At 32.0% G+C, this 101,038-nt stretch overlaps 4 protein-coding genes across 5 annotated transcripts; 2 read left to right on the top strand and 2 right to left on the bottom strand.

Moving 5' to 3' along the window:
• The first annotated feature begins 5,146 nt into the window (after positions 1-5,146).
• LOC132729829 (protein draper-like) lies at positions 5,147-16,763 on the top strand. The gene is made up of 10 exons (XM_060715656.1): positions 5,147-5,159; positions 6,905-7,039; positions 9,738-9,872; positions 10,320-10,454; positions 10,730-10,849; positions 11,142-11,273; positions 11,681-11,827; positions 13,800-13,934; positions 14,806-14,833; positions 15,076-16,763. The coding sequence occupies exons 1-10, from the start codon at positions 5,147-5,149 to the stop codon at positions 15,239-15,241; spliced, it is 1,146 nt and encodes a 381-aa protein (XP_060571639.1). The 3' UTR covers positions 15,242-16,763.
• Positions 16,764-27,644: 10,881 nt separating this feature from the next.
• On the bottom strand, positions 27,645-95,635 carry LOC132729831 (titin-like). Its single transcript, XM_060715660.1, has 18 exons — positions 95,397-95,635; positions 92,858-93,166; positions 92,250-92,447; positions 88,046-88,138; positions 86,261-86,451; positions 84,823-85,018; positions 84,220-84,375; positions 82,913-83,044; positions 80,046-80,194; positions 78,265-78,363; positions 77,177-77,246; positions 31,696-31,875; positions 31,299-31,424; positions 29,681-29,795; positions 29,428-29,501; positions 28,690-28,824; positions 28,393-28,423; positions 27,645-28,099 (listed from the first exon to the last, which is right to left on the bottom strand). Exons 1-18 carry the CDS (start codon positions 95,557-95,559, stop codon positions 27,940-27,942), a joined length of 2,577 nt encoding a protein of 858 aa, XP_060571643.1. The 5' UTR covers positions 95,560-95,635; the 3' UTR covers positions 27,645-27,939.
• On the top strand, positions 64,267-66,364 carry LOC132729830 (uncharacterized). Of its 2 annotated transcripts, XM_060715659.1 has the most exons (3): positions 64,267-65,709; positions 65,913-66,006; positions 66,270-66,364. In XM_060715659.1, exon 1 carries the CDS (start codon positions 64,267-64,269, stop codon positions 64,879-64,881), a length of 615 nt encoding a protein of 204 aa, XP_060571642.1. In that variant the 3' UTR covers positions 64,882-65,709; positions 65,913-66,006; positions 66,270-66,364. The 2 variants fall into 2 exon arrangements, with proteins under 2 accessions (XP_060571642.1, XP_060571641.1); XM_060715658.1 differs by having other exon boundaries at positions 64,267-66,006.
• Positions 95,636-95,750: 115 nt separating the features above from the next.
• LOC132729832 (uncharacterized) lies at positions 95,751-98,492 on the bottom strand (the record flags this gene model as incomplete). Its single annotated transcript, XM_060715661.1, has 2 exons — positions 95,751-96,085; positions 98,352-98,492. Coding segments are annotated over 2 exons (476 nt in total), but the record flags the coding sequence as incomplete, so codon positions are not given.
• Positions 98,493-101,038: the final 2,546 nt, after the last annotated feature.

Genomic DNA, 101,038 nt, shown 5'->3' with positions numbered 1-101,038 from the left:
AAAATGTTCGGATTTTTTAAATTTCAGGAATAAGGAAACTGAAAAAATCTCAACTAGTACGAATTAATGATGAATTATCAGCACAAAGTCCTATATGTTTCAGTTTTTATAAGAAGAGAATCAATAGTAAACTATTAACGACAAACTTCACATGGATTATACCTTACTTATAAAGGCCTGCACTTAATCATATTTAACAGATACATACAGACAATTAAATTAAGCATGTTGATGAATGTACTTATAATATTGAAAACTGTGGCAACAATGCAGACTGTACAAACACTTCAGGAATTTTTAATTACTTGTACATGCAACCCTGGCTATACTGAAAATTGAGTGACATGTTCTGTCATAATAAAGCCATTTAATAAAAACGATATTACACTAGTGTAATAACACTTCAAATGACGCGACGTCATTTGCACTATATATAATTATTGCGTTAAAGCGCGCTAATGTTAGCTTTACACTATAGGCGCATCAATGAAAAATGTCTCTTTTTAACAGTTAATCGTTCTTATTTTATATGTGTGATAAATTGAATATTCTATTCCTGTAGATTCAATACCTAATTTATTGAACTCTTTGAATAAAACAATATTATGCTCGCCATGGGCTCGCACAATATGATTTTATTCGACTCGTTCAATAAATTTAGTATTAAACCTACACTCATTCAATATCCTCTATACACTTCACACAATTATGTTCCTATTTTGTTTTAAACTTCAGTATTATGTATTTGTTGTCAGTATCTTACGATTTGGTCATCGTTTCTTCGCATTTGGCTTTGTAAATATTATGAATCTATGAGACATGTACCATGTACTGAAATAACGCATGCCCGCTTTTAATTAATCATGTTTGCTTTTCATTGGATGCTTAAGTTGATTGAATATGCCTCCCTCAAATCAATGAATGTATTTCTACACAGTGGCCACCTGACAGAAGAATATATACATATAAAGTTTGACCATTTTCAAAATTTAGAATGACGTGCATGCATATTCTCCATCTATATCGTTTACTGAGTTCAATATTCTTGAATTAAATGTATGTACATGTTTTAGTTATCATACGCCTTAGAAGAAGTGGTCTTGATAGTATCCAATTTGTAAACTGAAGCTCACAACAATTTCCTTGCTTTGTTATAGTTAAACATTGAGGAAATAGTTCTAAATGTTGATTGTATTGAATGTTGATTGTATTGTTCTTAGGTTGGTCAGCGAGATATTAACATGTTGTATAACAAATAGTTTTAGGCAAAATCAGAAAAAAATCTAAGCTTTCTGTTGATTGTAATAATCAGTAAAGAAACAGAAAAACGTATTTATTTTATGTTTAGTTTTCTAAAACTGGTAAGTAGATGAAATGTGTCTATTATTTAAAACTGACTACGAATTAGAATTTTAATGTTCAATATTTTAGTGTTACTTCAAAAGTTAAACCCACAAATATTTTTCTATATCAACACGGAAACATCATGTTATTAAACATTCTTTACTACAAATCGTAATAAATTCTGAGTGGATTTCATGCAAACACCTTAGAAGTGATGCGCGCTAAGAACATGTTTTGTGTAAATAAGGAACTTATTTAACTATTTTTTTTAAATATACACATTTCCTTGTAAGATATAATATGATATTTCACTTACTTCAAAAATATACTAAGTATAAGTATAAAAGCAAAAAGTCAATTATCTACTGACAGACATTAAAATTTCTAAAAAAAAGTTATTTTTTATTTTTTATATACATACTTAATAAGAATCTGGAAACAAAGTTATTCCTCGGAAGCATAAATCACAACAACATTACTAGAAAATTGCAGACTCGGTTTGATTGAGTCTGTACATGAGGGATAATGAATAAGTGCAACATCCCTCACGCCCCTTAGCACCGGCTCGAGCGGTACTCAATTCTCAAAACTTAATAGTGTTGGCATCAATGATTAAGAAGGACCAGAAAAATATAACAACACTGAAGTGAAGTACGCGGCAACTTTTTACAGCTGCCACACAGCACTTAACACCTGCTGTTGTGAAGTATAAAAATCTGGAAACAGAGTGATCCCTTGGAAGCATTAATCACAACAAAATTACTTGGAAATTGCAGACTCGGTTTGATTGAGTCTGTATATGAGGGATAATGAATAAGTGCAACATCCCTCACGCCCCCTAGAACCGGCTTGAGCGGTACTTAATTCTAAACACTTAATTAATAGTGCTGGCATCAATGATCCCGAAGGGCCAGAAAAATATAACAACACTGAAGTGAAGAACGGGGCAACTTTTTTACAGCTGCCACACAGCACTTGACACCTGCTGTTGTGAAGTATCAAGATCTGGAAACAGAGTGATCACTCGGAAGCATAAAGCACAACAAAATAACTTGAAAATTGCAGACTCGGTTTGATTGAGTCTGTACATGAGGGATAATGAATAAATTCGATATTTGTCATTTTTGATGAAAAAAGTTTAAAAAGGCGATCATATTTAAAACGTTAAAATTAATTTTGGCTTTTGAAATTAAGTTAATTCTTCATTGTCATATCAGCAAAACACCTCCCAGCAAACACCCGAGGTTGATACAACGTTAGATCAACATTGAAAATTGGTCGCGACGTCGGCGACCTTCCTACAACGTCAAACCGACGTTGAAACCCCTACGTCTAACAGACGTTTCATTTTGACGTCGACACGACGTCAGGTTTTGGTCGGTTATCTGACAATAGGTAAATCTAATTCATAAAACCAATATATATAAATGAAAGCATAAACAGGCTTAAATAGCGAAACTTATAAGTTTGTTTAGAAAGGGAAAATTATACATTTATTTGCCCTCATCAAAACAACAACAATGCCACGTGGATTGCTACCGTACGACATTCGATAGGTGGTGCTCGGTAAACGGATAGTCGCAGATCAATATAAAATATATTTGCTCTATTTTCAATTTAATAATAACTTATCTCCTCGATTTAGTCTAAGAAGTGTTTTTTATATCTAAAAATGAAGTTGTTATCATTTTTGTGGGCCTCATTTAATAGTGGTAAATAATTAAGTAAATTCGAATTGGCGACTTGTCGGATTTGAACTTCAATTGCATTGGCGGACAAAAAGACGCGTTGACAGACAAAGTTGTATATTCTAAACAAAAAGGGAAAGGTAGGCAAACGTTATATATTGTTTTTTTTAATGCTCATTTACGCATGTTTGTATGGATTCGACGGAAATTAATCATTGTAATGTTTGACTGGTAAAACTTAACGTTACATGATTTCGCATGGTTCCTCGGTAGAGCACTTAATTATTTGTTATAGAACGATCTGTAATATCGGATCATTTTCCGTCACTATATCGTTATTGCCAAATAATTTTTTTGCATAATCAATAGTAGGAAATATACTAGCAATTGAAATCAATAAAAAGTTAAATGAAGTTCATTAGACTCCATTATTCAAATGCTGGCAAATAAAGTTTCCCCTTATTTCTTATCAACATTAATTTCCCTTTCATGAGGGACGATTCATTTACACATGTATCACATAACATTAGGGTCTCGAGCACATTTTGATTTATTGTTGTCTGTGTAGTTGTTAAACTACTGGTTCTTAAATTTAAGTACTTTACCTATGATCATACCATGTGTTTCTTGTATTATGATAATGACTCATGGCCTTTGATACATGTAAATGATACTACTTTCAATTGGTAAGATATATCTCGATGCACATTGTTTTTGACTACTTACCTTTTCATAATGTAATCAGACAACATGTTATCAATCAGAAAAAAAAAACACAAAAACAGTAGCATGGTTATGAATCAATAAAAGTAATAGTTTGTTAATTATCCTTCTTATCAAATATTGTGAAACAAGTTATATGCTTATATCATAAAACGTTTGTACCCTTAGCCAGTCAGTCATAGATCAGATTATGCTGGGCAGAGGTGATATCTATAAAAATGACAGTAACACGTGATGTTGTATGAGTATTTGTATAAATAACAATGAATATAAAAAATATCTTTTTTTTGATATTTTAAATTATGCGGGAGAGCTTTGAAAATCATTATATTGTTTCGTCTTTCAGTAAATATCAGAGATTGTGAAAATTATGATAATTCAAAATCTGTCGAAAGTTCAGAGGAGGAAGATGAAATTATTGAGAGGAAAAGAAAAAAAGAAAACCTACCAAGATTTTGTGACAGGTATATTTCAAAATATTACAAGAAATACAGTGATCTTATTACCTTAGTGTAATGATATTCACGAAGCCATTTTTTATCAAAAACAATAGATATTTGGGTACATGAAAAATAATAAGCCTCTTTTTGTTTAAGTGCATGCAGCTGGGGAGTTTTGTAAGAATATCATTTAATTGTAATATGTAAAAGAGGATTTCTTGCAATTGTAAGTGATTATTTAATTTTTCTTTAAATTTAAGGCAAGATCTCAGGTTAGAGTCGGTAACGGTTCAGACAATGATATGCTTAAAGTATGGCACCCCAGATCGCAAAACTGGAAGTTGACGAAAGTATAATGCTTATCAAGATGCATGAACATTGCTATTGATAATTCATAGTAATATCAAAATATTCACAATATTGTTTCATTTAACATTCAGATCTTGATTCAGTTATAAAATACAAAGACAAATAAACAATCATTGTATTGGATAGATGATTGGAAAATCCCAACCTCAGGGTGATCGCTTCAAAAGGAATATAAACCATGGTGATATATGAAAAACACATGCATGAATGTTTACAATGTCAGTGTTAATTTTGATAAAGAATTTTGTCTTTCTTAAACATGCTTAATTAGTACATGAAGCGTTATTATAGTACATGATGTCATGTTTAATAGTTTCAAAAAAGATTATTAATAAATGTAAAATCTTGCATTTGTTAAAGTACCACAATAATTATTTTGTACATGTGATTCTGTGTTGAAAATAAATTGCTAAAATTATAAGAATGCTTATTTGTTTACCCTATTAAAGAGCTTTAAAATGAAAAAAAAATCATATTCCAAAACGTTTGGAATAAAATTAAATCATAGGCAGAAAAGGTTGGTCAGATAAGGTTGGATTATGGTCAGATAATGGTCAGAAAAGGTTGGATTATGGTCAGATAATGGTTAGAAAAGGTAAGATTATGTCCAAATAATGCTCAGAAAAGGTTGGATAAGTAATAGAAAGAGCATCGATACACGAGGCTATCTGATGTGTACGATTAATCAGATCGCCGAGTGTTTTGATGTTCTTTCTCTTTTGTATTATAGTCAAACATAAAGCACGTTCCCTGTTGTCACAATATAAAACCCCGGCAAAAAGGAACCAATGAACGAACATCTGAATATATTTCTGTCGCTTTCCCTTCCGCTGCCTTCACAATAAGTAAACCACACCAAAAATGAGCCAATCAATGGGCATGCTCTTGAGTGCGGGTAACTAATACCTGCACTCCAGTTAACGCACTGTGCATGTATATGTATACGATATAACTCTGACACATTTTTTCAACAGGAATGTCCCAAAACTATGATACAATGATCAGATAATGGTCAGAAAAGGTTGAATTATGGTCAGAAAAGGTTGGATAAAGGACATTTTATGACGTTGAATAGACATCGGTTTCTGACGTCTAAAAACTTTCAAATCCAACCTTCTGCCAACGTTTATCCAACGTCGGGGTCTAACGTCAGTACAACGTTGGTACAACGTTTGCTGGGCTAATACGTATATTTCTGTAAAATATATATTACAGTTTTCAGGTCTTTTTTTTAAAGAAAAAATCCCATCAGAGTATGACTATCATAACTATCTTCTTGATACCCATTATTTATATATAGATATTTCAGGTCTTGTATTTCTGCAAAAAACGAACTTAAGTTCCCAAATCCTATTAGAGTTTGACTACCTTAATCCTTCGTCTTCTAGTTACTCATTATTCAAATATATTAGGTATTTTATGTCTTGTATTCTTTAGCTACACAATATATAATAAAAATCATGTATAATGTTTCATAACATACATTTTGCTAAACCTGTACTTTTAAGTTTACCTACCTATAAGTTTTTAAATTAAGACCATTTTATAGGACTAAGTTAGTTTTTTAAATAAAGACGGAAGTAAGAGGGCTGTAGGAAAGTAAAACACAAGGTTATAAAAATATTATTCATATTGTTATATTTTCAGAAAGATATCTTGGTTATAGTTGTATTGCAGATTCTCACTGTTTACTAGTTACCAATGGACAATGTAGCATGTATTCATTCATTCATTAATTCATTCATTTATTCATTCATGCATGCATTCATTCAAAGGCATAATTGAATGACAAATGGCCCTTTAGAATGTTGCTAGGGTTCTAACCGGTAGGAGACTTATGGCTTGCTTGCAATCCTATAATAATTGCTTGTTATATGAGAAATACAATTTAAAAAAAAATGAATTTGATATGATACTAACTTCTTTCCATCATTTCTAATAAAAAAACATATTTTCCATAAAAAAACTCAATTGTTGTACTTCATCCTTTATGAATTTTAAATTTCTCAGATCTACAGTTTACACATTTTTTGCATAAAATGAACAGATATGTAAATGAAATGAACTTGAAACTAAATTTCTGAAATTTGAAATAACATCAATTTTGATTAATTATGATTTAATTAAAATCAACATTTAATTTACTTTTTCAATTTTAAAATAAGTCATAATTTATAAAAGAAAATTTATTAAATAAAACAATGCTTTTGTACATTTTTTTGAAGAAATTCAGATATAAGAAATTTTAATAAAATCATATTTCTTGAATGAATTCAGTTGTATTATATTTCCTAAATCAGTTTTTAGATTTGGTATTTTGATTATTTTTCAAAATTTCAGAAAGAAGTCTTGGTGAAACATGTGATGAGGTATCTCAATGTTCAGCACAAAATGTTCAGTGCTTAGGGACTTTTACAAAGACCTGTACCTGCCAGATTGGTTATTACACAATACCTGCTTACAATCTTTGTCTGAGTATGTATACTTTAGTTTTAAGTAAGACTTAGTTTGGTATTTTTTTTTCATTTTACATGTATATAACTTAGCGTCATATACTTAATAGCATGTACTAAATGTGAAATACAATATGTTAGATAAACTGAGAATATATACAGGGAACGTTTGTACGATCATCTAGCTTACATACGATAAAAAAAGATAAAAGAAAACAACGTTTAAAACGTTAAGCAAGTTTCCCGCCATTTTCGAATGTCGGAACATGACGTTAGAATTATTGACGTAAAAGTAATACAACAAGAAGAACGTGATACAAACATTAAAGAACTGAAGAAATTTGGATACAAATTTTGAAATCCAAATCATCCACAGGCCTTAAAATCATATAAATGGAAGAAAAATACGTAGCAAAAAAACTGTCAGAATTTACTAAAGAAACCCCAGGAAATAAAATTTTATAGGCAAACCGTTACATCTATTTGAGATGTATGGATACTCAACAAAATATTGTTCCTAACCCTACAGACACACAAATTCCCATTTACCATCAGTCACAAAATTCCAGTGCTCCTGGTGTAAAAAATTGTATACAAGACGTGACAACATTAAACGACACACCAAAATCGTCCATGGGTTTGAAGAGGAAACATTCCCCACAATTGAGGAGAGACAATCTCAAAACCAACCTTCGACTACATCCAGTCTCAACAAAACAATACAAAAGAAGCAAACATTCAGGATAGTATATATATAATGGGTAAAGTCCTTCTATGAAAAAAGTACTGCTTCGAAAATATATCAATTGCAGACAGAATATTGACACTTTGGTTTTCAATTTACTACCGCCATTTTTACCATAACCTGATTTTCCAAAATGTCATACCAGCACACCACCAGAAGTTACCCTTTCCTCAAGTATCCATACATCATGCCATGATGAACACTTGATGTACAGTGATATAAGTGAGCAATTGATATACGTTTGCAGCATCTGTGGAATGGACGTCAGTCAATCAATAAACGGTCAAATAAAACATGGACTGCTAACAGTTTGTTCTATTTATAGATATTGTTAAGCATATAAACTTTTTGCAACATTCCAGATAAATATTATTAATAGCAACACATGTTATTATTGATGGTCCCTCACATGACTTTTTGTAACCGCTTTTTAGTACTTTAATGATAATCTTAACCAATTTATGGCCTAATGAAGATCATTGTAATAATTGAAACTAGTAGGCTTCAATAAATAATTTCAGCTTATTAGGTGCTGACGTGTGGTTTCTCTTAGTCATCCTCTCCCTTCAGTTTATGTATATTACTTGTAGAAATTTGTATTGAATGCAATTATAAATTAATGACTTTTAACCAAGTTGATTGAAGAAATTTGGTTTGAAAATACTTCATGGAAGTCTATGGATCCTGGTAATAATAAAAAGTCTTCAAGAGTGTTCTACAGTTTCAGATGTTGCCGTTAACTCAAGTTTGACTGTAAACTCGTACATGTAGTTCTGATTAATTTGAACTTTTGTCTAAGAATGTATACATTACTTATTTCAAAGACAATGATCTTTAGCTTATGTTTGACTGTATAATTATGTTGTTCTGATAAATTTAAATGGGTTAAAGTAAAACATATTTGAGAAATTATTCCAATGGAAATTAAGTTCAGCATGTGTCCTGACTGAATTTCAGAATATTATTTTCTCGCAATAAACCTGAACATAATGAATAAATTTCCTTAGTTATATAAATTCACAGAGCTTGTGTTTTATTATACCTCCGCACAACAAAGTTGTAAGGGAGTATCAGCTGGAATCAACTTGTCCGTCATGCCGTCCGGCCGGCCGTCGGACTTTGTTTGTCTGCCCAATAACTTTATAATCCTTTGACACACATATTTCATATTCGGTATTGAAATTGGTCATGATTTGTAAATGACTCCTATATCTTTTGAGATCACCGGGTCAAAGGTCAGGGGCCTTGACTTCTAAAAGCTTGTCCGCTCAATAATACTCAATAATACTCTGACCCACAGTCCTCAATATTTGGTATGGAGGTTGACCATGATCATTTAGTGACACCTATTGCTTTTCAGGTCGCTAGGTCAAGAGTCAATGTCACAGTGGCCTTTAGTTCAAAAAGCTTGTTCGCTCAATTGCTTAAGAATGCTTTCTTCAACAGTCTTTGTGTTTGGTATTGAATTGTTTATGACTAGTAGATGACCCCTGTTAATTTTTAGGTCACAAGGTCAAAGATCAAGGTAAAAAAGGCCTTGATAAAAAGCTTGTCCGCCCAATAACTTAAAAATCCTTTGACCCACAGTCTTCATATTTGGCATGGAGGTGATATCATGACCATAAAGAGACCTCTATTGAAGTCACTGGAACTAAGGTCAAGGTCAGAGGGGCATTAAATTCCAAAAGCTTGTTAGCTCAATTGATTAAAAATGCTTTATATTATTCAAATATATGTATTTTATGTCTTGTATTTTGTAGCATAGACATTGTATATAAATTCATGTATAAATGTATCATAACATACATTTTGCTAAACCTGTACTCTTAAGTTTACCTACTTATGAGTTTTTAAATTAAGACCAACTTTACAGGACTAAATTAGTTTTTAAAATAAAGACGGAAGTTAGAAGGCTGTATACAGAAAAGTAAAGCACAAAGTTATAAAAATATTATTTATATTGTTATATTTTCAGAAAGATATCTTGGTTATACTTGTAGTGCAGATTCTCACTGTTCACTAGTAACCAATGGACAATGTAGCAGTAATGTCTGTTCATGTCAATTTAGTTACTACCAGGATGGTTACGGTCAATCAGGCTCATGTACAAGTATGTTAATCTTCACAATGTATCAATTTCAAATTATTTAATAAATAATATGTCAACTTACTTTATTGGTAACTTTCCAATTTAAACAATTTCAAATTAACGCATCGATATTATGTCAACTTACTTTGTCCATCATTTCTAATAAAAAAACAAATATTTCCCATTAAATTAAACTCAATTGTTGTACTTCATCCTTCACGAATTTCGAATTTCACATTATCTACAGTTTACATATTTTTGCATGAAATGAGCAGTATAAATGACTACGAATGATGTCCTTTTGTTTGACATTTTGGGTTTTATCACAATAATGCTTTGGGGTACATTATAATTCAAAGCTACAATTAAGTGATTTATATCATTTGGTAGGAAATATCAATTCTAATATTTTGATTGTTTGATTCAAAACTAGAACATAATCATTATGTTTTATATTTCATTAATTAGAAAGATACCTCGGTGAAAGTTGTAGTTTATCCACTCACTGCTCAGTAGTAGCTAATAGCCAATGTAGCAGTGGTGTCTGTTCATGTCAGTCTGGTTACTACAAAACAGCTGATGGTCAAACAGGCAGATGTGAAAGTAAGTTAAATGATTTGTGATTAATTTATTTTAAAAAATGAGTGTGAAAATGGTATATAGATGAAATGTTGATTTTGCATTATATACTATGGTAAACATGGTGGAAGTTGAAGATCTTGAGTTTCATTACTAATGTTAAAAAGGATATTAAGTTGTACTGTCTACTGTTTACCCCTTATTTATTGACATACGAATTTTTATAACTAGCATATTTAAACCACTTCATATAGTTTTTCAGTCAGTTTTAACAGTCATATTTATTTGCTTATTTTCAGAGAGACATTTAGACGAGAGTTGCACTGCTGATTCTCAATGTACAGAAGGTAACATTGAATGTATGAACTATAGATGTTTATGTAAGAGTGGATACTATCAGACAGGGATCGGGTCATCAGGTACTTGTTCCGGTATGTTAAATGTATCTTATCGGAACTGTACATTGGGTTTACAATATGTTATTTATACGCAATTTAAGCACCCGTTACATCATTTATGCTATGAATTTGTTGGGTTTTTTTTTGTTACATTTGCCATGATTAAATATATTTGCTTAAGACATTCTTTAATTATGTTCGTTGAAATCTGTTTCAAGATGATTCAAATACAAATTCATATACATGTATCATACAATGACAACTGATAATTGATATACGAGATATTATTACAATTGTATTGGTTTGTTTCCAGAAAGACATTTAGATCAAAGTTGTAATGATAATTCTCAATGTAAAGAATCTAATAGTGATTGCAGTAATAACAAATGCTCATGTAAGAATGGTTACTATCAGACAGGGACTGGATCAACCGGTACTTGTACACGTATGTAATTGTATGATATCATGATTTTGTATACTATACTTTCCTCAAACTTATAAATTGTTATTATTTTTAAGGGAGAATACAGTGATTTGTATCATTTTCCATATAATTCATCGAAAACACTATATGTTAAGAGTATATTTATCCGAATTTGATTCACTAATCCTAAAATGAATCAAAGACAGTTTTTCAGTACAATGCACACACTTTGAAACATGGATAATTGTTAGATACCATGACCTGTTGCGGTAGATGATTTTTGATACGGAATCTACCTAATTTAGATATTCTTTTAAAACATACTTTAAAATGCATCGTTACAAGTACATATATATGCTGTAAATTATGTACATGTATATTTATTAATTTAATGGAATGATATTGTTAATTTATTATTTAAAAACTAGGACAATCATTAGGAGATGTGTGTACAGATTCCAGTCAGTGTTCAACTAGCAACGCAGAATGTAGTAGTGGTGGTACTAGAATCTGTCAGTGTAAAAATGGATATTATGATACAAATGGTGCAGTATCTGGTGGATCTTGTACATCAAGTATGTTTCAATATTTATATTATTATTATATTATATTATATTGTTGTCTATATACATGCTTATATGACTTCCATCGAGTATGAAAGTAATATGTAAAATGGTTTCTTCTTGTGAGCTCTTTATTATATTTTTAGGACATATCTTATGTAAAATGAAGATTTCAAGCTTATAACAGCCACTGTTAAATTACATGATTATCTCTGTTTATCTTTATATATTAATATTTTAATTAATAAAATAAGTTATATTTTTTATAACATATCTCTTTTTATAATTAGTATGGTATGTCTTTACAATAACGTTGGCTCTCAAATTTTTAATTTAAAGCATGCAAACAAGTTTTTATTAAAACAATGTTTTCAGATTTATACAGCTAAGTAGGCGCCTGTATATACAGGTCTATGACAATAATTTAGAAAACTTTATATCACAGAAGAGTGAGGGGGGGGGGAATCATAACTCGAACAAATATGTATGAAATTCCAGTGCATGTTCATTGAAATCGTAAGTTATGTCAGATATATAATTATGTTCGATATAGACACACATACAAACATACAAATAAGCATTTTAATATGTTACAGAAAGAATATAACTGAAAATGAGAGTACAAGACGTTTGCTACTATTTCAATAAGTCAATAATGAATGCAACAAAATATTTCAAAAATCAAATATAACACATACAAGGCAAATAATCATGACAATTCCTTTTAAAATAATAATTAGCTTTTGCTATAATAAAACTGAAACACGATAAGACTCCAAATTTGCCGAAACTTGTCATTTAATTCAACTATTAGTAAAATGAAATAAGATAATGCGAAAAAAATGAGGTCCCTTATTGTGCTGAACGATTTGAAGAGTATTCACTTACTTGACTTTCTCAACAAACGTGTTTATACAGGTAAAAGCAAATTAACAAGGTATATAACAAGGTATAATGATTTTTACTTGACATTGAAATGTTTGGATCTCGTTCGCATTTATTTATTTTTCCATCAAATCAAAAAGCCCCCCCCCCCCCTGTTATCAAAGTCCGGTAGCTGACACCAATTATTTTCCTGTTCTTATTTTGGTTTTGGATCAAGTATAGACGTCGGTGCCCTTCATGTGAAGAAGTCCAACTAGCTTATAATGCCTACGTCACATTACAAGCGGAGACCGGCCGATATAGAGAGATCGATGGGACACCGTTGATAATTTGTGATCGGAGAGAAACATTTCAATCATGTCCGGGAGAAGTGGGCGGTCATTCTCCCTTTGTGGTCAGTTAGGTATCCGGACGGTTTCCGAAGGGTACTGGCCCTGTCACCCGGTGAAAACCCTTGACGTCTTCTTTCTGGACACCGGTCGATATTCTAAAGGTAACCGGCAGACTACCGTCCGATAAATGTCCAGTTGCCTTCCGTTATCTGGCCTGTTTGCAACAATTGTACGGTGACGGTAAAGTGCGATATCTGGTCGGCTGTCGAACGGTATTCGTATGACATGCTATTCCATTTTCCGGCCGTTATTCACACCTCCTCTATTGTTGGCATTTTTCCTTGCCTTCTTCTCCTCTGATTTTTCCCCCACCCCTTCTTTGCGTTCTGTTTTGGAAGGTATATTACACTCTGAAATCAAAGTTTTCCATAAAAGATTGTAAATGAAACTTGAAAACTTTAAGAAACCTCAATGGACATGTGTGAAAACTGAGAGAATATGTGTGTTTCTAAATACTCGCCATCGGTTGCACTGTCATTTTTCATATTTCTGCGTATCAACAAGGTTTTTCATAAGAAGTTTTATAAGAATTTTCTTATGTCAGTTAAGAAGTGTTTATGCTTGTCCACTTAATACTATGGGAAAACATATGATATGCTCTTATAATTATGTATATTAAATTGATTTCCTTACTAGAAAAATAAGTCGCATTTTCTTTTTTGAAACATCAAACTTCAACATATTACATGTTTGCTGTTTGGATTTAGAAACGCTTTCCTCTGATTCCTGTACTGACAGCACACAAGCTGTCATCGTTGGAGTTGTACTCGGTCTGGTTATTGTCGTTCTTCTAGTATATGCTGGTTATATGACTTATCTAGTCAGAAGGTACAGGACTAAAGGTAGGATATACACATTTTCATTATATCTTACAGAATAGCTTCAAAAAAATGGATAGATAGAGCATATGAGTATTTAAGACCATTTTTAAATATACATGTGGGGCGTCCGTGGCCGAGTGGTTAAGGTCGTTGACTTCAAATCACTTGCCCCTCACCGCTGTTGGTTCGAATCCCGACAGGGACTTTGGATTCTTTCATGTGAGGAAGCTATCCAGCTAGCTTACGGAACGTCGGTGGTTCTACTCAGGTACTCGTTCGTGCCTGAAATAATGCACGGAAGGGCACCTGAGGTCTTCCTCCACCAGTAAAGCTGGAACGTCGCGATATGACTATACTGTGTCGATGTGACGTAAAACCCAAAACATACCCCAAAAAAATATACATGTATAATTATAATTAATGATCAATGAAAGGTATGTCTGTATCAGAAAATAACACATAATACAAGACTAAGTGTAAAAAAAAAAATACTTCGTCATACTGCCTCGTTATCAGGATATAATATTTATGATAAAACACTAAAATTGTGTGAACGTTAACCTGAAAAAATTATAAAAAGTAACACTGTTAGTTCACTCGATGCATTAAGATACCTGTTTCGCCAAATAAAAAAACGGAATTCAAATTAAGGTTAGTTTTTCATCTCATAACATAACGGTTCTACTCGCGATTGGGTGCTTGTTAATGCCTGAAATAAGCTAGAAAGTCACCGTTTAGCAATTAAGTCCAACAAAGCCAGCCAGCAAGCAAAACAAACACTATACGAATCGAAAGGTCATATTAAGAAAATGAAACTTGTCGTATTAATCACATGACATATTGAAAGCTGTGTTTAATTCTTTGTTAAATGTGTATACGTAATTCTTTCCAGATGAACAAGAAATAAAACTTGACAATGGGTAAGTTAAGTGTAAATTATACTTTTAATGATGAGTTACTAGTGCATAATTTAGTATCATTATACTTACGAATGCAGACAGACGTGTCTATGCATATACGAGTATTAATATGACAGTCTTAATTGTTTATCAATTACATTTTCAACACATGAAATAAAATTATGCTAAATGGTTTACAAAATTAGCTAAACCGACCTACCTTACAAATTATGGCTTATGCAAAACACTCGTTCTGATTTCAGAAGAGATCGTAAGAGTCAAACATATGTAAATGAAACATTTATGACCGGTTCAGCATCAAATACATCGGGAAACTTTAACGTTGATTCAGGAGTTGAGAACGTATATTCCAGACTCGATGACAATGCAAGAGAAGACAAAACAACATATGAAAGTCTTAAACCATGATCATAACACTATTTGTTCTTAGCGCAAGAAAAAATTCTCAGCTTTTCTTCATATACTATAAACAACTGTATATTATACCAATTTGGATTGGGTAGCTGGTGAATATGACGTGATATGTACTGAAAAAAATATTTACCTAGTAGGCGATAGCTTGTTTACTTTTTCTATAAATTTCTCTTTTAAATGAGCGCATTAGCACGCGTATTCGTATAGTTCTTAAAAATGTAAAGACGGTAACTAGAATAGACTAATTTGACTCAAAGATTATTTAAGAGTCATTTAACTTAAAAGTGTTGTTGTGGTTTTTTTCCCCAGAATAATAACAACATTCTTGGCGCGACGTCACGCCATAGTCTCGCGTCTCTCAGAGGATTTCCAAAAAATCTATTTTGAGAAGAAAAACCGAAAATCTATTTTTAGAAAAAAATCGATATTGACCTGTTTTTTTACAAAAAGATGTTTGTAAGCCAATCAGGGAAAGGCATTTTAAAGCTATTTATAGATTATATATGAGTGCTTATTTAAAAAAAAATATTTGTATGCTAATTTGATGTTTCATATTATTAAAATAAAATATTCCATTCGACTGCGCTCTTGTCAAAACGAATAACACAGTAAGAAAACGAACCGAAATGTTTTATTCTAAATGAAATTTTAATAGATGAATTAATGCATACGACATTATACTTTAACGACATTATACTTTAAACTTTTGTGTTCGTCAAAGAAATACAAATGTATGTACATTTAACACATTTAAAACTTTATTTTTTCATATTCTGTACACCTAAGACATTAATTTTGTCAAACTACAAGTGTCGTAAAACAATATAAGAAAGCTGGTAAAATAAGATTTGGCTACTTTTAATGAGATAACCGCCCTTGTTTTAGTGTTTCATTCACGATTTCGGCGTTACCTCGTAAAAATGGTCTCACTTACGTTTTATCTGCTAATTTCAGTGTAATATGACACGAGTAGATTGAAAAATGTCTCAAGTAATATGTACGTTATTGTATCTAAAGATATCAACGAAACTAAAAATCGCCATCAATACGCTGTTCAATACGCTGTCGTCATTTTCATGAATGATCTTGAAAAATAAACTTTTCATAGAATATGTTGGATGAGGTTTAAAGTTTAATGTCTCAGCAATCGTATATGCTAACTCATTTCTTCCAATTTAGTAAAAAATAAAAATTTTGGTTCATTTACTTATCGCTTTAGCCACCACTAAATTGCACCATTCTGCGTTACTTTATCACAATGCCTGCGTTATTTGCACATTCCTGCGTTACTGGCTATGCACGGTGTTTACAGGCTCAATCAATTTTCATGTAATTTTGTTGTGATTAATGCTTCCGAGGGATTGCACATTTTTGAATTTTATACAGTTAATTATTGATATGTAGTTATATTATTATAATATTAATGAATTTTTCTATTCAACCAGCATGACATATTTATATATAACATTTATATTTAACATTTGGTATGATTTTGAAACACGTTACATTTTTTTACAGTGCATTTCTTATTTTCGCAAAAAAGTAAAAAAAAAAAAAAAAATAAAAGTCAAACAATATAAAAGTTATTTCTCTGTGTTTTATTATATTTATACTCGTATATATTGTTTATTTCTGTTATCATTAATTTGTCAATTTGTAAACTGTAATATTGGCAATCTAATGATGAAATAAGATGAAAATGTTTTTGTTTGAGAAAAACTGTGCTGACAGGGTAAGACCAAATATTACTCATTATATTAAGATTTCTTAGATTTTGCTTAATACAATTCGAAAGAATCACAGTATGAGAAAGGTTTGCAATGTTAACAAAGCGAAAAAAAATATAGAAAAAAAAAATTCTTAGATTAGGAGAACAATACATTTATGATGTCGAATGAAATGTTCAAAATATATCAAATAAAAGTTCAAAAGAAAGTGTTAAAAAGTACTATCAAACATCGGAATTTAATCTTAATATAAATTATCAAAGGAAATTTACTGAGATCCAATAGCCAATATAATAAAATTTGAAAATCTGTCTTAAATTTGAGTGAAAAGCTTTGCAACGGATTTTATTTTTTGTGGCAATGTGCAATAAACATGATAAAAATGATTATTTCTACGAAACGGAGTGAGTAAATTATCTGAAATTTTGTACAATGAATTATTGGTCGAGACATACAGCTTGATATACAAAAATCTTCAAGTCAAAACACCTCAGTGGAGTCCCTTTAATTTATGAGGAGAATGTTATCTATAGATAAATATTGATGCAAACATATCACTAAATATACTGGCGTTTTATGAATAAAATAAGACAGCAAATCTTACCAAAACCTAGATGGGTTCATGTTACCATGCAATATCACATTACTGCTGGGTTTTCTAGTGTAAGATAATATTAAAGGTTACATGTATCAGATTTATTTACTTTAAAGTAGTTTTGCACCGTCCAAAATATATTTTGAAAAATCACAGATATTGATTTGTCTCTCTTCGATCTTCCCTTTGTGTTATTGTATATATCATCATCATCATCATCATCTGCATCATTATCATGATCATTATTATTATTAATATTATTATTAGTTTCAAACGTTAAGTATTTTATGTTTATGTCTATAACAAAAAACACAACATTTATTCTAAATATTTTATTTACTGCGAACCTAATTTTTAAGTATGCCGTTTATGTATAAATTAAGAGAGGCGTTTTACATATGATCACATCTAGGCATTAACATTTAAATTGAATCATCAAGTATCCTTACACTACCATACTCGACGAGGGAGATACAGGTATTTGAATGTCGACCCATATATTTATGGAGGCTATTCGTTGCCAAAAATCCAGCCTTGTTGATCTGAGTTGAACAGTTTGTTAACGGTCAAAATGCGATTGTATTTATGTGTATGTAAACTCCAATGTTGCAATCTTGGATTGAGTTTGCCGATTTATCATTGTAAACATGCATTTCAACAAAATACATTTTGTTAAACGACAAAACATTAACTGTTTTTCTGATAGTAGCAATACCAAGTGTTCGAATACTCATTGTTCGTGTATACGCCGACAAAACAGAAATTCTTAGCTTCACATTGTCGAACCATCATGATTCGGATCAGCATAATCCAGCTTTACACGTTTTTCAATAGGAGATAAAATAAGCTCCGCCCATTTTTCCCGCCCACTACATCATCGTAAATAAACGTATTTATCCGCTCATTTTCGGTATTTACCGTCGGCGACAAGAAGCGGCGTAGTTTCCGTAGGTATTAAGTTATTCACCAAACATAATTCACTTGAACGTATGATTGCCATTCTATGCCTTTATTATATCAACATCAGCAGACTTTAAAGGGTTATAGGCATATAAGTTTTAAAACGTTGTAGATACCACATTTCCTAGAAAAAGAAACTAAAAAAAACTCACCAGGCTACTTACTGCCTGAGGTTAAATATTTTTAAAGGAAGTAAAAACTATTGATAAGACTATATTCAACGAGAAATAAATTTTACTGAGGGTATTCCAATTTGCATAGGAATGAGTAACATTTACAGTTAAGCTGCTACCTTACCACATGTACCACTTTCAAATTTTCAAGTCAACATCTGATAGAGATTTTGATACGACTTATATTACTAATACAGACCAAATCATGACTGTTATCTTTCCTAGTAGTAGCATTTACTATTACATAAGTAACCTAAATTCTAGCATATGACTTGACAAGAAAAAAAATAACAATAGTAAAATTATAACCAAAGTTGTATGTACTGTACCCTTTTGTACATAACTTTATTTGTACCATACTGTATAGATATTTTTCCCATTTTTACCATTTTGTTTTTCAAAAACAATATTTAAATGAGTCCAAAGGTATGTATGTTGATTATAAATTTATGTATACCTTGTTTATTTATCTCTTAGAAAAAATTTAATAAATATTCTGAGTATAAAAATAGTCTGCTTTTTATCAGATAGACAGCAAGCCTAGGTAACAGCTAGACAGATCTAAGAGTTGCTATTGATTCAGTACAATGCATAAAAAGACATTGACCTACGTCAGCTTACATATATTTAATAATAAAAGGCTAAATCTCATCCTATGACTCAAAATACCTCCAAATATGCTAGGATACACTGAATATTTCTTTTTCTTTCCATTTTTGAGACGGGGGGGGGGGGCTTACGTCACATCGACACAGTATAGGTCATATCGCGACGTTCCAGCTTTACTGGTGGAAGAAGACCTCAGGTACGCTTCCGTGCATTATTTTAGGCACGAACGGGCACATAAGTAGAACCACCGACGTTCCGTAAGCTAGCTGGATAGCTTCCTCACATCCCTGTCGGGATTTGAACCAACAGCGGTGAGGGGCAAGTACACTGAATATTTATTTGGACACATTCACTAGTTTTTGGTTATACAACGGAATTATCGATAGTAAACTTTGAATTGTTTCGTGGTTATACACTTGGTCAAAAGTATGGGGTTTTCTACAACCCAACATAGTCCTTTAAAGAAATAAGGCACAGGCTTACTGTTCAGTTCTCTTTATTCGTGTTTCCAAAAGTGACTTCCATGTATGGCATCCTAGTACTATTTGCTAAATGTAAAATATCTGCGTGCGAATATTACCAGGCACACAAACCCTATCGTTCATATCTACAAACCGTGGTGTGTGTCATTATATATGGGAAACAGTCCCTTATGTTAATTCACCAACTTTAGTTTTTGCATATTATTATGCTCATGATCAGTATATTAAACGTTGTTACATTGTTACATTATATCTTAACCAATTTGGCACTACTTGAATATCCTGTACTAGAATACGTTTTAACAATGTCAGTGGATGTTCAAAGTCAACTGTAATGCAGTTTATGTATGTGGAATTTATAACAGTTTCTAAATAATTTGAAAGATTTTTGTACCAGCAAGAGTTACCTCTCTTTATATTCTGCTTTCGTAAAAAATTGGCTCCGCCTATTAATTTTCGTCTATTTCCGTAATAATTCCATATATGGAAGTTGCAAAATCGTTTACAAATGTTTATCGCGTTAGAATGTAAAAGGAAAATGTGGTGTTGTAAACCTGAGTGTGTCACGTTGATTCAGTTACATTCTCAACGTCATGATGCGCATCATTAAACGTATTGTGTACGTTCTATCGTTTACATTTCTACATGTCGCATATTTGAAGTTATACATTTATAATTACAGTTTGCAATTTATCTAAGTTGCATGTTTACAGTTTCCATTTTATCAAATCGAGATAATCATAATGCTTAATACCAGTGCATTATGTAACTCTCGGATCGACTATTAGATTTTTACTAATCTGTTCAGTAGAACCGAAGTATGCATTGTCAAGTGTCAAAGGCATGATTTTTGGCAACGAATAACCTCCACAGAATTGCACCATGGACCCTGGCATCACTAGTAATGGACACTAATTTAATCTCAATTTTGGATAGGTCATTATGTTACCTGCCAATTCTCACAAGTTCAGAAGATAAACCACAACATCCAGGCTAATTCACCCTTTACAATATTCCTTTAACTCTATATAATTAAAGATACTATTGTTAGCCAGCTAACACAGGGTATAGACCTTTAACCTGTATACTAATCAATACATGTACTATCATTTATAACTTTAAATGAAAGTCTCATCCCTTTAATAATAATGTCATAACTGCATCTCTTTAAAAACAGAAATGTTATAAGTCTCAACATATCCATATACTAAGACATACATGTATGCACATAACATTAATAATTCCCAGTTTCCATTAAAAATAAATATAACGTACATCCTATAAACATATCGGCTTTGATTTTCTACCTTTCATTTTTACCAAAGGTTATTTTATTAACAATTTATATACAAACACATAGAAAATAATAATTAGTGTCACATAGTGATTAGAAAATTCCTGTAGCAGAATACCTGTAGGTATGTTCTAACTGAACAAACTAGAACAATCCAGTCTAAGGTATATAAAGGCATTAAAAACTATCAATATTTACTCCTCAAGGCCTCAATGCTTTTGATGACCTTACAACTGGTAAATTTTATACAACAAAAAATAGTAAGTAATACCTAAAATAGACAGAAAAGAACAAACAATTTAGTAAACATGAGTTACTTCCCCTTAAAATAGAGATGACCCGACACCCAAAAGAACACCATAAACAGAAAAAGTATGAAATATTGCTTGCTCAGTTTTATTAAGCCATGCAAAGTAATGGTAAAGTATTCATAAAAAGATGGCCATGTGACAGCAGTAATTGCAGAAAATCGGATAGCTTTCCACATCCGGATACTAGTACACTTTGTAAAAACAATCACTATGTTCAATAGATAAACGTAATATGGATAAAATCAATAGGATAATCGTTTACAACAGTTCCATTACCAATCCTTATACTCATTTGCAGATGAATGTTCTTCTTGTAGGAAAATTTTGAAAAGATATAAAGGAATGAAAAAGAGAACGATATTGGAAATCCGGGTTTTTGCCAATAAAGCTAAGGGACAAGCAGTTAAACTGAGCCTGCAATCTCGTGAAAATAAAATCACAATGCACATGCTTTTTACATAAAGTTATTAAATACAAATATAACAACATATTTGTTTACTTGATTTACGAATAAAAAAAACACTAATTAACACAATATGACATTTATGGCTAATAATAACAGCTCCTTCCATAGGCAAAAATAAAAAGCATTCCATAGGAGACGACGCCGCTCACCGGCGTCGCCAATAAGAGCTTTTTGCCCTTTTTTGTGTTATCCTTGGTGTTGGTGAGCATGTCATAGTTTTCTCGTATGTGATATAGTATTTAATAATGCTCATTATTTTATCCTAAGTTATGTTTTCAACTATGTATAATTATGCTTCCTATGCCAAAATAAATCTATCTATCTAAACATTTTATTTGCTGATTATTTTTATTGAACCAATAACTGATGATTTATTTAAAACCTTTCTTTTAAATTTTGTCACGTGTTAACCGATTTAACATTAATTATATATGAGTAACTCATTTAAAGACACATTATGCCTCAGAAACGAATATTTTTTTTACTTTTTTAAAATTTCATAACGTTTAAATAATGGAGCATGTAAGATGCTTGTTACCAGTAGAAAATACCGCTAAATGTTGAGAAATAGCAAATATTTTCTATCAATTATTGTATGTTAATTGCATTGTTAAATAATCATTCATGTTTGCTTGCTGTGTCCGATGGTTTAATTGAAGAACGATAACTGTAGCCCTATTCACGAAGAACAACTTATCCCGAAGGAATACTCTTCTAAATAAAGATAAAGGCGAAATCAGGGAACAAACTTAATGCTTGGGAAAAGTAATGGGATGTATTTGTGTTGCTTGTCATAATTAGAGGCCGTACGTAATGACTGGTATATTTTTCTAAATTAAGATTGAATTATATTAAAAGCGGAAATCACAATAAGGTAATATTTCCTCGTGTCATACACATCAGAGAATCACATCTACAATAAGTACATATATTCAAAATAATTTTAATTTAAGATAAGTTTCTCTTTATTTGAATATTAGACATTAATTTTGTATTTTGCTGTGTCATTTCTTATTGGTTGCTTGTGTTTTATTTGTATGTGCTTTTCCGTTTAATGTGTTAATCTGGCTTATTTGTATCGTTGATGTCCTGCTGTTCTATTAAATCTATTTTGTCGTGTCTTGTTTACGGATACATCTACTTGTCTAATAAATCTGTGTTGATTCGTTCCGTGTCTTGTCTCAGTGTCCGGAATGCACCGTTAAGTCTTTGTTATTTGCACCGTGACTTTACTTTTTGTATTTCCCGTAAGGTTTTTTTGATGTCTGGTCCATTACATTTCTTTTATCTGTCTTAGTCATAATATTGATGTGTAGGTAAACAATACCTGTCTTTCCGTTAGGAAAGTTATCTGTCCTATTAAGTCTTTTTTGTCTGTTACTTTTTGCATTTTGTTCTAGTTTTTTCTTGTCTGCTTACAGTAATTTGAAGTTGCCTTTTTCCTTAGTGTCTTGTCATGTACTTTGTTGTGTTTTGTTTTTCATAACCGTGGACTACTCTCGTTAGGACTGTTGTATGCTCTTTTACGTCTTTGTTGTTGTATGTGTCGTTAAGTCCTTTGCTTTCTGTATTTGTTTACTGTTGTTGCGCATTCAGTTAGCGCTGCCATAAGTCCTAGTTTCCTGTTCCGTTTAATTGTTCTCTTGTCTGTATCGTTAATGTCCTTTTGTCTTGTTCCATACTCTTTTGTCTGTTCCATTCAGTGTCTTGAAAAATGCTCCGTTGTTATCTGCCGGGTGACTTCTCTCTTTGTATGTATTTTGCTGTTTGTTCCGTTATGTCTGTTTTCCTCTTTTCCGTAAGGTATTTTAATTGAATTCTGGTCAGTTAAGTCTGAATCTAAATGTTTTAAACCGTTTATTCTCTGTTTGTTTGTTCTATTCGTTTATGATCTGGAGTTCTATAGTCTGGTAAGTCTCATAGTCATTTCATTATTTAAGTGGAGTAGCGGGTGATCGAACTCACGACCCCTTGATTGTTTTTTTGTTTGTTTTGTTTTGGGTTTTACGACATAGTATAGGTCATATCGCGACGTTCCAGCTTTTCTGGTGGAGGAAGACCTCAGGTGCCCTTCCGTGCATTATTTCAGGCACGAACGGGCACCTGAGTAGAACCACCGACGTTCCGTAAGCTAGCTGGATAGCTTCCTCACATGAAAGAATCCAAAGTCCCTGTCGGGATTCGAACCCACAGCGGTGAGGGGCAAGTGGTTTGAAGTCATTTTTTGAAATTCCTATATACATTATTACTTATACGGCTAACAAAGAAAATATATATATATAGATAAAATTATAATGTTTAAGAAATAACAAACTCTATGTAAAATCGGTAGCGCTTTCAATGCTTTCTTCGCATATCTTCAGCCGAAACTTTAATAAACAATAAACATATAAACAAATGACGTAACGTCATGAAAAAAAGCGGGAACGTTAAATGATAACGTTTTTCCCGGCAAACACAATATGGTTATTTATACTGAAAAATTATAATATTACGGACATTGAGCATAATCCGTACAATCTGGCAGTGAATTAATGACATTTATTAAAGGGAGGTAATAAAATTCACAAGTTAATGATTTTATGGCCACAAATTGTATGGTAATTAACAATTTTTACTCAATAAATATTGGTAAATAAACGAACAATTGGACTGAATAAAATCGCAAGCGTTTCTTTCATAATTAAAAATGAAGAGATTGTAATAAATATGAAGTACTTGTATATATATACCTTGTTAAACGATTTTTAGCAATGAGCATTTAGTTGTGGTTAATCGTTCTATGCTATAGCTACATTATTAATATTTATTTCAGGAGTCCATGAGTTCATACATGCTAATTAATATTTTTTTCAAAGGTTGCCGATAGGTACTTTTGAGTGGAATGAGATCCAACCTTGACTAAATAATCGTTACAGTTTGAAGACTACAAAAACAGTACACTTGCAGATTATAAAAGGTAAAAGTAAGTTTAAATATACAAATTATGAATATGTCTTTTAGAACGCAGTTACTTACAACGAAGGAGCTTCCATTAAGTTGAAGTTATAGTATTGTTTAATGATCAATATATATCATAATTTAACCTTCAAAGATACACTGTAATTGAGTGTCCTTTGAAATATATGCATATAAGGGACATTTTAGAATGTGTAGAATTCTAAATGTCATTCACATCTCAGCAAACGGTCTCTAAAGAAATAGTACAATATCTCTCATATTCGATATTCCAGATGCCGTTGGCACCGAAATCATAAGGTTCATCTGAATAAGTAAATGTGGAGTCATTTGGTAGTTAAAATATTCGTAACTAGATTCTAGTTGGTGGTGGTATAGGTAGTTTTTACTCCAGATCACGGCAATAAGCCACATTGAATTCACCAGAGCACAATTCAGCCACCACACTGTTCCTAGGCAAGCCGTCAAGTAGTTTACTAGTACTAGTTACCTTTACTTTCGCAAGGAACTGAAACTTCTGTACATGACACCTGCACCGCCAGAGAATCGAACTCAGGTCGCCAAATTTACACTCCAACACTAGTTATTGAGCTAACCGGACAGCTGACATTAAACCGTATGACTACTTTTTTCTAAAACCAATAGCGAATGTCCTTCATTTGGACAACATTTGTACCATTGACAACTTCTTTAAAATAACAAAAATATTATTTGAATGAAAGATATATACATAAAAAGCAACTTTTAAGGAATGCAATGATTAAACTGCACAGGGAAAGCTACTTACAGGCTATGTACAGGTTCTAAAATCACAAACTAACACAATAATAAAATACTTATTTTTAATAGCATGACCGTTGCATTTAGACTTTTGCGAATTTAAATGTTTGCTGTGCATATAAGATATGTCACAATTTTCTGAATCCGAAGGTCTGCTTTAATACCTGAATGAAGATTTTTTTGTAAAATTCGGCTGGGCAGGACAAAGTTCACGCTATTTACGGCTGGTTATATACCAATGGTTACCAACAATGAATGTATTGAACCAAAATTTCTTTAGATATAAGTTAAACAAACTCTGAGTGACCAAGGCTCTTGTGACCTTGACCTTTGACCGACTTAACTTGTACTTGATAGTATTTATTGTTAAGTTATTTATTTTTAAATTGTACAAAAGTTTTACCACTTCCTTACTTCACATTGTTTGTATATACATGTATATTTATATCAGTATTTGATTATTGAATTGTTACAAAATCATTTATAAAATATGTAATATAATTTATGACCTGATTTTGTAATACATTTTTAATGGCATTTGCGTTTGATAATTAGTGTATCTAATAGCAAAATAGCGATATAGCAATAGGTCTGACAATTATACATAATCATAATAATTGATTAAAATTACTGTACCGTACATAGAAAGGGTTTATAATTCTTTATGATATGACTTAGTTTATTTAAATTGCATAATAATAATTATAATAATGATGATGATGATGATGATAATAATAATGTGATGTTAAGTTTATATCTATTAATGGTTTCAGAGGAAATGTTGTTTTAAAATTGAAATAATTGTTGACGACGAACAATAGATGACGCACGGCGACGGATAAAGGTGGATAACTTTTTATTTTTAAATAAAAACTCCTAACAAATATCTGACGCTCACGGACTTTTATTTCTATAACCGAATAAAGACTATTTCCATATGGCTACAGTCAAGAAATGTTTTTGAATTAATAATCGCAAAATTGGTATAAATCCTCCTGACAGTCTAAACTTGCTCTTATGACTGTGCTGGTGCGACTTCCAACCCAACCATAATATTAATGTTAATAAAATGTAACGGATTTCTACTGAATCTTAGGTTGATGCACACCCTTGATCTTTACTTAAAGATTGGCTACTATAGGATGGTTTGTTTCCATATAACCTACAGCTTATTTCATAAAGTGCAATTAAAGAAAAGTCCATAGCAACAGATTATTTATTGTATTTATTTAAATTAAATAAATGTTACGCATTCAAGAAATAAAAGTTAAAGTAGGACTTTAACAGGAAGTTTTTAGTTACATATTTAATACATTTTAATTAGTTAAATTAAGAGGAGATTGAAATATAACTTGTCTAATATGAAACACATCAATTTTGTAGGAATAAGTCTCTTATCATGTAAAATTAATAACTATACAGAAAAGGGTAATGAAGTGCAATCGAATAGAGGTAATTATGGAGCAGCAAAACTATTTGAATATGAGTGATGATAAAATATAAAACAAATTATGTGTAAATTAGCGTTAAACCTTAAAACAGCATATTGATGATGAATAGTAGAGATTTTGTAACATCCTTGATAAGAAGCATGATAATTGTTTTGTCATATACAGTGTATAACAAAGAGAAGCGTTTATCAGTTTCAAGTATATCTCTTTTATAAAATGAGAATACATTCTACCAAAATTGCATTTGTACTTTATATTTTGAGTTGAAAGATAAGATAAGAAGGACATTCACTTTTTGTTATGAAGTTTTTGAACTGCTCTGGTTTTATCTAAATAAAATTCAATCAAAACTTCTTGACCCTTTCCGTCAAACCTCGTATAAATAGTTCTTTGCTTACTAGAGAATATGATGCTGCATGAACATTAGATAACTACACATTTTCAATGTCATTTATACCTTATGGTTTTAAGTGGTTATTAGCCGATATGGCTACTGATCATGAAATATCCTCCCGTAAGAAAGTCAATCAGACACCCGTCTGTCAGCCGCGTCCGTGTCAATAACTCTCAATAACGCAATGAATATGTTAATGATTAGTGGATGACTTTTATTGACTTTGAGATCACCAGGTCAAAGAGTGTTAAATGCTTATGCCATCAATAATTTTAGAAGGAATGTGCCATTCATCAGATTTGTAAGCATTATCTGAAACAATTTCTTGTCATTTGAGAACATAAGGATAGTTTAGATATACCAAGATTTTACACATATATGAAATCATTAGTAAATTTAAAACATTTTTCACACATCAGGAAGATATGTTCTGTTACGTGTTACATAAGGACAAGATCCTGTAACTAAGATGACGCAAAGTGTTGATTTTTGTTACAAGACTTGAAGGCGTTCATACGTCTTGTCATCCCGAGTATTTTCATCTAATCTTGAGTATTCTGTTTCAGAGTTGTTAGTAGTTGCTTCTTTATTTCCCTCGCCAATTTCTGCAATTCCGGTCATGAAAGATTCGTTTGCGTATATCGGACCCTTTCTGAAAATAGAAATCAACTGCAAATATGACGATTGTGTATACATATGTATGTAAAAAATGACGACGAAATATCTGATCTTGAGGCATTTGTTGTTACTTATTCAGAAGCACGTGTTGCGTTAACGTATAGATAAAACTACTTTTATAATCAGAATAAAGGAAAGAGAATTTTGAATTATAGCTTTAAAGAACACTTTTCCAACACATTTTCGCACAGAAAAAATATCATATGAATGTAAATAAGTATTGCTAATGATAACAGTGTAAATGATTATATGTATACGAGTCCTTACCGTTTTTGGCCTTTATTTATTTTATTTTCACCTGAAATGCAAAAGCTATTATAGTCAGAATTTGTAATTGAAATACAGTTTTCATGTACTACAATTATGTGTTGGGATAATTAAGTTGGGATAATAATTCCCAAACATTATTTACAATAACTGAGAATGAATGTAAAAAACTAACTCCCTCGATTTATCCACGTCATGAATGAATTCATAAGAAACTTAATCATCTTGAAGTTCATCTTTTAGAGAATTAAATATGCATGTAAAGATATGAAGCATTATTATGTTGGATCAAACTACCTTCACTCTTCTTATAACTTCTGATGACAAGTGTTGTGTAAATCGCGTATAATGCAAGCACTACTATAATTGCACCAAGAACAACACCAACGATCACAGCGGCAGTTTGGGAATTACGTTTGTCGTCAATAATTTCTACAACAATATTCAATAACTGCAAAATAATTTCTGAACATGTTACTCCTACATTAAAGGCTTATTATGCTACTGAAAGGAATAAACACTTCCTTGAGAAATGACAAACATTCAAAAATTGGGTTACGAGTAAGTATCAAATTGTTAACAAAACAGTGTCTTGATATCCATACAAAATTACTTTAACTATACTACTAAATACTAAAAAGCTTTATAAAGCCAAAAGTTGGCCATATAATCGGCCAATGAGTGATATCTTTATAAACCTTAATATATAAAGAACAAAAAAAAGCTTTTAAGAAAGAAAAAAAACAAAACATTTTTGAGGCATAATAGACCTTAGAAATTAACGAAAGTAGCTCATGATAAAATATATTTCTCATATAAAGCAGAATGTAACATATTTATACTTTTTTCAGTCTTATATATAATCATATCAGTAACTTATTTGCTAGCAATGTTATATTGTTTTGTCATCATAGTACTAGTTAATGCAGCAAAACTTAGAACATAGTTGCATTATCATTAATGGTAATTTTACATATTTGTACTAAGTTTATATTTGTAAGTATTTTCATGTTTAAAGTAAGAAAGAAACAATACCATCGAGAGTAAAGAATGGTCCATACTCATTACTCAACAAACAACCTCCACTTGTACAAGCAACTGCAACAAATCTGTAATATTAAATTTAAAAACAATGCATTTGGTATCGATATTTGAGGTTAATTTAATAAATACTGAACATAAACATATAAAAAGAGAAAATAAGATCTGTTTAATTATTTCAAGAGTTATGATTAGGTACGTTTCTAAATTTTTAATGTTTTCCTTGGTAAAACCAATCATGACTTACATGTATTCTGTTCCAGGCACCAATGGTCCATTGCAGTAATCTCCTGGGGATATATTGTTACAAACATCTCCACCAATTGTATAATCCATATACGGCGATAACGTAATATCTTTATCTACGGATGGTAATCATACATATATTGTTCCTTTATAATATTTAAACCTGAGAAACGTATCATTGCAGTGTTGCTCTAAATTTTAAGTTGCTCTTTCATTGTTAACCTTTTAACTGCTGGAACTAAATATGATTTTATTAGTATTTGCCAACAGACAAGTCTGTACATTGGCACGTAATTTTTGGTCACTGAATTGTTGTTCAAAATTTCTTGTATATCTTTTAAATATAGACCTTTTTACATTACGATTTGTTCATGGTAACGAATGTTGCATTTTGCGCACACGCATTCTACGTAGGGTAAAAACGCAATAACGATGAATACAATTTATCATATTAAAAAGCTTTAATAGACGCGATTTCAAGTTATGCACCAAGAAAACAGTAATTTTGGGATGGCTTAAAGCAGTAAGTACTTAAAACGTTAATTATATCAATAACAAATATATACGAAACTATGAGGGACTAATAATTCAATGAAAAAAGCGCATGTACATAAATTAAGTTATATTTTTAAGATATTATTAGACGACTTTTCCATCAGAACTTTAAACTGAAACAGCAGGGTGTAAACGATTTAATTTTAATATTGTACACTTACTATACTATTGTATTATTTTATTGTATTGTACACTTCCATCAACAAGGCGGTAAGAGTCAAACAGATTAATGGACCGGTTGTTTATATCCAGCTAGTTTACAATATCATTCAACCGGGACGTTTTAGTACCATGACATAGTTAATCACGTAAAATTATGAAAATCGTAATTTAAGTAACTTTTACATGCCTGTGTACTAATCTCATCAATGTTTATTGACTTTGTGAAGTGACAAATAGTGTGACGTGCATTTACACGTGTTATGAGGAACCGGATGATCAAAAGTGTGTTATTTCACTACCCAACTTAATTTCTCAATATTTTGAAAAAAAAATGTAAATATATTTATGTGACTTGAAAGAAATGTATGGCATCAATCGGATAAAGGATAAAATCAGGTAAACTGAAAACTTAAAATGCATTATATCATGTTTTCTGACTTTTTTCGGAATGTTTATTTACCTCATTAGATTTTTTTTTACCTTTTTATGAACTATTCAATAACAGTTAAGTTGACCTTTTTATTTGCTAACATATATATTACCACATTTTTTCAAAGAAATGTCAATTTAAAGTCCGTGATCCTATGAGGGAATTTTTAAACAATCGTCTTTCCGTGCAAACTTGGTCACAAAGCTATAAAGGCATCTTTTATGTTCTTGTTAGAAGGAATTTCATATAGTTTTATACTTTTTACCTTAAACTAACTCGGAATTGTTTATGAACTTCTATTATATTTCTATGTAGGGCAATGCTCTTTTTGCCCTACGTAGATTGCGCATGCGCGAGAAAATACCACTTCCGATCGATTTTTCATAGCAACGGACAGCGTCGTAAAAAGGTCTATTAAGAAAGTAGTACCAAAGTTTTTATGCTGTAGAATATTAATGGTATAACAAATTACCTTTCAACTTGTTTTTTTTTAGGCTATTAAGCCAAGACGAGCTGGTAATTCTATACCGAGTAAATCCGCCATTTACCGCCTGTTTCCAGTTGGACATGCTATTAAAAGCGGCTAGTGTCTTAATATCTTTGAAGGAAACAAGAACGCATTGAGTTTATGACTAATATCTTTTAACATCTTAACTGCATAGGCAGCATTAAATAAATTCAGAAATAAAACTGAGTTATTTTTTTCCCTGCATCATTTTTCAGAAAGATGTACAAGTAGCAGTTTGATACTCTTTACTCTTATGACTTTTTTTGATTAATGACAATAAATGTTGAAACTTTTAGTAAAAAAAATATTAATGAGCAAAAAAGATACAAAAATATATTAAACTTTTATGTAGGTGGTTTACCGGATAATTCGCAGACTTTTACACATGCAATGATGCCATTCGCACGTATTGTTCCATATGTTGACTCTACAAAAAATTCTTCAACGATTGTCACAGTAATTCTGTTTTTTTCTCTTTTTTCAACATTGTTACAAGCCGTAATAACTTTTAGAAGCAATTGCTCCTCAACATTAAGCGGAACTGAAACAATGGAAAGGTCATCGATTAGTATTAAACATACACATAATCAAAGTTTACAAATTCTTTGCAAATTTTAATATCAATCTTCTTTAAGACTATTATCCGAACAAATAGAGGTCATTAAAAATGAAAAGAAGTCATTTATGTATGCGAATGTATACTGACATATCATATAAGCCTTTTAACTACTTGCACCTTCAATTAATAACGATCATTATTCATTACATATTTTCAACTTCATTTTCTAAAGTGTAAACTTTTAGAAAACTGACATATTTAAAAATAAAATAATTGAAAATAAATGTTTATATTCTCGGGATATTTCAAATAAAAGCTTATTTTAAAAAGTACAAAGGAATATGTCGAAGAGTAAGCATTTTGCCCTTAAAGTTAAATAACAATATCGGGGTATGCGCTTGTTTTCAGTTTTGTTAAGATGTTGATATTTAGAGGTAGTACTTTTACTAACGGCTTACTTAAAGGCCGACATATTTTCCAATTATATTCAAGAGTGCAATACAGTCAGCTTTATTTCTTTTGTTATTTTTCACACACAAACCGTGAAATTTTATGTTTCATCAACAAATTCAAAATTCAACATATTCTATATTTTATTTGCTTATATATTTTTTATTACAATATTCATTGTGCTGTTTTGTGCTACTAATATAACAAAGCAAAGCAAAACAAAATTTCCTAATATAAGAGTGTATAATAGCGCACGATGTTAGCAAATCATGGGCTTACAATGACGATACAGAATCCTTCAAACAGCTGTTCCCTAATTAGGATCAACATTGACCGAAGTGTGTCCTACATCCAATAAAAGATTAAAAATATATGATTGAATTTGAACAAGTATACTTCATAATGACATACACCCTGCAGGGGCAATCTGTGTTTCTGTGTATTTTTCTCCAGTCATGTTTTGATCATTTACTGCTTTAACCGGAAACGTACAAAATTGTTATCACATTCCTTCTGTCAACTATCAAGTAATTTTTACACTGATATTCAAGCTATAACCATTTATATTTCAAAAAATTTACATCTTTCTTACATATGACGAACAAATGATAAATTACACAGGTAAAATGGGTGAGGAAAGTCATTTGAATACATTTCTAAAAATACCGACAAAGACTCCAATAAACGTTTCACAGGTAAGAAATTTTTCCTTTTCAAACTACAATTGTAACTTTTGTCACTGAAAAAAGACGTTGGAATATTAAGGTTTCATATTGATTTAGCTCGCATTAATAAAATTGGCTAAACAATGTGAATTCGAAAAACCAAAAATATACATGAAAGCAATGGAAAATGGGGGAAACCGGTTACAAAAGCCATACATTTATGTACTTGAAAGTTTAAGTATTTTGGACGAGTAAGAAATCATGTGAACAATACATCAAACATGAGACGGTCACAAACCTCAAATGTATATGACTCTTTTGGAATAACATTGACGAACGTTTCATAATAATACAGTTGCGAAAGTTGGTGATCAAATATTTTTACAACTCTATTTTCCTGAAAATAAGGGAAGGAGTACTAGTCAGTTTATCAGTATATGCTTAAAACTATTTTATTGTCAACGTTACAAAACTCCTACAGTTTTATGACTGTTTCGATATAAAAGGTTAAATACCTTATCTAAAATAACTTGCAGCTGTATCTAAATTTGGAATTGACAAATGTAAGAACTATACTGTTCATTAACTGTAAAACAACTACAGCTCTTCATTTACTGTAGAACACAGTTTAGATTACGTGGGTGGCCGAAAAAAGAAGACGTTAATACGGGTGATCACTTCAACTGTTCACCAAATTACAAAGACACTACGACACAGTCGTAATGGGCAGCTTCACTAAGTTTGGGCAACAAAACGATTCAATGCACGCGCTATATATTTTCCACTTTTATTCCAGAAACAACATATAGCTTGAGGAGTATATAGTGTATCGCACAACGTATATAGCTAGCGTATATAGCGGTAATCTGAAAGTTAAACAGTTATACTTTCATTAATAACAAATAAAACATCATACAAAGAATTAATACATACTTACAAATGAACAAGTCACATATATAATTCATCCTTAGCAAATACAGTGGGAATCCAGCTGCTAGTAATGTTAACAAATTTATTAATTGATAGAATTACAGATTATCTACTTTTACATCAAAGTTTTAACTAGGATACAGTTTTATCTATCTTAACATAAAATTGTTAATGTATTTACCTTAACAATAATAAATGTAATTATTTTAAAACAAAAATTATTTAAACAATAATTTTCCCGAACGAAGGCAAATAAAAACAAAAATAAACTTACTGAACAATGGTATCTGTGCCCGAAACTTAATAAATAAAAATGCACAAGATTCGTACTTCACACTCCGAAATCTTTTTTTCAATTGCACCTTGGGAAGGCGGCAAATCTTGCATTTGCATGTAATTATTATTTCTAGGGACAGTTTTGACCAACCAAAATGCAGGAAGCGCCCTCTAAGAAAATAAAAGTAAAATTTGATTTTCTAAATATAGGGATCATTAATTATAAGGGAACGCTTAGTCTTGGCAGGGACCAGAGCGCACTAAAATAACATTGGCTGGACAGTTGGCATGATTTATTGAAATCAAAACAATTATCTAAACATATTAAACCGGTCTCTGATAATTAAAACCAGCACCAACATTCTGAGTCAGGAACAACAAATTTACTGTAACGTTCATGAGGTAATCATGCTAATAAACATATGATATTGATATAAACAAGGCTAACGTTGGTTTGAAATGGCAAGCAACAAGTTATGTATATTAAAGATTAAAGACATAACACTTCTGACAATCTGAACATTACAATTATATTTTTCATCACATATTAATTATTTGTACTGAAATTTTCAGTTCATTGCGCAATTAAATATTTTAAGGTAAAAGAAATTATTTCAACAAAGAAGAAAAGATGTATAATCGTTTGCCGAACATAAAATGTTCCTTTTGTGTTTTCTTCAGTTAGCTACGGAAAATGTTCATGAAAACTTACAAGTTTTTGGTCTTCAAAATACAAAAAGCTGTATGATTTTATCACACTATTCTGTAGCAATATGTCTGGGGCTTGCCAGCTTATCTTCATCCTTGTATAATTTCCACCAGGACTCGTTGTGAGAACAAAATTTGAAACTTTTCCTGGTGCTGGAATATATGCATATATATCATACTTTTATTTCTTTAACATTTACATTTACTTTGTATGCCATAAAAAAAGAAGACTCTCATATAAAGGTTAATTTGTCATGGGCTAAATTGAATAACACAAATCTGTATTATCATAAATATTGCTAAAAAAATCTGTGTTAATTTGTATTTAAGAACCTTTGTAACGTAAAAAATTTCCAAGTGTAACTATAACACGAAATACTTACTTACTGATTGCATATAAACTCAATCTAAAAGACAGAACATTACACAAAACAATTGAAACATATTTAAAGGGTGAACATTACACGATATAATAAGAATGAGTAAATACAAAAATTTCAAGAGAGAACATTGCAATAAATAAACAGAATACTGACTTTCACGATCACGAAGAGTGAAATTACCTATTTACCATTAATCAAATAAATACATGACCACCATACTTGAATCATAGTTCGGAAACCTTACTATTGAACATATGTTTCAGAGTTAAATCGATTACCCATATAAATGCACAGTGCGTTAACTGGAGTAGTATTCCAGTTACCACACTGTCTGTCGGAGATTGAAATAGATCATGCTCGTTGATTGGCTGGATTTTATCTGTCGTTTACTTATTATGAAGACAGAGAAAAGGATCATAGTCAGATACTCGAACATTGATTTTATTAATTTATTTTGGGGTTTTATATTGTGAAGACAGGGAAGTGTTGTTTCATTTACCTATAATACAAAAGAGAAAACCATCAAAACATTTGACACTCCGATTTATACTAGGGGCAGGTCGATATTTTTATATTCTGATATACCTCCTTTTTTTCTATATTTTCCTACCGTATAAGTACTTTTTATGCCTGAACATTATTTCTGCGGTTCATAACGACAATCGCAAAGATTAATCCTTTTACATGTGTCGGAATATTACAACTACCGGTATTGTTTAATTACATTACCATGTATCGTTATCGTTTTTTGTAGTGATTAACAGTGTTGGTGCTCGGCCATTAAGTTCACGTTATTCCAAGGGAATTCACAATTTCATTTTTAGCAATTACAAAAAGCCCAAGCCGCAATTACAACAAACTCATGCTGCGCGATCGACGTACGACAAAATGATGACCGCCCGGTGCCTTTGCATGAATCGCCCGGATACTGGGGGATACCGTTATCTAACTGGTGTCTATTCGGGCGCCGGGCGGGCCTCGGGCGATGTCCGCTCGGTTGCCTTACAATCGGTGTTTTGTATAAAAAAACAATCGTCCGTTCAAAAAAAAATAAAAACAAAACAAAAAAACACAAAAAAAACAAAAAAACAAAACGTTGACGGGGCGCCGCCCGGCGATCGGGCGATCCCCGCCAGATGACTTTTTCAACTCACTGACCCCGAACATTTTCGCCTGGACACTGTTAAAGTAGTACTTTAAATGTGACGGCGCTGGCCCGATGAACAACATTTTCTGCTGCTGCCCTCCGATTGTCAGATGGACACCGGCCGATATTACGATTTTTTTTGAAAGGTAGACACCGCCCGGGGCCGTTTGTCATTTGTGACTGAGGCATAAATATTATTTTTAAAAAAAACTAATATAGTTTGACGGGTGTATTCTATTGCGTGCAGTTAAAAAACTGTTTATATTGTTTATCGTTCCATTGTTTCCAGTTTTTACATGTTTTAATTTTCTCATTTTAAAATAATGCATTTCACGATATCATTATCGGAATTAAAAAAAATAATTAAATTATTAATAAATGATGAAAATGACCCATGTTTGTTAGTGTCATTAAAACCTGCAATAAACATACTCTTTTGAATATATCTTGAGTCTATGAGCGATTTGTCATTTCTTTAACACTTTATATTTATATACATACATTATTAAAACTGTTGTTATTGCATTTTGTTTGTTAAATAACGTATATATATGATAATTACGATGAAACACGTTATATGTCATCTGCATTATTAAATTAATAATTAAAATTATCCTACATTATTTATAAAATTTGTTGCCGAAAAATGAAGTGAGTAGATATTACTTAGACACTGCTTTTGGCTTAGAATTTCAATGCCTGCCACAGTATCACAAACGTTCACACAATGTTGCTGAGTATCTGTTCGTCATTTGCATTTTCACTTTGCAACGCAGTGCAATAATAAGACAAAGGCCTTTTATGTCAAAAAAAAAATTATTTAGATTTTTTTCAAGTACTGTCAATGATGAAATTCAAAGCAAGTCTCTTGAGATAATATCTACAAAAGAAGTAGTAAAGATAACAGAACGACGCAGAAATACCATGTCTTTTATAAAAATTATAATCTTCATTAACCAGAGAAGTTTTTTTTAAAGAGATTTACCCATATAATGAGGGGACCATGTCTGTTCTTCAAGTTTGTGCTATAAGAAGTAAAAAGGGATTACCCTTTCTTCAGAATTTTGTTTTTAGAAGGAAACAGTCGGTTGGCAAGGTAAGGTACACAGAACTTAGAAATTTCAATATATCAGGTCTGCTATTAGTTATATGTGTAGAAAGGTAGGAAACCAAATATCAGCCATGTCTGAGACTACTGTATAAAAGTGAGACAATGCCTTGAGGAGAATTAGTAGCTTTCTGGTAATTTACAGAATTACAATTATGTGAAAGGAAATACTAAGATGGCTTATTGCACTTTATGCTACACATTTTGGTAAAACATTATTCAAAAAGTGTCCAGCATGAAAGATGGTTAACCAGTGGCTGAAATTGCTAAAGCCTCTGGAGAGATTTCATCTGATAAACTTGCTACTTTCAACCCCAGCAAAAGTGAACAGAGAGAACCTTAGAAACATCAAGTCACAGAATCTGAGTTGTTGTGTTGTTTTCAAGTAGCAGCTTCTAATTTTTCATTTAGATCATGTCATTGCCATGGCGGATTATTTCAGAAGATGTTTAAGTGAGAATATGCAAGGTAGTTTTCTGTGTCAAGAACAAAGGCACTTACATCATTTCAGAAGACCATTTCACACCGAAGCAATTGTGAAGGAAGTGAAAGATGGAAATTTAGGGTATGTTCTTACGTTTGAAACACTACTTCAACAAAACAATGAAGACAAAAAGGACATACTGCTCAGGTTTTGGAGCAATATTAAGGGATAGGTGTATGTAATATTTCTGAAAGTTAATAAGTTAAGCCATGCAACAGCTGTTATTGTAAGTAAAGCTATGTTTGAATTATGGAATGATTTATGAAGTATACATACCCATTAATTCTTTTTATACGTTGCTCATCTCATGAGCCAATTGCCAACAAATCCATTCACAGGACAGTCAATGGCAATCCAGGTTTGCTTGACTTTGAACCTTACTGGCACCATACAGTGCACAATGGTTTAGAAAAGGTATCAACTGTTTTAAAGGTGATGCTGAAGACTTTTTGGCATGCATCAATTCTTCAAAAAAGCAGCCAGTCAGAAGAAGAGAAGATTTTTAAAGACCTTTAATTTGAGAATGACTTAAACGGGAATCTGATCTTTAGACAAAGTAGATGTTTGACATTGTTGCCGGCTATTTCAAATGACAATTTAAAATATGTTGATGAACTTTACAATAGCCTTCTACTTTGAAAGTCAAGGTTAATGGTTTCCTGTTTTACTCTATTGATAATTGTAAAATCAGTAAATATAAAGGTTTAAATAAGTGCCAGCAAATGAAACTGCTAGAAACTCCTATATGTATCCTCAGATCTATAAAAAAACTGTAATGAAAAATTTCATGTTACTTACGATAACAGCTGTTGCATGGCTAAACTTATTAACTTTCAGAAATATTACATACACCTATCCCTTAATATTGTTTCAAAATCTGAGCAGTACGTCCTTTTGTCTTCATTGTTTTGTTGCAATTGTTTTTCAAACGTAAGAACATACCCTAAATTTCCATCTTTCACTTCCTTCACAACTGCTTCGGTGTGAAATGGTCTTATGACATCTGAAATGATGTATTGTGTCTTTGTTCTTGACACAGAAAACTACCTTGCATATTCTCACTTAAACATCTTCTGAAATAATCCGCCATGGGCAAGAGGGCCATGATGGCCCTGAGGTCGCTCACCTGTATATAGGCCCCTGAAGCGGGGCCAGTTTAAACCCCAGGGCTTTTATTTGAAAAAACTTGGAATTAAGACACCCATTAGAACATGTTTCATGATGTTAAGTTTTTGTTATACACATATAGGAGAAAACAATGACCTTCTTCCCCCCCCCCCCCCGGCAGAGTTAATTTTAACCCAAGGGCTTTTATTTGAACAAACTTGGTAGACACCCATAAAAAGATGTTTCATGCTAAACATCTAAACCCTAGCTAATTGGGTTTTATAAAAGAAGATTTTTTTTTAAGTTTTTACTATACACATATAGTTAAAAACGATGACACCCCTGGGGCGGGGCCAGTTTTGACCCCAGGGCTTTTATTTGAACAAACTTTGTAGACACTTATTAGAAGATGTTTCATGCTTAATATCTAAACTCTAGCTATTTGGGTTTTTTCAAAGAAGATTTTTTAAGTTTTTGCTATACACATATAAGGAAATCAATGACCCCAGGGCGGGGCCAATTTTGACCCCAGGATTTTTATTTGAACAAACTTTGTAGACACTCAGTAGAAGATGTTTCATGCTTAATATCTAAACTTTAGCTATTTGGGATTTTTTTCAAAGAAGGTTTTTTAAGTTTTTGCTATACATATATAAGGAAAATCAACGACCCCCGGGGCGGGGCCAATTTTGACCTTAGGGCTTTTATTTGAACAAACTTTGTAGACACTCTGACTCACTAGAAGATGTTTCATGCTTAATATCTAAACTATAGCTAATTGGGATTTTTCAAAGAAGTTTTTGCTATACACATATAAAGAAAATGAATGACCCCCGGGGCGGGGCCAATTTTGAACCCAGGGCTTTTTTTGAACAAACTTGTAGACACTCATTAGAAGGTGTTTCATGCCAAATATCTAAGCTCTAGCTCTTTGGGTTCTTTAAAAGAAGATATTTAAAGTTTTTACTATATGCATATAGGGAAAATCAAAGACCCACTTGGTGCATGGCCAATTTTGACCCCAGGGCTTTTATTTGAACAAACTTGGTAGACACTCACTAGAAGATGTTTCATGCTAAATATCTTAGCTCTAGCTCTTTGGGTTTTTTAAAAGAAGATTTTTTAAGTTTTTACTATATGCATACATGTATAGGGAAAATCAATGACCCCTGGGGCGGGGCCAATTTTGACCCCAGGGCTTTTATTTGAACAAACTTGGTAGACACTCATTAGAAGATGTTTCATGCCAAATATCTAAGCTCTAGCTATTTGGGTTCTTTAATAGAAGATATTTAAAGCTTTTTGTTTCGGTTGCCATGACAACCAGAGTTCTGCATGGAATTAAATTCTTTGAACAATTTTTAAAGGTGACCACATAAGGAACACTCCTGAGAAGTTTGGATGAAATTGGCTTAGTGGTTTATGAGGAGATGTCATTCGAAGCAAAAGTTTACGGACGACGGACAGACAGACGACGGACGGACGCCGGACGAAAAGCGATCACAAAAGCTCGCCCTCTCACTTTATGACAGGTGAGCTAAAAAATTAGAAGCTGCTACTTGAAAACAACACAACAACTCAGATTCTGTGACTTGATGTTTCTAAGGTTCTCTCTGTTCACTTCTGCTGGGGTTGAAAGTAGCTGGTTTATCAGATGAAATCTCTCCAGAGGCTTTAGCAATTGCAGCCACTGGTTAACCATCTTTCATGCTGGACACTTTTTGAATAGTGTTTTACCAAAATGTGTAGCATAAAGTGCAATAAGCCATCTTTTCCTTTCACATACTTAATTTCATACAGTAGTCACAGGCATGGCTAATATTTGGTTTCCTACCTTTCTACACATAAAACTAATAGCAGACCTGATATATTAAGTTTTGTGTACCTTACCTTGCCAACCGACTGTGTCCTTCTAAAAACAAAATTCTGAAGAAAGTGTAATCCCTTTTTACTTCGTATAGCACAAACTGGAAGAACAGACATGGTCCCCTCATTATATGAGTAAATCTCTTAAAAAAACTTCTCTGGTTAATGAAGATTATAATTTTTATAAAAGACATGGTATTTCTGCGTCGTTCTGTTATCTTTACTACTTCTTTTGTAGATATTATCTCAAGAGACTTGCTTTGAATTTCATCATTGACAGTACTTGAAAAAAATCTAAATAAATTTTTATTTACATAAAAGGCCTGTGTTAAAATGAGAAAATTAAAACATGTAAAAACTGGACACAATTTAAGTATTCAATTGCACAGACACTTGGGGTTTGGAGCTCAAAACGCCTTTAAAATCCAAATAAAATGCATATTTGTCAATCCCAGCACATGTACTGATCATATATATAAAAAAATCTTAATATATGCCGTTTTGAAAAAAAATCATATTTCAACAACTATAATAATACACAAGATAAAAATGTTCGCCGGAAAAAATCCGCACCCCTACCGTCATAATCACCATGTATTTTATTCCATTTCCAATATTTTCACATAATCCTTTGGTCCATCGACACAGAAGATATAATTCTTCACGATGATGGTCAATTTTAAACTTCAACGGTAATACAAACAACGCAACAGCCGAAATAAACATCAATATTATCGCCGTTTTTTTTCAACGACAAAATCTTTCGATAAATTCAATGGACCAGACGGCTATGAACGAAGCTATCCGATTATGTGGCCCCAGCTTTGCCGTGTGCAAAATGCGCAGCGCTTTTAAGTTTGGGAACCACATAATCGGATAGCTTCGTTCATAGCCGTCTGGTCCATTGAATTTATCGAAAGATTTTGTCGTTGAAAAAAAACGGCGATAATATTGATGTTTATTTCGGCTGTTGCGTTGTTTGTATTACCGTTGAAGTTTAAAATTGACCATCATCGCGAAGAATTATATCTTCTGTGTCGATGGACCAAAGGATTATGTGAAAATATTGGAAATGGAATAAAATACATGGTGATTATGACGGTAGGGGTGCGGATTTTTTCCGGCGAACATTTTTATCTTGTGTATTATTATAGTTGTTGAAATATGATTTTTTTTCAAAACGGCATATATTAAGATTTTTTTATATATATGATCAGTACATGTGCTGGGATTGACAAATATGCATTTTATTTGGATTTTAAAGGCGTTTTGAGCTCCAAACCCCAAGTATCTGTGTTCAATTGCAACGATAAACAACATAAACAGTTTTTTTAACAGTACGCAATAGAATACACCCGTCAAACTCTTTAGTTTTTTTTTAAAAAATCGCTGTCACATTTAAAGTACTACTTTAACTCTAACGGCGTCCGGGCGAAAATTCTTGGGGTCAGTGAGTTGAAAAAGTCATCTGGCGTGTATCGCCCGATCGCCGGGCGGCGCCCCGTCAACGTTTTTTTGTTTGTGTGTTTTTTTGTTTTGTTTTTATTCTTTTGAACGGAAGATTGTTTTTTTTTATACAAAACACCGATTTTAAGGCAACCGAGCGGACATCGCCCGAGGCCCGCCCGGCGCCCGAATAGACACCAGTTGGCGAACGGTATCGCCCGGTACCCAGGCGATTCATGCAAAGGCACCGGACGGTCATCGTTTTGTCGTACGTCGATCGCGCGGCATGATTTTGTTGTAACTGCGGCTTGAGCTTTTTTGTAATTACCAAAAATGAATCTGTGAATTCCCTTGGAATAACGTGAACTTAATGGCCGAGCACCAACACTGTTAATCACTACAAAAAACGATAACGATACATGGTAATGTAATTAAACAATACCGGTAGTTGTAATATTCCGACACATGTAAAAGGATTAATCTTTGCGATTGTCGTTATGAACCGCAGAAATAATGTTCAGGCACAAAAAGTACTTATACGGTAGGAAAATATAGAAAATATAGGAGGTATATCAGAATATAAAAATATCGACCTGCCCCTAGTATAAATCGGAGTGTCAAATGTTTTGATGGTTTTCTCTTTTGTATTATAGGTAAATGAAACAACACTTCCCTGTCTTCACAATATAAAACCCCAAAATAAATAAATAAAATCAATGTTCGAGTATCTGACTATGATCCTTTTCTCTGTCTTCATAATAAGTAAACGACAGATAAAATCCAGCCAATCAACGAGCATGATCTATTTCAACCTCCGACAGACAGTGTGGAAACTGGAATACTATTTTCAGTTAACGCACTGTGCATTTATATGGGTAATCGATTTAACTCTGAAACATATGTTCAATAGTAAGGTTTCCAAACTATGATTCAAGTGTGGTGCTCATGTATTTATTTGATTAATGGTAAATAGGTAATTCCACTCTTCGTGATTGTGAAAGTCAGTATTCTGTTTATTTATTGTAATGTTCTCTCTTGAAATTTTTGTATTTACTCATTCTTATTATATCGTGTAATGTTCAACCTTTAAATATGTGTTGATTGTTTTGTGAAATGTTCAGTCTTTTAGATTGAGTTTATATGCAATCAGTAAGTAAGTATTTCGTGTTACAGTTACACATGGAAGTTTTCTTATCGTAGCGTTTAATGTTCACTTAATGTTCACTTCAAATGAACAGACTACGTTACAAAGGTTTTAAAATACAAATTAACACATATTTCAATTCAGCCCATGACAAATTAACCTTTATATGACAGTCTTCGTTTGTTACGGAGTACAAAGTAAATGTAAATGTTAAAAAAATATAAGTATGATATATATGCATATATTTCAGCACCAGGAAATGTTTCAAATCTTGTTCTCACAACCAGTCCTGGTGGAAATTATACAAGGATGTATGAGCTGGCAAGCCCAAGACATATTGCTACAAAATAGTGTGATACAATCATACAGCTTTCTGTATTTTAAAGACCAAAAACTTGTAAGTTTTTTTGAACATTTTCTATAGCCAACTGAAGAACACACAAAAGGAAAATTTTATGTTCGGCATACAGTTATACATCTTTTCTTCTTTGTTGAAATAATTTCTTTTTCCTTAAAATATTTAAATGTGCAATGAACTGAAAATTTCAGTACATATAATTAATATGTGATGAAAAATATAATTGTAATGTTCAGATTGTCAGAAGTGTTATGTCTTTAATCTTTAATATACATAACTTGTTGCATTCCATTTCAAACCAACGTTAGCCTCGTTTATATCAATATCATATGTTTATTAGCATGATTACCTCATGAACATTACAGTACAGTTGTCAATTCCAATTATAGATACTGCTGCAAGTTATTTCAGATAAGGAATCAAACCTTTTATATCGAAACAGCAATACAACTGTAGATATTTTGTAACGTTGACAATAAAATAGTTTTAAGCATTTAATGATAAACTGACAAGTACTCCTTACCTTATTTTCAGGAAAATAGAGTTGTAAAATTATTTGATCACCAACTTTCTCAACTGTTTTATTATGAAGCGTTCCAGAAGAGGCATATACATTTGAGGTTTGTGACCGACTCATGATTCATGTCTTGTTCACATGATTTCTTACTCGTCCAAAACACTCTAAACTTTCAAGACTTAGTACATAAATGTATGGCTTTTTTATCCGATTTCCCCCATTTTCCATTGCTTTCATATATATTTTTGGTCTTTCGCATTCACATTGTTTTGCCAATTTTATTAATGCAAGCTAAATCAATATGAAACCTTAATATTCAAACGTCTTTTTTCAGTGACAAAAGTTACAATTGTAGTTTGAAAAGGAAAAATTTCTTACCTGAGAAACGTTTATTGGAGTCTTTGTCGGTATTTTTAGAAATGTATTCAAATGACTTTCCTCACTCATTTTACCTGTGTAATTTATCATTTAATCGTCATATGTAAGAAAGATGTTACTTTTTTGAAATATAAATGGTAATAGCTTGAATATCAGTGTAAAAATTACTTGAAAGTTGACAGAAGGAATGTGATAACAATTTTGTACGTTCCAGGTTAAAGCAGTCAATGATCAAAACATGACTGGAGAAAAATACACAAAAACACAGATTGCCCCTGCAGGGAGTATGTCATTTTGAAGTATACTTGATCAAATTCAATCATATATTTTTAATCTTTTATTGTATGTAGGACACACTTTGGTCAATGTTGATCCTAATTAGGGAACAGCTGTTTGAAGAATTCTGTATCGTCATTGTAAGCCCATTATATGCTAACATCTTGCGCTATAATACACTCCTGTATTAGGAAATTCTGTTTGGGTAGCACAAAACAGCACGATGAATATTGAAATATAAGAAATATTAGCAAATAATATATAGAATATGTTGAATTCGAATTTGTTGATGAAACATAAAATTTCACGGTTTGTGTGTGAATAATAACCAAATTAATAAAGCAGACTGTATTGCACGCTTTAATATAACTAGAAAACATGCCGGCCTTAAAGTAAGACGTAAGTAAAAATACTACCCCTAAATATCAACCTCTAACCAAAACTGAAAATAAGCGCATACGCCGGTATTGTTATTTAACTTTAAGGGCAAATGTGCTTACTCTTCGACATATTGCTGTGTCTTTTTTAAATTAGGTTTTATTTGAAATATCCCGAGAATATTTACATTTATTTTTATTTCATTTATTCTTAAATATGTCAGTTTTCTAAAAAAATTACACTTTAGAAAATAAAATTGAAAATATGTAATGAACAAGAAACCTATTGATTTTGAGGTCACTGGGTCAAAGGTCAAGGTCACAGGGACTTTGACGTCAAAAAGTTCGTCCGCCCAATAACTTAAGAATGCTTTGACCCACAGTCTTCATATTTTGCATGGAGGTTACGTGTAGTGATTTTAAGGTCACTGGATCAAATGACAAGGTCACATGGATTTTGACTTCAAAAAGTTTGTCTGCCCAAAAACAAAAAGATTCCTTTGACCCACAGTCTTCATATTTGGCATGGATGTTGATAATGACCATTAAGTGACCCCTATCGATTTTGAGGTCACTGGGTAAAAGGTCAAGATCACAGGGACCTTGACTTAAAAAAAGCTTTTCCCCTCAATTGCTTTAGAATGCCTGTCAGCAGTGTATTGATTTTGACATTTTCACATTTGAAGCATGTAGAATACATAAATTAGCAATGCACTGGCTTAGTAATCTCGGATTTGGCAGGGTGGTTGTCCTTGAGCAGCTCTAAATGACCACTGTTGATTCTGACAAAGTGGTATGCGGGTGTATTCATGCCATGACAGTGGCAGTTCTAGTTATGAAATGATTTTAGCACATTATAATGACATTATGATTCCAACAATGCATACCTTTTTCATTTAAAGAAAGATAGTATATATTATTTTAAATATTTACCATTGTCTCTAATGATGGTTTTAAATTGTAAATGTGTTTTATGTTTACAGAAATAGGTAAATTAATGCTAAATGGAAAAGTTAGTTTTTATGAAAAATAACTGTACCTGCATTTGTGAAAAATAACTGTGAGTGTAACTGTATTTTAAAGATTTATACAGCTATGTAAATGTCTGAATTTTTTATCAAGTGAAAATACTTTATCTTGAATCATTTATTATATTATGACATTTGTAATTAACCCACGAACTCATTACACATTACTGCATAATGGCAAAGTTTATATGTTGTTCATCCGTTGTATAGAAATATAAAAATGATCTACTTCTGTATCTACTATTTAGTGTTGTATAAATACGGTGGCATAGAATTTTTCATTAATGCAATCGTTTTGTTTAATGTTGAATTCTGCTTAAGCCGGTGCTAGGGGGCGTGGACGGTAACTTGCATTTTCCATTACCGTCCATGAACAGGCTCAATCAAACCGAGCCTGCAACATTTTCAATTTTGTTGTGTTGGACTTTCTTTAGGGATTCTGTTTTTATCTTATTTTATTGTCACATCCGTGTTATTTGTGCCGTGTGGTGGCTGTAAAGAGTCTCCCCGTACATTTAATCAATGATGTTATATTTTCAATCCTTGAAGATCGTTCAGCACGACATCATTGTTGTGTATACATGTTATGTGGTATTTTTAGTTTCTTCTATTTGGCCATTTTAACTTGGGTGGTTCCAGTATTCCTACTTGAATACTGTATAATCGCCTGCTTTTTAAATTTGTCTTTTGACGTCTTATCTGTGATATGCAGTAATAAACGAACTCTTGAAATTTTAGTACATCATTTTTGGATCTTCATATTACTATCAACAACAATTCTATTCACAAGAAAATCTATGATAAAAGAGATGACTTTGACTTTTGTATAGTTAATTATCCATATTTAGATAGAGACGTACCCCATGCAACATCATTACGGGGTATATATTTCTCATTTATTAGATTCGCTAGAGCTTGTAGCAACGTAAAGGATTTCAACGAACATATGATTTTTATTACCAGCAAGCTTCTAAAACAGGGCTACTACTATCATAAATTACGGAAATATTTTACTAAATTTTACAATCGTAACTTTGATTTAATTTCTAAATTCAATAGTGATTTAAAAACTCTTCTGCGACAAGGGATTAGCCAGCCTGGCTTTTATGGCGATGTGATTTACAAACTTCGTAAGATTTTTGGTCATGGTAATTTTTCTGCTGTTTTTACTAAAATCATTGAACGTTTTATTAAAAGAGGTTATGACCCTACTATTTTAAGACATACTGCATGTTTAGTGTTCAACCCTTTTACAGTTGGACACTACGCTTTCCTCTTTTGATTACATCTGACGGACCAAGTGGGATACTCTATGATGGATATTGGGACTGAATTGTCTTAATGTTCGTCTTCTGCCTTGCTTCGTCGGGCCCTTGTAGGTGATTTTCTTGTTGCTCTGTCTTCCTTTAGGACATTGAGTACTTTTGTAATGGTCATTGGGTTTACTTTTATATGTTTCTACATGATCATTTTGGTGTTTTACTTATTTAACCTTTTGTAACCATAACAACTGTTAGAATTTCACTTGGCGGGGATTCAATTTATTTACACTGTCTCGTTTATAGGAACATGGTGGGGCTAAGAGCGAGGTTTGGTGCACCATTAACCGGTTTAAACTCCCCAGCAGTCATTATTATGCTGCTGACCGTTCCAAGGCGGCGCCCCTTTGTGTTCCTTAGATGTATGTCTATGTTGTTTCATACTGTTTCGATGACTTTTTTGCTTGTGACCCTTGTTGTTTTCTCGTCTACGGTATGTATCTTCCCCCTTCACCCCTAGTTTTTATTTCTTTTATTAACCCCCCCCCCTTACCCCGGTCTCCTTACCCCTTCTTTGTGCCCTTCGACTTTATGGGCCTGTTGTTCAATCATTTATTTGTTTTCTATTAATTCCTATTCAGTTACAAATTATTTATCATTTAGCGATTAAACTGTCCGTGCTGACGTGTGCCCTGTCCTGTTTTTGTTTGGGGTCCGCCTGGGCTTATTGCCACTAGTTCTTGTTGCTGGGTCATATTGGGGTTGCGTTCATTAAACGCCGCCTTTCCTTGTTGATCTTGTTTATCATATTTCATAACCTCAGATCCCCTTTCTAAATTCCATTTAAATTAGTTCCGCCCATTGTTTTCTCGTTGAGGGCAAAAACATTCTTTTACTTGGGGACCATATGCCGCTTTTCAGGGAATGGCACTACTGTGTCACATTGACGGTTCCATGATGACCGCCGTATGAAAACATCTGCGGATGTTTCTAAATTCAAAATTTCACCATTTTCGTGTTAAATGTTGAATTCTGCTTAAGCCGGTGCTAGGGGGCGTTGACGATAACTTGCATCTTCCATTACCGTCCATGAACAGGCTAATCAAACCGAGCCTGCAACATTTTCAATTTTGACGTGTTGGACTTTCTTTAGGGATTCTGTTTTTCTCTTATTTTTTTGTTTCCTTTTGTAGCAGTGCTAATATTTTAACATTTAAACATTTTTTAAAATATTTATATTTTTGGTCATGATGTGCCTTTAATGTTTACAGGCATCATTGGTCTTTAATACTAGTGAGAACTTCTCACACATTCCAAGATATTGTACATGTTAAACTATTTATAATCTGAGTTGACAGGTGTATGTTTTCATCCAATCAGATGAGAGTATTCTTATATTGTGATCACATGACCAGGTTTGGTGTGTAGTTTCAAAGTTTTAGAGTTAGAGGAAGGTTGATATTTTGCTTTCTCTTTGATAGTTTATTTTATATTTAAAGTGTTTGGAGGAGAATTGGACTAAGGTATTTATTCTTTTTGGTTTACAGTTGGTTATCTATCTCTAGATTAAATGGTTTAAATTCTATTATGTGTATTATGGGTTTTATATGTCTTGGACTGATTCGTGAGTTGTTTTGATTTTGTGTAAGAATTTGTAATGGATGATCTAAAATACTATTTCTCCTATTCTTCACATCTTGCATGAATATACCTAACTTTACAGCACCAAGTCACATACATGGATTTTAGACGTGATCGCATTCGTGATTCTTATACGTAACATCTTGCATGAAATATATAATTATCTATAAGTCAATTTATTGTATTCGACCTTAACTTTATAGTCCTGATAATAGTATAGTTAAAATCAATGTATTTCAGAAGAACTCTTTTTGTATATATCCGCAGTGTAATATGTCATTATTTATTCTTATTATTAACTTTAATCCTTGTGAAAATGACATGAGATTATAACCTAGCCAGATAATTTTTGTATATTCACATTTCATTATCTTATAATTTAATTATATCACATGTTGTATTATGTATATATTTAATAAATAGTACATTATTATTATTATTCACTATGTATGCACATAGATACTATTTATAGTGCTGATATTATTGATCACAATTAACAAGAAAATACATCAGCAATCAAGACTATATATTTCATTCTTTACTCATCTCTGACTTAAAATGCTTTTAGAACGTATTAATAGTATATTACTTGATTATAGATGAATAGCGATATTTAGATTATAATCGTACAATGATAACTTGTATGATAATATAATATCATAATTTCAATATGCGAGACTGACTAGCTGCGAAGCAGGTTGTTCAAGATCTTTCTTTTATGAATCTGAAGTTACGGTATGCCTTCCATAATTAATATTATGAATTTGTTTCGTTTATTTAATTTTGAAGATATTCTTGGTTTTTTTAACTATTAGTAACATTTCAAAAACCGTTTAATATAGTTATTATCAGTATATCTAATAATATCCTCAAAGTCCAGCATATGCTAAAAATCCTATTGCTGATTGTATTATGAACCCTTTTAGTAAGTAGTATTACGTACTGATCAATTTGGAAAACAACAGAAACTAAGATAGAATTTGAGAGCGCACAAACGTTGTCGGATTGTCGTGCAGCATCGGAGATATAAAAAAAAAAAAAAAAAAAAAGAAAAAAAAAATACATTTATCTGCTGAGGTTTAAAAATTACATTCTTGAAGGCTTGTTAGAACTAGATCCCATCGTTCTCATGTTGCTCAAAAACATATTTGAAAATATGATTGAAGGTATCTAGTATGATTGTCACAGATTCTTCAATATTTGTGAGTGCGCCTAGGCTTCCTCCATAAGTCTCTGATTAAGTGTGCCAGTGTCGTCTGGCTAAAGACCAAATGGCATTTTTGTTGTAATTGAAAGAGAAATCCAAGGCTTCCGACCGTTAAAAAGCTGCTTTTGTCGTTCTTTTGTGTATTTCTTCGATGAGGAATGAATGATGTTTCACACCTATGCATTGTCTATGTGACACTTGAAAGCACCTTTTGATCGCGATCTAAACATAGAGTTTTCAATAATTTCTTCTATAGTTTGGGGTAGAGCGTATGTGCATACTTGTTTATTTCCTTTTGTCTTATGCTTTCCTAGCTAGTTCGTACACCAGCCATTCCGTGTAGACTATTTCGCATTCTTGCTCTTTCTAAACTACAACGGATATTTGATGGCCCATGGAGATTTTCATTTAAGAAGATGTAATTGCTTCGCTAGACCATATATAATTGTTGCAGATGTCGATTTCTCACTTCTTTTCATGTCATTGCAAGGGATAGTTGTGTATTTTCTACGATGACGTTGTTGAATGAATGTCATTTCGACTAAATCTATGGCTCGGATGATTTACATCCCAGTATTTTCAAATTATGCCCAAGTCTTCAACGTCCTTTATTGAAACATATCAATGTGTTGCTTCTAGGTATTACGTTGTATTGGACTGGTTATTGGTATAATTGCCGATAATGTGTCATGTTTTGATTTCAACTACTCTGTTCAGTTTCGATTCCGAATGGAGAATCTTAAAGTCTAAATATCTTTTCGATTTGTGTGATTTCATCTTTCCAACTTTCTGAATTAATATTGATTCGTCTATGGTTACTGGTTTGTATTTCAGAAGAAATGATTTCTTTTCGAGAAATTGTAACGGCACACTATAACACGTGATTATGTGACTAGATTCACCAATTTTTATCTCTTACTTGTTAAGCTGTTATTTATCAACGGTTAGGATTCGTGATGTATGTTACTCGGACAAAGTTCTGGATTAAGTTGTGTTTGTGTCGGTTTACTTGTCAATATTGCCACAGTATCATGGAATTTCTCGTTCTTTGTGTCTTGTATTAGTACTCTCACAATTTATCGGATCCTGAGTTTGTCACAGTATGACAAATACTACAAACATTCGGTCTCTGTGATTTTACTGTTAACGAATTGCCTATTTGTTTTTGTTTTCGATTTTAAGCTCTCCTTTTGTTCGATTATTTGGTAATGACATCTCGAGAATGGTGCAATGTACGCCAGGTGCGTTTATGATGACACACTTAGTAACTTTTTATTTACACTCTTGCGATTTCTCAATAGTCTCATGTTCATTTTCGTACTATATTCTGTATTCTGTGTACTAAATTTATTAAGCTAACATTCTTGTATGATATAGTAATGTCAATTCTTACAATATTTTTTGTATTCTAAGGAGATACTGGGAGATGTACTTTTCCTGTACTTTAGGTATCCTTGAGTAGTTATCATGTGGAATAATAGCTAATGTTGTCATTCATTAAATTCTATGATTGTGGTAATTGATATCGAATTATATTTGTTAAGAGTGCGATTTGCATACGGATGTTATTACTGCTCAAGTTATATTGGTTTCAGTAGTAGTTATGTCAGCATTCTTCAGCGACTTATGTCTACTTTTAATATAATTTCTGTCAGAGGATTTAAAGAGTGGTATATGCGTTATTCAGAACTCTAGTTCTATATTTAAGTAATTAGTAATATAAGATACTTATGCTGAGCTTATCATTAACAAATACTTCCAGTGTTGTAAGTAAATGACTTATTATTTTTTCATCTGCATTATATATTGTTATTTTTCTATTAGAATGAATTCCAGTTGATGTCGGAACATTAATTATTAGAATTTCTATAATAAAATAATTCTCTTTGACCTTCTTTTCTATTCCACATTAACTATTGAGAAGCTAAGAGTTTTTGTTTTCAGGCAAGTTCAAGATGGAGTTATAGAATTATTCACACTTATATGTGTTGATATGTCTATTATATTTATATATACTCAATTTTAAGTGTTAGCATTGTTTCTGTGGGACACCACCCTGAGGTAACATCGAAGTATAGTGCTTGTAGATATAGAGTTCCTACTAGACCTCTTTAAAATGCCTTCTTATCAATTGGGAAAGGTTTCTTCGTGGATAAATTTCCACCCATAACTTCTCTTGTTACTATAGATATAGAAAACATGTTCGTTAGGTTATTGATTGAATAATGTCGGTTGGTATTATGTGATTGATTCTTTCTCCTATATTATAACGTTCAATCCTTTTGTGTAGTTCATTCTTTTGCCCAGATATTTTTACTTTTCACTCACTCAATTTAAGCTCTGTATTTTGCTAACTCTCATAAAGTCTTTATCGTTCTTGCCATTTAACAAATATCTTATATGTCTTATTACTCACTTGTTCTATTCTAATTCATTCTCATTTTCTAATTTCTTCTTTGGCACCTACTTTTCCTTATTATTTCATTTTTTATTTTAATATGATTTATTTAAGTCCTTAAATTTTATATCATAATTAGATTTAGTATGTCTGGTGTTTTAGTTTTGCTAGTGTCCGAAATCTGCTTCTATTTGCTGTTGTAATCTGACGTGTTCTCATCTAATATTTTGCCTCTTTGTGTTTGCTTTGTACCAAATTGCTTTTACTGTGTCACGCCGCTGTTTGTATCAACTTGAAGTATCTTTCAACTTCGAGCTGAAGCGGCGCGTTTGCAGTTAATACTTTGATTATTTGTTTTTTAGGTTCCTTAGCTGAAGTATCAGGTGACATTTTGATTTCTCTCGGAAGTATATCTAATTCTCCATGACTATCCCCATAACATGGAAGGTTAGAGTTTCAGGCTTTCTAAGATTCTGTATATATGTACCAGTCAGATTTAATATTAATATTCTTTGAGAATTATAAGCTTATATACGCTCGGGGAGTTAATGATAATTAAATATAATTTGCAGCTCTTATCGCTGTACCTCTGATACATTGACAATAGCTCTGTGTTTTTGCTCTTACGGTCATATGTTAGTCAGTGGGTATCATGCCATCTCTATTATCCAGTATAAAGATACCAGAGTTTCAATTCAAATTATTTAGCCACTAGGTGAATGTGACGGTTAGACATTCACCAACAAACTTTATACTCACTTTCAACCATTAAATAATGTATATTTTTAGAATTGATTTTCTTGGTATCATGGATTAGTGTGACTGTCTCAATAGAATATTACATCTTTTACCACAGGACGAAGCTGAATACACATTTTACTTCAACAGTTTGAAGAATGTTGATTTATAGTTTCAAATTTTCGTGACAATTTTTTCATAACAATATTTATGTCTGTGTACGGCTATTTCGTTAATCATATATTTTTCTTCTATTAGTAAGTCTGATTGATTCGAACGATCATGATTCTGTACTATCAATCTTACAGATAATCATTATCTTCTTCAAACTGATTAAATGTCACGGCAATTTATGAGTTAGTAGATAACTGAAATATTAAATACACATTCTATAAATGATACTAATAAAAATGTATGTGAATAACTAAGAGAAATTCGTGTCTCTAAAATAAAAATATTTGACTTTTCACAATTAAAATATAGTATCAACAGAATCTGGTAACATATATAATGAAACTAATTTTTACGTAATTGTTGAAAAATTTCATACAAATGATATTCAGTGAAAACTATCTAGTTTTTATTTATAAAAATGAAATTCGTACGAGTTGAAATCTCCAATGATATCTAACTGATTCATAAATTATTTGTTTTGTCTAATCTTTATCATTGAAAAGTTGTATACCCAGGGAGAATTACAAAAATTAGAAATAGTTTGCATATATAAGAGAAACTATTTTATGGAGAATATTGAATCTTTTCACATTATCGTCGCCTGTTTCAACCTTCAGTTGTTAGAGAAGTTTTCCTAAATGTCTTTTCGACAATTCCTCAAATTCAGTTTGATAAATTTGATTTTACATCAATGGGTGATATTTAATTCGTGAATATCCTTTTAATATTGTTTCTTTCTATTATCTCTTCCGAGAACAAATTGCAAATTGAGTAATTAAATATTAGATTTGTCAGTTGTACTCCATTTATGGTGTTCACGACATTGATCAGTTTGATATAGTATTTACAAAGTTGAAATTAGGAACATTTATTATATTTTATTGTACCTTGATTTTAACCTAGATTTTTATAGAAAAATCGTTTTTCGTATCTGAAACATGGATTAATTATTAGAATATGACCATTGGATTGTTTAATAAACAGTGTTGATGTTGTCAAGTACAGCATTTCTTATTCATCAATACAAGCTACGGTGAAAATAATATGAATGAATATTCAAAATACACTTACAATTGGTTAATAAATATCAAGTCAGCTACAATTGGAAATACACTTAGAATTTAAAAAGCACGCATAAATCTTGAGTTACAACTCGACAAAGTTAACTATTTGATAGTTTAGTTCACGGAGGAGAGAATTAATAGATATAGATCAACAACAGATATATGTCAAAAGGGAGATAATTCATCGGAAATTATACTTCACCACTTGGAAGAAATATGATTATGACGGAAGGGAGATAATTTGTCTGAAATAGAATTTTAAGGAAAACTTCTCTACAACTGAAGGATTTGAAACAAAGGGAGATAATTGTTGAAAGAATTCATCAATTAGAATTGAATTTAATTTATTTGATGCTGTGAATACAACTTTGAAAAGATATATAGACATCAAGAAATATATGAACGTTGAACTTTGAAATTACCAGGAAGTTTTATAGACTTGAAAAAAGAATTTAACTGAACATTGTTGAAATTTTTACAAAAGGAAAAAATGGTTCTTAGATATATTTGAACTTTTTAATTGTGGAAAAGTCTCAAATTTATAGTGACAGTTCTTAGTTGAATACAGTTTTAAGAACATAGAAGTGTATTTATTCAGTATTCATCAAAAATGCCGAAAACAGTTAAGAAAGAAGATATTACGGATGAAGACTTGAAATTACTCGGAGCATTCCAAGGATTGAAAATGAAAGCTCCAACAAATATTGAAAAAGGTGAAGATCTTGAACATTTCATGAAATTCTACGTTACAGAAATGGATCATGCCTCGGACAAAGATAAATCTAAGAGTACTTCAGTACCAAGGATATCAATATTTTATGGTGAAAGTGATAAAGGTGAAGTCAACTTCCTCACTGGCAATATGAAGTGAACTGTTTTAATGATTGAAGGCATGTACTCTGAACAACAAATACTGAATGGAATTAGAAGATCATGTAAAGGGAGGCTGCAAATATTTTACGGCGAATTAGGAATTCATGCATCATTAACTGACGTACTTAAGAAATTTAAAGCTACTTATATTCCATGTTGGAGACAGGAGAATCTATTCTGAGAAAATTTTATGCCTGTACTCAAGGACCAAAATGAAACAATATCAGTATACGCTGCTCGATGTGAAGATATATTCTCACAAGCCGTGGAATTAAAGGCATTGACAGGAACACAAGAGGAAATATTGATGAACGTGTTATACAATGGACTTCGAAACAAAAACTTAAACAAGCAGCAAACTACAAATTTGAAACAGTTAAGGATTATTACAAGTTTAAAAATAGAATTACGGAAAAATAGAAAAAGTAGTCTAGAAGAAAGAAAAAGAAAAAATGACAGTAGAACTAAATGCAACGTAGCTATGAGAGTTGAGCAGAAATCAGAGTTAAGTGAAGTGAAAGAATTATTGGTGGAGATAAATGCTAGAATAGATAAGTTAGAAAAAGAGAAAGAACAGAATACTCAGCCGCATTATCAACAACAACAACATGGTTTTAATTATCAACAGAGAGGATATGGGGGAAATTTCAGAAGAAACTTCAATGATAGAGGTAGAGGTCGTGGATCATATCAGCCAACTCGTCCTATTGGTGCACAGAACATGCTACCTACTTGTTATAAATGCAACAAAAAGGGTCATATAGCCAGGAACTGCCCAAACTAGTGACTGCCTCAATTGTGGGATCGAATAGAGGCAAGGAATATTATTTGGAAGATCCTAAATTAGTCGGACCATCAACAGAATCTTCAATAGAAATAAATAAGATAAAAACATCAGCATTACTAGACACTGGAAGTTGTATAAGCAGCATAAGTAAAAGTTTTTTTATGATGAACATTTGAAAGATATACCACTTAATCCTCTGACAGAAATATTAAAGGATAGAATGTGCTGACGGAAGTAACTTACCATACTTAGGATACATCGAAGCATCTCTATCAACATTTGGAATTCCACAATCAAAAGAACAACAATGTTTATTCCTGATAACACCAGAAACTAAATACAGTGAAAAAGACACCAGTACTCTTAGGTACAAACATTTTGAATGAATTACTTCAACAATGTAAAGACAACTTTGGAGAAATGTACTTACAAAAGTCAAGTTTACATACGCCTTGGTATTTGACCTTCCGATGTCTTACAATACAACAAAGGGAGTTAAAACGAAACAAAAACAGAATTGCAATCGTACGATCAGCAGAACCGAATTGATTGTTATTGACCTAATCAGTCGATAAATGTGGAGAGGATATACAGACAAAGAACTGAAATTCCATGATACCTGTGCAATATTACAAGAAACCGAAGATACAAACTTACCAGACTTTGTTGACATTACACCATCAGTGATAAACTACAGTTACAAGAAGAATGATGAAATATTTGTGAACATATCAAACATCACGTGTAGTTCTGTTACAATTTCTCCGAAAGAAATCATTTGTGAAATACAACCTGTAACCATAGACGAATCAATATTTCAGAAGTTGGAAAATGAACACAAATCAAAAAATATTAGATGAAATTCATATCGAATCGAAACTGACAGCAGATGAAACAAAACAGATATATGACCTTCTAGAAGCACACATAGATATTTTTTCAAAAAGACGATTCAGACATTGGCAATTGTGAAATGATGAAACATCGCATAGATTTAGTGAATGACATTCCATTCAAACAACGTCATCGTAGAATACCTCCTGCTATGATTGATGAAGTGAGAAAACATCTTGAACAATTATTGGCTAGCGGAATTATTTCTAAATCAAAATCTCCATGGGCATCAAACATCGTTTTAGTTAGAAAGAAAAATGGAAAACTACGAATGTGTGTCGACTACAGAATGTTAAACAAAAGGACAATAAAAGATGCATACGCTCTACCCCGAATAGAAGAAATTTTTGATTGTTTAGGCTCGTCAAAGTGTTTCAGTGTAATAGACATGAAAAGTGGATATCATCAAGTTCCTATCGAAGAAATACACAAAGAACGAACAGCTTTTACCGTCGGAAGCCTTGGATTTTTTCATTACAACAAAATGCCATTTGGTCTTTGCAACGCACCTGCAACTTATCAGAGACTTATGGAGGAATGCCTTGGGGACTACAATATGAAAATCTGTGAAATATACCTAGATGACCTCATCATATTTTCAAATAGTTTTGAGCAACATTTAGAAAGACTGGATCTAGTTCTAACAAGACTTCAAGAATGTAATTTTTAAACTTTCAGCAGATAAATGTGTTTTTTTTTTTTTTTTTTTTTTTTTTTTTTTTTTTTTTTTTTTTATTGATCAAATAAATATATAAACATTGTATTTACAGCATGGGTATATAAACATATAACTATAAATGAATTCAAAGTAAAAAACAGAACATATCATAAAAGAAAAATAATTCATTTTACATACTACACTCATTCATCTGCACTCTCTCACTGCAGTCTGCGCTTTTGATATTGTTATTGATCATATCTATTCATCTTTTCAGTTAATTACTTATCTCTAAAGCTATTTTAAGCGGGGTAAAAATATAATAGTTTGATGTGTAGTTTTTGTATTGGTCAATACAGCCTAAAAGTTTAAGTCTGCATATATGTAGAGAATAATAATAATAATAGTAATAAAAATTATAATAAAAGTAATAATAATTATAAGAAGAGGAAAACAAAAATATTGTGTTAATCTGCATAAAGGAAAATTAGATAAGAATTCCACGCGGAATTAAAGGTTTCAACATTGTTATTTATCATTGCAGTCTCTTTTTCAATGTTGTAACAATATGTTATATATTTTTCAGCTCCAAAAACTGTGGGAATACTCTTTTGCATTCTACATTGATAAATATACATCTTAAAGTAAATTAAAATTAGATTTTTAGTTTTTGGTAAAGGACTTTCATCTGTTAAGCCAAAAATCATTTCGTCTGCAGTTAATGACGGAAAAATATTCTTTTTTGTTTTGAAATAGATATCAATGATGTCCTTTACAAAACTACATTGCCAAAACAAATGTTCGATAGTTTCGTTTTCATTTTTACAAAAGGTACAAAGAGGATTATCATTATATTTAATTTTATGTAAATAATAGTTAGTGCCAATTATTCTATGAATAATCCTAATTTGAAACCACTGTATCCTAGAATCTTTTGTTATTTTAAATGGCATTTCGTAAATTTCTTTCCATTTACTTTCCTCAAAATGAAGATCAAGCTTTTTCATCCAGGTTGCTTTACTTGTTGGTTGTGTGTTATTAGTATTCAATAAATTGTAAGTCTGTTTTGATCCTTTATTGTTAATAATTATGTTTTTTTAGATAAGGAGGCAATTTTGGTCCACAAGTTTTTTTTACGTCATTCATACTAAAATTAAATTTTTGTCATCATTTCATTTATCATATTTTTAATTCCATGAAAGATTAAAAAGTTTGCATTAAGCCTGAATATATTATTAAAATCTTCTAATGAGAGAAAAGCACCGTAAGAATCAAACATATCTCCGATATAATATACACCGGCTTTAAACCATGAATTAAGAAATATACTTTTATTGCCAATTAGTAATTTATCGTTATAAAACAATGGTAGTTCTGCGAAAGATTCGTTATTGATAGGATACTTATCTATATATGTAGAAAAAGCATTAAAAGTGTCCTTCCAAAAAACGTTTGAAATGCTTTTTGCAATTTTATCTATGTAATGTTTTCCACAGTGAAATATTTTTTGCATATCAAATTCATTTATAATAATGTTTTTCCAATAGGCATCGCTAATCATTCTTTTGAACCAGCTTATCTTTAAAGCCATTATAAAAGCATTTAAGTTTAACATTTTTAAACCTCCCTCTGAATAGTCCTTAACCATAACAGTATTTTTTATTTTAACATTTCCTTGCCATATAAAATCATAAAACATATTGTTAAGTTTATTTATCATGTTCTGAGGTGGTGATGGTAGGGCTATAAAAAGATGGTTTAAAATTGAAATTAAAAGCGTTTTGATAACTGCGATTTTTCCTATTGGAGTGAGAATTCTCCTTTTTCCAATGATTTATTAAATTTTGAATCTTAATTAATTTATCTTCATAGTTTATATGTATCATTTGTTTCAAATTTACATCAAAAATTATGCCCAGCATTTTGAAATTATGTTGGTTCCATGATAATTTCCATCGCGTTTTTATACTATTTGATGAGTATTTATTTTTTCCTATCCAAATTACTTTTGTTTTATCAAAGTTTACATTTAGTCCAGATATATGAGCAAATTTCGATAACACATCAAGTGCCTGATTTAAGGAATTGCTTGACCCGTCCAATATTAAAGTTGTATCATCCGCAAATTGAGATAATTTATGTTCTAAATTATTTATCTTTATACCTTTTATTTCTTTACAGTTTCTTATCTTAAGAGAGAGAATTTCAGCACATAAAATAAAGATGTAACAAGAAAGCGGGTCTCCTTGTCTGCAGCCTCTACATATAGTTACAAAATTTGACAGAAATCCACATTGACTTACAGCAGACTGTGCGTCTTTATAAAAAATATTAAACCATCGTTTAATAGAAATTCCAAAATTAAAATAAGACAATGTTTTTTGAACAAATGACCAGGACAAAGAATCAAAAGCTTTTTCAAAAATCAATTAAAAGAAGAAGACCAGGGATATCTTTCTCTTCAGTATAATGCATAATGTCGTATATAAGTCTTGAATTTTCTCCAATATATCTACCCTTATAAATCCGGTTTGATCTTTGCTAATTAATTTGTTTAAAGTTTTTTTAATTCTATTTGCAATGACTCCAGAAGCAATTTTATAAACTGTATTTAAAAGAGTTATGGGTCTCCAATTTTTTAAAAATTCTTTTGGTTTATTGTCTTTAGGAATACATGTAATTATTCCCTGTGTTTGAGTTATGGAAAGTTTGCCTGATTCATATGCGTTTATTAATAGCTCTAACGACAAAAACTCCTATCTTTTTCCCAAAAAACTTTGTAAAAATCTGCGCTGAAAACCAGAAGATCCTGGACTTTTATTATTTTTCATGTTATGTAAAACTAAAGTTGCTTCATGATAGTTTATTTGACCTTCTAAAGCATTTGACTCTGTTTGACTTAACAACAGGTGCTTCTATGTTTGAAATAAAATTTTCAAAGGAATCGTCATTTTCATTGTGTATTTTTGCCATAAATAGGTTTTGATAATATTTTTCTAATTCTTCGAGAATTGCTGTTTGTTCTTTAACAATTGTTCCGTCATCCTTTTGAATTTTATAAATAGTTTTAGAAGTGTAATTTTTTTTCTCTAAGCTGCAAAAGTACTGTGAAGGGTTTTCACCTTCAAGAATCCACTTAACTCTAGAACGAATAAGATAGCCCTGTAATTGCGAATCATTAAAGTTATGAAGCTCTGTTTGAAGGTACCGAAGGTGCGTCATTTTATCTTCAGTTAAATCGGCTTCTAAATCATTTATTTCTTTAATGATATTTTCTTTGTTTAAATTAGTTTTCTTCTTTACATAACTACTATATGATATAGATTTCCCTCGCAGTTCCATTAAAAGAGTTTCTAAAAAACAATTGATCATTTATTGTAAATTGAATTTCATTATCTGGAATTTCAGTAATGTTGTTAAAATTATAAAACTGGTAATGCATATTGTATTTTTATTTCGTCAATTTTTTCGTTTATAGTATTTAAATAGTTAATGTCCTTTAATAATGAATTGTTGTGTTTCCACAAGCCTTTGCCATGTTTAAAGTCGTCTAATTTTAAGTTTAATATTACAATGGAATGGTCTGATTGGTAGCTTGTAGTTATGGAAACATGTTCTACAAAGTGGAACAAAGTTGAAGTTATTAAGAAGAAATCTAGTCTTGCTTGCTGAAGAGGCGTGCGTTTACGCCATGTATATCGTCTTAAAGTTGGATAAAACTCTCTAAACGGATCAACCATATCTCTTTGACCAATATTAATCAAAACCGTATCTCTAGCTTTACTGTTATTAATATTTTTATAGTTAAATGTTATTTTCTTCAAAAGAAAGTGAAATTTCTCGGACATGTTGTAAGTGAATTTTGAGTTGAGACTGATCCTGATAAGATAGAAAAAGTAAAGAATTGGCCAGTACCGACAAATGCAGATTCACTCAGATCATTTTTAGCTTTCACTGGATATTATAGACGTTTCGTAAAAGATTTTTCAAAAATAACTAGACCACTAAATGAACTTCTTCCTCCAACGTCAAAGAAAAATGGTAAATCTAAACAAAAAGAATGGAAATGGACAGAAACAGAACAGAAAACATTTGATCACTTGAAGGATATTTTAACTTCACCACCCATCTTAGCTTATCCAGATTTTTCTAAACCATTTGAAGTACATACGGACGCATGTGGGTTCGGGCTTGGTGGAATATTATATCAGAAGCATGAAGATAAGAATAGAGTCATAGCTTATGCAAGCAGAAGTTTAACAAAATCTGAAAAGAACTATCCAGCATTCAAACTTGAGTTTTTGGCATTGAAGTGGGCTATAACAGATAAATTTAGTGACTATTTACAAGGAAATCATTTTACTGTTTACACTGACAACAATCCGCTTACACATATATTGACTAGTGCTAAATTAGACGCAACAGGTCAGAGATGGGCTTCTGCATTAGGTGCATATGATTTCAACATAATCTATAGACCAGGTCACAAGAACATTGATGCTGACGCAATGTCACGTTATCCCCATGAAAAGGCAAAGGATGAAGAAGGTGATTACATCAAACTTGAAAATAACACTGTGAAAGCTATTTGTGGTTGCATACAAGAAGAACCTTATATAGAAGTAATGCCAGCAGCATCAATAAATATCATAGAAGCAACAGATTCTCCAGGAAAACCATTAGCTCAAATTGAAATAAGAGAAATTAGAAAGCATCAAAGAGAAGATAAGCATATTGGAAAATGGATTACAGCTACTATTGACAAGAAAATTCCACATATCAAATATTTTACAAAAGAAGATAGTATAATGAAGAAGAATTTCACAAGTTTCAAAATAATACGAGGTGTGCTATACAGAGAAATATATATCAATGAAGAAAAGATTCTACAGTTAGTTTTGCCAGAAGTTTACAGAAAGACTGCTTTGTTAGGATTACACAATGAAATTGGACACCCTGGAAGAGATAGAACAATGACTTTATTAAGAGACAGATTTTTTTGGCCTGGTATGGCGGCTGATTGTGAAAAATGGATAAAAAATTGTGACAGATGCCTTCGAAGAAAATCGGATACCAACATACGTGTTCCACTTGTAAACATTGTAACTACTTATCCATTAGAACTTGTTTGTATGGATTTTTTGACAGTTGAACCATGCAAAGGAGGAATAGCAAACATTCTCGTGATAACAGATCATTTCACCAAATTAGCTCTTGCAATACCTACAAAAAATCAGACAGCGAAAACAACAGCTGAAGCATTCTACGAAAACTTTATTGTTCACTACGGTATTCCTACACGTATACATTCAGACCAAAGAGGAAATTTTGAATCCACTTTAATAAAAGAACTTTGTGAACTCTTTGGAATAGAAAAGTCAAGAACAACACCCTATCACCCAAGCTGCAATGGAATTACTGAGCGATATAACAGAACGCGTCTCAATATGTTAGGAACATTAGAACCGGAAAAAAAGCCAGACTGGAAAAAACATTTACCTTCTCTTGTCTATGCATACAATTGTACAAAGCATGAAACTACAAAATTTTCACCATTTCAACTCATGTTTGGACGAACTCCTAAATTACCTATTGACTCTGTTTTTTAAACTGCAAGAGAAGAAATAACAAATCAAACAACAACAGAATATGTTGAGCAGCTTAAAAAAAGACTTGAATCATCAAAAGAAATAGTGAATCAGTTTACAAAATCAGCACAGAAAAGACAAAAAGATTATTTTGACAGAAGAGCTAAAGCTTCAAAGATAAATGTAGGTGACAAGGTGCTTGTAAAAATTCTCGCATTTGAAGGTCGTCATAAAATAGCCGATAAGTTTGAAGAAAAGCCATACACTGTAACAGCTCAACCAAATCTGAATATTCCAGTATATGAAGTAAGATCTGAAAATGGAACAACAAAGGTTTTACATAGAAACAAGTTGCTACTTATTGAAACCACAAACTGTGAATTTGATCCAAGTAGTGTACCAGAAACATGTTCTTCAGGAGACAAAGATAAAACAGAAGACAAAATGGTTAAGCCTATTCCTAAACCAAGGAAAAGACTGCAGAAACCTGAGAAAGAAAGTTACGTAAAATCCAGTACTGGTAGATCAGAAAAGAATAGTGAGTCAGAAGAATCAGAAGACGAATTTGTTTTACCAACAAATCAAAGTAAGGACGCTTACACTTCTGAGAAGGATATAAGTGCAACAGCAGAAACACATGAAAGTGATGTTGACATTGCTATTGAAATAGAATCAAATTTAGACGAAGACACAGATATTGAAGATGGAGCTATTGGCTGTCAAACAGACAACTTAGCAAGTGTTGATGATAAAGAAGATGGAGAAACATTAGAAATAGCAGATGATTTGATTGTAGAACATCAACCTGAAGAACAGACTATAAAGAAAGTAGAACATAAGCAGTCTATTGAAACAATAAAACCACCAAAGCCACCTCCTAGAAGATCTGAAAGACAAACTAAAAAACCGAAATGGGCAGAAGATTACCATATGAACCAAATTACTTGTATAAACTTTGATGAGAAGAAATATGCATTAAATCAACTTTTACAATCTGGAATTTTACATACTGTTAGCCCGGAAGTAGCAAATAAACTGTGGGAAGCTGTGATGAAATGATTGAATTGCAATATATTGAGATATCTGCATACTACAGATGTGAACATTTTAAATTGAATTAATGGATATATTCTTTAGGAAAGAGTGAAGAATGATGAATTTTAAGTAAAACTTAAAAATCATACTGATATATTATTTTAAACATTAAAATAATATTTGTTTCTTATTTTCAGAACAAAAAGCTTATTTTTTCATTTGTAAATTGCATTTCTTTTCAGAATTTGCAGGGGATGAATGATTTACATGTTCCTAGAATTGTGAGGACACAATTTCATTATCAGGGGAGGAAAGAGACTATATTATTTAAAACATTTTTTTTTTCATATTTAATTGTTTTGAAGACAATTATAGATGTTGATTTCAGAAGGATAATCTCTGGACGGAATTTATATTTAAAGTATTATCATTGTTGTTATACATGTTTTATTTATTGAACAGCATTATATTTTTTTGTGAAAAATGATGTGACATCATTTTCCGGAGAGGGGGAGAATGTAGCAGTGCTAATATTTTAACATTTAATCATTTTTTAAAATATTTATATTTTTGGTCATGATGTGCCTTTAATGTTTACAGGCATCATTGGTCTTTAATACTAGTGAGAACTTCTCACACATTCCAAGATATTGTACATGTTAAACTATTTATAATCTGAGTTGACAGGTGTATGTTTTCATCCAATCAGATGAGAGTATTCTTATATTGTGATCACATGACCAGGTTTGGTGTGTAGTTTCAAAGTTTTAGAGTTAGAGGAAGGTTGATATTTTGCTTTCTCTTTGATAGTTTATTTTATATTTAAAGTGTTTGGAGGAGAATTGGACTAAGGTATTTATTCTTTTTGGTTTACAGTTGGTTATCTATCTCTAGATTAAATGGTTTAAATTCTATTATGTGTATTATGGGTTTTATATGTCTTGGACTGATTCGTGAGTTGTTTTGGATTTTGTGTAAGAATTTGTAATGGATGATCTAAAATACTATTTCTCCTATTCTTAACATCTTGCATGAATATAACCTTAACTTTACAGCACAAGTCACATACACTGGATGTTAGAGTGATCGATTGTTTGTGGAGGAATATTGATAAATAATATAGAAGACGGTACTTGTATCACTCACAAGGTATATAATGATGTTTTGTATTTATTGTGTAAGTTATATACATATTGTACATGTATGTAAATAGTAGATTATAATGAGATGTATTTTACTAAGTGAGAGATGATATGGATTTACAAGTAATATTTATAATGTTTGTATAAAAGAGTAATTAATCATATTTAAATAAGTACATGTAGATTCTTATTTAAATTGATTTATTTGATATTAATATAAGTACAATGATATTGTTGTAATATATTTATGATGCCTTATTTTCTTTTCAGGCCCATTATTGTTTTGTGTTATTTAGATTGTATATACTAAACCGAATAAATATCTAGCAAGAACCCTATTGTGTTGTTTAACCCTGAGACCGTAGAGGCCCGGCTGCTAGACTTTAAGGCATGCTTTTGGATATAAACTTGATTTTCGAAATATTTGGGAAAAATCAAAATGTCAGCATTAGAAAAATTGGATGTTGTTTTTATGCCGCAACCAATTAGCGGTAGAGGGAGTCATGTAGAATTATATTTTTACTTGGAGTACTTGTGACTGACAAATTTGAAATGCATTTCTATGGGCAGATACTCTGAAAGTTGCTTTAATAAACCATCCAGCTCTGAGAAATGTTGAGTGTGCTGTCTGCGGGCACGTTTTGTTTTAGTTTGTAGTAGCTTTTTTGTTTGAAAATGGAATCTATTTTTTGAAATTTGAGTCAATTTACTTTTAACTTATTGCTACTCATTTATGTTTGCAAACATTTTCAGTATCTGACCCTCCTGATGGTTTCCAATCAACAGAGGTCACCAGTCGAAACATCTCTATTAAATGGACTGAGCCTATCAACTCACACAGTGAAGAAATCTATGGATATGTTATTCAGCACTTGTGTGGAAGAAATATTTATAAATTTTTAACCCCAAGTTGCCGGGGAACTTTTTAGGTGAACCTTATTCATGTTTGTTTAGTGCTTAGGTTTCTTTCCAATTTGTAAATAATGTTTTTTTAGACTTTTGTAATAGTATTCCTAGTAAAGGTCTTTTGCAAAAAAATATGTTAATATTGAGATTGACCATGAAAAAAATTGTTTTGCTAAATAACTTGATAAAGACACTGGTAACTATATCTAGCACTTGCATAAAATGTGTTGCAACAGCTATGAATGAGTTAAAAAACTATTTAAAAAGGTGCTGCCTTTTATACAATAACAATAAGTATCACTTTAATTTATAATCTAATTTTTGATCTCAGAATTTAGTTATTTGACATTTTAGGCAATGTTTATCATTTTATTATTCTCTGACCTGTACCTTCACATACAATAATAATTATTATATCCACGTTAGTTGCTGTAATGATGTGTGAAAATCAAAATGCACTTTTTTGAGGGGGGGGGGGGGAGTTATGGATAGAGGTAGGTCAAGCCTAAGAGCATAATTTTCAAGTATCCTAGATTAAGATCAGATCAGGTTGTAACTATGGTTTCCTATTTTATACAGAAACAAGCTGGTCAGAAATTGTTTAATATTGAAAAAATATTTTTTGATCTGAATTATTATTAGATGGACTTAATCAATAGATTAAACAACTTTTATTTGCAGCCTTCCACTTTAGAGCATATGTGTGACAGTAATGTAACAAAGTTGTTTTCTGTAAACAAGCCTCAACTCATTGGTTCAAAGTCATACCAGTTTTTGAATTTCTTCCAGATACAACTTATACTATTATTGGTGCAGCTGTCAACAATTTAGGAACTAGCAATACTGTTGATATAGATATAACAACAGAAGAAGAAGGCAATGGTGAAATTTACGCAAATTTACAATTCTACCAATTATTTCTTCTTTGCATGAACAGAAATGAAAAAAACAAGTTATTTTGATTAGTTTTAAAAAGACCATATATGTTCAAATAAATTGGCACAAATAATATATAAAATATAATGAGATGATGTGCAGTGCGCAACAACTAGGACATTACCTCAAATTCAAGAGAACAATTTAAGTTAAACATGTACGCTCAATGAACTTTTGACTTTGAGAATGTTTTAAAAATATTTCTTAATCTCCGTCATGAGATGATATGCAGAGAAAGATAAATCAAACGTAAGTTTTTAAAAAAAAAATAAACACATAAATACACGCCTTAGCAGAAGATAGAGCTGTCCTAGATACCCATTCAGTTGAACTATTTTTGTAATTTTGATGTACAGTTATTTTAACGTTAGATAAGTTATACAGAAGTCAAAATGATTTTGTTTTTATTTCTTGCGTATGTGTTTGATTTTTTTTCTTTGGTCATAAAACAATATTTTATTGATTTCCTGAGACAATTGTTTCTTTTCAATTTAAATAAGGTGACTTGACAATTCTATTTTTTATTGAAACTATCCGATTATAAATATGATTTTCTCATGGTCAATCTCAACATTAACATATTTTTTTGCAAACGACCTTTACTAGGAATACTGTTACAAAAGTCTAAAAAAAACATTATTTACAAATTGGAAAGAAACCAAAGCACTAATTAAACATGAATAATGTTCACCTCAAAAGTTCCCCGGCAACTTGGGGTTAAACATTTATAAACTATTTTTTCCACAAAAGTGTCTTGGTTTTTCAGCTGAATAACATATCCATAGATTTCTTCACTGTGTGAGTTGATAGGCTCAGTCCATTTCATAGAGATGTTTCGACTGGTAACCTATGTTGATTGGAAACCACCAGGAGGGTCAGATACTGAAAAATGTTTGCAAACATAAATGAGTAGCAATAAGTTAAAAGTAAGTTGACTCAAATTTCAAAAAATAGATTCCATTTTCAAACAAAAGAGCTACTACAAACTAAATCAAAACATGCCCGCAGACAGCGCACTCCGCATTTCTCAGAGCTGGATGGTTTATTAAAGCAACTTTCAGAGTATCTGCCCATAGAAATGCATTTTAAATTTGTCAGTCAACAAGTACTCCAAGTTAAAAAAAAATAATTCTACATGACTTCCTCTACCCCTAATTGGTTGCGGCATAAAAACAACATCCAATTTTTCCAATGCTGACATTTTGATTTTTCCCAAATATTTCGAAAATCAATTTTATATCCAAAAGCATGCCTTTAAGGAAACAAAGATTGCATGCATGAAAAATGCTATGCCACCGTTTTAATACAACACTAAATAGTAGGAACAGAAGTAGATCATTTTTATATTTCTATACAACGGATGAACAACATATAAACTTTGCCATAATGCATTAATGTGTAATGAATTTGTTGGTTAAGAACAAATGCCATATGTATAATAAATGATTCACGATAAAAGTATTCTCACTTGATAAAATTTAGACTTTTACATAGCTGTATAAAACTTTAAAATACAGTTACACTCACAGTTATTTTTCACAAATACAGGAATAGTTATTTTTCATAAAAACTAACTTTTCCATTAAGCATTAATTTACCTATTTCTGTAAACATAAAATACATTTACAATTTAAAACCATCATTAGAGAAAATGGTAAATATTTAAAATAATCTATACTATCTTTCTTTAAATGAAAAAGGTAAACATTGTTGGAATCATAATGTTCTTATAATGTGCTCAAAACATTTCATAACTAGAACTGCCACTGTTATGGCGTGAATACTCCCGCATACCACTTTGTCAGAATCAACAGTGGAAATTTAGAGCTGCTCAAGGGAAACCTCCCTGCCAATCCGAGGTTACTAAGCCAGTGCATTGCAAATTTATGTATTCTACATGCTTCAAATGTGAAAATGTCAAAACCAATACACTGCTAAGAGGCATTTTTAAGCAATTGAGGGGAATAGCTTTTTTTAAGTCAATGTCCCTGTGACCTTGACCTTTTACCCAGTGACTTCAAACTCGATAGGGGTCACCTAATGGTCATTATCAACATTCATGCCAAATATGAAGACTGTGGTCAAAGGAAACTTAAGTTATTGGGCAGACAAACTTTTTGACGTCAAAGTCCCTGTGACATTGTCTTTTGATTTAGTGACCTCAAAATAAAAAAAAGGTCATTTACTAATCATGACTAATATCTATGCCAAATATGAAGACTGTGGGTCGAAATGTTTTTTTTTTTTTTTTAAACTTTTTGAAGTCAAAAGTCCATGTGACCTTTTTGACCCAGTGAACTTAAAGTCACTATACGTTACCTCCATGAAAAATATGAAGACTGTGGGTCAAAGGAATCTTAAATTATTAGACAGACAAACTTTTATAGTCAAGGCCCCTCTGACCTTGACCTTTGACCCAGTGACCTCAAAATCAATAGGGATCACCTTATAGTCATGATCAACCTCCATCCCAAATATGAAGACTTTGGGTCAAAATGTTTTTTTAAAAACTTTTTGAAGTCAAAAGTCCATGTGACCTTGACCTTTGACCCCATGACTTCAAACTCAATATGGCTCACCTAGTTATCATGACTTACCTCCATGCCATATATGAAGACTGTGGGTCAAAGCATTCTTAAGGTATTGGGCGGACAAACGTTTTATAGTCAAGGCCCCTGTGACCTTGACCTTTGACCAAGTGACCTCAACATCAATAGAGATCACCTTAAGGTCATGGATGGTATTGATCACTCCTGTTTCATTGAAATCATGCCAGCAGTTTAACCTCATGAAAGCTGGACAATATTTTAGGCAAGTTTGCACAGGTGCAAACCCGGGTTATAAAATGGAGAAGGTCGGGCAGCGGGCGGGCGTATGGCCAGGCGAGCGGGGAAAATATTTTAGCAACAGTTTTCTCAGAAATTACTTATCATAGCCTCTTGATAATTGGTATACAGTAGGGATGTCATTTGGAGTCCGGATATCCGATCGTTCGGATCACGATTCGGTGTTCGTAAAAAATATTTCAGAATATTTAGAAAATGTGATAAAAAAAACATGCTTTGAGATAATCGACATAGACATGGTGTTGACACCATATTGTATATTGTACGTATACCTTAGTTTGACAATACAAATCATAATCTCTGCATCCCACAAAAAATCAATAATTACGAGTCAGGTATGACACATGTTAATACATGTATATATTAAACACCAAACAAATTTAAGTTTTGTAGGATTTAAGATGATTATTCATCGGCAACGATATTACATTTATATGTCCAAATTTAATTAGGCTTTTATTTTTATATATACTTCTGCTTACCGACCCGTCGACTCCTTATTTTGAGAAAATGAAAAATCTGCAGAAATAAAATAATCAAATCAAGAAATGCACTTACGAATAATAGTATGTTAATTATCACAGCTTTTATTGAAATTGATATGATAATTATCCGGCAAAATAACTTTCTCCTTTAGTATAAATCTAACATGTGCATTTTTTTAAAACAATTTTTTCCCAGTTTTGTTTTCATTTATGAACACTTAAATTGTGTGCAATTAATGTAAATTTCGGCGACTTCTTTGATGATTCAAATCAAACAGCCAGGGCTTCATGTTGGTAAACATCAAAGATTTGCAGATTCTTTTGAAAAGCCGGCTACACACCTGTCAAACGGCATCGTGTGTAAATTGTATGCGTGCTATTGAACAATGGAAACATCATATGAGCTGCGTCATGAAAAAACCATCATAATAGGTTTGCGACCAGCATGGATCCAGACCAGGCTGCGCATCCGCGCAGTCTGATCAGGATCCATGCTGTTCGCATACAAAACCGCGAACAGCATTAATCCTGATCAGACTGCGCGGCTGGTCTGGATCCATGCTGGTCACAAACCTATTATGTTGGTTTTGTCGTGACGCGGCTCATATATTATTTATATTTACGGGTGTTATTTTGTTTTCATAAATGTGAGTGAGTGTTATTGTGTATTATAGCACTGATTGAGACAATCGGCGATGAATTTCATTTTCATTTCATTTGAAATCGTAAGTACCATATGCACTAAATTTATCGATAACAGTCAAATTCTATATAGAAAAAATATAGATTAATTACGAAAATTTTTTGACACGTAACATTTAATTAAAAGGGAAGTAAAATGCAATACAACACTTTGAAAAAGGTCGCGAAAAAATGATTACGTCATATCAGCCAACTAAGAATATATCAACGATCTGAACATCTGGATGTATCCGGATGTTTGATTGGGATATCCGGATGGCCGTTTCGGCTCCAGATGACATCCCTAGTATACAACATCAACATGTGGTCCCATTCAGTGGGTCACAATTTAAGGTCTATCTCTCAACCACTTCATGTTTACTGACTTAGTTAAATTTTCGACATTTATGGTCAATGGTAGGAAATTTTTGCGACATTTTTTTCCTAAACTTCTCTTCACAGCCTCTTGATATTTGGCATACAGCATTAACATGTAGTCCCATACTGTGGGCTTCGATTTCAGGTATGTTGCTTATCCATTTCCTTTTTACCGACTTAGTTAAATTTTCGACATTTATGGTTTATGATAGGAAATTTTCGTAACAGTTTTCTCAGCAACTACTTATCACAGCGTCTGGATATTTGGCATACAGCATAAACATGCATTCCAATACCACGGGAATCGATTTCAGGTTTTTCGAACATTCACTTCCTGTTTACAGACTTAGTCAAAATCAATAGGGTTCATCTACTTATCACGACTAACATCCATGCATAATATGAAGACTGTGTGTCAAAGAAATCTTAAGCTATTGGGAAGACAAGAAAAAAGTGACGGACCCCGGACGGCCGGACGGACAAGCTGATTCCAGTTTACCCCCTTACAACTTTGTTGTGCGGGGGTATAAATATTAAAACTAGAAAGTTTCTGGACATATACAGATTGTTTATTTCAGAGGTAAACTAAATAAACCAAGGGCTAAAAAGTAGACACTTAACTGATCTTTTTTATCCTCTATCAGGCATTTGAAGGAAATGAACACGGAATCATGAACACATTAAGAGCATAATTGCACTTAAGATATTTGTATTTAAAAAAACTGCTATAAAATGACATACTTGTATTTGTTAAATGGTGCAGCTAAGGATAAATGATTTCCAGTGGCAGCATGCAGACATGTTATCATTAGCAACTTAACTTTTATTATTTGAAGTCTTGTATAGATCTGACATGTGCATTTTTTAATTAACGTAACAGCTGTGAAAGGTTCTAGTAAATTGTTTAGTAAGTAGCCCCTATTTTCTTTTTGAAACAGTTAAAAAATCATAAAATTCGTATCTCCATATTTGAATACCCAATTGACTTTAAAATCATAGGGTATCGAGTTTTGGAATACCTAATTAAATGGAGCCAATACCCAATTCTAAAACAAATGATGGAGTTGTACCAAATTCACTTTCAAAGCTTATCTTCTGCTCTGTGTAAAAACATATACTTTAAAAAGAAAGATATCATTTTAATTCAACAATAGCTTTCACAAAAGTTAGAAATACCTCAAATATTTTAAGGTCGCAGGATTTTGTGAAGGACCATGTTTCTATATTTTTGAAAATGCGACAACGAGGACAGTTTGAAGAAAGTCAATTAAAGTGTATAGATTTTATTGTGCAGACATGAATATCTGACCTTAAAGGGTGACCTTGATCATGTGCCAACTCAATGATGACATATCCTTGTTCAGTAGGACATCTGAGCCAAGTGTGGAGAAATGTCCTTCAAAATTTCCATAGGGCAAATGTCTGCCAATCCAAAACAGACGAGGGGCCAAATGCCCACCATGACAGAAAAGGGAAGCAAATGTCCGGGGGGAAGGGTTCGTTTGAGGGGGAAAAATTAATGCCTGTTTTCCAATATATAAAGCAGACACAACAATTTGGAGAAAAATATTATTTTTGACATAGCTAAAGTGTAACATAAGCATGCACTAGTGAAATATATTAATTTTGTATTTAACAGTTGTATTACACTCCTGTGCAGAGGTTTATGTGATTAATATATTTATTATCCTCCGCCGAAAAGGCGGCAGGGATATAGAAATAATCTCCGTCCGTCCGACATTTTTGTCCGTAGCATTTTGCAAAAAGTATTTAGGGTATCAACTTGAAACTTCATAGGTGGATAGACCTCATCAAGGAGGAGTGCATTGCATAAGAATGATAACTCTACCCTGCATAATTTCTGAGTTACTGCCCTTTGTTATTTTTCAAAATTAATTTTTGTCCAGAGCATAACTCAAAAGGCATTTGAGATATCAACATAAAACTTCAAAGGTGCATAGATCTGACTCAGGAGTGTGCAGTGCACAAGAATGATAACTCTACATTTCATATTTTTTGAGTTATTACCCTTTGCTATTTTTCATACTTAATTGCTCACCTGAGTGGAGCATAACTCAAAAGTGTTTGAGATGTCAACAAGAAATGTCATAGGTGGATAGATCTTATTGAGGAGGAATGCTGTGCACAAGAATGATAACTCTTCCCTATATAATTTTTGAGTTATTGCCCTTTGTTCTTTTTCATACTATTTTTATCTGGAGCTTATCTCAAAAAGTATTTGAGGTATCAACTTGAAACTTCATAGTTGGATAGATTTTACTGAGGAGGGATGCAGAACTCAGGAATGATAACCTACCCTGCATTATTTTTCAGTTATTGCCCTTTGTTAATTTTTCAGCCATCAGGATTCACATAGGTTTCAAATCTGTTATCACTTCAGCCGTTTTCATTACCAAAAGACCTCTTAAAATTGAATTATTCTGCTCTGCTACATATATTTCTTCCACTAAGCAAACACATTCGGCAGGGGGATAGCCATGTTGACATGGCTCTTGTTCCATATATTATAATCATAAATCTATTTAATTTTGAATTTTACTCTTAATCAGTTGATCTGGTTCTTATCTTTTACTCTTAGTTTTATAGGAAATTAAAAACAAGATTGCATTTGTGAAAAATGTTAATTAATACAACACTAAATAGTAATATAGTAACATAATTTTTTTTTAGATAAGTCGTTAAATCTTTTGCTATTCAAATAAAAAATCACAGTAGGAATCTATCAATGCAGTTGAGTCTAGTGAATTTGGTGGTGAAAGTCATATTTCACATGGCAAAATTCCATGACTGTACATCAAAGGACAACACAGTAAGACACTTTGTCAAATTCTAGGCCAGCAGATATCAATGTTCAGTTTACATCTTAAATCTGTGCACATGGTTCAAATTTCATAGCTTCACATTAAAGGACAAAGAGAAAGTCACATCAACAAAATGTAGGCCACCTGGTATCAAAGTTCAATTTGACAAATAAAAATGTACACATACTCCAAATTTCATGAATATACATCAAAGGACAAGAAAGAATGTCACTGTCCCCTTAGGCAAGGCAAAATTTTGACCAAAGATTTAATTAAAACAATCTTGATACAGGTCCACCAAACAACATTTTATGTCAAATATGTAAGATGTAGCTTTCTCCAATTCAAAAAAGTTTTGTTTAGTATCTGTTTTTACTATGTGTACATAATGAAAATCAATGCCCCCGAGCAGGGCCAATTTTGACACAAGGGGCAAAATTTGAACATCTTTGGTAGAGGACCTATGGATGATATTATAAAGCAAACATCAAAGCTCTAAGCCTTGTACCTTCAGACAATAAGATTTTATAATTTTTTACTATATGAACATAGTAAAAATCAATAACCCCCGGGGAGGGGCCAATTTTGACCCCATGGCTATAATTTGAACAATTTTGGTAGAGGTTCACTACACAAAGTCTCATGCCAAATATCTAAACTCTAGCCTTTGTCCATTCAGAGGAGATGATTTTTCAAGTTTTTTTCTATATACTTTTAAGGAAAACTATCGCCTCTGGGCAAGACAATTTTAACACTTAGAGAGGCATAATTTAAACAACTTTGGTAGAGTACCTATAGATGATATCATATACCAAATATCAAAGCTCTAAGCCTTGTATCTTCAGACAATAAGATTTTTATTTGTTTTTACTAAATGTACATAGTGAAAATCAATGACCCCGGGCGGGGCCAATTTTGACCCCAGGGCTATAATTTGAACCATCTTGGTAGAGGCTCACTACACAATGTTTCATGCAAAATATCTTACCTCTAGCCTTTGTCAATAAGGAACAGATTATTTTTAAGCTATATAAATTTAAGAAAAACCTATGACCCCCGGGGTAGGGGCTAATGTTGACACTAGAGCCAAAATTTGAACAATAGGGTACCTATAGATGATATCATATACCAAATATAAAAGCTATAAGCCTTGTACCTTCAGACAAGAAGGTTTTTTAGGTTTTTACTATATGTACATATATTGAAAATAAATGACCACAGGGGGTGGGGGGGGGCAATTTTGACCCCAGGGCTATAATTTGAACAATCTTGGTAGTGGTCCACCAGACAATGACTCATGCATAATATCTAGGCTCTAGGCCTTGTGGGTCTTTACAAGAAGATTTTTAATTTATTCTTATAATTCCTTTTGGTTGCCATGGCAACCAGATTACTGCATGGAATGAAATTCTTTGAACAACTTTGGAAGCCCTTTACCCAAGGATCAATCCTGCCAAGTTTTGTTGAAATTGAACAGTGGTTTTGCACAAGAAGATCTTTTAAATTCACTATATATCTATATATATACATGTACACACACACACACACCAACACACACACACACACACGCACACACGCACACACACACGCACACACACTCACACACACAGGTGAATCGATATATGCCACCGCATAGCAGATGCTGTGGTGGCATAAAAAGTAATACAATATTGTGAAAATTGCAGAAGGATACTTAATGCTAACTAAAATTGGGTACATACTTAAAGAGGTAGCACTCATTTTGCATATATACATGTATATATGATAACATGAAGGCATACAGACAACCATTATATATTTTTAAATAAAATAATGGAGCAAAATACTAAAAGGTAAAGCAAATCAGAAAAATTACTCTCACCATGCATATGATAGGCTAGGTCTAGTTTGGATTCAGGAAACGTTTGTCACATAAATTTATAAAAATACCAAACTTACCAAAGCTCTGCAGCTGCCATTTTTTATTTGTATTAGTATACAAAGTCACGTGATTCACTCACCCACCAACATTGAGAAATTACAAATTGTAATTAGAGGATGTAAGTCCTGAACTCTTTTTCTTTGAAAAGGGACAGTTTAATATCATGATTTCTAAACAGTGATTTATATTAAATATCAAATACCTCCAGCAGGGGCAGTCTTTGTTTCAGAGTTTTTTTCTCCAGTCTCGTTTTGCTCATTTATTGCATTCACCTGAAAAAAAACATCAAAGGATTGAGTCTGAATTGAAAGTCAGTTTACAACTAAATTTCAAAAGGCTATATGAAAAATTTCCATATTTTAACAAAGAGACTGCTATCTTTAAACTTTGTTAAATTATATGAATTTGAAAATATTCAATATCAATATGCAAATTTAGTTAATAACTATACAGGTGGTCTGACAGAAATAAATTGTAAATTAACATAATTAAAGGCCACATAAGCCCCAAAAATGTTAAGTTTTATTTCCTGAATGATTTATTTCTGTTTTGGTGTTCTGTTACAGTTTATAAAATGGTTTTTGTTAGAAAATAACTAAACTATGTCTTGTTCATTTTGATTTTTTACAATAAGTTAAGGTCCTGAGGAAAGGTACCGAATATCATTATTTTATCCTCCATACAACATTGTTTACATTTGCTATTTTTATTGCAAATTATTTCTCATTTAATGTTTCTTTTTACAGATGCTAGATCAAGCATATAACATCCTCTAAATCTATTATTCTAACATGCTTCAGACTATTCACCAATCAACCAAATAGGGCAATCAAGTGTGTCACACAGCATAAAAATGAATGCTTACACATCAAACTTGACAGCTGAAATGACATCAATAAATGACTTCATGAAAATTACTTATACCTTAATGTAGTTCAACATTTTTTTATCAATTCTCTTTTTTAATAAAGCATGTTAGATTGGAAAAAGAAATTAATATCAATTCTTCTTGTTCATCATTCAAATGCTTTGTAATTAATCACTCATTTTTCATGATATTTCTAAGACATGCACAATTCTATAATATTTTGCATTTTTTTCTAATTAAAACATTATAAAACACAGCTTTTGTCTTTCCTTCAGTTGAAAAAATCATATTTATTATAATATTCACTTAAAAATATGAATAAAGACTACAAAAGTCAAAGGTAAAGTAAATCATCTCAAATTCACATCTTTTAGTATTCTATGATGATGACCATAAATAATTTACATTTATTATTTACATACCTCAAAAGTATAAGTTTTTTCTGGTATTACATCCACAAATATTTCATAATTATGACTTTGGGATATTTCATGTTCAAATGATTTGCTTTGTCTCCTATCCTGAAAAAGTAAAATAAAAAGCACATACTAATAGATAATCATTGAAGAAGTTTAATTACCAACTGAAATATAACAGGCACTTCCTGCATTCATCATCATTATTATTATTATTATTATTATTATCATTATTATTATTATTATTATTATATACCAAACTTCTTAAGCACTTTTTTCATGCACATTCAAAAGTACTGTACATTATAACCAAATAAATGATACAATATTTAAAAGAAAACAACAAAAGAAACAAATTAAATTATCGATATCGCTCAAGTCGTAAATTCAAATCAAATGTAGTTAAAAAAAGTTAAAAAGACCCAAATAAATAATAAAAGATAATCAGTCCAAATAAAACCTCTTAAATAAGTGATCAATGTTGATAAAATTTATGTTGATATTAACTATGGCATAATGTCTATCCAAATAATCTAGATTATCCTAAAATAGACTTTATACAACATTTGGTGATATTCAACAAATACATGAGTGAAACAGTTGTTAAAAATTTTCTGTTTGGCATCAATCAGATAAAATCAGGTAAACTGATTGAAAACTTGAAATGCATTATCACGTGTTCTGACTATTTTTTCAGAATGATAATTTAACTTGATTTCATATTATTTAAATTTCTTTAGTTTTTATATGAACTATTTCAACAACAATTATGTTGACCACTTTATTTGTTCTAATAGATATATTTCAATGATTTTTGTGTCGCCTCTACAGAGTAATGGCGACATATAGGGATCACTTCTCCGTCGTATGTCTGTCCGTCTGTCTGTCCGTCACAAAACTTGTCCGGACTACTCCTCATAAACTACTGGTGCAATTTTATCCAAACTTTACAGGAATAATCTGTACTAAGGTTAGTTGTGCATATTGTCAGCATTTCCCGGTTCAATGATTTTTGTAGGAGTTATGACCCTTTAATAATTTTTATTTTTAAAGTTTGTCCGGACTACTTCTCTTATACCACTAATGCAATTTCAATGAAACTTTACAGGATTGATATGTAGCTCAAGTCCTTGCGCATAATGCACGGTTTTTTGGTTGAATGATTTTTGACCGAGTTATTGATAAAAAGGTGTTTTTTCTCTGTGTTGCCAGATACACAAAAGCTTGTCCGGACTGCTCCTCATCAACTACTGGTGCAATTTTATCCAAACTTTACAGGAATGATCAATACCAAGTCTTGTTGTGTATTGTCTGTCTGTCTGTCCGTCTGTCACAAAACTTGTCCCTACTACTCCTCATAAACTACTGGGGCAATTTTATCCTAACTTTACAGGAATTTATGTCACTACTACTCCGAACACTTCTCCGTCTGTCACAAAACTTGTCCCAACATGAAATTGGCTATCATGAGGCAATATATGTGATCACTGATCGCTCTTGTTTTTACAACAATGTCAGTCAATGTCAGGTCTGTAACCGTAATGGGGAATTTTTAAACAATCATCTTTTCCATGCCTTTTATGGCAAACTTGGCCACAAAGCTATAAACGCATCTTTTATGTTTTTGTTAAAAGCTATTTCATATCATTTTCTACTTTTTACCTTAAACTTAATTGGAATTGTCTATATGATCTTCTATTTCTATGTAGGGCAATGCTCTTTTAGCCTTACACGAATGCGCTAGAAAATACTACTTCTGATGCTTTTCTGTCTTCATGAAGACTTACAATTTTTTGGTCTTGAAAATACAAAAAGCTGTATGATCTTATCACACTATTCTGCAACAATATGTTTGGGGCTTGCCAGCTTATCTTCATCCTTGTATAATTTCCACCAGGATTGGATGTTAGAACAAAGTTTGAAACTTTTCCTGGTGCTGAAATAAATGCAATGAAAAATGAAGATATTACATGTAAATTCTAACAATAGAAGTCCATGAAGGCAGTGTGCTCAACTTTTCTCACAGCTGAAGTAAGCTTAACAGTTTCAGAGATAATCACGATAACAGGGCACATTGACCTTTTCTGTAATTTCTTTAATATTCATATAAAGGATGTGTTTCAAGATCTTTTAATCATTATACAATGATTTTAAATAAAATGCTCAGCAAAGCTTGATTTTTTTTCATGTGACTTAAGTTCAGATATTTTTATATGTTTTACAAGTGCTAGCCAATTTGAATTTCCAATAGTACAATTTTAAGACCACCAATCTTCTTCTACATAAAAGCATTATCATAGAATTTACAAAAATCATTAATTTTGAGAGGATATTTCAAAGATATTTTAAATAGTTTTAAAAACTTTAGATTGTATCGTTTTTTGGTATCTAAACTTTCATTGAAGATAATTTATCCATAAGACAACAGGCACTGCAATTTTGTTTCTCCTGTAATATCCTGAAATTGTTAACAATCAGGACACATTAATAGTTTCCCAATGGTTAAAAAATAAAATCAAAGGGCTGCATGCTCTGTGGTATTTTCTGATCTTTCCTGTATAAGTTTATTCTTATATACTATTATTCATCTTACGCAGCGACTGCGTTTCACAGTTTGTGATTGATACATATGGAATTTTGCATGCTTAAATTGCATCAAAATCATTTTTCATTTTTTATTACAGCCACACTTTACCTTGCATATCGTGGCAACTTCCTTAAAAAAGACACTTCACAAATTTTTTTTGCCTCGACAAGGATTTTAACCTTAGGCCTCTCACATCCTAAACGAGCGCGCTACCTCTGCACCACAGTGAAGTAATACGCATGTAGTGTGAATAAAAACGAGTATATTTTAATTCTAAAATTGAGAATTTTCATTTCGTATTTGTAATCCTTTTTAATTCCGAGGTTTTTTGTTCACGACAAACCTGTTGTTAAACACTGATGAAAACAAGATATGTTTGTAAAACATGTATGCCCCCCCCCCCTATCGGCAGCCAATTTGTCATGTGATCAGGTTATTATGCATGACTTCTGACCCAGTGAACAAGCAATTAATAAGGGTTATCTAGTATCTACTGGTCATGACAAGTCACAAGGTAATAATTATTGTGACCCCATAGGTTGTTTGCAGCAATTTAAGTTATTAACAATCTTACCAAATAATATATACATAAATGTTATGAATCACATAGGCCTCATTAATGACAGCCAAATTGTTTTATAACATAAGACCTTCAAATGTTTATACCAAAAGCACATAAAAATATCAACCAAGGCAACTTGAGTTGTTAAGTTGTTGGTCAGAAACGGTCATTAAGTACAAGGTCACTATGACATTGACACCTTGACCCCAAAATCAATAGGGGTCATCTACAGGTCATGACCAATCATCATACCAAGTTTGAAGTTCCTAGGCATAAGGGTTCCTTAGTAATTGATCGGAAACCGTTTTTACCTACAAGGTCAATGTGACCTTGACCTTTGACCCCTTGACCCTGAAATCAATAGGGGTCATCTGCTGGTCATGACAAATCATCATACCAAGTTTGAAGTTCCTAGGACTCAGGGTTCTTTAGTTATTGATCGGAAACCGTTTTAACCTACAAGGTCAATGTAACCTTGACCTTTGACCCCAAAATCAATGGGGGTCATCTGCTGGTCATGACCAATCATCATACCAAGTTTTGAATTCCAAGGCCTAAGCGTTCTTTAGTAATTGATCAGAAACCGTTTTTACTTACAAGGTCAATGTGACCTTGACCTTCCCCCTTGACCCCATTATCAATAGGGGTCATTTGCTGGTCATGACAAATCATCTTACCAAGTTTGAAGTCTCTAGGCCTAAGGGTTCTTAAGTTATTGATCGGAAACCGTTTTAACATACAAGGTCAATGTGACCTTGACCTTTAACCCCTTGACCCTAAAATCAATAGGGGTCATCTACTGGTCATGACCAATCACCATACCGAGTTTGAAGTTCCTAGGCCTAAGTGTTCTTTAGTTATCACTCGGAAACCATTTGGTCTACGGACCTACGGACGGACGGACCGACAAGTGCAAAGCAATATACCCCCTCTTCTTCGAAGTGGGGGCATAATAATTTAGCGAAAAACTTCTCGCCAAAACAGTCCGACATGTATATATTCCATTACTCGACAGTCAGATTTATTTGTGTACTACGCTCTGGAGTATTCGGTAATCGACAGAGCTAAAAATAGCATTTTCATTGATTAAGCTTTACGGAAATAATCGAACATTTTTCATTGGGTAAAAAAGATATTCATCCGCGAAATTTGTGATTGTAACCTCATATTTTTATTGAATAATGTAAACTTTTAATGCACTGTAATTCGTTCAATGCCTACATTAAAAATTTATTCTTTCTTTTAAATTGCTGGTTTTTAAGCAGTTTTGAGTGAGAACTACTTTGCGTTGTTAGGTCTGTGAGGAAATTTTGTGTAAGACCGTGGATGTTAGCTATGTATTTACTGATCTTGCGATCAGAAAATACAAAAACTGATCAATTTTTAAAGTGCAAAAATGACCACATTAATAACATTCAGGTGTGTAAATATACAAAAAACTTAATTTAACTTATATGGAGATTGTTGTTTTTAATTTCACAAAATATCAAGATAACAATGTATACCTGTAGGAAGAGTTCTGTATTGTATCGTCTCAGTAGATGTTTTTGAACCTTTTGAAGTAGTAGCTGTCACTAAAACACTGTAATTCCAATATTCTTGAAGATTTTCAGCAAGATATTCTCTAGTGTTAAACCCTACAGGAAAATAAAATATATACCTTTCTTTCATAAAAATGTTCATCAAAATGAGACAAGATTAGATTAAATTTTTTTTACATAATTCCTTTAAATCTGTGTTTTCTATGAAAACATTTGATTTATTAGTATCTTAAAAGTCTGAAATGTAAAACAAGTAATAACTTTCATACTTAAAAATGTTTTATCTGAATTATACTTATGATACTATTAGACCTCTAAGCTGGAGGCCTTTTTTCCACAATAAGAATGATTCATAAAACTTTTAAAAAGGTTCACTAGGCAATGCTCTATGCCAAAATTAAAAAGATACTGTATTTATCCACAAAAATATAAGAATGTGTTTTCCTATTCCTTAGTCTACATAAGGCAAGTGCTACATGCTAAATATCTTAGCTCTTGACATTGAAGTTTCACAAAACTAGACTGAAATGTTTTTCCTTAAAAAGTCTAATATCAATTGAGGACCCTATGGGCAGGGCCAATACTGACCCTAGGGACATGATTAATTCCAGTTTTGTAAGGGCTAACAAGACAATGCTACTAAAGGTATTGCAGTTTCACCAAATTAAGGCTTTTGAAATGTGTTTTCCTATATAAAGCTAAATTAACAAAGTAAGTATATGTGGGTGTGTTGGTCAAAATATTGACCCAAGGGGTATGAATAATACCAGTTATTTTATGGTCAAACAAAGTGATGTCACATGCCAAATATCTACACTCTAAGCATCGTAGTTTCACACAAAAAGACTAACATGTATTTTCCTAAAATTCTATATAAATCATGTAGCCCCTAGGGCGGGGCCAATATTGAATTGAGGGGCATGATTCATATCAGTTTTGTAAAGGTCAATACGGCAATGCTAAATGCTAAGTAGCTGAGTTCTAGATATTGTTGATTCATATAATGGAACTTAAAATTTTTAATATGTTTTCCTCTGTAAGTCTACATAAAATCAAGTAATCCACTAGGCAGGGCTAATTTTGAACTCTGAGAAAGTGAAACATTTGCTATGCACATTGTCTCATTATAAGTAATATTTTTGCCAAAAATTTGAATGTTTTCTTATTGGTTCAAACGATACAGAGAAACACAAAAAAACTGCCACCAAAGGACGGACGACCATTGCATAATATTATATACCAAAAATTTTTCAGTAATTTAAAAATGCAACCTGTCAGTATAACTTGTTTGGACTCTGCTGGATGATCAGCCATCAGTATAACTGTGTAGTTTGTTTTGCCAGGTCTGGGATCATCTATTTTCCAAGTCACTTTAAAGGATGTTGTCTTTATTTCATTGACTTTCACATTGTATGGTACTTGTGGAGCTGTAAAATAATACAATGAGGAACTTATATTGTGATAATGAAAAAAGATTATTCAAGACCTGTCTGCACAGAGCAAGCTCCACTTTTGTCAGTGTGTCTAGTAATTCAATTCAAAGTGTTTTTCATGCAACACACATCACTAGTTTCAGATTAAACAATTTTATGTGACAATCCACATATAATTTATGTTACCCCACTACCTTTATACATGTATATGTTGACAATAAATCTACCTTTTACAAAATAGATATTTTTTATTACAATTGATGATTATACATATATCCTAATATAGACTTTACAATTGACATCAAAACAACTGATAATTTTTTATTACAATTGGTAATTTCCTTTTACAAATTTCTTTATTCAACTGATAATTTCTCGCCTCAAATGACAAATATCAACTTTAACTTTTCTTTCACTGATCTTTTAATTGTGAAACAATACCTTCTTCTTCTGTTGTTATATCTAAATCAACAGTATTGCCAATTCCTAAATTGTTGACAGCTGCACCAATAATTGTATAAGTTGTATCTGGTAAGAGATTCAAAAACTGGTATGACTTTGAACCAATGAGCTCAGGCTTGTTTACAGGAAACAACTCTCTCACATTACTGTCACACATATGCTCTAAAGTAGAAGGCTGAAAATAAAAGTTATTTAATCTATTGATTAAGTCCTTCTAATAAAAATTATAATCAAAAAACTTTTTTAATATTAAACAATATCTGACAAGCTTGTTGTCTGTATAAAACAGGAAGCTGATCTGATGTTAACCTAGGGTACTTGAAAATTGTGCTCTTACCTGACCTTCGCTATTCATCCCTCCTCCCACCAAAAAAGTACAATTTGATTTTCACACAAATTATAGCAACTAACTTGCATATGAAAATTATTATTGTATATGAAGGTATCGGTTAGAAAGTAATAAATGTGATATACATTGCCTAAGCTTTCCAATAACTAAATTCTGTGATAAAAAATTAAACAAGGAATGTTGAACGACACATATGCCCCCCTTTCTAGCCCTTGACTCATATTATTGGTAATTTTGTTACAGAAACTTGTCATTAATGGATACATGAAAGTGTTCAGTTATGGAAAAAAGAAAAATAACAAAGACTTTGTAATAATGATAGTTTTCAAGATAATGAGCGGAAAGTATTATGACATTTAAGGCCCCTGCGACCTTGACCTTTGAACTAGTGACACAAAATCAATAGGGGTCATCTAACAGTTATGACCAATCAATATTGGAAATATGAAGACTGTGATAAATAGCTTTAAAGATTATGAGCTGAAATTATACTACCATTCAAGTACCCTGTGACCTTGTCCTTTGACTTGGTGACCCCAAAATCAATTGGGGTCATCTACTAGTTATGACCAATCAATATGTGAAATATGAAGACTTTGTGATGAATACTTCTCAAGATAATCAGTGGAAACCATTCTGACTTTTAATGCCTCTGTGACAATGGCCTTTGACCCCAAAATCTATAGGGGTTATCTACTAGTTAAGAACTTATGACCAATCAGTATGTGAAACATGAAAACTTTGTTATGAATAAGTTTCAAAAAAAAAAATAGTGGAAAACATTCTGACATTTAAGGCCCCTGTGACCTTTGAACTAGTGACCCAAAATCAATAGGGTCATCTAACAGTTATGACCAATCGATATGTGAAATATGAAGACAGTAATAAGCGGTAACTATTCTAACAAACAATTTTCTGCAATGATATCTCATGGTCAATCTCAATATTAACATATTTTTAGCAAAAAAACTTTACTAGGAATAATATTACAAAAGTCTAAAATAACAAAACCATTATCAACAAATTGTGTAGAAACCAAAAAACTAAACAAACATGAATAATATTCACCTCAAAAGTTCCAAAACAACTTGGGGTTAAACATTTATAAACAATTTCTTCCACACAAGTGTCTTGTTTTTTCAGCTGAATAACATATCCATAGATTTCTTCACTGTATGAATTGATAGGCTCAGTCCATTTAATAGAGATGTTTCGACTTCTGACCTCAATTGCTTGAAAACCATCAGGCGGGTCAGATACTGAAAAATGTTTGCAAACATAAATGAGTCACAATGAGTTAAAATTAAATTTATTCCAACTTCCAAAATTAGATTACGGTTTCAAACAAAAGAACTACTACAAACTAAAACAAAAGATGCCCGAAGACAGCAAATTCCACTTGTCTCAGAGATTCAATTAAAGCAACTCTCAGGATTATCTGCCCATAGAAATGCATTTCAAATTTTGTCAGTCAACAAGTAATCAAAGTATTTGAGCATTTTTGACTAATGTACCTTAACAGAAAAGATTCAATGTGCACTAGAAATGAGTCCATATGGCAAAGATGCCCCAGCACTCTATGTTTGTCAGTCTACTGACGTAGGGTAAGACAGTATGATACAAGGGTCAAAAAAGAAAATCCTACATGACCCCTCTACCCCTAAGTGGTTTCGGTATAAAAACAACAACCAATGTTCCCAATTTTAAAATTTTGATTTTTCCCAATATTTAGAATTTCCAATTTTTTTATCCAAAAGAATGCCTAAAAGAAAACAAAAATATTGCATTTGTGAAAAATGCTATGCCACAGTATTAATACAACAATTAATAGTACGAACAGAAGTAGATCATTTTTATATTTCAATACAACTGATGCACAACATATTACTGTCCCGTGAGTGTGAGTGGACAGTAATTATGTGGCAAGTGGGACAATAGGTAACTGTTCTTTATCTTTAATGTCATTCATTCCGTAATGCTTTTATGTGACTATTTTCTTTTGTGTGGCTAAAATAACAATAGAGAGAACAATAGAGTAGCCACATAATTACTCTCCTGTTAGAACGGACATGCTTAAAGTTTGGTATTTCAGTGACTACTCATTTGTTTTCCCTTTTGTTCTTCCAGCCAAATAAGAGGAAAAGTAGCCACATAAGAATAGCATCAAAGGGAATTTACTGTTACCTATTGTTCCCCAAAACCACCAAGTATTAATATGTTTGTACGGACGGACAGACTGAAGGAAAGATGAACTTACAAAATTGATACTTGTCAGTAAGCAGAAGGTGGATAAGCGAAAGACCTGAAATCAAATCCCACTGTATGGGATCATGTGTTTATCCTGTATACCAAATATGACGAGGCTTTAATTAGTAGTTGCTGAGAAACCTGTTACAAAAATTTCCTACCATAGATCATTTATGTCAAAAACTTAAGTCAGTCAGTCAGAGCAACAAACCTGAAATCAAATCCCACGGTATTGTACTATGTGTTAATGCTGTATACAAGATAAGAAGAGGCTGTGATAAGTAGTTGCTGAGAAAACTGTTTTCAACTCGCCAATGCCGCCCGAAATTCACCATACTATAACCCGGGTTCGCACCTGTGCAACTCTGCCAAAAATCAAAATCAATGCCGACAATATGCACAAATAGACTTGGTACTGATCATTCCTGTAAACAGTGTAAAGTTTAGATGAAATTGCACCAGCAGTTTTTGAGAAGTAGTCTTGACAAGTTTGGTAACAGACGGACTAACAAATAACTCTCTAGAGGCGACACAAAACTATGGACATGTAGGATCAGTGGACAGATTGGGTAGAAATGTATATACGAGATAAGAATGCTAACTTACATTTTGCTTTTGTTGTACAATAAGGAGACTGTCCAGATAGTGATGAATTGTACATCACATTTTCTGTGTATACTTTAAAAATGTAGGTACTTCCTGAAATATATACAATTATGATATATTTGTTTTATTTGAATTTAACCTTATAATAAAGAGATCACATAATCTTTTATTTAATTCATCATTTTCTTTTTCTCCAATCTATTGATTTTTTTATTGCATAGTTTACCACAAACATGATACATTAGAATGCTGTTAACGTATTAAACAGTGAAAGCAACTGGACAAAGTTATTTTAATCTGGCATATAATTTTGCAAAAAAAGCTGCTGATGAATTCAAAACAACAATATATATAGGTGGTAGGTAATATGAATTCAAATTATGATAGATGGTGATGGATATTACTATAAGCAAATACAAAAACAAGTATTAGTATCTGTTTATAAGAAGTGACTAATAAGACATTCTTATAAGCATAAGAATGTGTAGTCACAAGTTTTAAAATGAAACTAGAAATATGTCCATAGGACACAGGTGCCACAACACTCCACCGATTTGTCAATCTTATGTCTGTAGGCTAATATTTTTTGGCTATATGTGCCCAAGTTAAAAACTAAAAATCTTTTTATTAAGTAAAGGGCAAATACTACAAACTGAATAAATCCACAAGAAAATCCCAAAGGTGCATAGGAACACATGCTGACCAACATTCTTGTAATCTTTCAGGCCTACAGGTCAAATACCTTTTGAGTTACGTGCAACACAAGTTGAATATTGTAAATGTTTACTTAGTTAAGGGAAATAACTCTAACAATACTATATATATCCACATGAAAATACCACAACTTCACATGCTGGTCAACATTCCTGTAAGGTTTCATGACTCTAGGTCAAATATTTTTGTGTTACATGCGACACAAGTTAAAAAATGCAAATTTTTACTTATTCAAGGGCAATAACTCTAAAAATACTCAAATACCAAAGTGCACAACTTCTTATGCTGATCAACATTCCTGTAAGGTTTCATGACTCTAGGTCAATTACATTTTGAGCTACGTGCGACACGAAAAAGAGAACGGAGGGACGGACGGACGGAAGGTCGACGTTTCAACATTTTGGCTTTAGGGGCAATTTTCTTTGTTATTTTCTTTGTTTTCTTAAGGGCTACTAGCCCCTAAACCCTTTGATCACGGAATGAAGCTTTTGTTCTCTTTTGTTCTCTTTACTGTTATATAGCCCCTAAACCCAAAATGTGTGCTCGGACCAACGGACAAGGGAAAATCTAAATGCCCCCCATAGTGGGGGCACAAAAAATATTTGGTATTGTAGTGTCAAAAAAGGAAACTTAAGATGTATTTTCATTTAAACATTTATATAATCTAAGTGATCCCCAGGTGTTGGGTCAATTTAGATCTCTGGGGCATGATTAAAATAACTTCTGTTGAAGAAAAAAAGTGACCTGTGGTATTTTAATTTCACACAAAAACTTATAAAGGATTTTTACTATGTAAGTTTATTTAAACCAAGTAATCCAAAGGATTTTTCTATTTCCTTTATATGAGGTGACTCGAACCCGTCTGAGCAATGACTGTGGACAAGCATCCTGATCAAGTTAGTGACAATTAGGCAAAAATGTTACCACTAGAGTGTTAAAGAATTAACTGTGGTTTGATGACCGACGACGGACAATCAAAGATCTTAAAAGCTCCTAACGAGAAAGCATAGGTGAAGTAAAAAGTAATTAAGAATTCTAAGATGGGTCTAAACTGAGCAAAGTGTAACTATAGGGTTTTGTGCATGCATGTCTTTCATGCATTCAAATTTTGATAATTGATAAATATTCAATGTTTGAAGTTTGATAATTATACGAAGTGAAATAGGTGAAAACAATACCTGTTGTTTTGTCCCTTAAGATGTTTTTAGGTCAAGAACACAAGTTTTACTTTTATGTTACGTGTGATCTCGACTATTCTGATATAGACATTCAATATTGGGTGTGACATATCATCATGATGTTCAAACATTTATGACAAGTAAATTTAAAATCCTTCCATGAGTGATGTCTTATGTTAATTATATAGATCATCAATGAAAAACTTTTATGATAACAAGTGTGACCTTGACCTTTGATGTAGAGACCTACATCTTGAGTGCCATACCTTGTCATCTTGTCAATTTAATGTATGCCCGGTTTATTTAAAAATCATTCAAAGAATGACCTAGCCCTTTTTCACGAAAACAGCTTGACAGTAACCTGACTATATTCCATCATTCAAGAAGAAAAAGTTATTTTGTTTTGATAATATAATCTAGTAACACAGTTAATTAAAGAAGACAGCCATGATAGCCCTTAATTACTCACCTGAGCAGATGGTCCAATTGAATGAGATTGTGATATTGCGACACTGGTAGAAACATAAATTTTACAAATTTAAGTGTGAAGGGGTGGGTATTTTATAAAATAACTTTGTTGAATCAATAGTTTTCATATTATGATTACTTATAAAGTATATTTACAATGCACAAAAATCTTAAATTGTGAAAAGAATGTTTAGGTTTGGCGGCAACCTTAATCAGCAGACTGGAACCATTTGATGATTTGAGCAACTTTTAAGGATTACCATCAAAGGACCATCTATGTAAAGTTTCATCAAAATCCACCCAAAGTTAAAGAAGAGATAAGGGGGGCGGTGGCCTAGTGGTTAATGTGTCTGCCTTCAACCCACGGATCACTTGTTCGAGCGCTAATCGGGTCATGACCATATTCCATCATATGACACCTGTATTGGTTGGTTCCAGGAAGCGTACTCTTAATGATAAATATAACGTACAAGAACTTGTTTTGTTTCACATGCTTAAATAATTCGAGCTTAAAATAGGGGCTTACATATTATGTAAAGGATTTATCATTTTCTTCTTTTAGCTCTAAAAGCCATTTTGTTTAACAAACCGTTACAATTATAGTAACTTCAGTAAAGGACTGCCCACTGATCATTTCTTTAGAGTTTTATCAAAATCTATCAGGCAGTTGAAACCATGATTTCATTTAACATTTTTCTATTGTTTTTTGCACTGGTTCATTAGACCAGAACCATTTGAGCCGTTTTTATAATTCCCATCTAAGAAAAATCCATCAAAATCTACCAAACAGTTAAGCCAAAGATGTTAAAAATTTTTCCATTTTTATCCATCTTCTTTCAGCAAATTGAATCCATTTTAAGCAGGATAATTCCTGAAAAGTTTCATCACTATTGGTGTTGGAATTTAAGTAACAAAAGCACTAAAAAGGCAGGGCAAAATATGCCCGAATGTTTATTTGTTTGAGTAGTAGAAAATAGTCTTTCAATTACGGTAAAGACCCAATCAAGAAACTTGTCTGAATTTTTTTTATCTGAATTATACTCATGATACCATTAGACTTGTGCTGGAGGCATTTTAACCCTAAGTGCATGATTAATAAAACTTTTTAGAGGTATTATATGCAATGCTATATACCAAATATAGAAGCAGAGTATTTATCCACAAAAATAAAGGATGTGTTTTCCTATACATCATCTAGTTAAAGCAGGTGACTCCAGGGGAAGTGCAAATACATGTATGTATATAATATGTAGAAAACTACAAATTTGATGTTACATGCCAGATATCTAATTTCGGGGCTTTGTTATTTCACACAATAAGACTTAAATGTGTTTTCCTATAATCAAGTGACCACAGAGAGGTCCAATTTTGACTTCAGGGGAATATTACTTTTCCAGACATTAACACGGTTATGCATCATGTTAAATATCTTAGCTCTTGGCATTGTTGTTTCACAAAATAATACTGAAATGTTCAGGTGATAAAAAAGGAAATACCTTTATAAAAACAATAATTTTTGATTATTTGCATTTTAAATATGGCATTGAAATATTTATATTGAACAATGTTTGAAGTCAATAGCTTTGATAGTTTCTGAAAAATGTTAACCATATCATCAACAAGAAGAGCTAAAATCAGTATTTAACAGATATATTGGTGGACATTGTAACAGAAATACTAAATCGTTAATTGTCCTCAAGCTGATTTAAGCATCTCTATAGAAAAAAAAACAAACTTAAGTTAGTACAATTTTAATTTGATGATTTTAAATTAATCTTATACAAAACTATTATCTAACAAGCAGATCTTCTTATCTGTCAACATGCTACAATTATTAGTCATACCTGGACTAAGTTGCATCACTTGATGAGTTTCAACAATATCAGCAGTGCTGGTAGAAAATAACAAGGTATTACTTGCACTTAAAACCTCAATGTTAAATCTGACAAGATCTCCATTTGGAACCAATGGTTTTAACCATTTCAAGGTGATAGACTCATCTTTTAGCATATCACATTTAACTTCTGTTGGAGGATTTGGTACTGAAACATAATTAGAACAATTATTCATATATAAACTTATGTTTAATATCTGAATAAATTCTTTTATGCAGATAAGAAAAACAAAATTAAAATTGCATTGTCTATGGTTGCAATGAGACTGTATGATTTACAGACATACATTTTCAAACAAGAACTCACAGATCATGCTTCACTGCTAACCTGTTTCTTTTTCAAGTAAGCTGTCAAGTTAACAATGTTTCAGAAAACTTTAGCTGGAACTTCTTCAATTAATTTGCTACAGACATACATATGCAAAGTGACTGACTCATTTCTTATTAACATTTTAATATTTGCCCCCAATGAAATTACCATTAGCAAAAATCAACCATTTATAAAGTTCAAATAAGAATAAATCAACTACTTCAAACAACAGCAATTAGTATAGTTACTTTGTACTGTTGTTGTGATTTGTTCCACATAAAAATCACTCCATTCATAGCTTGACATATGTCTACCCTGATAAAGTTCACTTCTTGCTGAAATTTTCACATCATAATAATAACCATTTTTCATGTTTTGGTAATAAATGTTGCCAGAAGTTTGTGTAAAGTCATTCCTTGTTAGCTGACTTGTACCATCAAATAATTGTACTCTATAAGAAATAGCAACACCACTACTAGGGGCACTCCAGTCAATGGTTATCCGTTGATCTGTAGCATCTAAATCTAGAGTTGTCAGTAACCTAGGTTTGTTTGGTTCTGAAAAAACAACAACGGTAATATAAATGACTGATAAATTGATATATTTACAAAAGTAATATCAGAATTGCCTGTACACTTTTTGTATAACTTTTAATTACACATGTAACATATCACTGAGCTTCTGATACAAATTATTTGTCTTTAATAAAGTTTTTTATCTAACATTGTTGCAAAAACAAACACACAAACAAACAAAAAAACAAAAACCCCAACCAAATTACAATTCTTTGAACATGATTAAAAATCTAAGTATGAGTATTGAGGAAGGACAAAAGTAGGTCAACTGATTAAGTTTCTTTTACAATTTACAGAAATGATCTTATAATACTGTGGTTTGACGATTAATACTGAAATGATTAAAATAGATGTAAAATAGGTATTCAACAGTTATTGTCCCCATTGTTCTTGATTATTTTATTTCAAATACGACAAACCAATTGGGAATCCATTATTCATAAAAAAAACAAGAACGCCATATAGCTCAAAAGAGGATCGGTTTATATGGACAAGATTAATTACCAGGATATTCTATGTTCAAACGAGCCAGAACCATTTGAGCATGTTTTGAAATGCACAACCTAATGATCATTGCTGCACAGTTTTATCAAAGTCTATCAAAAGGTTGAGCAGGAGGTGGCATTAAAATAATTAAAATAATGTTTCCCTATTTTTAGCTGTAGCAATCATTTTGTGGGCAAACAGGAACAATTGTAGTAAAGGATCATCAGTACAATTTCATCAAAATCTTGCCTGCCAAATACCTACGCTAAAAGCATTGTAGATTCACATAATGAGACTAAAATGTTGTTTCTTTTTTCTATATAAATCAACTGACACTTGGGGCTTGGCAAATATTGAACCATAATGAATAAATGATTTAAGTTTTGTAAAGGTCCACAAAGCAGAGCTACATTCCAAATATCTAGGCTAAAGGCATTGTAGTTTCACACAATAAGAGTTGAATGTGTTTTTCCTATGTAAGTCTATATAAATCAAGTGACCCCTTGGGTGGAGCCAATACTGACCCAAAGGGAATGACTTAAATTAGTTTTGTAGAGGTCAACAAGACAATTTTTGTTAAATGTCTATGCACTAGGCATTGCAGTTTCACACAATGAGACTTAAAAATGTTTCCTGTATTTCCTATATAAGACATTATAAATGATTTCAGGGATGTGGCCAATTTCATTCAAAGGAAGCCTAAATCTATGTATTCTACATTGTCTCATATAAAATAATATTTTTGCCAACAAGTTAATTTAATTTCCTCTAATTGAATCAAAATACATGTATACCGAGCAGACAGATAATTTTGAAATTCATACAAATGACTGAGTGTGACCTTGACCTGAGGAAGGTCAAACCTTCTTCTCTCATCATGGTTATAATTTTCTGTCATGTACTTTCATTTCCTTCAATTTGTGTTTTGTATCTGGGACTGCTTTGTTTTTATCTTGATGACATTGAAAAAATATTGAATGGAAAGTTCAGATATAAGTGATAAAAATTTTGCCTATATTCCGTCTAACTTTTTTGCACTGTCAGCTCTTAGTGAGTATACAAACTTATAGGGAGATTTTTTATCTAAATCTTAAACTTATATCACTTCATTCATATCTGCATCTGAAATCATGCAAATGTCAACAAGGTTTTTCAATATTTGGTCTGTGTGATTTATATTTGACCAACATATGATCCATATTCTAATATGAGCTAGAATTTATCAAAACAACTTTTATTTCACATTTTAGTAAAATAATGACAGAATGGGCACAACTACCAGTATTTTCTGAAGTTTGACACCAGCTTAGATAGAGGTCTCTAAAAACTCAGTAAAAGTTAAAGATCTTAAAAGAAATTTGACCTCCAGAGTGTGAAAAACAGATGTGGATGAAAGAAAATGGAGAAATGATCACACTTTTCAGTTCATGCTTTAGAATTTTGTAGTCAAATTATGCTTATAGGAAAACAATTTCAAAATTTTTCAGCCAATGCAGAAGATAAATGACTAATTTGTTAAATAAATAACATTCATAGACATTTCATAAAAGTCATACTAAAAAAACAAGAACAAAAATCAACAAGGCAAAGGCAACGTTCACAGGACGCGGCCCCCGACACACTCAAAAAACCTCGAGCGGACATAAGGGTGAAAAACCTGCACTTTTTAAAGGTATATATTCATTATTTTTGTATGTAGTTCAATCCTCCAAAAGATAAAACTTACTTGAAGCTTGCTCCAATGTCATAGATGTTTTCCGAGTATGATCTTTTCTAGTGTTAGTGTTTACAGATATCAGATTCACCTCATATGCCTTTCCTGCTGTTACACCAGTACTGATATCAAATGACGTAGTACTGGCAGAAACCTCATTATTCCCCCCTGCCATACTAGTATCAGAAATTTTAAGACTCCACTCTACTTCATACTTGTTAATGTAAGATGCTTTTCCCCCTGAAGGAGGTGTCCATGAACGTTCACAGGACGCGGCCCCCGACACACTCAAAAAACCTCGAGCGGACATAAGGGTGAAAAACCTGCACTTTTTAAAGGTATATATTCATTATTTTTGTATGTAGTTCAATCCTCCAAAAGATAAAACTTACTTGAAGCTTGCTCCAATGTCATAGATGTTTTCCGAGTATGATCTTTTCTAGTGTTAGTGTTTACAGATATCAGATTCACCTCATATGCCTTTCCTGCTGTTACACCAGTACTGATATCAAATGACGTAGTACTGGCAGAAACCTCATTATTCCCCCCTGCCATACTAGTATCAGAAATTTTAAGACTCCATTCTACTTCATACTTGTTTATGTAAGATGCTTTTCCCCCTGAAGGAGGTGTCCATGAAACTGTAAATCCTGAAGTTGTTACTGATTGGAATGTTATGCTAGTGACTGTAAGTTCAGATACTGAAACATAATTTAGATTTATATGTAAAGCGGTGCACAATGTAAGCATCTTCAAATTCTTTTTAAAATCAAAATACTATTCTTAGAAAAATCTATTTCTGTTTTAGCAGGCATTATGGATGAAATTGCCAATCTGACAAAAATACAGAGACCATCTATATTGGCTTATTTCATTTAATATTTATTTTATAAGGTGCATAACCACATAAAATATTTTAGAAATGTTTGCAAATTGACAAGTAGTCCTTATAATTCTAAACAAGAGAGCCATAATGGCCCTGAAATCGTTCACCTATTTATAGGTCCCGGAGCAGGGGCAAATTTAAACCCAGTGGCTTTGATTTGAACAAACTTGGTAGCCACCCATTAGATGTTTCATGATAAATATTAGTGATGTTTCGATTGTCACAATTAGCCGATAAGCAGTTACTGTTATGTAAAGTAACAATAAGCGATTCACAAAAATTTGTTCTGCGATGTCGATGTTTTTTAAAGTATCAATGGGAATTAATTCTGACGGTAATTTTCTTTTATTTTTTATAGTTTTTATTTTCCCCGATTGCAAAAAGTTATCTCAGAGACAATTTGGAGTTGAACAGGATCAATACTTGATGTAAACAATAGTAATATAATGTGATGTGAATATTATTATTTGACATCCATTGGAAAATAAAATCTATTTCGTAAAATTATAGCTATATAAGGTAAAAACAGTGTTGAAAAGTGCTAAATGAAGTTCATGTTACTGAATTATTAAAGTGCCTTGGGAAGAAATGTTACTTCCCTATTTCTTTTTAACGCAATTTTATTCAAAAAGTAATGGATTATGTCCCATCAGATTGAACCGTTATTTCCATCACTAATAAATATATAAGTTCTAGCTCTTTGGGGCTTTTAAAAGATGATTTTAACTATGCACGTGTAAGAAAAAACATTGAACCCCCCTCGGACGGGGCAAATTTTGACCCCAGGATTTTTATTTGAAGAAACTTTGTAGACATTCTTTAGAAAATATGTCATGCTTAGTATCTTAATTCTAGCTCTTTGGTTTTTTTAAAGAAGATTTTTAAAGTTTTTAATATACACAAATAGGGAAAATCTATGACCCCAGGGGGCGGGCCAATTTTAACCCCAGGGCCATTATTTGAACAAACTTGGTAGACACCCATTAGGAGATGCTTCATGCTAAATATCTTACCTCTAGCTCTTAGGGTTTTTTTAAAGAAGATTTTTAAGTTTTTACTATATACATAAAGTGAAAAACAATGACTCCCTGGGGCGGGGCCAATTTTGACCCCAGGGCTTTTATTTGAACAAACTTAGTAAACACCCACTAAAAGATGTTTCATGCATAATATCTTAGCTCTAGCTATTTGTATTTTTTAAAAGAAGATTTTTTAAGTTTTTACTATGAACAAATGAGGAAAATCAATGACCTCCGGGACGGGGCCTATTTTGATTCCAGGGCTTTTATTTGAACAAACTTGCTAGACACTGACTAGAAGATGTTTCATGCCAAATATTTAAGGTCTAGCTCTTTAGGCTTTTTAAAGGAAGATTTTTTAAAGTTTTTTTCGGTTGCCATGGCAACAAGAGTTCTGCATGGAATCAAATTCTTTGAACAGTTTTTAAAGTTGACTACCAAAGGAACATTCCTGTGAAGTTTGGATGAAATTGGCTTTGCAGTTTATGAGGAGATGTCGTTTAAAGTAAAAGTTTACGGACGCTCGACGAAAAACGATCACAAAAGGTCACAATGTCACTTTGTGACAGGTGAGCTAAAAACCTGAGCTGGACTACATGTTTAAGTTAAACTAATCAGAAAAATGCAACCAGAACTTGGGCCTAGTGTTGAATTGTGAGTTATACTACTCTCAAATAGCCTCATTTATGATTTTCATAAATTTAGTAATGTCATGACTTTATTTGTTATTAGGTGAAAAAGTTGAAATACTATAACATTTTAGTAGCTTATAATGGTAGTACTAGTATAAATATTCTTTAAAATTATGGCCCAGATTAACAAATGAAAAGGAAAAAAAGGGATAAATGTTGAAATTTTCACACTATGTTTCAAACAGTGACACTATGGTTTACTTTTAAATTTTTTCACCTTTTGTTTGCACAAATATACCGTATAAGTTGATATTTCCATGTGTCGTAAAGTAAGTGAATTGAGAATAGTAGGAAATTTTAGCAATTTTCTTCATTCGCATTGCTTACTTTATCACTTATACAGTAATTTAAAATGAAAATAGAACCATACCACTTTCACAGCTTCCACCCACATCAAAACCATTATTATCGTAGTGATTGGAACCACATGTGCACTTTTTATCCAGACAGGCAGCATTGGCATCAGCACATTCATTTGGTATATTTGAACACTGTACTCCTAAGGCTTTCCCTGAAAACAAGAGTGTTCAGTGATCACCTGTGAAGCTTGATGATAGCAAATAAAGAGTTGTATTGAGGGCCAATTGGACAGTTTGTTGGCAACTTTATAGCACGTAGCATGCTACAGCTACTTTGTAGCAGGCGAAAAATATGCTTTCTTTATTCAAGGGCCACAACACAGTCCATAATTATTCAACCAGAAAATATGCGCAAGTACTTAACGGGATAATCAATCCTGTAAAGTTTCATTTAAATTGGATTATACATATAGAAGAATAAGTCAAGAAAAAAAAAACACTTTAAAATCAAGAGTACGACATACAGTGTTAATGCTCGTGTGAAAAATATTCTAAGTTAAAAAGGAAGCATTATCAAGTTTCATGATTGATACCTTATGGAATATTTGAATAGGTCTTGCACAACGACAAAGACAATGCCCCGGTATCAATGATGCTGCAATGATCAAAATAGCTCTACGTTTTTTTCAAAACAGGCAAGCAAATTATTTTTTCAGACAAAAAGTGAAATAAATCAGACATAATTTGCTTAGAATAGAATTATCCGTCTTTCATTTCAGATAGTTGTCATAAAAACACTAGCACTTCAGGTTACAAAGCTGTTACTTTGCTGTTTTTAAAGAAATGTTCAAAAAGCTAAACTTTTACTCACACTTAAAAACTTAAAAGTAAAGAAAAAAAAACTTTACTGAACCTAAATAAAGGATTTTTCATAGTTGGAAGAAAATTTGAAGATTTGACAATGAATAAAAGAAAGCTCCTACAAAAATACATATAACAAGAGGGCCATAATGGCCCTGAGTTGCTCACCAGAAACAACTGCTTTTCAGAGTTGGAAATTATCCATTGTCAATATTTTCTGATATTTAATTTGAGCATAGAATATGTTTAAACAATAATTTGAAGAAATGCCATGACCTTGGGCATTTATGCTTTAGCTTAAAAGGCGCCAATCAAATTAATATGTGCAAACTAATAATGCTACAAAGTTTGGTGATCATCTATCAATTATTTCAGTAGGAAATGTTCAAAGGTTTTTTCTATTTTTGGCTTAAGTGCCCCCTAAAAGGGGCCAATCAAATTAATGTGAGCGAACTTGATGAAAGCGTACCTTAGAATGCTACAGACAAAGTTTGGTGATCATTTCATCAATTAGTTTTATAGAAGAATATGTATAAGATTTTTCTATTTTTAGCTATAGCTGCCCCTAAAAGGGGCCAATCACATTAATATGAGCAAACTTGATATACGACTACCCAAGAATGCTACAGACAAAATTTAGTGATCATCCATCAATTAGTTCTGTAGAAGATGTTTAAAGGTTTTTATATTTTTAGCCCGAGAGACCCCTAAAAGGGACCAATCAAATCAATATGAACAAATTTGATAAAAGACTACCCAATAATGCTACAGACAAAGTTTGGTGATAATCCATCTATTAGTTCTGTAGTAGAAGATTTTAAAATGTTTTATTATTTTTAGCTCTGTTGAACCCTAAAAGGGGCCAATTGAAATGACATTATCAAATTCAAGTGTGAGGATGCTACAGACCAAATTTGAATTAAATCTTCCCAGCGTTTCAGAGAAGAAGACGATTGTTGACGTATGACGACGGACGACGGACACCGGAGTATCCCCCTTTTGCCCTGATTTGCTCACCAGAAACAACTGCGTTTCAGAGTTGGAAATTATCCATTGTCAATATTTTCTGATATTTGATTTGAGCATAGAATATGTTTAAACAATAATTTGAAGAAATGCCATGACCTGGGGCATTTAAGCTTTAGCTTAAAAGGCGCCAATCAAATTAATATGTACAAACTAATAATGCTACACAGTTTGGTGATCATCTATCAATTATTTCAGTAGCAAATGTTCAAAGGTTTTTCTATTTTTGGCTTAAGTGCCCCCTAAAAGGGGTCAATCAAATTAATGTGAGCGAACTTGATGAAAGCGTACCTTAAAATGCTACAGACAAAGTTTGGTGATCATTTCATCAATTAGTTTAATAGAAGAATATGTTTAAAGATTTTTCTATTTTTAGCTATAGCTGCCCCTAAAAGGGGCCAATCACATTAATATGAGCAAACGTGATATACGACTACCCAAGAATGCTACAGACAAATTTGAATTAAATCTTCCCAGCGGTTTCAGAGAAGAAGACGATTGTTGACGTATGACGACGGACGACGGACACCGGAGTATCCCCCTTTGATACTAATAGCTCACCCTGAGCCTTCGGCTCTGATGAGCTAAAATCAACACAGGAAATGTAATGTAGAAAATTGGTGCATCGTGAAAACCCGAAAAGTTCAATGTAACTCTCCTTTGAAATTTTTTGAAATTGTTGCTGTGGATAAGAAGATAGCAAGAATATTCTTGACATTCTTCAAAAATTTGAGATATAGAAAAAAATTGTTGTCTTATACCAGTCCTATTCAGCTATATCTAGGAAACCATGACAGTTTAAATAAACGTGCAGTTTGCAAGGTCTAGTGAAAATGAACAAATATATGTTAGCAGAAATAACAATCAAAGT

Source organism: Ruditapes philippinarum, unplaced genomic scaffold (genome assembly GCF_026571515.1).
Source record: "Ruditapes philippinarum isolate M1 unplaced genomic scaffold, ASM2657151v2 ctg8823_1_1_1_1, whole genome shotgun sequence".
Taxonomy (NCBI): domain Eukaryota; kingdom Metazoa; phylum Mollusca; class Bivalvia; order Venerida; family Veneridae; genus Ruditapes; species Ruditapes philippinarum.
This window is presented reverse-complemented; position numbering and strand designations above follow the sequence as displayed.

Bases quoted from the DNA above. Each gene is read 5' to 3' on its own strand.
- LOC132729829 (XM_060715656.1), top strand. The intron at 9,873-10,319 runs GTATGTTAATCT...TTCATTAATTAG, and splicing joins TCAATCAGGCTCATGTACAA to AAAGATACCTCGGTGAAAGT. The intron at 11,828-13,799 runs GTATGTTTCAAT...GTTTGGATTTAG, and splicing joins TGGTGGATCTTGTACATCAA to AAACGCTTTCCTCTGATTCC.
- LOC132729831 (XM_060715660.1), bottom strand. From the start codon at position 95,559: ATGGCAGGGGGGAATAATGAGGTTTCTGCCAGTACTACGTCATTTGAT. The intron at 93,167-95,396 runs GTAAGTTTTATC...TTGTTTTTTCAG, and splicing joins GACATTGGAGCAAGCTTCAA to AACCAAACAAACCTAGGTTA. The intron at 77,247-78,264 runs GTATGTAAATAA...GTTTTTTTTCAG, and splicing joins AAAAAACTTATACTTTTGAG to GTGAATGCAATAAATGAGCA.
- LOC132729830 (XM_060715659.1), top strand. From the start codon at position 64,267: ATGGTTAAGCCTATTCCTAAACCAAGGAAAAGACTGCAGAAACCTGAG.